The following is a 144,179-nucleotide window of genomic DNA, read 5'->3' as shown; positions in this document are numbered from 1 at the left end:
GAGGGCATGCGATATGTGTAATTTTTTCTCGCCAAAAAGGGGTCGTTGGTAGCCCCTTATTGGACGAAAAAAATTTATGGTAACCCATTCTTGGCGAGAGTAACTTTTCGCCCGATAGTGCGCATGGAAAGCGAGAAAATAGTCATCCACTAACATTGTCTAATGGATGGGTAGACGTGATTAGTCAAGTACTTTCTAAAATATGGAAAATATAAATATAGCATAACATTGATTGTCCAAGGTTCATGTCTTAGAACCTAATTACGTGCTATTTTAGGGGACCAGTGTTGACTGCCCCTCATTCCTCACTCTCTTTGAACCAAGTGTGGTGACTAGTATGCTCTTGTATTTATTTTTAACATGAGAACACATGTGAAATAGTTAGTTTTTGCAAGCCATCCAAAAAAAAGACATCCTATTGCATGCTTGTAAATGAGTCAATGCGCGAACATCTCCTTGGTCTCATCAAGAAAACAACAAGCATGTGTGGCATGCATGCAAATAAAGAGGGGAGAAAAAGAAAAGTCAATGAATTAGTAAAGAAAAGAAGAGTTTAATTCTAACTATGACTCTTCAGTTAAGAGAGAAGAGTTCAAATCTAACTAAAACTTTACATGAGAATGACACATAAGCTTCTCCCAAAAAGGTATTTCCCTCTTTATGCCACCACTTGACAAGTGGATATTCTCCTATGATTACAATAAAATCTCCCTCTCCTTGTGAGACCTTGTGACACCTCAATTATGCGAATGATATCAGCAGCATCTCCTCCCCCTCTCTTATAAATAGAGGCCAAGAGGAAAAGGAGTGAGCATGGGAAGGAAAGTGAGAGCAGAGCAATACAAGAAAGAGAGGAGCAATAAAATACTCGCATACTCGAGAGAGAGTGATAAGGCAAAGTCTAAATTTATTTAACATAATTCCTACCCACCTTCTTTATCTCATTCTACCATCTTCTTTCACTCATTATACCATGTCTTTTCTCTCCATCTATCATGCCCCAGTGCAATAAGGCTAACATGTTGAATGAAGTATGGCCCTCCAATGTGATGGGTCCGTCATCATCATCAGGCGACACTTGGTGCAAGGGAAATGGCAATCAATGACACTATCAATCCTAGCGCATAAAGTCAAGTCTTTTACACTTAAAGATTCAAGGAAATAGTAAAGAATAATAGATTATCCACATTTATGATAGCTCTTTTTTCAAAAGGACGAAAAATATTGTTAACCCACACGTGCACATCATAAATTTAGGTATTATTACTTGCATAAGATATAAATCAAGCATGAGAAATAATGCATAATCAATTAGATGAATTCTTCACTTCATATCTTGAATTATTATTATTTTTTAAATATCATCTCATAGAAAACCAAATGGTTATACCCATCAAATGATTAAAAATCATGAGGTCTAAAGATCCTACAAATATTAAGTAAACCACACACAAGGTGGAACTAACGAAAAGTTAGGATGATTTGCACCTTATAAAATGGTGCACACATATAGAGAGCATCTCCCAACCAATTGTTGTGGCTCCTATGACTCTCCTGCACCCCGAGGATTGGCCCCAGGATGCACCATCTAAAATATAAAACAAAATCATAACATTGTCCTCTCTTTTTCCAAGCTATATGTTCCAGGAGATATTTTAGTTTCCTCACTGAATCAGTCCCCAAAGAAAATCGTACTATCCTACTACTTAGGGATCCTCATACTCTCATTATTGGTCAATAGTTTTAGTAACCAATTATAATGCATCCAAGAGACTTCCTCTTTCTTGATACTATATATATAAGAATGCAAATGCAAGGTATAATGCCATATAGTGCTAAAACAAATTAACCATAAATTAGTCAACATGTCGTGTGAAAAATATTATTTCAATTATTTCCTTTGTATCGTATTACTTCATTACTTAGAAATAACACCAGACTAATCTGTCATATTGTCCCTTTAAATTGGAATGAAGCAAGTCCTATATGTTATGATATGCATGAAAATCATAATTTAATTGTTACTTAACTTTCCACAATCCCTTTTCCCTACCCTTTAGGTTTTGCAATCGTGCACTAGTTCAAGAGGATATTTCATGTCATTTTTTCCATGTAGAAAAGTGGTAAACACACACTTTCACATAAAGATGGAGGTAGTCTAAGGCAAATCCTCATGCCCTATCTTCACCATACATCCATATATATGTACTTAATTTATAGTAATTTTTAACCTACAAAAATTAAAATTTTCATTAAAATACATATTTTTATGATTTTTATCATTTAATTTTATATTAATTACTTTCTTATTTTAAAATTTATAAAGCTTATTTGGATTGTGATTTAGTATTACGTTTAATATAACTCTATAAGAACACCATTTGAACTATAAAAATCCATGAAATTATCATTTCTTTACTAAATTTTACATTACAGTTTTACAGTTTTGATTTTTATTATGTGAATTGCTTAAAAAATATTGATTATTCTATAATTTCAAATATATTCAAATATTTTTAAATATTTTTAATCATTTTCCATAATAAGAATGAAAGATTCATCATAAAATTCAATAAAAGACGGCTTACTCTATAAATTCCATATACATCCCATTGTATTTCGAAAATGAGAAATTGCTAATGCTCTTTTATTGCTATTAACACCTCCTTTGTACTTCCTTGTTACATTCCTCGCATCTCATTCATGAACCAGTATCCATTCCCCCTTATCCTCTTAGCCCATATGAACAACAATTATGATTGAGAGAGAAAGAGGAGAGAGAAAGACTGGAATCTGAACTTTTTATAGAGTATATCGAATCTCTTGCTATTTCTTGCAATATGAAGTGAAGAATTCACGAATCTCACCAGGAGGAGGAAGCATGATTTGAACGGGCACAAAATGGCTTTTGTAAAAGAAAAAAATGGGGTGTCAAAAAATTGGCATCCCCCTGCCCTAATTCATTGAGTTTCATGATGTTTAGGCTCTCTTAAGCTTAGTTAACACATAACTTGCAAAAAAACTAGTTTGACCCCATCGCGCTCACATTGTTTCGAAGTGGTTTTGGGAAAACAAAGAAGCAAATGACCTCGCATTCACGATCTCATTCGGCGGGCAACTTTCTGGCATCAAAATATATTGCCTTAGCCTCTGTCACTTATTTTTCGGCTTCTGGATTAGGTAGCTACTTCATCACACCAAACCTTGCGGCTCTTAAATTAGGGGTCAAACAGACTTCGATCGTGATGAATGGGCATGCAGTGGATTTCAACGTTGTAATGCATCTAAGAAATCTCCAACTCCTTGATTCAAGTTCTACTCATTTTCTACCAAAATCACCACTTTTACGACTCGTGGGTCACTTTTCTACTTTAAATTTGGCTCTAAAATTCAACTCTCATTAGCGACCATGAGACAAGGCGATTCAACCCATCGAACTATGAAGTGATCTGCACAACCATAAACCATAAAGAGCATCAAGCTGCTATAAATAAAGTACACCACAAAGCACAAACATAGCCCTTACCCTACCCCGTAATAAAATCAAGGCATGAAGTCCACGAGGGATAGGCCCAACATAGTCTAACAAATATCCAAAGCTAGTCACTCACCAACAACTCCAACGCACACCGGCTAAAAAATTTTATCAAAGAAGTCATCCTAAGTGATGACCTAACCCACCTACCTAACCTAGGACAATTGGACTCAAAACTCCTACTAAGTGAGGACTCCTATAGCCTGGTCTATAAAGAGTCACATATTTTTTCATTTTACTACATTCTTTTTCTTCAGTGTTTATCGTAACCCAAGGAGAATAGAGTATCATCTTTGTACCAAAGAACGTACCAAGCTCTCGCAAGGTGACACTAAATCCTTTTTGTTCCTACTCACTTTTATTTTCACTTCAACCATCCTTACTCCCCTTTCGACAAAATGCTACCCCATGAAGACAAGGCATCAAGCCCTAGGTCTGACTCATTCCTAGGAACCTACCAAGCCATCACAAGGTAATGAACATCAACTCTTTGAAATTTTCCTTTCTTTGGATTTTTTTATTTTAGGGGTTAGAACCCCTTTTTACACACCTCTATATTATATATATTTTAGATATATTCATTATTTTTTCTCTTTTTTTTGGCAAGCTTCCCTAGCTGCCTCACAACTAACAAGGATTCCTAAAAACTATTGCCTAGCACATTAGCAGGACATGGTCACTAGGACTATCCTCAAAAGCAACTCTTAAAGTGCCGAACAAAGTCTTTATAGGAGGGACAATTGCTCAAACTCCCCAAACACACCTAACCTGACCTTGGGACTTCATGCCTTGAATGCTGGTCCCCAATAAAAGGAAAATATCCCACATACATATACACATACATCATAAAGAGAAAAAACTCATAAATGAAGGATATCATCTAGACTTAGCCACAATAAGCTTCTGCATAGCAAGAGGCTAAATCCAAATGCTCCGTCGAATCTACTAAGTGTAGACTAAAACAAAACCCATTAATCGCACTTGCTAAACAAAAAAATAGCCCTCTTGGCCTAATGAGATAAACCATTTCATTGCAAAATAAGCAGTGCTCAACCATGGAGCACACCATTCAATAACCTAGTACTACCGAAAGCAAACCCTTAGTCCCCACATAAACCTTTTTGAAGCACAAAACTAGACCAAGGGGTTGGCCATTCAGACCCTACACTAAATACATCAAATTATTCGCTAACCCCTTGCATAAACGGCAAAGGCTATCCGACAAATATGCCATTGAATGATTTAATACGTCCATGATACAATAGTAAGATGGTCAATCGCCACCTAGCTCATAATCCATACTGACCATCAATGACCAAAATAGGACATGTCAGCAAAGTAGTCCTCACAATAGCCTAACAGGCAATTATAAAAGCCCCTCAGGACCACAGTTAAGAAAGATATCTTCAACAAAGGCATAATTAGCCAAGATTCTACAAAGCAATTCCACTATTAAGGAATGAGCTCGCAAGTCACTACCTCAAAGATCTCAATGGTATCTAAGATTACACAATGGTACATCCTTAGAATGGGCTCCCTCACACTATAGGTCCCATTCAATTGGTTGATCACTAACTGCAAGTCGCCTTTCACCAAAATAACTAGCGAATACTACCATGTCTAGCTAGATTTAACCCCATAAGCAAGGCCTTGTATTCTGCCATGTTATTCCTAAAACCAGTGTCTAAATACACTCCCATTTTTAAAACCACTTGTTGATAACATGGGTCTTTTATGACAACCCCTGCACTGGTATGCTTACCAAGTCCTAGAGAAGGTCTATCAAAATATAATGTGTAAACCAAGGCTTCATTGATGTAACCTACCATGGCGATGAACCTACTCATACTTGTGATAGTCAAAATCTAACCTATAGAGAGGGTGTAAGATAGGTACAATTCCTTCTTCCTCACTAAACTCGATAGAGATGCTAGTAAGAACCTAACGACAATGATGGTAATAAACTTAAATATCCCACATGAAAGAGTCATCTTGCCACTTAGTAATGTGATAACCCTTACTCCACTAGATCACTTTGCCTTAGTGGTAACGTTGCTCTAAATATTGATGCTCAAGATAAGGAATGACTTTTCCCATCCCAATAGTCTTGGTACCCTCTGCAAGTTTAAGCTGGAACTTGAATGACCTACAAAGGCATAAGTCCAATGTCAGCCCCCCTACACATAATAGAGATTCATTTTATTGAATTATACTTTAGCTTTGAGCTCTATTCCCCCTTGCAATTCCATTAAAAGGGCTATAGAGCCATTGTTTCCTATACTGACAATCTTATAAGGACCATCCCTTTTGGGTTCCAACTTGTCTGGGAAAAGCTCATGACGAGAATCATAACATAAGTGAAAGAGTCATCTTGCCACTTAGTAATGTGATAACCCTTACTCCACTAGATCACTTTGCCTTAGTGGTAACGTTGCTCTAAATATTGATGCTCAAGATAAGGAATGACTTTTCCCATCCCAATAGTCTTGGTACCCTCTGCAAGTTTAAGCTGGAACTTGAATGACCTACAAAGGCATAAGTCCAATGTCAGCCCCCCTACACATAATAGAGATTCATTTTATTGAATTATACTTTAGCTTTGAGCTCTATTCCCCCTTGCAATTCCATTAAAAGGGCTATAGAGCCATTGTTTCCTATACTGACAATCTTATAAGGACCATCCCTTTTGGGTTCCAACTTGTCTGGGAAAAGCTCATGACGAGCATCATAACATAAGATGAATTGACCCTTGGAAAATTTATACTTCTAGGCCTGAAGGTCATGAAGCTCTTTCATTCCCTTCTTCCCTACTTCCTGATATAACAAGGCTTGCAACCAAATCTCATCAAGATGTGCAAGGGAAGTGAGCCTTTCTTGCAATGCTTCCTCTTCACCCAAAGAATGGTTTAGAGCAAACTTTACTATAGGTAACTCAATCTACAAAGGTAAAACACACTCTTCCCTATATACTAATTTAAAATAGGTATGGTTTGTAGCTCTTTTAAATATTGTATTATAAGCCCAAACAACCGTGTACAACTTCTTATCCCAATCATGCTTATTAGTACTCTCTACTTGCCCATTAGCTTGGGGGCTATAAGGCACAGCCTTATCATGTTTAATCTTTAGAGCTTTTATCAAAGTCTCAATCACTTTATTCAAAAAATGTGTCCCACGATCAAACACAAGCTCCTTAGGTGGACCAAAATGGCAAACAATTTGTTCCAAAATAGAACTAACCATTTCCTTGGTATTATCCTTCATCATAGCACGGGCTTTAGAGCACTCCGTGAAATAGTCTGTCGTGCCACAATGATATAACACTTTCATGTAGATGACGAAGGATGTATAGGTCCAACAAAATCAATGCACCACTTCTCAAATGGTAGTATAGCCATGATAGGAGTCAATGGGTGCTTCCTATTCTCCCTATTGTCATGTCTTTGACATGTATCACATCTCTTGACATATGCAAATGCATCCTAGAAAATGAATGGCTACCAATATCCAACTCTCAAAGCTTTCTGTGTAGTCAACTGTCTAGCAAAGTGCCCTCCCCAAGCAGAGTTATGACACTCTTCCAAGATATATGGAACCTCATCAAGTGTGACACATCTATGATAAATATCATCGATGCCTTACTGATATAATGTTCCTACAATCAAGGCAATTTTCAAGGCTTGCTACTTGATTTTTCTCTTTTTAGTCTTCGACAAAGTGGCTCCAACCTCTCCTATGGATAGATAGTGTATTATGGAAGCATACCAAGATGGAATGGAGATCATATCGATTTTGAATAGACCCTCAAGGTCACTACCTTCAGCCAAGACTTCCTTTGGCTCCTTGAAATCCACAAGACATTCAACAATACCTTGCAACTTTAGTGGCTTACTCCTAATTTCATAGTTAAACTCCTGCAAAGTGATCAACCACTTCGCTAGGCGGTCAAGCAATTGTAACTTATTCATCAATAGCCTCAACCCCTCTACCTTTGTATAAAATACAACATTTTCATATAGGATGTAGTGTCTAAACTTCTTCGTTGCAAAGACCATCCTAACTACATTTGAAAATTTTTTTTCCTAAAAACTTTTGGTGAACACCACTCCATGTGTTATACAAGAAATATCAGGCTAGCCTTACATAATTTTTGAAGCTCCTCAAATAGTCCGTCCCTTAGCTCAAAAGGCATACACCTCACTTTTTGTTGAACAGGACAGGTATCCTCCTAGGAGAATAGTATGCATAGCCAAACTAGGAGGAATATCCCTCAGCTCATCATAGCTCTAGGCAAAAATATCACAAAATTCTTGGATCAAAGACAAATAGTCCTTCCTCTCTTCCAAACTAAGCATAGATCCTAATTTAAACGATCAGGCTCATTCAACATATTGAGATCTAGCTCAATCACATCCACATCTCTGATTCTATCTTGAGCTTATATCAACTCATTCAGAGTCACTTGGTAGGATATCTTCTGTAGTGGACCCCTCTCTTAATTCATCACTTGTATCAAGGAGAGGATTGGGGAGAGAGAAAGTGGAGAGAGAAGATTGCATAAGAGAGAGGAGAAGAGAAGCAGAAGAGAGAGAAAGAGAGTGATGAGGAGAGAGAAATACTAGAAATGGAGAGAGAAGACAGCCATGAAAGCTAGAGAGAGGGAGAAGATGAAGGAGACTTGTATTATTATAATCTGATGGTAATAAATGTCAAGTTCCTTACATCTTATATATGCGCCAATGTAGTGGGTATTTTATCTCTATTATTTTATTACAATATTCCCCCCGTATTCCCCATCTCTTACATTCCACCCCCACCCAAAGGTTTTTGCCCTCAAAAACAAAATGGGCACTTATTACAAAATAGGGCAAGGCAGGGCAGTCCAAAGTACTACTCTATTGCATGACTACAAGGGGTTAGGGGTTATGTATGTATGTTGGGTCATGGATACAATATGATGTATGGGCATGCTTGGGGAATAAGAAAAATTTGATTTTGACCCATATTCAGTGAGGATTTGAGTTATGCAGACAGTGGACAGCATGGTGTTTACTACAGGACCCTAGTATAGTGAACTTGCAATAACTTTTGATAGGTAACTCTGATCGAGGTGTTTTTCACATAAAAACGAAGCTTGCTTTGAGTACTTTTAGCTCATGTATGGCATTAAATGTTGTCCATAATTCAGAATCAAATCTGGTTGAAAATAGAGAGTTGTCTGCAATCTTCCCTACACTAAAATATAGCCATAGATGATCAATCTTCAACCGAAAGAGCCTACCAAAAAAGAAGAAATTTCCCGCAAGATGGATGTTGGTCCAAATGAGATCCCAAGCAATCCATTAACCTCCTGGATCAAAAGGTATTCCGTCATAATGATTATCCAAGAGAAGAGAATGGCTATCAACAGCATACTTCAATCCACCCAGATCAAATGGATACAAGGAAATATCCCCATAATCAAGTCCATAATCATATCCATAATCTCTCAGATCATAGGGAAGCACACTGCCATCTTCATCTTCATGTATGCCCAAATCATGTATTGCATCATCATCAGATGTATACCAGTCATTGTGACCATAATCAAGGTACGCATTATCAAATGCATTCAATGGCTGCTATAAACCTTGATTAAGTGTAAACTAATGCTCAAGAAGGTCATCATGAGGTTTCTCCAAGAGTCTAAAACCTTCAGCATAACCATCTACATTTGTGAGTGCCTCATGTGATTCTTCAGCTAATATGTCATGAGCTTGTACATCTTGCTCTTCATTGTTCCCTTCTTGTAGATCTTGCTCTTCGTTGTTCCCTTCTTGTACATCTTCTTAGTCTTCTTGCTCTTTTTCCTTCAATTGAATCTCCAACCACTTGGAGAAATTAGCATTAAGTGTGCCCATGTTGGCTCTCATGTGACTCATTTCCTTCATCATCTTAGCATGATTTTCCTTCATTGTCTTAGCAAGATTTTATGTATTGTGTACATCTTCTTGTTGATCACGTTGCTCATTATCCCCATCTTGCTGTTAAGCTTGCTCGTTGCTTTCTTCTTCATCATCAACACCTTGAAAAGAACTCATCATTACATTTGGGTGATCATGACGTTTGAACTGATTGGGATATAGGATACCATGGTAGTTATGAGCTTGTTGCTCATCAAAGAGAAAAGTACTGATAAGCATGACCATTATTGTCATATCCATAAGAATTGGGCTACTAAATTAAGGAAGGTTCACATGTATAATCATGACTATATTGCTGAAAAGTGAAAGGGATGCAAGAGACGTAGAGAGAAGAGCACACACAATGTAGGTGCTGTCAAGAATGTTATGACAGCTTTATTTCACTTCGCAATCTTTTTTGCTCTCTAATCCACTTGAAGCATTTACGCTTCGCATGCCCTGTCTTTCCACAATGAAAGCAAACAAAACTTGTAAAACCTATAGAAGAGGACAACTGCTCTGTAATAGCATGAGTAGGGTTTTCCAATACATCCAAGGAGCTCAAAGAATCAGGGGAACTCTCATCAGAGAGAACAGGCTCACCAAGAGGATTGTCTGCATGACTAGAAGAATTGGAAGTCGTCATAGCATACTGCAAAGGGGACTCATCCAAACCAGAAGGGGAGAACACAAAGGCATCAACCACGGATGCAAAAGCTCCCACACGAACAAGCCTAGCAGACAAAAGCATGACATATCCAACCACTATAGCTCACAGCCATAAAAGCATAAGCATGTCTCAGAGCCATAAATGCATAAGCATCCCCAAAACATAGGAGTATACATAACTTTGCAATGTCTCATACCATGTACTGACATACATGTCCAGCCAAGAACGGCATGTGGCAAATAAACCTGCAAGAATCAAGCTCCAATAAAAGCCCAAATATCTATATAAAACGATCCAGGTAAGAGGCTCTATAAAATACATAGTAGCAAACCATGTGCATACATGGGTGGCCATAAAGATCAACTACTCCTTGACATACACGGGCAATAATAGCCCAAATAACATAGATGCCATATAACAAAGAAGCAGGACGGCCATAACTGTAAATTCCAAGCACTATCCAAGTCCACTGATCAGTAAATATCCTACATATCAAATGCAAACGAACAATCACAGCTCAATAGGCAACTGCCAAAATAAGGGAGCAGTTCACTGCTCAATACCTATAAGTGCATCCAAGTAATAGCCAAGATCCATAATCAGAGCATCAAATCCCATATACCATCCAAGGTCGTAACGGAAAAAGTCAAGTCATAATGGAAAAAGCCAAGTCAATATCTAACTGCTCAAGGGAATCCTCAAATGAATGTCGAGACGAGCTCAAACAACTGCCATCCACAGCCAAAGCATAAAGCATTCACCAAGACATCATAACCCGTACTGGGTAGCTTAGGCATAAACCATGTCATAGATGAAATCCCAGCTGTAAAGAAGTGACAGTCAAACCCAATCGAGCTCTAATCTCAGCTCAAAATCATTCCGGAGCATAAACAAGACATGTGGCATAGTCCAAATACAACTTTTATTTGCGCTTGTTCAAAAATGGCTCAAAATTTACTCTTTTTGTCATATCTCAGGCATTCGAAACCCGATTCAAGTAAGATAAGAGTCTAAGTTGGGGTTTTGGTATGTCCGGACGTGATGGTAATATCAAATTTGCCAAATTCTAAATGATAGAATATTCTGCAACAGATTTCAGGTCTGAGACAACATGTATTTGTATGCCTATGGCTTATGTGATGCTTCTACTGATGTCTATTGATACCGGATCACTTGTGGATGTTTCTCATCTGAGACTATTCAAAACAGTCAATGGCTGATCTAAATCAGCTCCAAATGCGTCTCACATAAGAGGCATAACATCCACAAGTGATCCGGTATCAATAGACATCAGTAGAAGCATCACATAAGCCATAGGCATACAAATACATGTTGTCTCAGACCTGAAATCTGTTGCAGAATATTCTATCATTAGAATTTGGCAAATTTGATATTACCATCACGTCCGGAGCATGCCAAAACCCCAACTTAGACTCTTATCTTACTTGAATCGGGTTTCGAATGCCTGAGATATGACAAAAAGAGTAAATTTTGAGCCATTTTTGCAAACAAGCGCAAATAAAATGTAAGCATGCTGTTGTACTTGAGGGGCCAAATCAAGGTAGGTAGGGGATAAGCAAGAGCCCAATGAAGGTCTACAATAGTCCTACACAAGCCTAGGACAAGTCCAAGCAAGAGGTGAAGAGAATAAGCTTCAATGATGGAAGCTATGGATGCCTCTTCATGAAACCCTATTGTTCATATCAAAGAATGGCTAAGAACTGAGTGAGAAGCAAGATCTCGTACCTCGTGTAGATGCCAGGGAAGGCCGGGAAGCGCTCGCGAAGGACCTCCTCTGATACCAATTGAAAGGAATGAAAGAGACGTGGGAGAGAAGAGCACACACAATGTAGGTGCTGTCAATAATGTTATGACAGCCTTATTGCACTTTCATATATATATGAATAAAGAATATGGGCGGTCACTGTACACGGACAGGCCCAAGGGCCTTTCACCCCGACAAAAAGGTGGATGCTCATAAGCATAAGCATGTTGCCCATAATAGCCATTCTGCTTCTAAGGTTCAATGGAATGATACTCTACATTATGACATGGTACATCATATCTGTAAGCATTAACATGATGTCCAGATTTACTTGCATACTGCTCATGTTCATTTGCATGTTGTTGCTGTCCATACTCATAAGATGCATGTAAATCATAATGTGTGTCATCAACATATACGTGTTGGCCATAAGCATAAGAATTTGGTGCATAATGCCCATGAGAATACTCATCATGACCATAATACTTGCTCTATTTTCTCTATCAGCCTTCATAAGAGCAATATACAAATCAATTAAAGCTCCAAGTTTGTCAATATTAGCTTATGTGTGAAGCCAACCTTGTTTAGTAGAGCTAGAGCTATTGATTGTAATCAAGATGCTACTACTATCTCTGCTTATGTTTTGTTGGCTGATCTAACAAGTCTTTGCTCAATGATTTGTACAACAAAAGCTGGCTGCATCTACACTTTTCTTGATTGTTGACATTGCACCAAATGCAACTACAACTCAATATCCTTGTAGCATGGAGGAGAATCTAAAGGTGTCAACACTGTTATACAAATTCAGCATCCAGTGCTCTACCACAGTCATAGATATAACATCATTACTTTCACAAATTCATCAAGGCCCAAATGTTATCACATAAGATAGCTTTCAATCAGTGATTCCCTAAAATATTTTGAATAATTATGCTCTCTCTTTTGATCAACTGTGCTATAGTTTATCATACTTTAGTAGCTCAATCTAAACGCATGTGCCATGCCTCCTACCTCTTTCAGTTATGCCCAAAGCTCTGAAGTACATCATTATGGTCTACTCAGTTATCTCTAGGCTGTATAGTAAATTGAAGTTTTCCTATTGTGAATACTCAGGCTTAATCATATGGGCATTCCTGTGATCTATGCCTTGGCCTTATAAAGTGTCTTGAAATTTGAACCACCACCAGATACAAAAACTGCAAGCTTCTTCCTAATGAATCCACTTCTGTCCAAGCATCATTGGAAGCATTGCTATCTCCCTTGATGATCTCCTTAATGCTTTGCAAATCTGGGAAGCCACGCTTCCACAATGCTATTTTTCGGCGGTCACGAGTTGATAATAATGGTGCACTGAAAGGGAAGTAGAACCCAGGAGGAAAAAGCTTGGTTGTGAGAGCTATGGCGGATGGATAATAATGGTGCACTGAAAGGGAAGTAGAACCCAGGACGAAAAAGCTTGGTTGTGAGATCTATGGCAGATGGAGAGCAAGACTCAAAAGTGGGAACTCCAACAACCACAATGTGTGGTCGGGCCTTCCTTTATTCAAACTGTCACTAAAAGAATAAATAATAAGTGACTGTGACGGGCGGCCGCCACCTGCAGTGTGCAGTGGTGGCAGATACTATCAGTGTAGTAATACATGGGTGGCTAGGTGGAGGCACCTTTACCCCCAAGAACCTCCCACTTAAATGAGAATCTGCCCCAGTGAGAGAGAAAAAAGAAAAGACAGTACAACATGTACACATGTACAACAGGATGAGGAAAAAGACGTCATCTCATCCAATGCCCATCAACCTTCTGAGGAAGGCAAAGTGCTCTGTAGTGAGGCTCTTCATGAGCAAGTCTGCAAGATTATGCTCAGTCAGAATCTTAACAAGGTCAACAGACCTGCCCTCAATGACCTCACGAATGAAGTGATACCTCACCTCAATATGTTTCATCTTTGCATGGAAGACCGGATTCTTGGCCAATTGAATGGCACTCATAGAATTCGAATGCAGTGTAGACATAGCATCTGTCATACCAAGGTCTGCAATCAAACGGCCTAACCAGATAGCCTCCTTACAAGCACTGTGGCTGGAATATACTTGGCCTCTGTAGTAGAAAGGGCCGTACACTTCTACGCCCTGGACATCCAAGAGATAGCCCCTCTAGCATAGGTGAGCACATAGCCAGAAGTGGACTTCCTACTATCTGCATTGATACCAGTTGAAAGGGAAGTAGAACCCAAGAGGAAGAAGCTTGGCGGTGAGAGCTATGGCAGATGGAGAGCAAGAGCAAGAGAGAGGAAGACTCAAAAGTGGAAACTCCAACAACCACAATGTGTGGTCGGGCCTTCCTATATTCAAACTATCACTAAAAGAATAAAGAATAAGTTGTCAGCCTGTTATTGTTGGATTGGAGAAGATGGAAGGAAGAATGGGCCGATATCCTCCATGGAAGCTTGAGAGGAGCTTGAAAAGTAATAATAACTGTTTTAAGAGAAATACCTTCAAAAAATGGCCTAAAATGACCAAGGAGTTTCTAACTTCAGCCTTTCTACCACCAAACTTGGTCCAAGACTCCATTAATGCTCCAAACCTGTAGTCCTTGTGGTCCAAAAATCCTTGATAACTCCATTGCTACTCCATGTCATGTCTATACCTGTGTACATGTGGCTCTTAAATCTGTGTGATTGAAAAAGGATAATTAAATGGCCAACTGGATCAAGAACCTATGGCTTTGATACCAATTGTCGAGGAGAGGACTAGGGAGTGAGAAAGAGGAGAGAGAATATTGAAGAAGAGAGAGGAGCAGAGAAGCAGAAGAGAGAGAAAGAGAGTGATTAGGAGAGAGAAATACTAGAAGTGGAGAGAGAAATGCAAAAAGAGAGAGAAGACAGCCATGAAAGCTGGAGAGAGGGAGAAGATGAAGGAGACTTGTATTATTATAATCTGATGGTAATAAATGTCGTCCCTTACATCTTATATACCTGCCAATGTAGCAGGTATTTTTTCTCCATTATTTTATTCCCGTATTCCCCATCTCTTACAACTTGATGAACTAACGCAACCTTTCAGTTGCCTTAAATTGGCATCAGCCATTCGAAGAATTATGGAGACATCCTTTTGGATTTTCAATCCTAACCTTTTCATCAATTTTGAACTCATAATTTTGATGGAGGCTCATGTATCCACAATGGCATGATCCACTAATATGCCGTCAACATATGCTGTCACCATTGGACAATGCTTTTTAGCTTGTTCAAACCAATCATCTTCTGCACATGCTATTCCTAAGGGTTCGATGATATACACAGTGCTAAGGATCTTCTTAAACTCTTTACACACTCCTAGAGATAACTTGATCAGTTTGCAAGAGATTCACATCAAGCTTTGCCTTGCAAAGATATTTGCCTAAGTCAAATTCAAGATAAATAGCCATGGTTCTCTTCTCCCTCCAGACCATTCTTTCTCTTGGTCTGCTAAAAAACAGATTTAGGTGCCTCTTTTTTGGCTTTTATTGTCTTCTTTGGCAACTCCTTATTGGAGTCAACTTTGTCATCAATAGCTTTTAAAGGACTGACTTCCACATTGGGGTTAAGGACTTACATCTCCTTATCATCATATTTAAGGTTTGCCTCAACAGGTTTTACATTATCCCTATCCCCTTCTTTAACCTTCTATCCTCTTGTAATGGCTTGTAAATTGGAAGCCTCAAAGGTGTTGACACACACAATTTTGATAAGGCGAGCTGACACCACTACTACTAGGTAACTCTTCTACGATAGCTTTTCCTCTCTGTAATATTTGCTTTGGTCTCTCATCATGTTGAAGGTTTTTCCCTTGTGTTGGATGATTAATTAGGCATGGTTGCCTATTCCTCTTGGTTGAAGGAGCTCATCTTACTCCAGCAAGTACTAGCTAGATGGTCGAGAACTTTCCACATATGTTGCATTTGACATTAGGGCAATTTCTTAGAAAGTGCTGACCAACACACCACTTAAAGCTAAATCCTGATGGACCATCCTCTTCAAGCCATTGACTTTCTAAAAAGTTTTGCTATTTCTTTAGGAAATTAACATCCATGGCTATTTGTTTATACTATTATGTTATCATATTGGTATAATGCTTCATCATGTCCTTGACTTCGCTAAGAACATTTGATGCACTAGACTCATAGCTGTGACCATCCGCCCTCTGTGCCCTCCATTCAACCAGCCTTATCACCTGATTAGGGATCGGCCATTGATTAGTTGGCATGACATTAGGGTTTATCATTTGGTTGCCATTATTTAGTGGGGTAATTTGGCTAGCCATCAACAAAGTAACATTAGGAGGAGCCAACAGCATGGGCACATTTTGCATTATGCTTCCTCTTCCATTTGAATTGGTCATAAGTGTACTAGTCACACCTTGAATTCCACTTATGAATGCCAAATTATTTCTAGAACCTAGACTCGAGTTTATGTTTGCCCTAGATGCATAGGCCACTTATAGGCATGACTCTGCCTCGCCTGCTCATGTAATAGTAGTGTCTATATCAACAAGAGCAACATTACTCAATTGCACTTGGATATTGAAGTCTAATCCATGTAAAAGTACTATAGTTAGATATCATGTGGAATAGGAATAGAGATTTGCAATTTGCAAAATACCTATTTCAGTTTCTTGGTCTATGCTCGAGCATTCTCATGGGGCTCTTGATGCGTCACATACAAAACATGCAACCAATACTAACCATCTCTCTTAGGGGCAAACTCTCTTCTTCGAAAGGCTGTAAAGAATAAGTTGATCATGGTTGCGGTCCCACTTCCAAGCCATGATACCACATTGCAACTCTTCCTTTCAAAGTCATCTTGAAAAACATCATGAGATGTCCTTCATCCTAAATTCGACAATTGAACATTAAGTTCTGAAACTCACTAATGTGAAGCTCTACATCTTCCTCTGCCAACCCATTAAAAATAGGTAGAGGGAAACCTAGGGCTAGCAAATTTGGCATTCATATAGGTATTGCAATGGGTTGCACCATAACAAAATTCAGCGTTCTTGCAGGTATTACAATGGGTTGCACCATAACGATGATATGATTCACTACAAGAGTCTATATTGGTGGGACTACACCCCCATTTGAAGTTGGCTAACCTATTAAAAATAGATAGAGGAAAACCTAGGGTTGGCAAATTCAGCATCTTTGCAAGTATTTCAGTGGGTTGCACCATAATGATGATCTAATTCACCACAGGGGTCTTTATCAGTGGGATTACACCCCCATTTGAAGTTGGCTGACTTGTCAGGATAAGAGGTATGCTAGAGCTTTCTCCTTCCCCTAACGGGCTAGCTAGGATAATAGGGCCAATAAGACCTCTCTTTCTCAAGGATATTAGACTACTACACTTAGAAGAATATCTCGTAAGGATCTCAGCTCATCGCATGGCCCTTTTGTCTCTTCCTTGACCTTGGATCTCAGGTTGACAGTGTCTATCAAGAAATAATGGATGTATTTCAATGCTCTTTGGCATACACTGAACAATTATTCCATATTAACCAAGATTCAAAAACTGCCACTTATCATAGCTTTGACGTTTAATGCACCAAAAATGGGCCCAACCCAGGCTCTAGGGCTCTAACCAAGTTCCTATGCTCACCAAACCACCCTCATGACCTTGCGCGACCAGGAGCATCTGGAGGCTACACATTGCTCTAAATAATTAATCACATGTTTGTATCGATTTGTAATCCAACGATTTTTCCCATCCCAACTCCAATAGAGGGAGTATGCCACACATATAGGTGACTAACACCTCATTGCACACACATATAACGCATCCCCCCATTGATCATCACTATGGCTCCTATGGCTCTCCTACACCCTAAGGATTGGCCCCAGGAAGGATGCGCTATCTCAAAAATAAAACACAATTGTAACATTGCCCCTTCTTTTTCCAAGCTACACGTTCTAGGAGATATTTTTGTTTCCTCACTCAATCAGTCCCTAAAGAAAAGCATACTATTATCTGATAGTTCAGGGATCCTCACACTCTCATTGTTGGTCAATAGTTTTAGCAACCAATTGCAATGCATCCATATGACTTTCTCTTTCTTGATACGATGCATAAGAATGCAAATGCAATGTATAATGTCGTATATTTCTCAAATAAATCAACCACAAATCAACCAACGTGTCGCGTGAAAAACATCCTTTCAATGATTTCCTTTCTTGGATTTTGATTCAAGATTACATTCAATATAACTCCATAACACTATTTGAACCATAAAAATCCATGAAATTATCATTTTTCTACTAAATCTCACGTTGTTGGTTTTACGATTTTGATTCCCATTATGTGAATTGCTAGAAATATTGATTATTCTATCATTTTAGGTATATTCAATTATATTCAAATATTTTAAATCATTTTTAATAATAAAAGTGAAAGATTCATCATAAAATTCAATAAAAGACCGTTGACTCTATAAACCGCATACACATCCCATTGTATTTCAAAAATGAGAAGCCACTGAGGCTCTTTTACAGCCATTGACACCTCCTTTGCACTTCCTTATTCCATTCCTCACATCTCGTCAAAACGGCACTCATTCCCCCTCATCCTCTTAGTCCATATGAACAGCAATCATGGCGAGAGAGAAAGAGGAGAGAAAAATATTGAAATCTAAACTTTTTATAGAGTGCATCAAATATGTTGCTATTTCTCGTGATATGAAGTGAAGAATTCACAAGTCTTAGCCCTAGAAGGAGGAAGCATAATTTGAATGGGCACAAATTTGCACTTTTAAAGGAAAAAATGGAGCGCCGAAAAAATGGCTCCCCCCCTATAATTCATTTTGTTTCATGATGCTTAGGCTCTCTTAAGCTTAGTTAACACATAACTTACAAAAAAACTAGTTTGACCCCATCATGTTCACAGTGTTCAAAAGTGGTTTTGGGCCAAACGGAGGGGCAAAAAACCTTGGATTTGCGATCCAACTGGATGAGCTACTTTCTGGCATCGAAATCTATTACTTGGCCTCCATCACTTGTTTTCCAACTTTCGAATCATGTAGCTGCTTTCATAATACCAAACCTTGTGACTATTAAATGAGGGGTCAAACAAACTCCGATCGACTAATGGCTTGCTTGGATTCCCATCATAAAAATGCACCTAGGAAATCTCCAGCTCCTCGATCTATGATCTGCTCATTTTTTGCCAAAATTGCCACTTTTACGGCTCTTGTACCACTTTTGTGCTTTAAATTCGGCTCTAAAGTTCATCTCTCAAAAGGTTCCCTCCTATGGCAACATGTAAGCAGAGAGCTCTTGTTGGAGAAGAAAAATTACATAGTTGGTTCTAAGATAGAGAAGAAATCCATACAAGTATGATGCGGAGGGCATCAAGAGCCTGGAAATTATGGCCTCGTTATCGCTCTAAGAGGAGATTTTTTGTATATAACTCTATGAGTAGAAACCAAATTAACAATGCAAATGATTTGAAAGGATTGTCTTTAATGCTTTCATACTGTGCTTAATGAAGATATGAAACAAATGGCAGGGTGAAGGCCCAACAATGACTAAAGCCTTAAACACAGCTAGAGATGATGAGAAAATACAAAAGGAACTAAAACTGTGTTAAAAATACTATTTTTATCATTTTTGTGTATGTGATTAAAGGTGTTCAAGTAACATTGTTTAAATGAATAATTAAGTTGATTTTATATGTTTAATAATGTGGTAGATCTTAATTAGATAATTAAACATCTCGGGTGGCTTGAAAAGCATGTGGATGGTTGTCACATTGACTTTTATTATGGACGAGTGGACCAGATTAGTTGAGTGCTTTCAAAAAGATTGAAAATAGTAATAAAGCCGAACATTGATTGTCCAGGGTTTGTCTTAGAACCTAACTATGTACCATTTTAGGGGATGAGATTATGCATTATGGATAGAGGGATTGAGCTTGACTCCCCCAATCTTAGTTAACATATTACAATGTGATTTTCATGGCTAGGTGCTAAAAAGCTAGGAGAGATTCTTAGGTCATAAGTCCCTTTGGTCGATCCTAGTGAATCACGATCAGATGTCATGCTATGAGATAGACTCGAAAGCTAACTGACCAACAAAGTCTATCAATCCTAAGGGGTCTAGATAGTGCTTCTCAAGATAGATAGCTGAGTTACTACCAAATGTCCTCTCCGCTAGCTCTGCTAGGGGTAGGTATGTCGCATTTAGATCAAACAAGCTGACCTAACCACCTTCCCAAGCTATAAAAGGGAGACCCCTTCAAAGCCATAATCATTTATTTTTCACCAAGTCAAAGTTCTTTCAACTAGCCTATTCACCTATGATCTATCTAGATTGCCATCTCAGCTTCATGGTGGAAGCACATGCGTGGACAGAACCATTGTTGTATTAGTTTGTTTGGAGTTACTAAAATTTTAATTCTTCTCTCATTTGTTGTGTACTCTCTATTTCTTAGATTTTATATGTTATGCCATGTGATTTTTACATGGTATCAGAGCCTAGGGGGTTTCGAGATTGAAGAGTATGCAAGAGGCAAGGGCTTTAACAATGAAGAGGAGTAATGTTGTTATCATCAAGAAGTGGTGATATTGCACTAGCAATTCAAGCATTGAGGATTCATTCACCAACCTTCAGCAAAGGAAAGTTAGACAATATCATTTGTCTAGATCACTATTTAAGCTTTGATGTGTAGTCTCTATATGGCTTGCTCAAATTTTATGTCATTTTTGCATATGTTTCATTGTCTTTTGCTTGATCTATTATCATAAGCATTTCTTGTTTTTCTTCATTGTGATGGCACTTACTAGCAAGGTGCTTTGAACTTTTGCATATATAGAAATGAAGCGTATTTTTCTTCTTATAAGAATGTTGATTTTGTAAGAAGAATGGTTATTGTAATATTTTCCCTATGTCTTTGACCTCTTGTAATGGCAATCAAATTCAGGGCAACCAAGATCTTTTTTGAATTTTAACTCGTGTTTGCACACCGATTTTGGAAATCCATGGTGTAGATTATTTGCCTTTTTGCTTCAAGTTTAACCTCAAATCTTGATTTTGGCATTTACCTACCCTACCTAAAGATTGGTATAACGTTGTGTTTTGTGTCCCTCAAGGACACTACGAGTGGCATGTGTTCCCATTTTACATCCAAATTGTACCCACTAAGTTCTAGAAATGGCAAATTTGATCTTTTGAAAATATGAATTTTTGTATTAGTCTATGTCGATGATCTTTCACCATATTTAGTATTCTTAGTGCTTTCCTATAATGCATGATATGAGAGAGAGAGAGAGAGAGAGAGAGAGAGAGAGAGAGAGAGAGAGAGAGAGAGAGAGAGAGAGAGAGAGAGAGAGAGAGAGAGAGAGAGAGAGAGAGATGTGCAATTGCTTTTGTAGTTAATCACTCACGTCGTGTACATTCATATGTAATCATGTGAAACATTTTGAAGCATACTTTGTAGTATCCAATTTCAACGAAAAATGGGAACGTTAGCAATACTCATTTGAGCTTTAGGATAATTGAGGTGAGGTTTTAATCAAGAGGGTTGCATTTTCCACTCAAAGTAGGAAGGCTGATAATAGTCTTTTGAGCTCTGGGATACTCCAGTTGCCATTTGGCTAACCTATACTATATATTCGAAGAAGGTTTACAAAACATGCCTATCTGAAGCACTAAAAGCTTTCCCCCTATGGACCATCTCACCTTTGTTTTTATTCTACACGTTACAGTGGCATATGTAAAGAGAGAAAGGGAGAGTTTGCGATTGAATGTCAACATTTTCTTGAGAGTGGGAGAAAGACTGCCTAAATAAGAATGCCTTCTTTATTGTCACCCTTCGACTTCTTTTTTCTTTTTCTATTTGCATATATACACCATAAACGTTGTAGTCTCTTCTCTCTCTCTCTCTCTCTCTCTCATTGAATTTGATGCTTCACCAATCCTACTATTTTCACAAATCTAGGAAAGCCATTGATATCTCTTAGGTTGAGCTCAAAGGTATGCAACCTAAAACCCCCTCCTCTATGTGTGTGTGTATTTGGAGGTCATAAGAGTATGTATACATTCAAGAGGTTTGTCTCTCTTTATCCAGTTGCTTGTGGTAGGGGCAAGAGCACCATCATGATTAACAAAGAATTGGATGCAAATCGAGGACGTACTAGTGCACATATAGCATGTAGGCACCTATAATGATGCATGTCTACTTCTAGTTGCACTATTGCAACATGTTGATGAGCATATAGATTCTCTTCTTTTTTACATACTTATGAGGTTTATTTTTGTGAGTTGGTTCTAGGAGTTGTGAAGCATGTATCTTCAAAGACTTGGGTTTATTTTTTGACTTCAAATGGTCATAGAAAAGTATCACTCTCGAAGCATGAGGTTAAGTTTTTCTATCATAGAAAACTATGTTTGAAACCAACCTTCCTTCTCAAATAGGGCAGTAAATAACGTGATTAAGCACTAATTATAGGAATCATAAAATTCACGTAAATTGAAAATGCACACTTTATCATACAATCTCTGACATTGGATAGCCTATTGGCCCCAAAATTGGCGCCCCTTGTGGTATTTCTTTAAGTTTTATTGCAAATGGATGAAGTACAAAAGAGATCCTCTGACCTCCTTTTCTAATCCAAGTGCATCTTGCTATTGAAATTGATTGGCAAGCCTCCAAACCAATTTGCCTCTTGGTTTTGGGGATTGTCCTTCATCCTGCTCCTTGGAGACAAATTTAGCCCCAAATCTGATATTTTGGATGGCTGGCCTCTTGAATCTCCTTGAAATTCCTCAATTTCAACTACTAGAATTCAAGCCTAGGTTCTCAATTGTGAGCACGCATCCTAAGATAACTATCGAAATCTTAATTTTTGCTGTAAATTAGGGTTTACAACAGAGATTGACTAAAATCTCTTCCTCTAGCGGCTCAAACTACTGAACATACCGAGATAACTTGAGAGATGATTGGGGGGATGAGAGAGAATATTGTAGAGAGAGAAATTTCAAAGTTTCATTGCGAGAAATATTGAAAACCTATTGTTGCCATACTCAAACAGCCATGGAAGTTGTCACGTATAGCTTAGGATCACTAGAAAGACTAATGCCCCCTCTTGTATATTGTCATCTGCACTAGGACCTTGGGCACCTACTCTAGGAGGGCTCCAAATTGCTCTCACATGATGTAGGACTGATCCTTTGTGGTTGCAAATCACATCAACAACCTCTTCTTACTCTCTAACAGTCTCCTTATCTCTCACAATGGTTGGAATAGACTCACCAGCCTCTAAAAACGTTTTTTCCTATTGCATGGTTAAGTTTTGCCAAGTGGCAGCCTTGTAATCCCATATTTTAGTATTATTCAGTTTATTAAAATGTGCTAAACAAACTTATACATTTGATTAATAACTTAATCAAATGTTATCAACAAGATTAAAGCATCTTAAAATTTCACTTCCCCATGATAGACCTCCCCTTGAAATCCTACAATCGTCCTCGATAGCATTGCATTATGCCAAACAAAAAGCATATTAACTATTGGAATTTCCATAAGGCATCATAATCACAACATTGGCCATTGTTGTCCAACCATGCCACATGCCCCAAACCTTGCTAAAATTTTCCAGCCAGCATATATATAACATAAAACTAAAAATTAGGCCAGAACTGCCGTTAGAAACCCATCGGATGTATCCATAACTCATGTTTCTCAAAATTTTCAACTTCAGAACCATAGTAAAGTATATTTTCAACATGAACCAACATTATATCTAGTTGACTAGTCCCTCATGTGTACCTTACATACTAGGAGCACCAAATGCATTAGGAAACATTCTTGTTTGTATACTTTGGACCATTGCAATGTGACTATGCATGGGAATTTGCATACTACTAGCCATAGCAATATATATTTTCCCACACATTACATGCATTACTAGCTATATTTTTCCTCATGCAAGTATTACTAACTGAATTTTCCTCATGATCAACACTACATGGAGCATTTTTGTATGAGTAGTATCAATACTGTGAGTCCCAAACACAATGTGCTACATATATGCATTGTCAAACTTGCCACTTTGTGCCCTAGCATCATGCCAATGTTGCTATATATGGGGTTATGCATATTACCAACCATACTTGAAAACACTAGGCCTTGTACACACTGAGCATTAGTTGCTGCATACTATAAAGGAGTTATGACCCACCATAGTATCGAAACTAGTGCCATCACCAAAGTATCATGGCTGCCCCATCATTGCATACATGCCTTGTTATCCAAAAAGCATTGGATTGGCACTTCCAAGTTGGCATTGTATATGCATCAATTACCCCACTGGCATCATTTGCTTATGCTCCCTACCCACATTCAGAACATCATGTTGCTTTGTTGGCTCTTCCTTTAGTGCATCTTGCTATCTCGAAGCTCTTGAAGACGATTTCCTCTTCTTGCCTTTTTGGTGCCCTCCTTTAAGGGTTCAAAAAGCTCATAATCCAAGGATCATTTGCCAATTACATAAACATTTTAACTGCTATTGTTATAATATCCAAGATACACGCTCAATTTTCTTATATACTTAAACTATATATAGTGAACATTATGTTGGCGCATAGAGAGAGCAGATGAGAGAAAAGAAAGATGTAGAGAGAGAGAGAGAGAGAGAGAGAGAGAGAGAGAGAGAGAGAGAGAGAGAGATATATATATATATATATATATATATATATATATATATATATATATATATATATATATATATATATATATATATAGAAATTGACAACATACTAGGGATTGGAAGATGGGCCAGTCTCCCCCTCCCCCCCCCCCCCCCCCCTTGTGGAGTTATATTATTAACAAGGAGCAAGCTTCTCCATTACACATAAACCAGTTCTTACTTGTAGATCTTGGAAACAAGATCATGGTTCCTTGCACGGTATACAACTGGCTAACACTTGTACAACTTGGAAGTTGGTACCTTTTGATCCTTCTTGAGTCTCCTTCTCTCCTACACAATATGTGTAGGGCTCTCCTCTTGGCACTTGATTTCAACAGAGCTTCCGTAACACTTGCACCTTCTCTTCTCCTCTTGGAACTTGATTTTAGCGAAGCTTCCGCAACACTTGATTTCAACAGGGCTTCCGCGGCACTTACACCTTCTCTTCTCCTCTTGGATGCATACAAAGTGATACCTCATTCACCTCTCCCACACCCAAGGAGAGCCTCTTCTTTTATAGGCTCTCAAGAGCTTCTCTTATTGGAGAGAGACTTGAGTTGATCTTCATGCAAGATGTGGCTGTTCAAGGACCTACTCTGCAACACCAATTTCGAGATATCTCCCTGTGTGTTGCTCGGATGAAAAAATGTCCAATATAAAAGTTGTAGATCTCATTGTTTCCAATAACTTTCGCGGGTCATTTTTAGAGATCGTCTTTCTATCGGGAGATATTTTAAAAATGAATTCACCATGTCTTTAAAAAAAAAGATTCTTAAACTGTACTCTTAACTTGTGGTCTATGCAACCACCTTAAGGAGAGTTTGTTAAATTGCCTTGGGATTGAATTCCACACAAAAGCTTGTGTCATTTTTTAGAACTTAGAAAGAGAAAATCACTTCTCTCCTCACTTTCAGAGGATCACGTCTCTCGTCTTGCTTAGTGAGAGAATTATATCTCTCGTCTTTCTTAATGAAAGAAAAGACCTTAAACCTTGACTTGTAAAGGAGAGGATGATCCCAAATGAATGCAATGCTCATTACACACAAGTAAACATTCCCAGGCATCCCTGGATGCACGCATAAATATATATACGAAATGCTAATGCACTTTCTCTTCTTAGAACTCAATCCATCTTCACTTATGCGTAACTCCTTGGTTCTTGTGTACACCCTTACACTTGGCAAACACTTCTTTCCCCCTTGAACATAACTTGTAGTGTATGTACCAGATATCCCCATCACAGTGCTCTGATCACCTTATTAAGTGATGCACTAGGAATACTGGTCTCTAAATGGTCTCATGGCCATGCTAGATCATCATCAATACTTATTGATATAATTAAAAAAAAAAAGAGAATGTGTAATAAGCAACCAATTTAGTGACAGCTATCCTCAATTGATCTTTACACTAGTCATCAAATTCCTCTTCCTCTTACTAATCGTTAGCTTCTAAAGGCCTAGAAGAATCTACATTTTGGTCAAAACCAACATTATCAACTTGTTGTCCATGCTGCATGCCTTGTCGAAGATTAGGCATTGCATTTTCCCTAATACTTTGTGAATTTTTAGATTGAGAGGCATCATCCGTGCTTGATCCTATCTCACTATCTAGAGACATTCTTGTTGTAATGCTTTGTGAAATACAATTTTAGTACTAGAGCAAAGCTTCTAACTTCAATTAGGTACATAAGGCCCATCAATTTGAGAGGGTATTGATGGTATCTTGATGATGGAACCATGAAACTAACCTTCATTCTTAGATAGAGTAGTAAATAACTTGATTTAACACTAAGTATACATTCACATAAATTAAAAATGCACACCTTACCATTTTAATCTTGGACCTTGGATATCCTATTGGCCCCAAAATTGGTGCCGTTTGTAGTATTTCTTTATTTTATATTGCAAATGGAAGGAGTACAATTGAGATCGTCTAATCTCCTCCACTAATCCAATTGTCTATTGCTACCAAAACTAAATAGCATGCCTCCAAACCAAATTGCCTCTTGGTTTACTTAGGAATTAGACTTCACTCTGTTCCTTAAAAGACAAATGCAATCCCCTTGAAATTTCTCAATTTTAGTTGATAGAATTCAAGTCCTAGGCCCTCAATTTTGAGCACACATCCAAAGGCAATTGTCAAAACCCTAAATTTTATTGTAAATTAGGGTTTACAGTAGAGATTTACTAAAATCTCTTCATTTGATGGCTCAAATTGTTGAAAAATATTGAGATAACTTGTGCGATGACTAGGGGATGAGAGAGAATATTGTAAAGAGAGAAATTTCTCAGTTTCATTGTGAGAAATGCTAAATAACTACTGCTGTCCTACTCAAATAGCTGTGAAAGTTACCATATACAGCTTAGGACCACCAGAAAGACTGATGTCCCCTCATGTATATTGTCGTCTACACTAAAAGAACCTTGGGCTGATACTATTACCCACTCTTGGAGGGCTCCAAACTACTCTTATATGCTATTAGGACTGATCCTTGGTGGTTGTGAATCACATCAACAACCTCTCCTTGCTCTCTAGTAGCCTCCTTCTCTCTCACAATGGCTAGAATAGACTCTACCAGTTCCTAAAAGCGTCTTTTCCACTTGGATGGGCAAGTTTTGCCAAGTGGCAACATTCTAATATCATTTTTCAGTATTATTTAGATTTTTAAATTAATTTTTAGAATACTAATTTAAAAAACTAATTGAAAAATTATTATGGTACTCAAAAAATTAATTTCACCGATCAATAATTAAATTGGCCAGGTCATTTTGTCTTCCAAGTATCCTTAAGCAATTATTAGCCCTTAAATTGACATTAATTAATTAATTCATGCCTAGTCTCTAATACCTTCATTGACATTAGTAGCTAATAAATTGGTATAGGCCTAAATTTGACACTTGGTACCACTTAGTGCATGTCAAACATAACTTATTACAACTTTTGCCTTTGACACCCATTGCATCCTCGAGGTCCTTTACATGTTACCATGAAATCACATATGCTAAACAACCTTGCATATTTGATTAATAACTTAATCAAATGTTATCGACAAGATTACGGCATCTTAAAATTTCACATCCTTATGACATTGTCTTTCACTCCTTATATGTCAGTGAGTGCTACATCTACATGTACTGCATTTTCATGCATTCAACATTGTATTAGCCCAAGTTTCCAAAGCTTTCAAAGTTTGAATTATGTTCCTTGTATCAACCTTCCTTGAACCTCCTTGCCACATGTAATGTACCTTTGAACATTGGTGCGAGGCACTTGGAGAATCTAGGTGCAGAGCACCTATTATAATGTTGCAAGCAAAGTGTCACATAAATGTAAGGTTTTTAAGAATAAGAACATCCAAAAAGAACACATTAATGTAATGCAAAGTACCATGATTCTTTGAAATATGGTTGCTCTCTATCTATTTGTATATATGTCTCTCTTGATTGCACCATCCCTCTCTCTATCTTTCTAAGCTAATACAATGTTATAAGCAAATTACCACATAAATGTGAGGTTAAATAGCAAAAACACATTAATGCAATGGAAAGCCAATTGTGTGAAACATGGCTGTTTTGTGAAACAAAGACAGGAGAGGTTTGGTACACTACGCTTTGCATTTTATAGCATAAGAAGGGTTGTAAACTCAAGATACCAGGACGGGGGCTATAGACAGAGCTTAGAAAGCTTCGTTTATAATATAACACAGGAGAACCTTTCCGACTGTCAGCACTAGTCCGTCGCGGGATCGGGACTGTTATCAGAGACAGACAGGCAAGATTGGAGCCTGCTTCTGTTGAGATGGTGGATGTCGCGACTCGCTTGGAGCTCGACAAGTTGGAGAAGAAGGTGGATGAAGGGGTAGGAGACATCGCGCAGTACCTGGCCTTGCTTCGCAAATACAAGCTCCGCCGCTCAGACAAAGCCGTCAAGCATGGCGTCGCCCTCCTCCAAAATGCCGCATCCCGCAGAAAGCTAGGGTCTGAAGGTCAGGCCTATTTTCCTTTTGATTCTTTACATTCTTTCACCTCCCTGTTTTCTCATTTTGTATTGAATATGCGTGCTCTACAAATCGGTTCATTCTGCTTTTTCCTTTTGTTTTGAGTACGCATGCTCTACGAATCGGTTCATTCTTAATTTCGATTCGCCTCTTTGCCAAATTCGCCACCAGATCTGCTCTTTGATCGTAAAGACAGAGATCAGGCTCACCTGCAGATTGTACCTGGCCGTTATTTATTTCCATGGAGCATATCTTGTCTACTGGGTCACATTTTCACACAAGCAATACTTGTTGACCCATGTGACATGAGATGGCCCTTCCGACCTTGTATGCCTACTGAGGACCTAAAGCATTGGAATACAAATGCAGCACAATAGCCCAATTCATGTAGAAGATCTTCCTGTGGAGAAAGAAAGAAAGAAGTTATATCGACACCCCTTGGAGAAAGAAAGAAAGAAAGTTATATCGACACCCCTTGGAGAAAGAAAGAAAGAAAGTTATATTAACATCTCATGGAGGCCAAAACTGACCTAAGAGACAAATCAACTGTATCATTCTTCATTTGTACATTCCACTTTGGGTGCCAAAGGCATAAACAACTAGAAAACGAAAAAAGAAATAGTAAAAGTAAACTCTAAGATCAGCCTATCCTTAGAAGATAGAAGTACAATATATCCAAAGATCCATGCAGGCATTTTAGATGGTCACTTTTGGATGTTTGGAACTCCACAATGATTGCTCTACCTTGTTTGTAGACCACCCATTTTCCTTGTCTTCGAGCTTTATGTACTTTGGCCAATTTTTGTTTCCTATTCTTGAGAGAGAGAGAGAGAGAGAGAGAGAGAGATTAATTAGGTGGTGCCCGTGGTCCTCATGCATTGCTCATGTCTTTAAGGATACCACCACTAACAATTGTCAAGTTGTTGCTCTGTCATTGACTTCTTCCCTCCCCTTGCTCTCCCCCTCTCAATGCCTAATATAGAAAGTGTGTTATCCAACAAACACAAGTATCTTGAATACCATTTGGATAAGAGCTAGAGTCATGGACCAACCAACTTGTGTTGTCACCATGTTATGAACAAGCAATTGCCTAATCTTTGTATGAGCATATGTAAGAATTGTATGGATTGCGGCTTGCTAAAGGAAGTTGTCAACGTCCAATATTGTAAATTGAATGATCATTATTGGCAAATGGTGAAACATCCCCCCAATATCCAAATGGGCTCACCCTCAAGCTTGGGAGCTAGCAGCACTTTGGGCCACAATCACTTCCCAAGGGTTGGTGTCCCATACCACCAACCCATATCATCTCAGTGTACAGATGGGCAGTTGCTATCTCATGCAAGGTTCTAGCAGTTTCCCTAGGCTTTAGCAAAGTTGGGGGCCCAGGCCTAGACGAGCAAGATTGGTCAAATCTGGGATTGCTTATGTCCTCAAGGTTTCCATGTTTCTCCTAAGGCTTCGTTGTTATTGTTTCCATTGTCTTAAAGCTTGTACAACAGCTAATAATTCTTTATCATATGTAGAATATTTAAGTTCGGATGGTTTCACACTTGAATGTGCAGAGAGGGTGACGAGATATTACAGTTGGTTGCGACTCCTCTGGCATTTCTATCTTCGACCGCGGCTTTCGCGTTAGTACTCTTAGTAAGCTTTCTCTTTGGAGCCATCTTGCATACACGATCCTTTACCTTGGGTCCTTGATGTGGTTGCTTTGTTCAAGGGCGGCTCGCAAGTGGTCACCAAACCGATGAGGGAGATGAAAGTTGGATAGTGTTCGTGACTTTGAAAATCACCTTGGCTTGCTAGGTATAGAGAGGTGATTTGGCAGCAAAAACGTAGGTGCTTGACGCCAAATGAAGATGATGGTCGCCAAGTGGAGGAAGAGAATCTGTAGCAAAAAATGGAGGTATAATGCAACACCAGATGGTGGAGATGCTTGCTAAGTGGAGGAAGAGAATTTGTAGCCTAAAACATAGTTTGAAAGGTGTGAAAGATAGGGCATCTGGTGCAGGGAGAGATCTAGACCACAAACCACAATATCCTCTAGGTGGGGTGTGTGTCATGAGGACATGTATTTTTGAAACCCAACTTAACATGTGGATTAATTTTTAATCACAAGATTAAGTAAATATTGCAAATGTGAGGTGTAATTGGGGTTAGAGTAAATTTACGAGCTCAGGACTCGAGAAAATCATGGGATGTCAAAGGCAAAAGTTGCTATAAGTTATGTTGCACAGGTACTTGGTGGTATTTGGTGTCAATTGTTGGCCTAGGTTATTCATTTGGCCATAAGTATCAGTTGGTGACACTGGAGATTGTTAGCAGAGTATTTGTCAGCTCATGTGTGAGTCTGAGCTTGATCTGGGCTGGGCATTTTTTATTAGGTATTTTAGGTTTTTTTCTGGTGTGGCATTTTATGCCAATGGAGCATTTTATGCACCAGTCGGCCAGCTTTAATGCTGTCCGACCAGCATTATTGCTCCCCACTTTTTCAGCCTATTTATACTCAGTGGCTCCTCCTCAGTCAGTCACTTCATCTTCACCATCTGTAGACTCTGTGGAGAGAGGAGCCAGTGCCAGTGCCCATGCAGCCAGTGACTCACTGTTGTATGCGACTGTCTCGTGTTCAGATATATGGATTCCATTTCCCGTGCATACATCTGAGTTCTCATATGTATCGTGTTCTTTCTTTTCTCTTTTTGTCTTGTGTTTCAGCAGTTTATTTCAGCACATGTTTACTTCTGACATGGTATCAGTTTTCAGGATTTGTGTTTCTGCTGTGTTTTCTTGCTGATTTCAGGACTGTTTTGTACCCCTGCTGATCAGACGACTGCTGTCGCAGCTAGGCGACCTGTTTTGGGGCTGTTTTCAGCCTGCGTTTTTTGCAGTTTTGCCATCGCCTGCTGCCTCCGCACCCTCTGTTGCCTACGCACCCTCTGCTGCCTGCGTTTTTCATCTGCAGCTGCTGGCGACAGTTTTCTACCTGTTTTTCTCCAGTTTACAGCCTGCGTTTTGCTGATTCAGCATCTCTCGTGGCTGGGTGACTGTTACTTCAGGCCGTTTTCTCTGTTTTTGGCAGTTTTTGACTGATTTTTTGACTTTCTGCAGCAGATTTTTTCTTCTATTGATCAGATTTTAGGTTCTATTGCATGTGAACTCTCATTTTCTGTAGTCTGTGCTTGTGTTTTGGCTGTGTTTCCTCTCTAAATTCCATCTCTTCTCTACTTCTCTTCTTATCCTCTCCATATGGCTCCTCCGTGCACTTCCACTGATGATAAGTTACATGGACCTGATTATCTCACATGGAGTGCTGTCATGAAAGCTTGGTTTGTGCAGAAGCGGCTATGGTACATCGTCTGTGGAGCTATTGCTCGACCTCTCCGTCCTTTTCCTCTTCCTGAAGACTTTGATGAGGACAATCATGAGGAAGCAGTGCTCACATGGGACTCGGACGATGCCCGTGCTTACTCGGCGTTGCTTCGGTGTATTTCTAAAGCGGTCTTACCGGCGGTTACCTCCTGTAGGACATCTCCTGAAGTATGGCAGAAGTTGCAGCAGATGTACGAGGCACCTTCCACCATACGGGCCGTCACACTTTATGGCCAGCTCCAGCAGATGAAGTTTGAGCCGAAAGATACTATTCAGTTTTTTCTTCTTCGTGTTACGCAGGTACAGGACCAGCTTCGGCACATGCAATCTGCTCTTCCCGAGGTGCATCTCGTCGGAACGGTCCTCTACAAGCTCCCCCCGGAGTTTGATGGAGTGGCCAATGCTTTGCGGGCGCAGACATCATCGACTCCTGTCAGTTTTACACATATGACCTTGATGGTTCTTGAGCATGAGACATCCTTGAGATTACAGGGGCGGCTTTCGGCACATTATGGAGGTGAGGTTTATGTAGCTTCAGAGAGGGGTGACGGGAAGAAGAAGTCGAAGGCCCAGTGTTACCACTGTGGCAAGAAGGGACATTTGCGGAAGGACTGCAAGAAGTTAGCGGCTTCCAGGAAGGAGCAGAAGACGAAGCGGGATGCTGACTCTACCGATGAGTCCTCTCCTTCATCAGACTCCGACTCCGATCCTCCGACCAAGGTGAAGTCCAAGGTGTGGAAGGGATCCTCTTCTTTGGATCGCGGGAAGGGCTTGGTGGCCCCTTCCTCGGCTGCTTTCTAGTGGTGGTGATGAGGTCATCCCTCACGACTCTCTTGTGCCAGAGAGGGAGTGTGAGCGGGTGTTCAGATGGGGCAGCCGCGCCTCATCTATACTTTTATACATGTGCATAGGTTCTCGAGATGGACGTCCCTGACGCATCAACTTCAGTTTGGCGGAATCAAATACTGGAGCTGGGATTGACATCCAGGTTCATGCTGAGTTGGTTATCTGACAGAGAGCGGGAGGCTTTCGTCTGGAGCTCACATGAAGAGACACTTTGGCGGTCTGGCCAAAGGCGGGGACTCCATGGTCACATATGTTCAGAGGCATTTTTGACAGGATGGTCTTGTATGCTCCTGCGAGACATTGATGATGGACACAGAGACATGCTATGATCTTCTCTATTTTCAGGTGCTTGGTACGATCGACATCAGGTTCTCTTCGAGGCACCTTGGTGGTGGCTTGATTACCCACTGCTTGGGTATCCATGGTTCTACTTGGTGATTCTATGTTGTATAGTTTCTGATCCCTTTTCATTGTACTATTGTATTGTATCAGATCACTCATGATCTGAGAGAGGGTGTTAGCAGAGTATTTGTCAGCTCATGTGTGAGTTTGAGCTTGATCTGGGTTGGGTATTTTTTATTAGGTATTTTAGGTTTTTTTCTGGTGTGGCATTTTATGCCAGTGGAGCATTTTATGCACCAGTCGGCCAGCTTTAATGCTGTCCGACCAGCATTATTGCTCCCCACTTTTTCAGCCTATTTATACTCAGTGGCTCCTCCTCAGTCAGTCACTTCATCTTCACCATCTGTAGACTCTGTGGAGAGAGGAGCCAGTGCTAGTGCCCACGCAGCCAGTGACTCACTGTTGTATGCGACTGTCTCGTGTTCAGATATATGGATTCCATTTCCCGTGCATACATCTGAGTTCTCATCTGTATCGTGTTCTTTCTTTTCTCTTTTTGTCTTGTGTTTCAGCAGTTTATTTCAGCACATGTTTATGCTTCCACCGCTGCTCCACTTCTGACAGAGATGTGGCGTTTAATGATATCTAATGCCGATCTAATTGTCAAAGATGACACAGAGAGACTCGGCAGTGGAAAATGCCTAGCCAATTCAATTATTGGCCAGTTAGATTATTTTTTTGGACACCGAAATAATTGTTAGATTAATTTTTAGTAATTAATGGCTGAAAATTAATATTTAATGATGGATAATGTTGGAAAAACCATTTGGAAAGGCTGCCACTTGGCAAACTTGCCCATACAAGCTGGTAAAAGGTTGAAAAAGAGGAAAAACGAGATCATTCTTGCTGTAGCAAATGTGGGAGAGTTGGTAACAGCCATGGCCAGCTTATTTTCAGCCGTTGCAGCCAGCCACAAGTGAGTTTTGAGGAGGCGATTGCAGTTTCAGACCCTCCACAGCTGGACGGTTGCATTCAGGTATAAGATGACAGCTGATTTGGATGTCTTAGCTGTAGATGACAGCATTTAATGCTGTTGTGGCAGGGCAGCAGCTGCATTTGACTGATTTTCAGTCATTCTTCACGACAAAACTCTGAATTTTTTTTCTCTATTGCTTTCTCTCACATCTCCTAGCATTTTTCAGCCTTGCTACGAAGATCTCAGCATTTGGACCCTTGGAGGTTGAGAAATTGCAAAATTCTCTGCTGTAAACCCTAACTTACAGCAGAAATTAGGGTTTAGCAGCAGCCTTGAGAAGTGTGCCAGAAATTGGAAGCTCCAAGACTTGGATTTTTCAAGGCTGAAGGTGAATTTCAGCTAAATTCAGGTGGAGTACTAGCCAGCCATTGAATTTGGGGCATTTCTAGCGTCTATAAAGTGGGTGAAGGCCAATAAGTGCTCGAATCAAAGGGCAAAACAAATCGAAGACTTGCTGGTCACTTTGGACAGCAAGGGGAGTTTGGATTGCGAAGGGGATCAGGAGAATCTCATTGTAAATCAACTTCTTCTTCAATAAAGCTAAATCAATACTGAAAGGGGCGCCAATTTTGGGGTCAATTGGGTGTGCATTGTCCAAGATCAGTAGGTAAATTTGTATTTTCAGATTTGCATTTATTGTTTGCTGCTGTAATTAAGTTGTTTAGGGATTTACCACCCATCCATGGAAGGAAGGCTGGTTTTAGTGTGAGTAATAGTGGAGAGGAAGAGAGTGATAGAATGTCAGAAGGAATGAATGTGGGATGGATAAATGGTGGACTCAATGCCATATATATAGGCATAGACTGTCTAAAGTGTCACCCACTAAAGTCTCTAAGGTGGCGCCTCAACTCTCTCAGAAGTGCCCAGAAAGCCTTTTTGGGGCTGTAAATGAAAACCAAAAATAGAAATAAAGGAGGGAAATGGTTCTCAATTCAGGAAAAACTATTCACTTGGGATATAGCCAAAAGTTAACACTCTTCACAATCAAGTCCAGTGGCAGACTTATATAATCCATTTTTATGTGAGTTTGATTTTGCCTATATTGCTCCTATTATGTAGGAATCAATTGTAAGTCGCCAAGGACACCCAAATTGGTATCCGTATGGATTTAAAGAAAGCCCTAGGTTCAAAGATGTTCCATTAGGTAATCCTTTATTCTCTATTTCATTTGAGTATGAGTTCGGTGCTTTCCATTCACCTTCACATTTTCCGCCCTTCCCTCCCACCTTCACTTCACATTTAGATTCCTCTTCCTTTAATCTATACCCTTATCTTTCAATCTACAATAGATTATCCCATCTTAGCACACATTGTCTTTGATGCACATCAAGAAGTATACCACTCTACACCTTGGTACATTGTTAGCGGGCATGGCACTCTTTAATATTGTGCCTTACACACACTTGCAAGTGTATTACTCTTTGTCCTTTGGTCTTGTTGTGCGGGGAATCCTTCTCCTGCACACTGTACCGCCCTCCTCTGTTACTCAAATGCATGAACCCCCATCTTGTGCTGATGAATTACGTTCTTCTTTGAAGGAAATAAGGAGTGGAAAGGAATCACCTTCATAGTTAGACACAATTCTGCCTTTCTCGATTGACCCTAGACACGGATCACGTTCCGATGCTGATGGTTAGTCTTCTTCTTTGAAGGAAAAAGGAAGCGGTATAGTCACAACACTCTCACAAAGACTGACTTGGCAATTGTTGCCTTTAAAAAATAGTTTTTGTACATTTTGCCATAAAATTGAGCCATGTAGATGACAATTGTTGCTCAAAGGCCAAGGTTCTTAGGCCCATGCCCAAAATCACCTCATCCCTAGTTGAGGCCTCAGTCTTCTACCCACACCGAAGGTGAATCCAATCCCCATTCCTTAATCTACCTTAGCCCCTTCCGGCAGTGGTAGTGCCACTCCAAGGAGGTTGAGAGGGAATCTTCCCTAGAGAGGTAGTGTAGGTTTTCCACCCTTGGTGTCCGTGTTCATCAGTGGCTGCCCATTGGTGCAGTGGATCTTGGATCTCCCCCTTATTTGGTGCCTCATAGCATCTTTGACTGGTTTTGTGATTACTAAAACATCCCCCTGGGATCCAATGTGCCCACGCGACATGATGCAAACCAAACTCACAATAAAGGAATTGGACATTAGACTCATCGCCTAGCCATAGAGCCTGATGATCTGGAGTGATTGCTAGAATGCGAGCTTGGAATGAGCAGTGGTAGAGCAGAGAGTTGAGAGCATCGAGTAAGAGTGTACCAGTGTGTTGCATGGTACACAGAATAAAAATGTATTTATATGTTAGGGTACAAGTAAAGGGTGTGTTCACATCCGTAAGTTTATACTCACGGGATAAATGGAAGTTTACACATGAAGGGGCTTTACACCCAACAACCTCCCACTTAAAGGCCCAAAGTGGTGCTTGTAAGCTATCCAACTCCCACTAGTCAAATGCAATGATCATGCTGAGCCTTTGCAAGACTTTTAGTGGGAACATCTGTAGGGTTATCTTGGGTTTTGACCTTAGATAGTGTGACAAGGTCACCATCCAAGACCTGTCGAATGAAATGATACTGAACATCTATGTGTTTGATACGGGCATGAAACATGGCATTTTTAGAGAGACATACTTCACTCTGGCTATCACAACCAAGCATTGGAGTACAGGAAGAAAGACGAAAATCTTTGACCAAATGGCCAAGCCAAATAGCTTCCCTAGAAACTTGTGTGGCTGAAATATATTCAGCCTCTGTAGTACTCAGTGCTACAATTTTTTGCAACCTTGAACACCAAGAAATAGCTCCACCAGCCAAAGTAAAGATATACCCACTGGTAGACTTTCTAGTGTCAAGATCTCCTGCCCGAATCACAAAACTCTAGTGTACCCTTTCCATAGCATATACATTTGTCTTGTGTACCTTTTAAGTATCTAAAGATACATTTCACTGCTTCCCAATGTGGTTTGCCAGGGTTAGACATGAATCTACTAACAACTCCCACTGCATGGGCAATGTTTGGACGAGTTGCAACCATGGCATACATCAAAGAACCACAAGTTGATGCATAAGGTATGCCTTTCATTGCAGTAGCAGCTGTATCATCTTTTGGGCAACTTTGTTTGGTAAGCTTTGTATATGGTGGTAAAGGCTCACCAAGAGACTTAGCATTAGCCGTATTAAATTTGTCAAGTACTTTGCTGATGTACTTGTCTTGTGAGAGAAACAACAAGTGCTGTTCTTTTTCTTTTAATGTGCATGCCCAAAATGTGTTCAGCTACTCCCAACTCTTTCATTGAGAAGGCTGAACTCAGCTGCCTTTTAAGAGTATGTAAAGTACTCTTATGCTTTCATGCAATCAGCATGTCATCCACATATAAAACTAGCACAACAAGGCTTCCATCATTAGCCTTCTTAGTGTATAAGCAGTGATCTACATGGCTGCATTTGAATCCATGGTTGGGCATAAAGGCATCAAATTTTTTACACCATTGTCTAGGGGCCTGTTACAGCCCATATAAGCTGCGTTAGAAACTAAATGCACTTCCTTGGAATAGCAAAACCTTCGGACTGTTTCATGTACAGCTCTTCATCCAACTCACCATAAAGAAAAGCAGTCTTCACATCCATCAGATCCAACTCTAAATCCAAGGATGTAGTGAGAGCAAACAAAACACGGAGTGTAGTCATCTTCATCACTGGCGAGAAAACTTTTTGGAAGTCTATGTCTTCCTTCTGTGTATAGCCCTTAGCAACCAGACGTGCCTTGTATTCGGGCTTCCCATCAATACATCACCTTATGAACCCATTTGTTAGGAATAGCCTTCTTATCCTTGGGCAAAGGTACAAGCTCCCATGTGTTGTTTGCATATAGAGATTTTATCTCTTCTTGCATAGCAAGCTCCCACTTTCTCTTGTTTTCACATGACTGTGCTTCTTTAAATGTCAAAGGCTCACCTTCATCAGTCAATAAAATGCAATCCAAAGACGGCAGTGTGGGAGGGGGGGACGCAGTCCTAGGGACAGGACTGGGTGGGGACGTTCCGGAACGGACGGACGTCCCATCTCTGAGTGGGGACGCCAGTGAGCCAAGCGGGGACGCGTTCCCGGAACGCATGCGTGTTAGGGACGCCAACTGGGGACGGCCCAAGGAGCTGTTGGGCCATTTCTGAAAAAGAAAAATTGACTGTTTGGCTACCAATTGCCATTTCCGCCATGCTCTTGCCAATGTTTCCTATATAATGCTCCACTGTCCGACCCACTACTTAGTCTCGACTCTCGACTCTCTAGAGCACTTTGGACTCTTGAGTCTTATGATTTACCCTCATACTTAGCATTTGCCATTATGTCGTGGCATTTTGACATTTTGTATTTATTTTTGGCTTTAGTATTTACACTCTCCTCCCATCTTCTATGTACATTTGTCATTGTAGTTTGAGCCTTGGCTCTTGACTCTTGAGTGACGAGTTGTCACGAGTCTTTTGGATTTCCTAATATGATGCTTTATTTTCTTCTATTTGGTGCAAATGTGTCCTTCAAATGTTCCTCTCTTAGAATAGATTAAGTGTGATTTTAAAATACTAAAAAAAACTACTTTTTAATTGCCGTTTTTCCCCCCATCCCCGAGACGGTCCTTTATCCAACCCCGTTCCCGTTCCCCGTCCCCGTCCCCGACCCTGTTTCCGTTCCTCGTACCATGTTACTATGGCTGAATGGCTGGCTGTTCATGCTGAAACTTAACCTTCTTCTTGTCAAGGTCACCATCTGAAGTATTTTTCAGCAACTTTGCCTCATTAAATACTATGTCTCGATTGTGTACTATCTTCCTATCCTGAGGAAGCCAAACTCTATATCTCATCTCTCTCTCATCTCCATATCCCATGAAGATGCCCTTGATGGATTTCATGTCTAGTTTAGTCTGTAGTGACGGGTTAGGCACGAAGATCGAGACAGTAGAAGTTCCTTAGGTGCGAAGAGACTGAGAGAGTGAGAGAGAGGAAAGCAGTGAGTGTGCACGATTTTAGGTACAATGACGCGAGTGTGTATCTTTAGGTTTTTATATAGATATATATATGTGTAAGTACAAGTGTTAAGGGTGTGTTCACACCTGAGCATATATAAAGGCACGAAGGCCTTTATTTCCAACAACTTCTCACCTAAAGGCAATGTGCCTTAAGAGGAGAAAAGAATCAGCTAAGTCTAGGTATGTACAAAGTTGAAATACATATATCTATCCAACGCCCATCATCTATCAGCAATGAGCAAACCGTTCTGCTAGAAGACCCTTCGTGAGAAGGTTTGCAGGATTATCATTTGTATGCACTTTGACAAGCTCAATGCTCTTGCTGTCAAGTACATCTCTAATGAAGTGGTACTTTACTTGTATGTGCTTTGTCTTTGCATGAAAGACAGGATTTCGTGCTAGCATGATAGCACTCTGACTATCACAATGGAGAACAGGTAACTTTGTGATGCCAAGCTCTCCCACCAGATGTGAAAGCCATAAAGCCTCCTTGCATGCCTCAGTGGCAGCCATATACTTTGCCTCTGTAGTAGACAATGCAACACACTTTTGTAGCGTGGAGATCCAAGAGACTGCTCCTCCTGTGAAAGTAAACGCATACCCAAAAGTGGACTTTTTGCAATCCGCATGACCAGCATAGTTTGCATCCGTAAAGCCAACAATAGATGCCTTCTGCTTTCCAAAGCAGTTGCACAACTCCTGTGTGCCTTTCAGGTATCTCATAATACCTTTCAGTGCATCCCAATGCTTCTTGCCAGGGTTTGCCATGTATCTGCTAACTACTTCCATTGCAAAGGCAATGTCAAGACGTGTAGCAACCTTAGCATACATCAAACTGCCAACAGTTGAAGCATATGGTATCTTGGCCATTTCAGCCTTCTCATCATTAGATGTAGGGTTGTCCTTTGCACTGAGTTTCACATATGGAGGCAATGAAACCCCAGTTGTTTTCCCCCCCTCCATATTGAAACGCTGCAAAACTTTGGAGATATACTCTTGCTGAGATAGATAGAGCAATCCTTTTGACCTATCTTTGAGTATTCGCATACCAAGAATGTGATTCGCATCACCAAGATCCTTCATGTCAAAGCTGCCATGAAGACTTTGCTTCAGTGAATCCAATGCATGAGTATCCTTGCCAGCAATCAGCATGTCATCAACATACAGAACCAAGATAATCAAGCTGCCATCTGGTGCCTTCTTAGTGTACAAGCAGTGATCCACTTGACTTCTATGGAAACCTTGAGATTGCATAAATGTATCAAACTTATGATACCATTCTCTTGGTGCTTGTTTCAGCCCACACAAACTCCTTTTGAGTTTACATACCATATTTTCTTTCCCTTTTTCAATAAACCCTTCAGGCTGCTACATATATATGTCTTTATGCAGATCACCATGTAAGAATGCAGTTTTTACATCCATCTGTATGAGCTCCATATCTTCAGTTGCAACCAACCCCAAAATGAATCTCAAAGTAGTCATTTTGACTATAGGAGAGAAAATCTCATCAAAGTCAATTCCATGCTTCTGCTTGTACCCCTTTGCAACCAATCTTGCTTTGTACTTTGGTGAGGAACTAGAAGTGACCTTCATCTTGTAAACCATTTGTATGGAAGCGTTTTCTGCCCTTTAGGCAACTGCACCAAGTCCCAAGTGCCATTTTTCTCAAGAGATTCCATCTTTTCCATCTTTGACAACATGGCTTTATTCAATTTCTTGCTGTCCTATCTGTCTATTGCTTCCTTGAAGCAAGACGGTTCACCATAGTCGATCAACATGACATAATCAGCCACATTGTTTGCACCTATCAGGTTGTCTAGTAGCCTTAGACGATCTCGTAACCCAATGATCATTGTTTGATGGCTGTTTCTGCAAATGTCCATTTTCAGCATGCTGTCCTGGCATTTCAGCCTGCAAATCAGTATTAACAGCTTGCTATCTTGGCTGTTCTTGCACATGTAGTGGCTCATTATCATGGGCAATAGCTGGCTGATCATTTCTAACATTATTTCTTGCATTTACAGGTTCATTTATGGTAGGTATTTGCTGCTGTACACCGGGCACATTTTGCTGTCCAAAAGGTATTTCTTCCCGGAATACAACCCTACGGACCTCCTCAGTCTTTTCAGCTTGTTTATGCATGCGATCTTTCCGGAAGATAATATCATTGCTGCGTACTACTTTCCTTTTCTCGGGATCCCACAGTCTATACTCTATTTTATCCTCGTCACCATATCCTAGGAAAATGCATTTACAGGACTTTGGCTCAAGTTTGCTGCGTTTTTCTTTATGAATGTGCACAAAAGTCTCGCAACCAAACACTTTCAGGTGAGCATATGAAGGTGGCTTGCCCGACCACGCTTCTTAGGGAACTCTCCCTCCCCAAAGACTTGTTTGGTGACCGATTAATTAAGTGTACAACTGTCATAACAGCCTTTGCCCAAAAACCATGGGGTAATGCAACATGAGACAGCATCGTACGGACCTTATCCTGTATGGTCCGATTCATATGCTCTGCAACTCCATTTTGGAGTGGATTATGAGAGGCAGTGAGCTCCCTCTTGATCCCTTTGCTGTCACAAAATGCCTGAAAGGCCTTGGACACATATTCCCCACCATTCTCAGAGCGAAGACACTTAAGTGTCTTATCTATTTGATTTTCAGCCAATGCCAATAATTTTTTAAATTTGTGAAGCACTTCATCCTTGCTACGAACAGGATAAACCCATACCTTTCGTGTAGCATCATCGACAAAGGTGACAAAATATTTATTTCTCCCTAAAGATAATCTTGGCATTTGATATACATCTGAATGTACCAACTCTAGAGGAGAGGATTTCAATGAAAGAGACTTTTAATGAGACGTCTGTGCATGTTTGCCATAAATACAATGATCACAATGCTCAAAATAAGTATAACGAAGACAAGGCAAGTAACCCAAACGAGAAAGCACTTTCATTCCTGTTTGACTCATGTGTTCCAACCGGCTATGCTACAAAGAAACGCTTGGTTGTTCGGTCATGGCAACAACATGATCACTTACACTAGATACATGGAGAGGATACAAAGTATCACTTTTACAACCTCTGGCAATCACTCTAGATCCCTTACAGATCTTCCATTTTCCATCACCAAAGGTGGTATGAAAATCATCATCATCTAGCTATCTTGTGCTAATCAAGCTCTTCTTGAGCTGAGGTACATGCCGTACATGCTGAAGTGTGAAGACAGAGCCATGCTGAAACTGCAACTGCACACTGCCAATACTTGCAATGTCACATGCATAGTTGTTCCCAAGATGGACAACACCATGTCGACCCCTTGTATAGGCAGAGAACCACTCACGATGAGGGGTGACATGAAAGAAAATACCCAAATTGAGAATCCAGGTATGCATGTCATTATCTGTATCTGCAAGTAAAGCATGTCCACCAAAGTGTGAAGAGACAAAGAGTACGTCACTCCCACTATCACTGTCATGAGTGACTACATTTACCTCTTCAATTTTAACATTGCTCTTCTTAGGTTGACTGTCTTTCTTCTCTTCCTTGCTATCATTTGTCTTCTTGCCCTTTCCTTTCTCTTTCTTCCATTTGTAGCAGTCACGTTTTAAGTGACCCTTCTTGCCACAATGATGACATTCAACATCTTTGCCACGTGATTTACTACATCCCTTGCTATCAGATTTGCCTTTCCGCTCTGATCTGCCCCTAGTATGTAAAGCACTAGAAGACTTCCTAGATGCATTGTTTTGCCGATTTATTTCTTCCATGAGTAGAGCACTCTCTATATCAACATACAAAAGAATCGCATTGGAACCATAGCAGTCTTGAATGTATCCCAACTCTCTGGAAGAGTGCAAAGCAGGAACGTAGCCTTAAATTCTTCATCAATCAAGAACTTCAAGGCAACCAGTGGGCTGAAAATAGAGTTAAACTCACTTAGGTGAGTAGATATTGCTGTACCCTCTTTCATATGCAAATCCATAAGCTTTTTCAGCCAATACACTTTGCTTGCAGCACTTTTCTGTGCATACAGTTCTTCTAGTCGAGTCCATATAGCATATGCAGAATCCAAACCTTCAATGTTAAACAACAAGGCATAAAAAATCGATAGCTCGATGGTTGAGCGTGCAAGCTCATTTAACTCATCCCAATCATCCTGTTCCATATCTGCGGGCTTTGCCCCTTGTGTCTTAAACGGCTTTGTGTGCTTCTTTTGCAACAAGATATTGTAGCATTGTTTTTGCCAAACTACAAAGTTATGTGCTCCTTCAAGCTTCTTATGTGCATGAGATTACTGCTGTCACTACTGCCAGCTATGATTTTCAGCCCAAATGTGACAAAAAAATCAGCAAATGCAGGCCCAAAACTGTCACACAAGTGACGAAGTTACAAACAAGTACCAACCAACAATAAATGACCACGTAGAAGTAGAGACTTAAGATCTGTAATTAAATATTCAGAAGCACCAAACCATGTGCTACAACATTCCACAACTGATTACAGCTGTTCCAAAGAGCATATACATCACATTACATGAGAAATCCCAAATTTTAGTTGCAATTTCTGTTGTACATATACCCACGGGCATAAAATTTGACACGCACGATCAAAAGCCCCAAAATTTTTGTGCTCAAAGCATCAACCACACATTTGCATTTTCTCTGTCATGCATAGAACAGGCCAATTTTGACAAAATATAGCAATTTCAGCAAAACCCCCAAAATTTTCCAAGTGTTGGATGTCCAAATTGCATGGAATTGAACTTGTATTTACATAAAATGACCAAATGGTGCACAAATTTTGCTCAAACTACAAAAGCCCCAAATTGCATGGGGTCCAATGTGCATCAATGCGGAGAAATTGGGTAAATTTCAGCCCAATTTGTGCATGTACATGAAAAGCCCCAATTGTCGGAGGCAAGATATCACAAATTCCTGCAATTTCTGAGACAAATTTGCTTGTTCGGCATCACAATCTCCAAATCTGGGAAAAGCCTCAAATTTTCGAGTCCAATGTTGAGGAATTTCACTCAGATGAGCAAAATTTCAATAATTTTGGCAAAATCCCCAATTCAAATGCTCACAATGTCTGCAATTTCTAATGCATATACCTCAATTTTGCATGAACAGTACTCAATTTGGAGAAGCCTCAAATTTCTGAACTAAAATTGCACCAATCTGACCTTTTGTACTTGCGTGTGTGAAACCCCGTTAAGAAAGAGGGGCATGATTTGACGTGGGTCTGTTGACCCGTCAGGTTTGGATGTGATGGCCCGCTGAAGTTCCCGTTTGTCCCACGCCGTGGTCTTGCCGTTTCGTCAGCTGCCGTCGGTTGGTCGCGATTGTTGTCCCATCGACCTGTAGCTACTGCCGTTGCCTGCTGATTGACTCACGCCATCGACTGTCTATTGTTTGCTGACGTGCCCAGTTTGCAACTTGACGTCTACTCCTCAACTTGCCCTCTGCGCACATGTTCTTTTGTCTCAGCCCGACATACAGATTGCCAAGAACTTCGACTGTTTGTTGATCTCGTCAAATCTTGGGAAGTGCGCAGAAGCTGATGGCCCTGATACCAGTTTGTAGTGACGGGTTAGGCACGAAGATCGAGATAGTAGGAGTTCCTTAGGCGCGAAGAGACAGAGAGAGTGAGAGAGAGCAAAGCAGAGAGCGCACGATTTTAGGTACAATGACGAGTGTGTATCTTTAGGTTTTTAGATAGATATATATATGTGTGTGTGTAAGTACAAGTGAAAGGGTGTGTTCACACCTGAGCACATTTAAAGGCATGAGGGCCTTTATTCCCAACATAGTCCTCTAATTTACAGGAATATGCACAAAAGCATCACAACCAAAGACATGCAAATGGTCATATGAAGCAGGTTTGCCAGACCAAACCTCTTCAAGAATGCCATTTTTCAACGCACGATTGGGAGAGCGATTGCACACATAAATTGCAATTTTAAGAGCCTCTCCCCAAAACTGTTGCGGGGCTGTGGACAGCATGTATCTGACTCTCTCACAAAGTGTGCGATTATATCGTTCAACCATGCCATTTTATGCAAGGTTGTAAGGGGCTGTCAACTCCCTCTTAATGCCATGCATCTCACAAAATCTTTTGAACTCATTAGAGATATACTCTCCCCCATTATCTGTTCTTATAGCTTTTAATTTAAGCCCTTTCTGTGTGGTAACAAAGGCATGAAACCTTTTAAAAGCATCAAACACTTGCTTTTTGATCTTTAATACATACACCCATGACTTTCTATTGAAATCATCAATAAAAGTTACAAAGTACTGTGCAGCCCCATGTGAATTAACAGGCATAGTATACACATCTGAATGTACTAAGTCAAGAGCATTGGACTTCTTAACAACACTAGAGTAATACGGAGAGGAGACTTCACATGTTTTCCATATATGGAATCATTACAAAAGTCGAGACTAGACCCTTTTAGATCAAATCTCCCTGAAGAGGAGAGAACTTGAAGGCCTTTTTGGCTCATATGACCAAGTCTTTTGTGCCAAAGTTCCATCTGTGAATGAACTTCAGCCATGGCCAAAAACTTGCCAGGTAATGCTTTACAATGCAGATAATACAAAGTTCTATTTTTGCTGCCTTTAATAATCAACATAGAGCCCTTGTGGACCTTCCAAGATCCACCACCAAAGGTAGTAAAATACCCTCTTGCATCAAGCTACCCAACTGATAGTAGACTTTTCTTTATGCTAACATCATGCAAAATCAGTTTTTGACCATTTTCAAGGGCCAAGTGAATGGTACCTACACCCTCTATTTCACATGCATAATTGTTGCCCAAGTAAACCTTGCCTAGGCAACCTGAAGTGTATTCAGAAAATGACTCCAAAGAGGGAGTGACATGAAAAGAGGCACTGCTGTCCACTATCCATGATTGAGACAACCCATCATGAACTAAAAGTAAGGCATCAATCACCTCCTTTTTTGTGATGTGCATATCACCTGTTGCTACCATAATATTTGCATCATTACATGAGGCTGCAACAAGTATCTCTCTAGTGTTAGAGAGCTCTTCAATAACCGCACTAGATGCAACATTTACTTTTGCAACTTCTTTTGAGGGAGAGATGTCATCATTTTTCTTGTCATCTTTCTTTTTCTTTCCTTGCTATTTCTTTCTTTCTTGCTCTTTCTTGTAGTAGGGATAATCAAGCTTTTTATAGCCTTTATGTCCACATTGATAGCAAGTGACATCTTGTTGTTTGCCCTTGCTTTTACTCTTCCTTTTGCCTTTATTTCTTATATTACCCCTCTTTTTTGACTTGCCTTTAAGATGATAAGCTGAACCATTGCTTTCTCCATTGGACTTTCTTCTAATCTCCTCACTGAGAATAGAGCCCCTAACACCATCGAAGGTTAAAGTAGGATTGTTGCTCAATGAAACAACCAAAGACTCCTAACTATCAGGCAAAGTCATCAACAAGAAAATGGCCTTCAATTTATCATTGAAGGGCTACAAACCAGAGTTTTGTAACTAGCTCAAAATCCCTGTGAAAGCACTCAAATGCTCCGATGCGGACTTAGACTCGTCCAATTCCATGTTTACAAGCTTGCACATAAGGTGAACTTGATTTACTGGAGTTGTATTCATAAGTATCCATCAACTTTTTCCATATGGCATAGGCTGTATCAAGATGCTTAATGTTCATAAGTACATCATCATATACGGCCATTTTAATTTATGCAATGGCCTTCTTGTTGAGTTTAGCCCAATCCTCATTTGTCATAGCTGCAAGTTTGACTTCCAAAAGAGCATGATTACAATCCTTGAGAAACAAAATGCCTTGCATCATGTCCTTCCACAAGTCAACACCAGTACCATCAAATCTCTTGATTTCAAGAAGGGATTTAGTGTCACTGTTGCTTAAAGCATTTGCAGCCATTTTTTAGCAATGTACCCAAAAAAAATACTGCAATTTATAACAGCAAAAAATGAGCTGAATGCTCAGTTAATATCAGCCCAAATTTTCAGGCAATGAGAGTAAGGTTTAGTCCAAGCACATGTACAACACTAGAACTGATGACTTTCAGCAGTATGACTAAAATTTCAGCATACTCAAAGCATACATCACTGCCAAGTGACTCCCACTTCAGCAGTATCACCATAGAACATTTGCAATAATCCCAGATCCACAAATGATCACTAAGACCGTTGCAAAATGACTGTTCAGCAATACATAAACTCAATGGAAGCTGCCCAACATATGTACTGTTGCGTGTGTGACCAAGTACTTTTGATACACAAAAGAAACCAAGATTGTTTGCAATTTCTTCAATATTTCACGAGTGGGGAATTAATCTCATTGCTTACAGTACCAAGATTGCGTCAACAATGTTTCTTGTCACAAGGACGTGAAAATTTGATGCTTTGCTTATGTTTAATTGACATTTGATTAAAGGATTAATCAAATGTGCAATTAAAAGATGCACTTGTGTTGCACATGTGAGGTGTAAGCTACTTTCTCACAGTTGAAGACCGAAGGACCCTGTGAAAAGGATGGGTGTCAAAGGCAAAAGTTGTAACAAGTTACACTTGTTAGATTCTAGGTGAATTTTGGTATCAGTTTGCCCCTAGGACCATTAATTGGCCATTAAGTGTCAGTGGTGACACTAGGGACTAGGCATTAATTAATGGATTAATGCTTGTCCAAGGGTCAATTAATGCATGGAACCACTTTGGGTTGCAAATGGCCTAGCCAATTAATGTTTGGATGGGCAAGGTCAATTTTCTGGGCATGGATTAAGGGCTGAATTAATTTTCAGAATTAATTAATTCTGAAAATTAATTAAATGGCTGGAAATTGCTGAAAATGGATTAAGAAAGCTGCCACTTGGCAAACCTTTCCCATGCAAGTGGGGGAAAGGCTAAATAGGGCTGAAGGGAGAGGGAAATCTCGTTTTTTCATTTTGGAGCTGTTGGAAAGGGGTGTTGGACTGTTGCTGCCAGCTTTTGGGGCCAATTCCCAGCCATTGGAGACCATTTTAGTGATGGAGATTGCATATTCTTGACCTTGGGAAGCTGACAATTGCTGCTGATGCACTTTCTCTTGAAGATCACAATCTCTGATGCTCCTATTGTTGTTGGTGCATCCGTTTGGGCTGGTACAGCAGGGCAGCAGCTGATTTTGATCAGTTCTTCGCTACAAATCTCAAAATTTTCTCTCTCTACAGCATTCTCTCATCTCCTTCAGCCTATGCTCAGCCATTCTCAGCAATTCTCAGCCATTCGGAGGAGATCTTAGCCATTTTTGGTGGGTTGATCTGTAATTTCTGCAGTAAACCCTAATTCACAGCAGAAATTAGGGTTTAGCAGCCACATTGGGATCCGTGCCAGAGATTGAAGGCTCAAGGGACTGAAATCAGCAGCTGATAATTGAAGATTATCAAGGGATTTCAGGAGCCAGCCCATCCCGAATTGATTTGGGGCAGCATTTGGCCAGCCAAGGGTCAAATTGGAGAAGAAGTCCTGGGTGAAACAAGGGGCAAATGACCTAAAAGGCTTGCTGGACATTTATGACAGCAAGAGCAATTGGTTAGCAGGAGGAGATTGAAGAATCTCAAGTTGTACTCCTTCCAATTGAATGAAAGATGAAGAAATACCGCAAGGGGCGCCAATAGCTGATTTTGATCAGTTCTTCACTACAAATCTCAAAATTTTCTCTCTCTACAGCATTCTCTCATCTCCTTCAGCCTATGCTCAGCCATTCTCAGCCATTCGAAGGAGATCTTAGCCATTTTTGGTGGGTTGATCTGTAATTTCTGCAGTAAACCCTAATTCACAGCAGAAATTAGGGTTTAGCAGCCACATTGGGATCCGTGCCAGAGATTGAAGGCTCAAGGGATTGAAATCAGCAGCTGATAATTGAAGATTATCAAGGGATTTCAGGAGCCAGCCCATCCCGATTTGATTTGGGGCAGCATTTGGCCAGCCAAGGGTCAAATTGGAGAAGAAGTCCTGGGTGAAACAAGGGGCAAATGACCTAAAAGGATTGCTGGACATTTATGACAGCAAGAGCAATTGGTTAGCAAGAGGAGATTGAAGAATCTCAAGTTGTACTCCTTCCAATTGAATGAAAGCTAAAGAAATACCGCAAGGGGCGCCAATTTTGGGGCCAATAGGGTGTCTACTGTCCAAGAATATTATGGTAAAGTGTGTATTTCATTTTATGTGCATTTATTTATTGCTGTAATTAACTCTTAAATCAGGTTATCACCACCCATTCCAAGAAGGAAGGCTGGTTTCATGGTTCCATTGCTGGGATACATCAAATCTCTTGATTTGGTGGGCCCGAGGCACTTGATTGCAAGCTAAAGCTTTGTGCTAGTGCTAATTTTTGTGCTTAGTTGAGAAATTACAGCAACATGTCTTCATACAGTGAAATGGAATCAAGCAGTGATGATGCCTCTCAGTATGGACATTCTCATGGGAATGAAGGAAATGCAATGTCTAATCTTGGACAAGGCTCTCATGATGGACAACAAGCTGAAAATGTTGCTGTTGGGCAAGATACAGGGCCTTCAAGCCGTCATGAGGTAGATGACCAGCAAAGTGAAGAGGAATTTGATGACCGGTTCAAGAATCGGATGAGGATAGCAGCAAATCTCTTTGCTGAATTGGCAAAGGATCCTCAGTTCACCCGATTTTTGAATGCTTTGAAGAAGGACAGCAAGGGCAAGAAGAAGAAGTCAACTTCTACACCTTCGGGACAGCAAGGTGCACCGAAGGTAGTGCCAAATCCTTCACTTGAAGCTCCTAAAGAGGTCAATGAAGCTAAACAGTTGGTACCTATGGGGCAAGGAATGCAAATGTAAGGCCATTATGGAAGTGCCAATCCAATGGATTTTGGGCAGCCGAGCATGCATGCTATGATGGGGCAGCCAGGATACTTTGGTGGTAGTATGATTTTTCATGCAATGGTTGGCCAAGGGCCGCATACAGGAATGCATGGCACAAATCCCTATGGTATGTAGCAGCCAATGCATGGTGTGTAAGGCCCATTGTATTCGGGTATGGTTGGAAATGTGCAAAACCCTATGTATGGTAGCATTGGCTTGATGCCTGGGGCACAAAGTGGAATGTTTGGCAATGCATCTGCACCCCCGAATTCTTATGGGGCTCAAGGAATGACTGTTGGCCATCCAAATGCTTCATTTGGGCTTGGTCATGATGTAAATACAGCAAATCCACTCTTTTTGCAGCAACCAGTGTATGATAACTTGACTCCCAAAGGGGAAGCAAAAGACTATGATGAGGGTGGAAAAGCAGTGAAGTTTGAGTCCTTCAGTGGTGCACAAGATAGGCTGAAAGCTTTGACCTTCATTCAACAGTTTGATGCAGTCTATTCAGGGAGAAACTTCACCGAATCCTCTAAGATTCGAAAGGCAGCCACTTTCTTGAAGGGGAATGCATTGCAGTGGTGGTCCACATTCTTGATGCAAGGTAGAGCACCGTCAACATGGGTACAATTCAAGCAAATGTTTGCATCGAATTGGTTGACTAGTACCTTTGAGGTGGACATCATGATAGCTTGGAACAAGCTTGATGCAAAGGAATGCAAGAATTTAGAGCAATACAATAAGAAGTTTTGGGATGCATTGCTGCCCGTCACTTCTTATCGTGCCGTACCCCTTCATGAGCAAGTGGAAAAATATGTATGTGGGCTGCCCAAAGGAATCAGGGATTTTTGCATAAAATCCACCGTCTAGCATGTCTCAGCTTATAGAGACTGCTACTACAGCCGATGCTTTGCTGCGCGGAAAGGATTCGGGCTTCCAAGAGAGCGGGGAGAAGCCAAATAAAAAGTTGTTTAAGACTGAGAAAAGGGGCATATCTGAAAACCAGCTTGAAAAGAGGCCAAAACAGCAAATAAAGGGCTCGAAAACATTGGCACAACGTAGGGAATTGATGGCTGCAAATAAATGCTTTATTTGTGAATAGGAGGGTGATATTGCAAAGAACTGTCCCAACAGGCAGCAAGTTGCAAAATCAAAAAATCAGGGAGATCCTAAGGGTAAAAGGCCCAAAACATCAGTGGGATTGGTGCCCGATGTTGTTAGTGATCAGCCCAATGATGATGCTATTGAGTTATGTAGAGCATGGGGCAAAATTAGGGATCAGCATACATTGATCTTCTTTGATAATGGTGCATGAGCCAACTTCATCTCTATTGACATGGCAGCGCGTCTAGGCATCAAAGAGGATGAGATGGGAGCCATGGGGGAAGTTGGAATGGCATGTAAGGGTCATGCAGAACCTGTCACACCACTCATTGGAAAGCTTCGGTTACACATACAGGGATATGTGGACAATGAAGAGTTTTACATTGCTCCACTTGAGGGTTGTGATGTGTTGCTTGGTATGCCATGGTGCCATCGTATGCATGCAGTGATTGATTCATATGCAAAAGAGATCACTATTTAACATAAGGGAAAGACACTCACACTTGATGTAAAGTTGAAAGGGGAATCTGTCCCTGTTGTATTTGCAGCTGCTATTTCTAAAGTAATGAAAAATCATCTTTTAACGTATTTAGTTTTTGCTAAGGATAAGGATGATAGTGAGAATGTTGGAAATATGTCTAAATTAGAGAATGATCGCATGTCATTTTTGAAAATGTATGCTGATTGCTTCTCTCAGTCACTTCCAGGGCAGCTACCACCTGAAAGACCAGAAGATCATGACATAGACCTTATCCCTAGAAGTAGCCCTCCTAATAAGCCACCCTATAGAGTCAGTGCAGCCCAACAGGAGGAGATTATGAGTCAGGTAAATGAGCTGTTAGAAAAAGGGACGATTCAGCCCTGCTCATCTCCTTTCTGTTCTCCAGTGCTTTTGGTGCAGAAAAAGGATGGTTGATGGCGTATGTGCATTGACTATCGTGCTTTGAACAAGATCATGATAAAGAACCGCTTTCCGATCCCTCGGATCAGTGATGTTATGGATAGATTGCAGGGGGCAGCAATATTCAGCCGTATAGGTTTCATAAAGTGGGTATCATCAGATACGCATTAGATTGAAGGATATGCCTAAGATAGCTTTTAGGACATCTTTTGGGTTATATGAATTTCTTGTCATGCCTTTTGGACTTACGAATGCTCCTGCCACTTTTAATCGGATGATGGATCGCATCTTTCGGCCACATAGAGCATTTGTGGGTACTTTCTTTGATGACATGATTGTCTATTCAAAGAATGAGACGGAGCATAGAAAGCACTTGGACATTGTTTTCAATGAGCTACGTGGACATAGGCTGGTTATCAATGACAAGAAGAGTGAATTCTTTTTGCATGAAATCCATTTCTTAGGACATATTGTATCGGCTGATGGTATTCGTATGGACCTTGCTAAGGTTGAAGCAATACGTTCATGGCCAGCTTTGAAAAATGTTCATGAGATCCGTAGCTTCTTGGGTTTATGTTCTTACTATAGGAAGTATGTACGCGAGTTTGCTGAAATTGCATCTCCATTGCATGCTTTGCAAAAGAAAGATGTGCCATTTAGATGCACAGCAGTGGAAATTTCAGCATTTGAAAAGTTGAAGGAAAAGATGACTTCAGATCCTGTGCTTGTGTTGCCTGATCTAAGGAAGTCACTTGTGGTTCAGTGTGATGCATGAGGTAACAACATTGGGACTGTCCTTATGCAAGATGGCCGAGTTGTGGCTTATGAGAGTCGAATTCTCCACGGTGCAGAGAGGAATTTATAGGTTTATGAGAAAGAGCTCTTGGTTGTAATTCATGCATTGTCTACATGGAAACATTATTTGTGGGGGGTTGATTTTACAGTGTAGACAAACCATTAGACTTTGAGGTACTTTCTAACGCAAACAACGTTGTCAGAGAAGCATATGAGATGGGCAAATTTTCTCTCTATGTTTCATTTTGAGATTGCATACATTGATGGCAAAAAGAATGTTGTGGTTGATGCACTGTCACGCAAGCCACAATTTCAGCCGGCACTATGGTTTATCACACTGAGTTGGATGCCATGAAAGAGCAATATGCTATTGATTCGGACTTTGCTAATGTTTATGATCAGCTTTGCAATGGCCAAAGGCATGAGCATTTTATGCTAAGAGATGGATTTTTGTTGATGCATGGACGACTGTGTGTCACAAAGCAGTTGAGGCCTAGAGTGATCATTGAAAGTCATGCCCCTTCGTATGCAGGACACAGAGGTATTGATGCCACAGTCAAGGCAGTGGAGCATTTCTTTTATTGGCCAGCTTTGAGGCATGATGTAGAGCAGTATGTTAGGGCATGCATCATATGTCAGAAGGTAAAGCATGATAGGCAAAAGATGCCGGGCTTGTTGCAGCCCTTGCCTATTCCAGATAGGCCTTGGCAGAGCATTGCTATGGACTTTATCTTTGAGCTTCCTAGGACGCCTACAGGGAATGATGGGATATGGACTATTATTTGGAGGTTTAGCAAACAAGCCCATTTCATTTTGGTGAGGAAGAAGATAAAGACTGATCATATGGCTTGATTATTTATACAACACATTTTCAAGTATCATGGTATGCCTGAGTCGATCATCAGTGATCGAGACCCTCGGATGACCAGTCTATTCTGGAAGGGGTTGTTTGCGAATATGGGTACCACGTTGAAATTCTCATCATCCTTCCATCCGCAGACAGATGGTCAGTCTGAGGAAGCAAATTCCACAGTGTTGGATCTTTTGAGGTGCTATGTTTCAGACCACAAGACATAGTGGGAGCAGTATTTGCCATTGGTTGAGTTTGCATACAATAATACGGTGCATAGTTCCACTGGCAAGGCTCCATTTGAGGTGGTTGAGGGTGGCAAGAAGGTTCCACCTATTTTGCACACTAAGGATAAGATCTTTGAGGCTGATCGCTTTGTGGAAAGCTTGGATGCAGCCTATGCAAAGATAAAGTATGCACTTCATAGATCACAGGACAAGCAAAAGCGGACAGCTGATCGCCATAGACGTGCTTTCCAGTTTGTAGAGGGCGATTATGTATTTCTGCGTTTCGAAAAGGCAAGGCTGAAAAAGATGAAGGGAAGAGAGAGGTTGTATCTGAAGTTAAGCATGAGATACTATGGGTCCTTTCAAGTGTTGGAAAAGGTCAGCAATGTTGCATATCGGCTGAAATTACCTCCACATTGGCGGATACACAATGCCTTTCATGTCAGTTTGTTGAGACCTTTTCGTGGTGATGTGCGAGAAGATGTATCTGTTGAAATTCAGCCAGAGGTTGAGGAACTAGATGAGATTTTGGTACCCGAGCAGATTTTGGTAAATAAGGAAAGGAAGGTCAGAGGTAAAGTTTCTAGAAGATATTTGGTGAGGTTTCAAAATTATTCACCAATGGATGCAAAATGGATGGAAGAGGATGACTTGGCAGACTATTCTCAGTTGTTGCAACTTTATCTCGATGCCTTTCAGTTAGAGCCGACTTTGGATCGGGCTTACTCAGGTTTAGCAGAGCGGGCGTCGAGAGCATTGCCTAATGCTCAAGGGGGAGGTAGCACTTCCACTCCACCGGTCTTGGACAGCCCTCGTATGTAGTGGATCTCGGATGTATTCAGCATGCATCCAAGGTACTGTGCTGACAGTATGTCTGCCATGAGGTCACTACTCGGTGTACTAATCACTGTGAGATACATGTATATGAGTATGGTTGTCTCCGCGGCTTTGAGACTATACTTATGCATGAGTTTTTGGACCAGTTTGGCATGAGTTTTTGGACGAGTTTGGCATGAGTTTTTGCCTCAGTTTTGAGATCAATTTCTGATTAGTGTCAGCTCAGTTTTTGATCAGTTTGAGAACCGTTTATGATCACTTTGGCATCAGTTTTGCATCAATTTCTGATCAGTTTTTTTTTTGCCATCAGCTTGTGATCAGTTTGGAGTCACATTTGCAGCCATTTGTGATCAGTTCTCATATCAGTCCATGATCAGTTTATGATCAGGTCATGCTCAGTTTTTAATAGTTTACAGCTGATTCCATGGACAGCCGCATGTAAACGAATGTCATTGACAATTCAGCCATAGTTTCGGCTCAGTTTATGCTTTACTATGGTTGTGTAGTCAGCACTCTTGAGAAACAAGAGTTTGGGATGCATCTGATGAGTTTCTGGCAACAGTTCTAGACTATTGTTGAGCTTTATGCTATGTTTATGCTGGCTGGAAATTTTCAGCAAATGGTGGGCATATGAGATAGTTAGTCAGTAGTGGCCAATGTTGTGTTGACTATGATGCCTTGTGAAAATTCTAGTGCAGTATTGTTTGCTTTGACACATTACAGTGCAATCGAGGACTATTGCAAGGATTTCAAGGGGGTGGTTTGTCACGAGGACGTGAAAATTTGATGCTTTGCTTATGTTTAATTGACATTTGATTAAAGTATTAATCAAATGTGCAATTAAAAGATGCACATGTGTTGCACATGTGAGGCGCAAGCTACTTTCTCACAGTTGAAGACCGAAGGACCCTGTGAACAGGATGGGCGTCAAAGGCAAAAGTTGTAACAAGTTACATTTGTTAGATTCTAGGTGAATTTTGGTGTCAGTTTGCCCGTAGGACCATTAATTGGCCATTAAGTGTCAGTGGTGACACTAGGGACTAGGCATTAATTAATGGATTAATGCTTGTCCAAGGGTCAATTAATGCATGGAATCACTTTGGGTTGCAAATGGCCTAGCCAATTAATGTTTGGATGGGCAAGGTCAATTTTCTGGGCATGGATTAAGGGCTGAATTAATTTTCAGAATTAATTAATTCTGAAAATTAATTAAATGGCTGGAAATTGCTGAAAATGGATTAAGAAAGCTGCCACTTGGCAAACCTTTCCCATGCAAGTGGGGGAAAGGCTAAATAGGGCTGAAGGGAGAGGGAAATCTCGTTTTTTCATTTTGGAGCTGTTGGAAAGGGGTGTTGGACTGTTGCTGCCAGCTTTTGGGGCCAATTCCCAGCCATTGGAGACCATTTTAGTGATGGAGATTGCATATTCTTGACCTTGGGAAGCTGACAATTGCTGCTGATGCACTTTCTCTTGAAGATCACAATCTCTGATGCTCCTATTGTTGTTGGTGCATCCGTTTGGGCTGGTACAGCAGGGCAGCAGCTGATTTTGATCAGTTCTTCGCTACAAATCTCAAAATTTTCTCTCTCTACAGCATTCTCTCATCTCCTTCAGCCTATGCTCAGCCATTCTCAGCAATTCTCAGCCATTCGGAGGAGATCTTAGCCATTTTTGGTGGGTTGATCTGTAATTTCTGCAGTAAACCCTAATTCACAGCAGAAAATAGGGTTTAGCAGCCACATTGGGATCCGTGCCAGAGAGTGAAGGCTCAAGGGATTGAAATCAGCAGCTGATAATTGAAGATTATCAAGGGATTTTAGGAGCCAGCCCATCCCAAATTGATTTGGAGCAGCATTTGGCCAGCTAAGGATCAAATTGGAGAAGAAGTCCCGGGTGAAACAAGGGGCAAAGGACCTAAAAGGCTTGCTAGACATTTATGACAGCAAGAGCAATTGGTTAGCAAGAGGAGATTGAAGAATCTCAAGTTGTACTCCTTCCAATTGAATGAAAGCTAAAGAAATACCGCAAGGGGCGCCGATTTTGGGGCCAACAGGGTGTCTACTGTCCAAGAATGTTATGGTAAAGTGTGTATTTCATTTTATGTGCATTTATTTATTGCTGTAATTAACTCTTAAATCAGGTTATGACCACCCATTCCAAGAAGGAAGGCTGGTTTCATTTCCAATGTACATTTCAGACATAATTTTTGCCAAAATTCTCAAATTTCAGCAAAACCCCCGAAATATTTACTGACAAATCTGAACCGATTCATTGAAGCATGTGTTCAGCACTAGATTCGGGAAAAGCCCAAATTTCGAGGAGCAGATTTGCACAGATTTTATGTTTTGTGCTTACATGTGCAAACACTCCGAAGAAAAGGAAATAAGAAAGACTGAAAATCTCTGATTTATTAAAAAGGTGCCGTTGACTTGCCCGTTCGGCCTTTGGCAGTCCGTCTAGCCCGGTGTCCTGTGCCAGTCAGGGAACCTTCAGTCATCGTGTGCAAATTGTGGGACTTCTAGTTCGTACCGTGGCCTGCAACCTCGTTGGCGCCTGCCTTGGGTGCTGATTCTGGTCACGAGTAGGTCGCGTATGCTGTTTGACGCGACAACATGTCGCTTGTCTATAGTCTGCTCGCCTAGTTCTCAAATCGTCGTGCTTGTCCTGTCACGTGGTCACACTCTTGCGTGTTGACTGCAAGAGTCACCTTAGTCTCCATTGCTTGCGTGTCACCTAGGTCCAATGACCGTCGCCGCCCCGTCAAGCTTCCAATTGGCGACTATTGCATGTGGCTTGCGTGAACCATTGTGGCTCTGATACTAGTTTGTTGATCTAGAGTGATTGCTAGAATGCGAGCTTGGAATGAGCAGAGGTAGAGTAGAGAGCTGAGAGCTGAGAGCATCGAATAAGAGTGTACTAGTGTGTTGCACGGTACACAAAGAATAAAAATGTATTTACTTGTTATTAGGGTACAAGTAAAGGATGTGTTCACACCCATAAGTTTATACATGCGGGATAAATGGGAGTTTACACCCGAAAGGGCTTTACAGCCAACAGAGCCAAATGAGCTCACTCTTGAGCTTGGGAACTAGTAGCACTCGAGTTGTACTCCTTCCAATTGAATGCAAGCTATAGAAATACCGCAAGGGGCGCCAATTTTGGGGCCAACAGGGTGTCTACTGTCCAAGAATGTTATGGTAAAGTGTGTATTTCATTTTATGTGCATTTATTTATTGCTGTAATTAACTCTTAAATCAGGTTATCACCACCCATTCCAAGAAGGAAGGCTGGTTTCATTTCCAATGTACATTTCAGACATAATTTTTGCCAAAATTCTCAAATTTCAGCAAAACCCCCGAAATTTTTACCGACAAATCTGAACCGATTCATTAAAGCATGTGTTCAGCACTAGATTTGGGAAAAGTCCAAATTTCGAGGAGCAGATTTGCACAGATTTTGTGTTTTGTGCTTACATGTGCAAACACTCGGAAGAAAAGGAAATAAGAAAGATTGAAAATCTCTGATTTATTAAAAAGGGGCCGTTGACTTGCCCGTTCGGCCTTTGGCAGTCCGTCTAGCCCGGTGTCGTGTGCCAGTCAGGGAACCTTCAGTCGTCGTGTGCAAATTGTGGGACTTCTAGTTCGTACCGTGGCCTGCAACCTCGTTGGCGCCTGCCTTGGGTGCTGATTCTGGTCACGAGTAGGTCGCAAATGCTGTTTGACGCGACAACGTGTCGCTTGTCAATAGTCTGCTCGCCTAGTTCTCAACTCGTCGTGCTTGTCCTGTCACGTGGTCACACTCTTGCGTGTTGACTGCAAGAGTCACCTTAGTCTCCATTGCTTGCGTGTCACCTAGGTCCAACGACCCTCGCCGCCTCGTCAAGCTTCCAATTGGCGACTATTGCATGTGGCTTGCGTGAACCATTGTGGCTCTGATACTAGTTTGTTGATCTAGAGTGATTGCTAGAATGCGAGCTTGGAATGAGCAGAGGTAGAGTAGAGAGCTGAGAGCTGAGAGCATCGAATAAGAGTGTACTAGTGTGTTGCACGGTACACAAAGAATAATAATGTATTTACTTGTTAGGGTACAAGTAAAGGATGTGTTCACATCCATAAGTTTATACATGTGGGATAAATGGGAGTTTACACCCGAAAGGGCTTTACAGCCAACAGAGCCAAATGAGCTCACTCTTGAGCTTGGGAACTAGTAGCACTCGAGTTGTACTCCTTCCAATTGAATGAAAGCTAAAGAAATACCGCAAGGGGCGCCAATTTTGGGGCCAACAGGGTGTCTACTGTCCAAGAATGTTATGGTAAAGTTTGTATTTCATTTTATGTGCATTTATTTATTGCTGTAATTAACTCTTAAATCAGGTTATCACCACCCATTCCAAGAAGGAAGGCTGGTTTCATTTCCAATGTACATTTCAGACATAATTTTTGCCAAAATTCTCAAATTTCAGCAAAACCCCCGAAATTTTTACTGACAAATCTGAACCGATCCATTGAAGCATGTGTTCAGCACTAGATATGGGAAAAGCCCAAATTTCGAGGAGCAGATTTGCACAGATTTTGTGTTTTGTGCTTACACGTGCAAACACTCGGAAGAAAAGGAAATAAGAAAGACTGAAAATCTCTGATTTATTAAAAAGGTGCCGTTGACTTGCCCGTTCGGCCTTTGGCAGTCCGTCTAGCCCGGTGTCGTGTGCCAGTCAGGGAACCTTCAGTCATCGTGTGCAAATTGTGGGACTTCTAGTTCGTACCGTGGCCTGCAACCTCGTTGGCGCCTGGCTTGGGTGCTGATTCTGGTCACGAGTAGGTTGCGTATGCTGTTTGACGCGACAACGTGTCGCTTGTCAATAGTCTGCTCGCCTAGTTCTCAACTCGTCGTGCTTGTCCCGTCACGTGGTCACACTCTTGCGTGTTGACTGCAAGAGTCACCTTAGTCTCCATTGCTTGCGTGCCACCTAGGTCCAACGACCGTCGCCGCCCCGTCAAGCTTCCAATTGGCAACTATTGCATGTGGCTTGCGTGAACCATTGTGGCTCTGATACTAGTTTGTTGATCTAGAGTGATTGCTAGAATGCGAGCTTGGAATGAGCAGAGGTAGAGTAGAGAGCTGAGAGCTGAGAGCATCGAATAAGAGTGTACTAGTGTGTTGCACGGTACACAAAGAATAAAAATGTATTTACTTGTTAGGGTACAAGTAAAGGATGTGTTCACACCCATAAGTTTATACATGCGGGATAAATGGGAGTTTACACCCGAAAGGGCTTTACAGCCAACAGAGCCAAATGAGCTCACTCTTGAGCTTGGGAACTAGTAGCACTCGAGTTGTACTCCTTCCAATTGAATGCAAGCTATAGAAATACCGCAAGGGGCGCCAATTTTGGGGCCAACAGGGTGTCTACTGTCCAAGAATGTTATGGTAAAGTGTGTATTTCATTTTATGTGCATTTATTTATTGCTGTAATTAACTCTTAAATCAGGTTATCACCACCCATTCCAAGAAGGAAGGCTGGTTTCATTTCCAATGTACATTTCAGACATAATTTTTGCCAAAATTCTCAAATTTCAGCAAAACCCCCGAAATTTTTACTGACAAATCTGAACCGATTCATTGAAGCTTGTGTTCAGCACTAGATGTGGGAAAAGCCCAAATTTCGAGGAGCAGATTTGCACAGATTTTGTGTTTTGTGCTTACAAGTGCAAACACTTGGAAGAAAAGGAAATAAGAAAGACTGAAAATCTCTGATTTATTAAAAAGGGGCCGTTGACCTGCCCGTTCGGCCTTTGGCAGTTCGTCTAGCCTAGTGTCCTGTACCAGTCAGGGAACCTTCAGTCATCGTGTGCAAATTGTGGGACTTCTAGTTCGTACCGTGGCCTGCAACCTCGTTGGCGCCTGCCTTGGGTGCTGATTCTGGTCACGAGTAGGTCGCGTATGTTGTTTGACGCGACAACGTGTCGCTTGTCAATAGTCTGCTCGCCTAGTTCTCAAATCGTCGTGCTTGTCTTGTCACGTGGTCACACTCTTGCGTGTTGACTGCAAGAGTCACCTTAGTCTCCATTGCTTGCGTGTCACCTAGGTCCAACGACCGTCGCCGCCCCGTCAAGCTTCCAATTGGCGACTATTGCATGTGGCTTGCGTGAACCATTGTGGCTCTGATACTAGTTTGTTGATCTAGAGTGATTGCTAGAATGCGAGCTTGGAATGAGCAGAGGTAGAGCAGAGAGCTGAGAGCTGAGAGCATCGAATAAGAGTGTACTAGTGTGTTGCACGGTACACAAAGAATAAAAATGTATTTACTTGTTAGGGTACAAGTAAAGGATGTGTTCACACCCATAAGTTTATACATGCGGGATAAATGGGAGTTTACACCCGAAAGGGCTTTACAGCCAACAGAGCCAAATGAGCTCACTCTTGAGCTTGGGAACTAGTAGAAAATTCAATCCGAGAAAGATAACACTCCGAATCAAATTTCTTACAGGAGACATATGTATACAACATATACTCCATTGTTTGATTTGTTCTTTCGGTTTGTCCATCAATTTCAGCTTCCAACATATGTTAGGATGTCTAGTGCTTGGTGCATTGTGACACTCGTATAAGTTTTCTTGCAAATATCTTGATCATTGAGTGCACATCCTTTGCTTGGTTTAAAAAGCAATTTATTATGAATGGAATACTTTTCTACTATCTTTCTTTTCGTAGTCGTCCAAGAATGGTGATTACATAATAATGTGCAATAGGGCTGCTCTGAGCATAAAGTGCCCTTAGTGCATTTGTACTAAGTCACTTCACGACCACTATGACCAATGGTACTAGTGCCCATGCGAATGTCAAGGGATGTAACAATTACCTTTCCCTACGCTAGTTTCTTAGGAGTCCTAGGTCATCCTTAGGAATCTTAGGCTAGTTTCCTTTAGGCTCGGCTACACTCTTTTAAGTCTTTCACTGTATACTTCCTTCTTTTATTCACTTCCACTTCATGTCACTCTCACAACTTCTAAAACATCTCAATATGAAATATCTTATATGTTTGTATTTTAGTTAGAACTAATATCGTAGGTTCTACCTAGGCTAAATATTTGTTTTTTGGTTCTTTTCTTGATGAGTATTGCCTTCATCAGCATGGAGATAGAGAGTATCTTCTCTTGAGATTGGGTCTTGGGCATCCTTTTTCTCGACATTGGTTTTTCTTTCCATTTAGTTGAGGTCATTTAACTATCATTATCTATACTTCTAGTTTATTTTTCATGATAGGTAGATTTCTATTTTGGTGGTTGTACCTTCATACTCTTGGTTTACATTTGAGTATCTCTCAAGGTCGAGTTTTAGGTATGCCTATGATACATGGTTAGACTTGGAGATTGGATCTCTCTCTCTCTCTCGATCAAGTATGGGCCCATCTTGATTGCCTTGGTGGCTGACTTTTCCTCACTCTTCCAGTTGGGGAGGCTTAGGTCTTTCTTCTTCATCCATTGGATTTATTTGCATGGGAGATTGCTCTCTTGGCGCTTCTCAACTAGCATGGAGCCTTATCCTAAGGTTGAGATTTGGCCTTGTCTATGCCACTTGATGAGCATTGGAGCTCTCTCCTGAGATCAAGTATAGGTATATTCCATGTATCCAAAAGGATGATTCTCCTTTGGCCATTCCGGCTAAGGGGTGTCATGTCTACCTTCATCATTAGATTCATCGTGGTTCTTGGCACCACACACAGATCGACATTAGGTTTCTTTTTCTCCTTTGGCATTGACATCCATGGTTGAGAGGGGGTTTCTACCCTTCCTTGGTATTCTATAGGTTTTGGCATTTGGCTTTGACATGGGCCTTCCTTTCTTGTTGTATCTCCCCTTTGCATTGCATGATCATCATCATCCTTGTACAAGGGTGCTTGGGCAAGTGAACAATTTCTCCATAAGGGACACTGTCCAAGTGACACCTGCTACATGCACATTCTCATCATGTAAAATTATTCTATGTCAAGGTTGTCATGTTTGCGTCCAATTAGGGCTGTCCAATACTAGTACGTACTGATCGAACTAATAAATTTTGGACCTATGTTCGATGAAAAAAATTGTACATATAATTTTAATGCCTATACTTAATATTGGGACTCAAAATAATATACTTCAAACATTTAGAGACTTTATACTAGGAGTTTACATCTTAAGAGCTTGAGGATAGAGAGGATGGCCGGTGGAGAGCTTGAAAGTGGAAGTAGGGTGGAGATATGGTGAAGGAAGCTTGAGGAGTGGGGCTAGAGAGCTTGAGGAGAGAGAGTTTGAGAATAGAGAGCTTGAAATTTGAATTTGAAATTGGAGAAGGAAAGAGGGGGAGAGAATATTTTGCTAGAAGGGGAGGTGTGTGAGAGAGAGAGAGAGAGAGAGAGAGAGAGAGAGAGAGAGAGAGAGATTGGGGGTATGTGCAAGTGTGTTGTGGAGAGGAAGCCTAAATAACACCTATAATTTACCCCAAAAGTGACCCTAAATGGTTATAAACAAGCACTTTGAAACAATTAGATAGTTTCCATCGGATGCTATTAGATGTATCATATTGGACAGGACAGATCACACGAGTTGACTTGTTCGCCGGACATAGACAACTAGGCTCTATATATCTCATTGCATAGAGCACGCCTGGGCATGAGCTGTCTCTACTTGTGGTTCTTTGCCAGGATATTACCCATAGTTGAGGGAAACTTTGAAACAGGAACATAGATTTTCAAAGGGACCGAAACGGAAACGTTGGAACGAGAATGGGGATGGGAACGGGAACGGGAATTTTCAAAGGGACTGAAAAAGGAACGGGAATGCCACATCATCAAGGGAAGACGAACATTACATGATATCCTAGTTAATAAGGTTTAAAGACTTTTACTTTGAAAACATAAATTTATCGATATGCAAAAACTCACAGTTGGAGGGAGATCAAAGTCTCTGTTGGTCATAATTGATTGTCATGAGTGTTGGTCTTGATTGACAAAGTGTAGTTGGAACCAAACTGTGGCCACAATCCTTGTTTTAGTTGTTCACTTTTAATGTTCACATGTGAAAGAATCAAATTTCACTTTTATGAAAGGTCATGATTGAAAGGAAGGGTCTCTTTTTGCTTGTGAAAGTTGTGATTGAAATGGTTGATTCAAATTCACTTGATCTATACTCAAAATGGCACATTTGTGGCTTAAAATAAATTATGTTTTCTTAAAAGGGCACAAACTTTCAATTTTTGACCATAAATATTGCATCCTATTCCATGGATACTTTTTATGTCCCGAAACGTTTTTTGAAACGTTTCAAGTTTCGCCCAAAATGCTACGTGGTGCCATTTCGGGATTACGAAATGTTTCGGTCCAAGAAACACGATTCAAAAATTTTTAATACCATTTTGATGTTTTGCCCCTTCCTAAGTGCCGTTTTGGGCCATTTCACATAAGCATGATATCACCCCTTTCCCTCATCAATGACATTTACGAGTGGTTGGGATAGCTTGTTTAATTTGTGATGTGTTGGATTTAACCATCCCTCTCATTTTTCCCACGGGGCATAATTACTTGACAAGACGTAAACCAAATGTTCTCTCTCCTTCCCCCCCACAAAAGGAAAGGGTTTATTGTGGTTCCATCTACCTTTGCAAATATTGATAGGCCATTGGGCAGCCGACAAGTATCTTTGTCCGATGCCTTGGCCTCTTTGGGGTGATCACTTGGGCTTCCTTGGTAAGATAACCATCGCCTTTGTAGTCTTGGTTGGCCATTGGGCAGCCGATGTGCACCCTTTGTTCGATGCCCTGGCTGCTTTGGGGTGGGACACCTTGGGATAAAAATGGGCTTGAGCTTTTGTTCCAGTCTCTTGTTGGTTCCAGTTTTGGGCTTGAGAGGGATGTTGAGCTAAAAACTCATGACAAACTAATTAGCTCTTTAAAACAAGCGCAAAATGTGTAAATTACCAAAAGTTTCATTAAATGGTGTGTGGCCCGAGATAAGCAAAATCTTAATTTGGAGGATCCTTCTACATCTATAGATAGACAAGCTGCCCACCATTCAATCCATCCTTGTGTTGCAAGTTTAGGCCATTAACCCTCTTTCACTAGCTGTCTAGCCCTCAATGACTACTACTATGTGGTCTACAACTGTCGCCCAACATCCCATTGTTGCCGGTGATCAGCTGCCATCATCTTCAGGCAGTTACATTGCTGGGTTTACTAGTTTGAGCCCCTGAGACTGCTCCGATATGGTTTCCAGCCCACTGCCCTTCCATTTCCAGCATTGGCCTGATTTGTGTTTGCATCTATAGTAGGTCGTTTTTGTGTTTTCAGCACTTTTCTTCATCAGCCTCCGCTCCAACTCGTGGCTACTCCTCGTAGGATCCGTCTCTGGTGGTGGACGATGCACAGTGGTACCTTCCTCAGCCCACTCCCATGAGAGTCACCAGCTGTTGGACAGCTCTGCCCTTGAGCATTTTGTCATTCATTTACAACATTGATTTAGTCACTTCAGAGTTTTCTCTCTTCCCTGTTTGTGTTTGTGTTTTTGCGTTTTGTGTTTTGTGTTTAGGATTTACATTTATTGTGTTACTATCTAAATTATTGTGTTTCAGCTATGTTTGTACATTTTGTGTTTTCTTTGTGTAGACACTAGGATATCTTCACAAGTGGTAGAGGAGGGCTTTAATTATCTTTAGAATGCTTCTACTATTAGGTTCTCTAGCACCCTTTGTGTGTTGCATAGATGTTGGACTGTGCTCACTCAACAAAACATGCCTTGACCTCAATTTTAAATGCGATCTTAATGCGTTTAGTGCCCCTGAAACATTTCAGCTGCGCTTGAAACATGCCTGGTTTATTGCATCTGTTTACTTGAGTATGTACTATTCATTTTGGTTGACACAATATATGAAACAAGCAATTTGGTCCCTGAATCATTTTGCCGATGTCTCAGGGCCAAATGTTTTGGGGCTGAAAAGTTTTGCTGTCAAGCTAGAACTAAACATTCACACAAGCACACACTTGGTCTTCTTATCTGTGTGCAAAGCATCCTGGTGGGTCATAACAATCGTGCTCTTTCTTCAACCCTAACTTCTACAGTGTTCTGATAATGTGTCTTTGTGGAAGTGTTCCTTCATATACAGTTCAATCAATTACATTGTGAATGTGACCAAGGATTTTGAAATTTGGTTCTCAATTCAGAATCACTAGTCATGCTAGTTTAGGAAATGTCTTCTCTATAAATAAGTTTTTGGTGCATATTCAAAAGCTGAAACTGCTGACCTGGCTGCAGATTTAAGTTATTGGAATTTAGGTGACAAAAACTCATGTGTACAACCACTATAGTGATTTTTGCATAATTTTTGTAAGGCCCAGAAACATCTGTGTTGTAGACTACCGTTTACTGGAACTTGGGATGACTTGTGCCTTTTCTACTTTTCGTTTGCTTTACTGACGTCTTCCATTCGTGCATTTGTATGCAGTATGGACAGTTTATGAGCAGGTTGCTGTTGCTAGTATGGACTGTCACTGTCTTGATGTAGCAAAGGTATTTTTTCAGGTGGAAAATCATGTTTGTTTTTCTTCTGTGTGGACTCTGGAGCAGATCATGCCATTCATTTTGATCTAAAATTTTCAAGGCTGCTTTTAGGTCAAGATTTCAATTAATATATGATGGTAATCTACTTTATTTTGGGGAAATATTGTCAGATGTGCATTGAGACACTGCTATCAAAATTTCCTGACAGTATTCGAGTAGGTGAGTTGGCTGCAAGTTGAATTTGGTTTAAGATATTGATTCATGGTTGATCACAAGGGGAAAAAGGGAAAAAAAAGCAATCACGTTGGATAAAAGCTCATTTAATTATGAGCTGAAAAGTTTACATGAGCTATTCTGAGTGATGATTATTTTTCAGGAAGATTAGAGGGAATGTGGTTTGAAGCAAAAGGACAGTGGCAACAAGCTGATAAAATCTACAATGGGCTTTTAGAAATGCAGCCACTAGATCCTGTAAGTTATTCAAACATGTGGTTAAAAATATACTGAGTCCCTGTCTGGAAAAGACACCACATGATTACACGTCTTGTGCTGTATTTTGTTTCAGCTTTTACATAAGAGAAAAATTGCTATTGCTAAAGGTCAGGGCAATTTTGTTGGTGCTGTTGAAGGTCTCAAACAGTACCTAGATATGTAAGTGATGATTGCCTGAATATACATTTTTTCCTGCAGTAAGTGTGTTTAGGTATTCCAACGACTTTTTTGCTGAAACATGCTTACAGATTTATGGCAGATCACGATGCTTGGAGGGAACTTGCAGAGATTTATGTGCGCTTGCAAAAGTAAATTTTTAAAGTCTTATCTGTGGGTAACTTAAGTGGAGAATTACTTTTTACTCCATGTGTTAAGTCATCAGGATTTCATTACAGCATCATTTTCTTCTGCTTGCTTTACTTACATAATTGTCATCCACTATGGATCCTATTTCTTCTGCTTCATACTGAAGTGTCTACATTTGCAGCATGGAGGTAGCTAAGAAACATACTCAACTCATTGTGATAATGACATGATCAGAATCTAGTCCAAAAAAGACATTATGGTTTGAAGTGAGGCACTTTGTGTTAAGGAGCATGGTTTTGATTTGTCAGACTTGAGGGGTTGTTAGTCTACACTGCCAAGAGCTTTCACCTGATTTAAAGTTCAGAGAGGTTCTGATTTGAAAATTCTTTTGGAGCATCTTCTTTTTATTGTAAGATAGTTGGAGGACTTAATTTCATAGTAGTATAAGTTGTATTAGTCAGTCAACCTAGCTTGACTTGTTACATAAATTGAAAGATTTCTTCTGATGTCAATGTCCAAGTAATTACTCAGGCATAAGGGTTTTCAGTAGGAAGGTTAGGGCTTATTTCTTGCTCTCTACTACTGAGTGCACTGCTGGTCCGGGGCAGGAATCAGCTACTTCAACTGATCGGGTTTTAATATCTGAAATGACTGGATGTTGAGCACTGTGATAAACTGTGTGAGCTTTACTTCTGGGCTGATAACTGCATAAGCTTTCTTCATTGCAGTTTGTACAGACTTAATTTTAGGCAAAAAAGTAAGAACTAGAGTCTTGAAGAACACAAACAAGGCTCTTGCATGTGCTTGTTGAGCATTCTAGCGGATGTGGTCTGCCAGGTGACAGCTTAACAGGGATGTGTTAGTTTCTCAAAAGGGCTGTTTTGATTATCATCTATGGGAATACAAGCCTATGACTGCAGATCCAGTCAAAGGCTCATCTTGGAGGTATTATTGTGTGAAGAATCTGTCAGGATTTTTAGTGGCTTTGAGGTTTTTCCAAGCAGATGGATTAGGAAAAAAAACTTTTTGAAAAGCTTCTCCAATTTTCGGGTTCAAAGGGCCTATGTGCTGGTGCCCCTTAAACGTTTCCTATTCATGTTTGTACAGTCCAGGTTGAAAGGGAAAATTTCTCTGGTTGTGGGCATATAGCACACTTTCTAATGAGATCACATGCTATCTCATCCACTTTTCAAAGCCTTCACACCTAAACTTGGTGAGGAAAGTCTAGTTTCGCCTTTCATACCATTGAAATGATGTGCCTTTGAAAGTGGTAGGGAATATTGTCAGCCAATGCTTTGGGGTCCTTGCATTGTTGGCCACACATGTTACCATAAACTTTGCTACATGAAGATCAGGTCTTCATTGTACTCTCCCTAGTAAAATCAGCAATGGGACTACATTGATAGGACAACCATCTAGATTTCCAAGACGTGACTGCCAAACAGACCAAGTAAAAGACTTGGGACTGGTGGACTTTTGTCTTGTCATTTTACTTTTCATTTTGAGGTTGATTGGATAGTGAGCCACTCTCATCTTGCGCTTCTCTACTATCTTGGACTGCTCGTGTTGCTTCTACTCTATCCAGAATTCACAACCTGGTATCAGAGTGTGATAGTGTTGGGCTTGTGGTGTGTGCAGAACTTGACCTTGGGACTGCTTGTATTGCTTCTACACTATCCAGAATTCACACCTGCTATCAGAGTGCGATAGTGTTGGGCTTGTGGTGTGCATGGAAGGAGAGCTTCAGATCAAGGTATGATTGAAGGGAATTGGACACCTGTAGGGTGAGGGGTGAGAAGAGGCTGCAGATCTGGAGCAAGAGTGGGCTGCAATCATTGTTCTTATTGATGTACTGCTTGATTCATTTCTAAGTTTACGTCCACATGTGTTTGTGGGTAGCCATAGCCCAACCTCAGAGAAGGCCTTGAGCAGGCATCAAGGGCTGGAGTGTGGAAAACAGATGTTTCTTCAGCCATTGAAGGGCTGAGATCTACTATATTTGAGACAAAGTGCTCTGGCCAATTTGGAGCATACAGAGAGCCACAACTTGATGCTTTCTAAGCGCTGTGAGAGATTTCAGAGGAATATTGGTTCTTGGATGTGTTTGAAGCTTAAGGGAGTGCCATAGAAGTGTATTCTGAGTATTTGAAGGTCTCTCTTGAGTTTGCACTGAAGAAAGCAGGATAAAACCAAGTCCCTCAAAATTTTTTGCTTCAAGACAGTATGCCATCCCTGCACCATTTCTATCATAACTTTTGATAGAAACATTGAAAAGAAAAACCGATTGCACTGTTGGAAAACTAATTTCAACATCATCAACTTTGAATAACAAGTCATGGTCTGAATTGGTACCCAAAAAAAGAAAAATACAGATCACAGAGCGCTATTTTGGTTTGGAGCCACAGTTTTGGATACAAATTGACCTCTTCTGGATATTGGTGATGCACTGATGGTCTAAAGAGATGGTTCTTGATACATAAAGTGATATTGAGCAGCTTAATTAAGCTGGCTATGCATATGCATCGATTTGAGGCTTTGGTGGATTACCCGAGGCATGGATGAGCAATTTTTCGTCATACTTGAGTAGGCAGTTTTGTATAGTGTTTTGATGGCGTGTTATTGATTTCTTTGGTGATTTTTATGCACGTTATTTGACTGTGTTTTGATGCGATTTTAACATGGCAAGAGAAGGTTCTAATTATTCAATGCAATCCTGTGGAATGAATAAAAATTGGATGGCACAAACTACTCATTGTGGTTGTTTGTGGTTGAAGAACAGAAAAGATGAGATAGACATGATGGACAAGCTGTGGCAGGGTTTACCTTGTGTTGCAAAAAAAGGTAACCATGTACATACGGTCATGTAAGACCTCCAGGGATGCTTGGACTTTTTGCCACACATGTTTCAGGTAAAGAATTAAGCCAATATGGTATTTTTGAGAAACAAGCTGTTTGAAGCAACACTTAGACAAGAGTTATACTATCACTGATTATGTGACTAGGACATACGAGCTGATGGACTAGTCGGCATCTCTTGGAGAGAAGGAAGACACAAGCTGTTTGAAGAAACAATTAGACACGAGTTATACTATCACTGATTATGTGACTAGGATACACAAGCTGGTGGACTAGTTGGCATCTCTTGGAGAGGAGATAGACACAAGGACTTTGATCTCAAATATGCCTAACAACATTAAAATATCTCATGCTACTTTTGTAGTTGTGCTCAGTTTGGTTACTACTTCAAGGGGTGATAATGCCAGCGATATGACAATGGTGCATCTGTTGATCATGTGGTTGGCCAACTCTTAGAAATGTGGCAGCATGAAAAGCTTTGATGTTTCCCATGGTGGGGGTGAACAAGCTTATGCTAGTAGATATAAGCACAAATGCAAGAAGCCTATGCTTCAGTGCAATGCAAAGTAGATGGATACACACAGTGTAAGAAATATGATTTCAGAGTTACACATTAGAAGAGCAGGAATTGCAACCACTTGGGTAGACTTGGACATTGGGCCAGTGAGTGCCACAAGAAACTCGTAGATGAACGGAAGTGCTTCTATTTCAAGAAACATGGGCACACGGGAAGGGATGGGAAGAATAAAGTTGAAGGAAAATTGCATGGAAATGCAGCTGAGAAGAGGAGGGAGGAGAAGATCATTGTGTCTATGTAGGATGAGGAGATGTGCTCCATCTTTGCTGTTGAAGCTATGGATGTTGTTGTATGGTAAGACTCGAAATATGATAATAGCCTCTTACATGCCATTCCGTAAGGAAAGGAACATCTGGTGTTACATCTTCTTAATGGTAGATAGGCCATATTGCAGCATCTCCATGCACCCAATGTAAATAAGTTGGTGTTAGTTTATGGCACACTTGCTGGTGTACTTTGAGGACCTGGATTGTCATATGTTCGATAGGCAAAAGAGAATCCTTGTAATGGCTTGCAGTATCAATGGAAAGTATTGGTTGGACTAGATGCCATTGGAGATGCTGTGGCAGTCATGGATGATGACAATATGCCTTTTTGGCATGGATGTTTTTGCATTTTGAGGGGCTGCTTTGCATGCAAGGCATGAGATTATCAGAGGGTTGCTTACTTTTTCCATTATGTTACCTTAATCTATGTGACATTTCCTCCCCCTTAAGAAATGTCTTGACTATTCGGCCTCAAAAGCCATTTTGGGAATGCCTAACTCTAATTTGGGAAACTATGTTTGAATAGTGCTTGCACTCCCATATTGAACTTTCTTCAAAACAATCCTTCCACATTACCAGACACTCTTGGCAAATAGTATTCCTTGTTCACCTGCCATGAATATAAAATATTTACAGGCTTACGTGGAAGTGATTGATCTTCAAAAAGTTCCACAATCTTCTGTTTTGAAATGAGATTATGCATGTCTCAATTTCCTTTTAAGCGTGTCTTCATGGTTTCAAACTTTTGAGGCACTTTTAAATAAACTCATTCTTTCTTCAAAAATGAAACATCTTCTATATGGATCAGCACAGGTAGTGACTATATACGGTGCTCTAGGCTGAAACCTGCACCTAAGCGTAAATGAATGATATCCAGCGTAAGAGTGCTTAACATTCTTATATGCACCTCAAGCTAAGTTTGGTATCCATTCTCCTAAACATGAACTCTCCAAAAGTGACCATCAACTTTTCTATCTTGATCAGAAACAATATTTGCAAGTATATCATATATCAGTATAAGTTCTCTACAAACAATGTAGCTAGTTCTAGAATTTCAACATCAAATGAGGTTGGACTAAGCCTTGGTTAACCTATACATATTTACACACACAGAGTCATGTCCCCTTTGTAATCTGGGTAATCCAGCAATGGAATCCGTGGTGATACCCTCCAACTCTTTCGACGAAATGTTTGAAGAGTGGAAAAGTCCTCCTGTGGTAGCCTTTGGGCTTAATTGATCAAGCATTACTATGCTTGACTACAAAAGTCTAGGACATCCTTATATATCCCAGACAAATAAAACTGCCTTTTAACAGGATTATGTGTTGTTGATTCTTGTATGTTGTTAATTGATCGGTGTTCCTATCATGACACTTGTAGAGTATTTGAGGACACATTTCTTTGTGTTTAGGGATACATACTGTACTCTTGTAGAGTAAATAACCATCATCCGTGGTAAAGCTCTTTTGCTTGAATCCATTATGAACATCCATTAATATATCCTTCTTCAGTGGAAGCTTGTAAATGTTCTTTTGATGGCTTCACATATATTGAAATATGTAGGATCATCCTCACACTTACATTCAATGATTCAAGTAGATCACTATTAAATTCTATAAAAATTCAATTGCTGATTAGGATTGTGTTTATTGAAGTACTTGAAAACAAGCCACTCTTTTTGTGGTTGGTAGCACACATGAGCTTGTCTGTTCTTTTGCACTGGTTTGGCTATGAAATTTTCCAAATTGAAATTGCTTGTGCTTGATGTGGAGAGCTAAAAGAGACTTAAGAGGCACTGCTTGTGAGACTACCCTAGGGCTCAAGAAGTATGAAGGAAAGCACGAGGATAGTGTTTCATGGTACAATAAAGACTATGATAGTAATGTGACAGAGGCCCTACTTGCTGCTATGAGGATGTTCAAGGGAGTCAATCCTATCTCATTTTGGTTAGCTCTTGAGTAGGATAGCCACGGAAGATAGAGCAGCAAAGGCTCGCTCCAACATATGGATAGAGATTGTCCTCACTCTCTATAGGAGATGGGAGAGGACAAGGTGACTTAGAGACTATGAGGATGAGAGATGCTTTTCTTAGGATTTGGGATTCTAGCACTTTTTCTCATTTTGAGTTGCATATGGTGTGGCATTATAGACCTTGCGATTGGTTATTCACTCAGGCCTTGTATAGAGCTAATCTTGTTTTCTACTCTGGGTAATTAATTACAAGTAATTTATGAATAGAATTCTCTTCTTTGAAAAAAAAGCACTTGAAAACTATCTTTAGTGCTAGACAATGCTTCTTTTCAATCTTGGAGATCAAAGATTATCATCAAAGAAGGTGCCAACATATCCTCAATGATCTCTAAAGATGCACTTACATCCGATGAAAGTGACTGCTACATTGGTCTATCCAAAAGGAACCATTAAAGTTTCATAAAGACGAAAGAGTTGTGGAAAGCTGTTTGATGCACATCTTGTGGTATCACCTTGATCTAGGGGCCACTCTTTAGATCACTATAGCTAATGGGCCCAAAGTATCATCAATTTTGGAAATGCAAGCATTAATATTTTCAAACAATAATTATGTTGGGGACTTGATAATTGATACATGCGTTGAACATACCATCCTTACTTTCAATTCTTTGCAAGAAGAGGTTGCTGTAAAATACTAGTGTCAAGCAAGGGATCCCTGTAAATAATTAAGTGCAAGTGGCTTTTTTAATGTAGCAGACCTGCTTGTAGTGCTGCTGCTTAGAATGTTTAAAATCATACTTGAAGAACATACATGCTAAAGAATCTAGATATTGCATGGAAAAAACACACATCAAAGAGAGTTACAAAATTTTAACCTTTTTGATGCTGAAATCGGGGCTACAAAGAAAGAGCATGTAGCATGCTTGGGATTATGTGGGAGAGAAAATCAAACGTGTGTCTAGAATTTGCTTTTGATTTCGTATTCCAAAAGAGCATGCATTCAAGATTCAATATCCTAACAACGCATTTAGAGTCTAAGAAATAGATCTAACGCTGAGGACAAATCAAATGAATGTTAGCAGGAATGATATCTATCTCATGGCCTCTGCGTCTTTCTAGGAGTTAATAATGGAAAAGCAATATTGTATATTTCAAAGAGTTTACGCTGTCCGTCATTTTAAGCAGTCATGTTATCTTTTGAATTCTTCATCACATTGTGTACAGCATTGATTTTAACTGATGCTTGGGGTTTTTGTCAAAGGTGTTGGTTTGTCATTCATTAAGAGTCAGGACACTGCTTGGCAATGTGGCATGCTGCCCACATTTGAAACAGTTTCATTTATCACTGATTTTGTTCCTCTGGGAAATCACTTTATTTGGAGGTACAGAGGAATTAGGGAGGATTCATAGGTGCACAGTTTCTCATCTTGTTTTACTTTCTTGACTACTGTTTTGTTTAGGGTTGGATACTCCTCTCAATCAACTGGCCTGTTGCCATCACGTTTCTGAGATTAGCTACCATTACAACCTGTTTCCCATGTCTGAGCATGGTCTATAAGTTTCTTGAGGTTAGGACAGTACTAGCGATGATATGCTGTTGCAATATCTGAAATGTCCTCAGATTTTAGCTATTGATCTTCTTGAAGTGTTGAACATTCAAAAATAGGTCCCAGAATGTTGTTGTACAGTCCTTGCTCGTGTTTTCATTGCCGAAGGTGAATGTGTTCCTTCTTCATATTTCTTTTGAAATGGACAAGTTCAGGCCCACATTGGAGCAGCATGATCATATTCTGATCCCGTCTACCCAAATATGGGCTTAGTTGGTTAATTTAATGCGAAATGTTTATATATTCATGCAATATGCAAGGATGAGATATCTTAACATTACTTGCAACACATTTCTCATGACTTTCTGGGGAATCTCATTTTTATTGTAAACTAAGCAAAACAGAAGTCTGCTTGTAGCTGAAACTGCAGACAGCTCTTTTACTTTCTTGACTGTGGAGCTACTTTTCACATACATATGATTCTGCTTACTGAAATTTGATGTCCGTGGAGATGATTTTCAGTCACATTTGAAAAAAATTTGAACCCACTGCAATTTTCAAGCAGCTGTTCTAAACTCTTACTAGTGTTTTCTGCGAATATGCAGGTACCCTCAGGCTGCCTTCTGCTATGAGGAACTTATTATGATGCAGACATCGAATCCATTATGGCATCTCCAGTATGCTGAGGCAAGTAAATGCTTCTCGTTGCTCTGTGGATAAGATTTTCCATTTTCTGAAAATCCTTTCTACCTGTGATTTGGTTGAAGTAATGTCCTATAATTTTCTACTATAGGTGCAATATACGATTGGGGGTGTTGAGAACCTAAGAACAGCAAGGAAATACTATGCTTCAGCAATCAAGCTTAGTGGTGGAAAAAATTTGCGTGCTCTTTATGGGGTCTGCCTGGTATGCCTCTTTTTCCTTTAATATATATTTATGGAAATCTCAATGGTATGAGATGCTTGCTAATGAAAATTCTGGACTGGATAGTGTGCTGCTGCTGCAAGTCAAGGAAAGCAACGCAGTAAAGAAGACAAGGAAAGCTCAGATCTGCCAGCATTAGCTTCAGCAGTCATAATAAAGGAATATAAAGCGAAATGTCCAAAGAAAGTTGCTTTGGTGACATCAGTACTGGAGAAGAGGAAACTTTGAAGAACTGTTGATTGTGCAGTGACTATGTTACAGCTCTTGCTTTTCAGGCCATTGCTGTTTCTACATATTTACTGTTAATCTCTGAGAAGTTTCTATACAGGATAACCAATGTTCTGGCCATGACTGTGTGTCTGGTCTTGAAATTTGTCCATTATTCACTGATCAACCCATTATTTTGACATGCAAACATCTGAGATTACATATGTTGAGGCTGTACTGGCGGCACAACCTGTCAATCAACTTTGCACATTGGCTTATGCTTTTTTATATTAGCTGCCATAGAAGCGACCGTTCAGATTGTAAACCTTATTAAAGGCTGTCAAAAGCACTCACATACAGAGTTAAATGTGTTATATGTGGAAGGTTTTACTCATTAGCATGCTTTAGAGTTGCGGTAGATTTATTTGTATGTTGAGGATTTTACCTATTCATTAACACAAGTCAAGGCAAAGCCTCAGGACATGTATGCATAAAATTTGGGGTCATTAGCTCCAAATTGGAGATTGATCAGTGAATAATGCAGTGGAAAATATCTTAAGGTTAAGTTGTATTTTGCTTCATTTGTGTGTTTTTAAAATGTGAGGAGATCCATTTGCAATCACTGAGCTTAGAATGGGCTGTACGTAATCTAAGAAACATGGTAATGTGAAGAGATTGGTTGCAATTACTGAGTTTAAGAGTTGAACATGACCCAAGAAACTTAGCAGTGCACTTATTTTTCTCTCTTATCAAAGGTTTTGCACAGATGCATTATGGCCACAAATTGTACAAAACGGTCAAATTTGTGGGAGTTTGAGAAAATGTGGAGTGTAAATGCTGTGGAATCTAATTTCATTTCATGAAAAACATAAATAATCATAGATTACAATCCCGCGGCTATTTTGAAGCTTGATGAAAACTTCAAAGTGGGTCATGATGATATCCAAGATAAGTTGGTTAAGAACTTCTAATTGAAATTTAATTTCGATATTCAGAAATGATAAAACTGGTGGACATTATACTCAATTAGAGGCGTTAAAGAAGTTTGTCCAATATTGCAAAAGCTTTACTATATTCTAAACTGTTATAGAAGTACAAAGACAGTGCCACAAGAAGTGGCTCTTTATTTGGAAGTACTTTACCTACTTTTTCCCCATCTTACGCTTGCTCTTCATTATCTTGGACAGTATAATGTATCAACCTTATTTTTTAAAAAAGGAGTTTGTGCATCAATACCTTGTGTATTGGCATGTATGCAATGAGTTTGGATAAAGTTAACATCTTAGTGTTGTAAAGAAATATAAGAAGATAGTAATATTCCTTGGTACTCGCATTCAATATACATGCAATGAGTTCGTATGAAGTTAAATCATCTGAGTGTTGTAAAGAAGTATAAGAAGATTGCAACATTCCTTGGTACCCACAAGGGTTGTAACCTGTGGTACTTTCATATTGCAGTTTCTAAGAGTGAATGCCATCAATAAATTATCAAGCAAATGTGCCAAACATGCTTTGATAGTGAATCTATAAATGTGAAGTGTAGGTATGAAGATAAAAAGGAATGCAGAAAATGCTAGCATATCATATTGTGGATGTGTTTGATTTTCCCAAATAATATGTCAAGTTCACGAAGACTTTGTACTAACGGACGATATTCTTTTTCTACATGCAATGTAAAGGAGGCATGCCATACAGCCATAGCATCTATGGCCATAGTGTAGGCCTTGAATATTTGAAGATCCATATGTGATTGAAGAATATACCTTTTGCATGCACTATATTTAAACCGATACAAATTAGCATCTAGATATTTATGTTTTCTACAATACATGGTTTTAGATGGCATTGCTTTCATAGGAACAGAGTGGCAACTTTAGAAAAACCTTGTCATCCAAGATATAAATGAAGTATAATAGAATCCCTTAAAACTCTTTGAATGAAGACTTCAGAAAAACCTTGTCATCCAAGATACAAATGAAGTATAATAGAACCCCTTACACTCTTTGAATGAACTAGTTATATTTGTTAAGTTTTGACAAATTCCTATTGCTTGCGACTTGGTAGATGGCATACATGTATGACTTGCCTATATAGCCATGGAGATTAGTCTCATCATATATTTGAAAACTCTAACTCTTTAGAAATGAGACAAGAAAGACTGATATTTTGATAGGAGATTTTCAATTTACAAGAACCAAAACAAAAATCTTTAGCTTAAAAATGCCATGGCTTTTGGCTTAAAGATCACTAAAATGGACGACCCTTTATTAGTTGTACCTTCACCTGTTTGCAATCAACCTTGGACATTGGTTCATGAAAACCAATTTCAAGAACCAACACAAAGAGCCTCATTTTGGTAGTTCTAGATGGCTTTGAAAAAAGATTACTTATTTGGACTCTCTTTATTAGTTGAACCTAATTTGCAATTTGCTTGACAACCTTCACTTGTTTGCAATCAACCTTGGACATTGGCTCATGAAACCTATTTCAACAACCAACACAAGCCTCATTTTGGTAGTTCTAGATGGCTTTGAAAAAAGATTACTTAATTGGACTCTCTTTATTAGTTGAACCTAAGTTGCAATTTGCTTGACACAACCTTCGTTCTTTGGCACTACATCATTGTTTTTTGATGAGCAATGTGTGTGACATGTGGACCAGAATTTCAAGTGTGAAGTTCCAAATATGTCAACATGTAAGCCTTTTTCTTGTCATGCAATCAAAACCATAAATTTGGTATAGCCATGCTTTTTTAAATTAAGGAGATTACACAATACTTGTGTAGCATCTAAAGATGCATTGATGATGTATGATTGAAGGGACACTTTTTGGAGGGAAGGACATACAACTTGCAAACGCACAATCAAAACATGGAAGTTAAACTTCAAATTTGGATTTGAATCAACCTTCATCAATATATGTCGCATGCAACGCAAGGAAGAAGTTTTCAAGGATAGTGAATGTTAATATTTCCAACTAAAGTATTTGGAAAGCTACTTTGAACTTAATCCAAATTTGATAATAGCTTAACCTTAGGTCAATTTTTGAAAACAGTCTGTCTCCTTGAAGTCTATTAAGCAACTCATCAATCTATGGGATGGGGTATTTATTTTTAATGGTTTGTATCCCCAAGAGAAACATCAAGAAAATGAGAAATCTACTACAAGAAAACCTATATTGTCACACTACAAGATGTAGGAATAGTTAATCCTAAGCAAAATGTGAAATTTAACTTGTTAGATTAACAAAACTTGGATTTTCTCTTGTTAAGCAAGATTCATTTAATTGTATCAGACACAAAAGAAACTTCTTTGGGATAGGTTGAAAATTTTATAGACATAAAACACATCTTCCACCATTGCCAATGAAGATATGCTTTTGCACAATAGTACTTGCAAGTATGCCTCGATGTACTAATGCAGAAGGATGGATGTGGAAGCATGTTTCTTGAATCTTGCCACAAGGTGTAATCATCTACCACCACAATCACAAGGTTGCAAATTGTTTACATATGAAACACATCTTCCAGTATTGCCAAGGTAAATATGCTTGTGCCTAATAATACCTAGGCATGTATGCCTTGATCTATTGATGCTGAAAGGTACTCCATGAACTATTGCAAAAGGTTGGAGGGGGAAGCATGTTTCTTAAGACCTTGTCACAAGGTATAATTATCTACCACAACAATCACAATCAGTAAAAATCCAAAATGGACAAATCACAGTTGTAAGATAAATAGTTGATCCGTATCTTATCCTCATAAAAGAGGAGCTATTGTCCTTAGGGTCCCCTCATGACCAAAAATGGCATTGCACCTTGGGGTGGCCACCTCAAGTATGGGCACCATATACTTGGTCTTTTTGGGGTGCAAAAACCAAACAAGAGCCTATGCTGTTGAACCATCTAGTGAATCTCAATACTCATGTAAAACTCAGGTTAGAGAGGATTGAAATTGATCACATAATTTTAAGCTGAAGTTTTGTAGATGCAAAAGGATTTTATATTAGTTGAATGTCAAGACTTGCATCGAGACTTGTAGTTAAGCAAACACCCAAACCCTTGACTATAAACACATGGTGCCATTACAATGTCCATCTTGGTGACCACCCAAGTAGAGCAATATTCAATTTTGTACATTGTACAAGTGCATCACAACTCGTAGTCAAGCGACACCCAAACCCTTTGACTACCAACTCAACATCAACAGATTACAATGTCCATCTTGGTGATCAGAGAAGCAAAGCCATATTCAATTTTTTACAAGGTGAAAACTCAGGTTCGAGAGGATTGAAATTGATCACATAATTTTAAGTTGGAGTTTTGTAGATGCAAAAGGATTTTATATTAGTTGAATGTCAAGACTTGCATCGAGACTTGTAGTTGAGCAACAACCAAACCTTTGACTATAAACACATGGTCCCATTACAATGTCCATCTTGGTGACCACCCAAATAGAGCAATATTCAATTTTGTACATTGTACAAGTGCATCACAACTTGTAGTCAAGTGGCACCCAGACCCTTTGACTACCAACTCAACAGATTACAATGTCCATCTTGGTGATCAAACATGCAGAGCCATATTCAATTTTGTACAAGGTGCCTTCACCACTGCCCGTGAGAATGGAACATTTGTCCTTGGGTTCAACACACCATCTCATTACCACTTGAGCTAGCAGGTCTTAGCAAGTGGAGTGGACCTTTTTATATTGGTCTTTTAAAATCACATGCCATAAACAATTATGTAAATCAAAAGAGCAGCACAGTTATTGAACAGCTTACTGTGCCACTAAAATGGATGACCTCCTAGGACCTTTTCAGCCCTACAGTTGATAGCTGACCACCGAGGACCCTTTCAGCCCTACAGTTGGTACCGACCATATAACACCTGCACTCAGGTGAAGTTGGCACTCAGGTGGAGGCCTTCAACATCACAACTCCAACCTCATATTCAGATGTGTAAAGGATAACCATCAAGTCCCTCTACCACTTCATCTCCATGCATATAACTTAGGGTAGTGCAGGAGCAATTTTACTATGACATAGAGAAATGGAAATTCAAGTCCTTGCGGACCTACTGACTTTGGAAAATATGGAATTCTGATTGCCTTCCAAGTTTGTCTTGGTATCATTTTGCTGACTACTGCATTTCTTGGAATAACAGGTTCTCATGCTTTTGAAGGCCATTTTATAGACTAGTAATAGTGTCATGAAAAGTGCACTGCAGACACTTTGTTCCTCTATGCACTGGCTGCCTCAAACTCACAACAATGTTGGACAATCAACTAAACATCACAACACACACACACACACACACACACCCCACATGCACCCACGTGTGCACACACAGGAAGGCTTGTTAAAGATAAGGTGCATAGAAATATGCTCAGAATAGTCTTTCATAACACACCCACCTGTCCCTAAACTAGTAACTAGAAAAAGCTGCTTGCAAAATGTCAAATACCTGCAACTAACATGTAAACTTGAACAGCCAGGCCAGCAACAAGATTATCAGCATTTGTAGACACCTGAGAGAAAGAACTTCACTATAGGATCCATTAATGAATGCTGCAGAATTGATCATTTATGAATCAGAAACCTAAATTTTTTGCAAGAAGGGCTTAATATGGTCTGCAGATGTCCAGGAAAATACTAGTTGCAGGTCCAGCAAAGCTTGATTGCCTTAGACAACCCTCTTATATACAATCCGAATTTGATGTGAGTTATATAATTTAATCCTATGTTGACATTAACATTCCTCTTGTATACAACCAAAGTCTATAGAATGCTAATATGTTAACTCCCTTTTGTAATCCAGGGTATGTAACAAGAAGATATAATACAACTCAACAGTAGTATCAACTAGCTCTACAAACTAAATTACCGGATCTTGTATAATGAGGAACCTATACATTAAAGTTGCCGGTGGTGACTTGGGCTTCCAAACTCTATAAATCGAAAGGCCTTCACCTGAAATCCTTGTCACTGGTACACAGTTGGCTGGGAGATGGAATGTTGGGTCACTGGGTAAACCACAGAAACCCCACCTAAGGGAGGCCCTGATCCCCCTGATCCTGGAACAGGACCTCTGGTCATATATGGACCAGGAATACCAAGCGGTGGAAGAGGGAGAGGAGTGCCAATAGTTGGCCTTCCTTGGCCTACAACAGGCTGCCCAACTGCTGAACCATATACAGCGCCTGCTGCTGTTACAGGTGTCGTAGGGTGGGTAAGAGGTGATGCCCCTGCCTCTTGACCTGTGATTGGTCCTAGAGCTGGATGTTTTGAATCTCCATTATTGTCAACACTGGTAATGTCATGGATGCTTGACCTCTTCCTGTCCTTGTTGAATGAATTCAAGCGAATAAAATACTTCTGTGCATGGCTAGCAACTTGTGTTGGTGTCCTTGTAATAACATAGTTCCTTGAAATACTGCGCCAATCCCCTTTGCCGAACTTGTCCAAACCCAATAAGAATAGCCTGCCAGCAGAAAACTGAACTGATTTAGTTGATGCACAATAAATTTGTTCTTAGGCGCAGCAGTTTACAAAAAACCATTGTTAAGACATTACCTTACACCACTTTTCAGCTTGTGAACGAATTTTTCTTATCATGACATGTATATAGCAGGCTTCAGAAAGAATACACTTGATTGACAGATCTAGGATGACTTATTACAAGGTATTCTCGTGTAAAGGTCTGACATATGTATTCTCTAAGCCTCCCTCCTAATCATGCATGAGGCATGAACCTAGATTTTGGCTACATTGCTCCATCTCAGTTTGGCAACTGCTTATCAAGCATTATTCTTTATTCCTGTTTTGCAGGTCAAATATATACGTCACTGTTTAATTTGACATCATCTAAGCTCTTCTTTTTCTGAATAGCTATAATGCACAAAAAACATGTGAAAAGCTCAAAACTGAAAGATGGGAGTCGAGGGCCACAGAGCAGAGAGCAGGGCCCAGAATCATCATTTAAAGGCATTGGAAAATTAAGACAATGCATCTTTAAGTGGGATCAATCATCATCCATTGCCACTACTGAAGAGTCTCTCCAGCCATCTCCTCCACCAGCCAATTCTTGACATATCTGCCCACATCACCGTTTACAAAATAATTCTACATGATTTTTTTCTTTATCGAGTGAGGCTGTCCCACACTTTATTTTCAACCAGTGAAGCAGATTCAGTCATTCTAGCCTAATGGTCCATAACGAATCTCATGAGCAGCTGTTCACAGACTTCTGTCGCTAACTTGGAAGCTTATTTTGGGGATCTGGGATCTTGATGTTCCTTTGGAGAAGGATATTGTTTGCTGGTTGGAGCAGGACATTGTTTCCTGTTTGGAGGACTATCTTCATTAGATCCCCCCTATTTGTTCTCCTTGGTTCACATTGTTCAGAATTTTGATAAAGCGCTGCCAGGCATCTCAAGCGGGAGACTTGACAGGACAGGCCCTTTCCGCCTTTGTGTTTTTGTCTCATAATGTTGAAATTTTTTCTTTCAATGTGATTGTTTTTTAAGTGTACTGAAAACAGTCGAATACCTATCATGCAAACCTTGGCAAGTCCAAGCATTTGTTTCATTTACACGATGCTAGTATGCTGAGGGGACCAGTGTCAAGGTAGGTGGATTCTGTGATTCTTTGGATGATCATGTAGACATAGCAGGACGTCTACTGTAATTACACTTACACCACGAGTCTTTGTATAGGTGTGACCAAAAAGGGACAAGAGAAGGAGGGATAATACTAGTGGCATCACATTAAGGCCATGTGGCCTAGTAGTACCACTGTTTTAGTGGTATAGTGTCAAAATTATTTGATATACATCCACTCTTGCTGGCGACGGAGAGGGGAGAGGAGTCATCTTAACGTGTTGGCCTTGCTTGCTTGATTTCCTCTAAAGTAGTCTGTTGCAGCCCTCTGTGGTAAACCATGAGCTATTTTTGTTGGTCCTACTAATCTCTCTCTGGGACATGGCATCTCTGCTAGGAGATGATCTATGGTTTGTAAACTTGATATCCTCCAAAACAAGTGATGGTACCTCCCTCATATCTCTAATACTGCATTCTCTACAAACTCTGTCCTCCCATGATATAACCTCTAATTGACCAGCCTCACTTCTCAACTGATGGACGATACTCAGTGTTCACATCTGCCCAATAGCAATCCTCATAACGTGGGACGTGCTTTTGTGTTACCTGGTGTTGAACGTGTTCCTGTGGGGTGGGGTATAGAGAGCATTGCCCGTTGTAGAACTAGGGTAGGTGGAAAGCCCCTCTTTGTTGTTCCAGTTTTAAGTGTCTCTAGGAGGGGAGGTCCTTCTGATCATATAGCTGATGGTCTGAACTCTAAGAGGTAAGAGGAGTCCATTCCAACTGTATTGACAGAAAAATGCCTGTTCATACTGATTGGAGGTAACAGGGGTGTACTCAAACTGTACTGGAAAGAGAGAAGTCCATTCATTCTCAACCAGTAACTATGAAAGAACAAGTGACCTGTATGTACCACAATCTTAAGTCTACTTTGCTGGCTAGCAGGCTAATTGGCTCAAAAGCTAGTGCAAAAGTCTGTCTATGTCTAGGATATTCAATCCATACTTCTAAGCGTGTAGCACCAAACTCAGTTGCAAAGATGTGGGGATGGATAGAAGCCTTGCTGTGTTATCCTGGAAAGCATCAATATCTGATTCTTCTCTAAGGCATGTCCATCCTCTTTACTAAGATTCAGATCCCTGACAAGATATAGCATACGATTTTTCTGGTGAGGCAAAAGAATCAATGGGCAAAATCCTCTTTGTGGCTCCTGAAAATTGACAGATGCCAGTACAGTCTCGTATAGACAACACACACAAGAAACAGATTAAGCATGTCTCATGTGAACGCACAATGCAATCAGCATCTTAATTGTCTCAAGGATCCATCCCAATACTATATTCTCTTCCATGACCTTGATCTAGATTCTGAGTCCATACTTCCCAAATTCAAACACTGAATGCAAAACCTGTCCTGAGTTTAACCACTGAATATAGATTCCTAGGCCCTACCGCCTTACTTGCAGCTAAGATCTTAAGTCAGCAGCCTTGACTTGATTAACCTGTAGGCTAAAGCAATCCCTCTTGGAAATGTGGAAACCATCCATTCACTCAAGGATGTGAAGCTATCCAATCTAAAAAGAACATGAATCCATCCCATCCACTCAGGTTACAGAAACCATCACATCCATGCAGGATTGTGGAAACCAATCAACACAGCCCATCCAACGAGCTATCAAGACTTGGCACGATCCATGATCCAAAACACAATCCATGGATTGATATTTCAGCGTTCTGAATATGGCTGGTGACAAGTGGGTACAACATTGTTGTACCACAGCTATTGGGCATTTAATGAATACTGACAACACAGTTGGGTCATGTTGTGCCAACTGACTAAGTCTTCTATGAGCAGCAATGGCTCAAAATCACTCTACTAGCCAGGTCTGCAATATATTGCTAATATACTGTCTATAGCAATGTTATACACACATGTCAATGCAATTGCATGCATGTTGTTTTATATCTGAGTGTAAAAAGACTTGTGCATGTCGTGAGGGTTTAAATTAAGTATTACCTATGTTCTTCCTCTGTCCAAGGAATCCCTTTTCGCCGCTCCTGATCAGATGGTTTAGATCCTCCTACCTTTCCATGTCCACTAGATACAGCAGAGCCACCAACAGCTTGCTTTGATCCTCCAGGCTTTGGATAAGGACCCTCACTTAAGCCTACACTTGGTTCCACTTCGTATGATCCAGTGAAGAAAGTAGGATATTGAGGGAGCGCAACCTTGCCAGCCTCTATACTGTTCACGTCCTCAACTAACAGCTCATAATGTCTCTTAACTGCAATTGCATCTTTCCCAGGAACCTTGCCTGCAACTCTTTCCCAGCAGTCTGGTGAATCTTGGCTGTACAAGGCCAACGCATTTTCAAAAGCCTTCTCCTGCTGGCGTGTCCACCTGTTAGTGGTGTCCAAAAGCGTATGAGCTCCAGAGCTTGCTGCAGAACAGGCTCCTGGTGTACTTGGAGAGCAAAAACTCATCTCCCTTTCACGTTCACTACAAAAAAGCACGTTACTCGGCGACACGCAAAAGTTTTGAGTGTCACAGCTTCAGTAAAGCATCATACTGACTTCAAGATTTCCAAAAATCGAAGACACTCTGCATGCAGCATCGTTTACCTAAAGATAAAACGAAAAGCGCATGTAAGATGGGAGAATTAAGTACTGACTTATTGGAACCCTTCAGTAACACAGACACAGCCAACAACAACAAATAGCACAGACACAGCCAACAACAACAAATAGCACAGACACAGCCAACAACAGCAATCAGTGTAACCCTTCAATAGCACAAGCACAGCCAACAACAACAAATCGCACAGACATGGCCAACAACAACAAATTGCACAAACACAGCCAACAACAACAATCAGTATAACCCTTCAACAGCACATGCAACATTGGAAAATTTAAATACTGACTTGGTGTAAACTTTCAATAGCACAGATACAGCCAACAAGTAGACTCAGTGTATTTCGAAAACCTAATGGAAATCCGTGGCGTTCAATATACATACTGATAGAGAAAATATAATTAGGATTCGTAAATAACAAGAATGCACACAAAACATACATGTTAAATAAGCCACTATTATGGGGCGAATAGAAAAATAATAATGAGAATCCACAAGATAAATAAACAACATCTTACTTTCATAGCAATCAAATAGCAGATTGTTGGATAGTATTTTCATAACAATCGGTTACATAATTGCTGGCAGTTCAACAAACTAGCCTATCGACATGTGAGTGGCTAACAAATTCATTTCATGCCCAAACAAACAATGGTTCAAAGCGAGAACCGACAGCACCAAAAAGATCACAAAGGAGAGGAAACTGGTGCACAGTAGTGGAAATTTTTTGTTGCTGATAGGTTATGAAGCTCTCATCTAGATTGACGAATTCAATACAGTATAAAGAGCAAGATTTTGATGGTGGATCACTTGACTCTGCGCATCGATCAACACAAGATTAACCTTGAACAGAAGTAAGAAACAGGCTTACCCTGATGGACACGAGAACCTTAAACTCTTAACAGAACTACGGGACAGAAGAGGCACATGCTTACCCGGGATGCAGTCAGGATTTTAAGTGTTGGCTCGGATGCCTGGTGTGTCTGTGTGAGCAGAGTAGATTAGGAATAGGAAGGTCTCCTTCCTTGGACGAGACAGTATCCCAGAAGAATCGATACTAAATGATGACCAACATATCCCAGTCTTCTGTCCTTCTCTTAAAAAAAGAAAAAAACAAAGAAAAAGGCAAAGAAAAAAGGGGAAAAGCCACAGCAGCAGCCTCATCCAAATTACCCAAAAACCTCAGCCTGAGAGACTACTCAGCATCTATCCGTACTCGGTTGACCATCTCTTTATTGACATCATTGACACCTTTCCAAACAGTACATGCAAAATGCAAATGCAAATGCAAATGCAAATGTAAATGAATCCCCATTCCCCGCCACTTTCCGCTAGTAGAGAGGCGGTCACGCACGCCCGGAGGTTCGCTTCCGATGAGACGGACACACACGTCTACTTGATACTTTGTTTTCCATGATCATATCTCTAAGGTTGGTTACACACCAAGTGACAAACACCCACTTTGCATAATTGTTTCAAAATGTTTATTTAGGAGTTGGGGCGTTGGCTCTCCTTTACACACTACAAGGGAAATGACTTATTGTGTACCTTCTAAATTGATAAACACTACAAGGAAGTTGGGCGTTCACTCTTCTTTACACACTACAAGGGAAATGACCTCTTTTGAACCATGATCTCCAAGTCGCTTCACCTTGCTTATGCTGCATGTGCACTTTTTGCATCTCACTATGATGAAGAAATGACAAGTGCTATACCTAGCCCTAGTTGTGAAGAGCATCCTGCTTTGTGTTACAATGTAGGCCAACATAATTGTGCTGCTTAGACACAATGCAAATAATGTGGTAACTATACATTAGGTTATACCAATGGCAAAAGTGTCCTAACTCTTGGGTGTGGAAAGCACGGTGGTCATCTATGTGCAAGCACATTGTTTATTGTTTGAATTCAATCTTTTAGATGTAAATTCAACACATTGATAAGAACCTAATCACCAAGTCATACAACATTTGATGTAATTCCTCCTCAAAGGTAAAAGGCAATGTGGCTAGTCATGATCCAACATCTTGCATTTACTACAATAAATAAATGGGTAATCCACCTTGTAAGTCCTGTACCAAGAAGGATATGGATTGGTTCTTTAGTAATAAAAAGGGACATATAAAGAAGGATTGCTTCAAGTGGAAGAACAAGCAAAATGGCAATAGCAAAACGAGGATGATGGCAAAAAGGAAGATATATCTAAGGCAAAGTTAGAAGAGGTTAATGCTGACTTGTATGCTTTCTCCTTTGGTGATGCATTCTTGATTGCCATGGATATTGGCATGTACATAATTGGATTTTGGACTTAGGAGCATCATTCTATGCCACTCTTCATTGAGAATGCGTTCAACACTTATAATGTTGGGAGATGAGGATGTGCCAGTCTTGGTAATAGCTATGCATGTGGCATTGTTGGTATAGGGAATGTGCATTTCTTACTCCTTCAAGGATCTTATTTTGTGTTGCACCACGCGCACAGAACGCTAGGTGAAGCTACCTCGAAGCAACGAGCGAAGTTGCCGTGCTTTGCTCAACAATCCATTTCTCATCTTTCTCTCTTCTCTTTTTCTTCTCTGTTTCTAATTTTTTAATTTACTCTCTCTCTCTCTCTCTCTCTCTCTCCCTCCAAAGCCCCTATGTCTAATTCTCTCTCTCTCTCTCTCTCTCTCTCTCTCTCTCTCTCTCTTTCTTTGCCTTCTATTTTAGTTTATTTTTTCTCCTCTCCTGGTTCTCTCTCTCTCTCTCTCTCCTTTTATTCTCCCCCTCTCTCCTCTCTTTTCCTTCTCTCCCTCTCTTTTTTTCTTTTTTTTTCTTCTTCTCTCTCTCTCTCTTCATTCTCTTTTTAAAATTTTTCTTCTTCTTCTCTCCTGGTTCTCTCTTTCTCTCTCTCTCTCTCCTTTTATTCTCCCCCTCTCCTCTCTTTTCCTTCTCTCTCCCTCTTCTCTTTTTTCCTTTTTTTCTTCTTCTCCTCTCTCTCTTCATTCTTTTAATTTTTTTTCTTCTCTCTCTCTCTCTCTCTCTCTCTCTCTCTCTTTTCTTCTTCTTCTTCTTCTTTCACTTTCTTCCCCCCCTCCCCCCTCAGTCTCTTTTAAAGTATACAAATTTTATATTTCCTTATATATAAATCTCTCTTTATGTTTATATTCTCTCTTTTCTTCTCCTCCCCCCTCTCTCTCTCTCTCTCTCTCTCTCTCTCTCTCTCTCTCTCTCTGTGCCCTCTTTTCTTCTCCTCCCCTTTCTTCTAATTTTCATTTTTTTCTTCTCTTTCTCTCTCTCTTTTAAATTTTATCTTTTCTCTCTCTCTCTCTCTCTCTTCCCCCTCTCTCCTTCTCTCTCCCTTCCTCTCTCTCTCTCTCCAAAAATATTTAAATAAAAAAAAGATTTTTTTTCTCTTTTTCCCCATCTCTCTTTCTCTTTTCCTTTTCCTTTTTATTCTTCTTCTCTCTCTTTATCTCTCTCTCTCCTCCCCCTCTCCTCTCTTTTCCTTCTATCTCCTCTTTTTTTATTTTTTTCTTCTTCTCTTTTATTTTTTTCTTTTTATTTATTTTAGATATTATCTTTCCTCTCTCATTTTCTTCTCCCCCCATCTCTCCTCTCTTTTCCTTTTTTCTTTTCCTTTCTCTCTCTCTCTCTCTCTCTTTCTTAAATTTTTTATTTCCTCTCTCTATAATTCTCTTTCTCTTTGTTCCCACTCTCTCTCCCTCCCTCTCCTCTTCTTTCTTTTTTGCTCTTTGTATACTTCTCTCTCTCTCTCTCTCTCTCTCTCTCTCTCCTTATTTTAATTAAAAAGAAAGTTTAAATTAAAAAGTTTAATCTAACTATGCTCCTTATTTTAATGAGAGAGAGAGAGAGAGAGAGAGAGAGAGAGAGAGAGAGAGAGAGAGAGAGAGAGAGAGAGAGAGAGAGAGAGAGAGAGAGAGAAAACCTAGGTCCTACACAAACATGAGAGAGAGGGGGGGAGGGGGAGAAGAAAAATGTTTAATTTAAAAAAGACTATTCTCTTTCCTCTTCCCCCCTCCTCTCTCCATATTATTATTATTATTATTATCTCTCTCTCTCTCTTTTAAATTAAACTTTTATTTTAATTAAACATTTTTAAAAGTTTTTTTAAAATTAAAGTTTTTCGAACATAGTTTTTCACACACTTTGAGAGAGAGAGAGAGAGAGAGAGAGAGAGAGAGAGAGAGAGAGAGAGAGAGAGAGAGAGAACAAAGGCCCTACACATGAGAGAGAGAGGGGGGAGGAATTTAATTAAAAAGGGGAGGGGGAAAAGAAAGAGAGAGATTATCAGTGAGAGAGAGGGGAGAGAGTTTTAATTTTAAAAAGGGAGGTGGGGAGAGGGGGGGGGGGTTTTAACGAAAAAAGGGAGGGGGAAGAGAAAATGAGAGATTACACGTGAGAAAGAGGGGAGGGGAGGGAAGGGGGTTTTTATTGAGAAAGGGAGGTTTGGAAAAAAGGGTAGGTTTGAGAAGCCCTCTAGAAGTTCGGGGCTTCCCAAACCTATAGCGAAAATAATATAGTAGTAAGATGTAGTCAAATATAACATTTGACTCTCTACTAGTTAATTTGGCTAATTTTCATCTATTATCCTAGTAAAAAGGTGAAAAGAAACCTTTAAGCTTATTATTACAAGGCAATTCTAGCCAAAAGGTTTGTTCTTTTTTATTATTAAAATGCGCTTTTTCATTCAGATAAGTAAAGAAATGTTTACATTAACCTTTTAGGTGTTTCAAGTCATTGGCTATAAGATAATGTCTAAAGCACTTGCCCTCAGAGTCAAAAACCTAATGGGTAAGATTGTACACCTGAGGCAGCATGGGTTTGTGAATGGAAGGAAAAGGTTTGTTCTTAATATCAACATTTTTTGGCTCTCTTTTTCTCATTTTCAATGCCTTGATGTGACTTTTGAAAAATGGGGTGGTTTTAAGTCACCACAAAATTAGAAAACTAATTTTTAAAAAGCTTGATCTAAAATATAATTTTGAATATTTTGTAGTTTGCATCCTTTTTGTGTGCATCTGTCTTGTAGATCTCATTGTTTTGGCATCTTAGTCCAAAATCTTATTTTCATTACCTTTGCTTTTTTCTAATCTCATTTCTCATCAATGGTCCATAATTTTTCCATGGCTTCTTCTAGGTGACCATCTAATTCTATACATGTATATATAAACTACAATATAAGAGAGTATGATATGTGGTATCTAACAATCTACAAGTCCATGATTGGATAACTGTCTTTTCCTTTTGTAAAGATCCTCACAATATCATAAATGAAAAAGAGAAAATGTGAGTTTGTACTAGAACGAACAAAATCTAGGTTTTAACTTACAAGATAACAAATGATATGTAAATATTCAACATGTGTATCATTCAAAGGATCTTCACTTAAGTGCCTTTTATGTAGCAATACTTCTCATCTCATTAATGTAAGGTAACAAAATTTACATTTTAAAGAAGTTTAACATTAAATGTACATTTTTATTTTAGTTTTTATTATTCCATTGAGCTTATAGACTTACTTTGAGAACTTTGTGCACATGTGTTTTTATCAAGTGTGGAATGGTAGCTGTTGGAGTCATTCACAAGTACATTCAAAATAATGCATGTTGAACTTAGCAAATTATTTACCCTAAGCATCCTTTACTCTTGTTCATTAAAAACAATTTATATTTTTAGTTTGCAAATTGCATTGTTTCGGCCAAACACACAAATATTTGGAAGGTTGGAAGAGCTTCCTTTTCCTGATCTCAATTCATTAACAAGTTGGGATACTTCTGATGATGAAACCAAATAGGGCTTCAAGTTACGGGTCATTGAAGGTATTCAAAGTTCTATGAAGATTGAAAGAGCATCAAGGAGATTTAGTTTATCTTGGTTTATCCTAATTCATATTTTTGGACCAATCTTTCAAGAAATAGGTTTGAAAATTAAAAAAAATGAAGTGGTTGGATAGTAAAATATCATCCATTACATCAGTTAAAGTATTTGGACGAAACTAGAAACTAATGGAGAAAGAGCATAAGGATGATTTGTTTCTCTGTAAATGTATGTAGGATCTTAGTATGCTATTAGACAACATTTCAAGACAAACACTACATCTAGCTTTCCAATACCTTTGGAGTATGTGAAAATCAATGATCACTTTACTATAAATATCCACTTGGATATAATGAGGATCTAAATAATTTGGTAGTAAATAAGAAAAATACATTGGTAGATGTAAGAGATGGCATTCAAAGTCTATCTACAACCCATGGATATGAGATTCTATTGGATTTAGGATCGAAGGAATGCAATTACACAACTTAGGAAGAAGAAGCTTAAGAGAGCACAACTTAAAGTATATTGAGAGATAAAAAAAAGAGAGTTACAGTACTAAGTATGCTGTAAAAATGAAAGGTGCCCTAAGGATCCTAATGTGTTCACGCACATCACTACCAAAATATAGTTACAAATCCCCCTTAAGAGTGACATGATGAAGGAGAGCTAGTACTCATGTATAGGGAAGTGCCATGCCTAGTTGACTAGATCAATCCATAAAGGGAAGTAAGCCTAAAGCTTTGTGGAAAGCTTCAAAATTATCACAAGGCAAAGTCTTTGTGAAAAGATATGCAAGGTTGTCTTGTGTTGGCATATAGGCCAAACTAATCTCTCTTGTAGAGAGTCTCTCCTTGACATAATGATAGTGCATCTCAATCTACTTAGTACATACATGGAACTCTAGCTTATGTGTAATTACCAATGCGCTTTGATTGTTAGTGAAGATGATGGTGGTAGATGAGTGTCCAACACCCAAATCAACAAGAGGTGTTTGAGCCAAATAGAATTAATCATGGCTACGAAAGATTCCTTATACTTAGCTTCACAACTAGAAGTGGCCATAGTGGGTTACTTCTTGCTCAACTACAATATTTACGAGCTACCAAAGCATGAAGTAAAAACTACTAGTGGATATATGAGTATTGTAACAACTAGCATAGTTAGAATTTGAAAAAGAGTGTAAATTTGGTGGTAGTGATCCTCCCCCTTGGGATAAAACAACCTAAGGTGCCAAATACCACTCAAGTAGTGAAAGATTCACTTTACTACATGCTGCCAATGCTTATTGCTTGGGCTATGCATAAGCTCACTCATTTGTGAGATTACAAACAAAATGTTATGTCTCGTAATGCATACATAAATCAAGCATCCAATAGCTTGTTGATAGAGGAAGACATCAAAACTATCTCTAGCATCATGAAGGCTCAATTTCAAGCCTAATTCCATAGTAGTAGTAATAAGCTTACACTCTTCAAGATCAAATCTCTTAATAATGTCACAACATACTTTGTTTGACACAAAGCACTACCTCCATTAGCCATTTAAATTGAATGCCCAAAGAATGTTGCAATAGGCCCAAATCGGATATGTTAGATGTTGAATTCAACTCAACAATTCAACAATATGTTCTCATTAGGACCAGTAAAGAGCAACATGTCAACATAAACCACAATGCTCAAAGGCACATCACCCTCATGTCTAACATATAATATACTCTCAATTGGACTATTTTTAAAACTATATGTAGTCAAGTATGTATGTATCTTCTCATACCAAGCCAGAGGTGCTTGCTTCAAACCATATATAAAGCCTTTTTCAGTTTGCACACTTTGTTTTCTTACATCTTCTGCACAAAATCACAAGGTTAAAAAACATATACTTTCTTATGTAAATTATTATTCAAAAATGTAGTTTTGATGTCTAACTGATATACATTCCAACCATTATGAGTTGTTAATGTATAGATGCTATGCATAATTATTGTATGACAAGTGGGAGAAAATGTCTAATCATAATTAATGGCCTCGTGTTGAGCATAACCCTTTACTACAAGTTTAAGCTTTGTAGCGATTAATACTACCATTTGACTTGTGCTCCAACTTGTAAACCCACTTGTTACTAATGGCCTTCTTGTTATGGACTTATAATAATCATAATATTTTTCCAAAATTCACAATGAAAATAAGATGATTTTTATTTTATTATGGATTTTATCTATTTGTTGCATGATTTGTGGCTTGTTGCACGAGTGCACATGTGTGATATTAGTGGTATTATGTTGGTAAATAAAGGAAAGAATATGAATGTGCTTTGTGATGTGTCAAAAGACTATTATATAAATAATCTTTAGGTGAATCTTAATTGATAATGTGTGGTTTGGTTGGAGAATCACCGTAAATATCATTTCATGGCAAATGGAATGAAATAAAGCAATGTCAACTAAATACAGTAAGCATAATGTATAATAATATGTATTCACATGATATTGTATATATTATCAATGAATTATAAGTTTAAGCTTCTTTGGTGGTAATTTTGAATGAATAATTAAAATTTACTATTAAATTATTTGATTTAATATTTTTAATATAAATAATATTAGAATAATATATTTACACATATTTTTACTAAAATAATATTTTTAATAGAATGCTTTGATATTTTCTTTATATGGTTCATTTTTAGAAGGCTTTTCTAGCTTTCTTTATAAATGCAACATGAACATGCATAAAATAGGGGAACATAGTAAAAACTTAGTTTTGTTGTTTCTTGCTCATTTAGAGTCATAATTCACAGCTTTCAGAGTTGTTTTGGAGGGTTTTGGCATGTTTTGGACGCGATGATGATGTCAAGACATCATGATTCAGTACATAGATTTTTCTACATCAACTATATCAAGCTATAGGAAATATGTTAATATATAAAACTTTGTAATTTGATTGATAATTACATTTTCTTTGTAATTAGATATATGATATGAATGCAAATAACTATATTATCAATATTTCATAATAGAAAGTAAAAAACCATGGTTTTTGTCATGGGAAAGGTTGGGCCCTATTGTGTGTTTTTCTTTTGTTCTTTGTGAACTTGTTACTTTATTCAAATTCTTTTATATTTAATTCGGTTGTTTATTTCTAAGATTTAAGATACTAGATTTGTCACGTGGTCCATTTTGCAATATTTCTTGCCAGGAGGCAAATCACATAACAACCAAGTACCATTTTTGGTAATAGCATCGTACTCAAAATGCACAATAACTATGTAATTTTTAAAATTTTGTGCCTCTTCAAAAGTCATAGGCTCATCCTTATTACACAAACTAGAAACAACAAATGCATAACAATTTGATGTATAAGAGGCACTATGAGAGCTAAAACGAGTAGCTCTATCATCTAACATTTGCACAAAAAATTTTGGCGTTGTCCTAGGCTGTTCAATCTCTACTCTCTCATTAAGAAGTGCATCATACACATTTGTATCAGGAATAGGTTGATTTGTGTATCATGAAAAACTTACATAGTTGGAAAATTGCCTCATTTGGCACTACATGTGATTGCACACCTCTGAAAAGAGGCAACGATGTGTTATAGATATCATGTGAGCATACATATGTCTCTTTCATATATGAAAGTAAAGATCAAAGAACATGTTCGACTAACCAAGATATGCTTACTTTGTGGATGGTCTAACTTATAACCATTGCTTTTGTTATTGTACCCACAAAGAATACATTTTACAGCATTTTCATTCAACTTCTTGTGTTGTTATATCAGAACTAAAGTATAAGCCAAGCAACCAAAAACTTGAAAGTAAGCCACAAATGGGATTTTATCATGCCAAGACTCGTGCAGAGTAATAGACTACAAAGCCTTAGTGGAATACCTATTAAATATAGAGGCTACACATAAACCAACTTCAAGCTAAAAACTATGCGGCAAAGTCAGACCTTGAATCATGCATCATGCCATCTCCATGAGTGATCTGTTTTTCCTCTCAATTGCCACACCATTTTTCTATGGTATATATGGCAATATACATTGGTATTTTATCCCACATTCAACTAGATATGCATTAGATTCCTTAGACATATCCTCCCCCCCCTTGATTAGAATGGAGGATACCCTCTTTACATCTTAGTAAATTGTCAACCATGTTGACAAACTTCTCAAAGCACAAAAACACTTCAAACTTAGATTTTAAACCATATGTCCATGCATGCTAGAGTAGTCATCAATGGAAGTCATAAAGTATAGGTAGTTGCCAAAAGATGTTGTTTGCATTGGACCATAGACATCATTGTGTACAAGTTGCAGTTTGCAAATAGCTCTCATTGAACCATCTTTTGAAAAAGAAACACACTGCATTTTACCCAACATGCAACCTTCATAAATGTGTTTTCTAGGTGTCTAAGAGTAGGTAATGATGCCACCATACCAAATTTTTATAAACATAGCACACTAGCACAACTCAAATGACCAAAACCCACATGCTAAAGTTTTGCATATTAAAGTGCATGAAATCGAAACATCACATTCCATATCTTGTACACATTTTCCATAATTATTGACCTTATACAACCCACAACATAGTGAACCAGATGTAATAATTGTATCACCACAAAAGAGATCATAAACTACATATTTGTCATCAACACACCTTAGAATCAAGCCAATCTTGGCAACTATAGAAACTGATAACAAATTCTTTTTGATCTCTTGTACATAGAAAGCATCCATAAGTGTGAAAATATTGCCATTAACAACAGTTAGAATACTTCTTCCAACTCCTTTGATAGGGTAAGAGAAATTGTTGGCACATGTCATTGTATTGCCCCCCCTTAGGGCTAGGCTCAAGAGAAGTGAATAGACAATGTAGAGAAGAAATATACTTTGTGGTACCACTATTAAAGTATCATACATGTGATTCCACAACAAACATGCAAGACTCATGTAAAGAAAGTGTCATAACTATGTTGTGCATAAATTGTTCATTTTGTATCCTACACAACATTTGTAGATTTTGACTTAGAAGGAGAGGCATTTGCAATAGCCATACTAGCCCCTTTCTTCTTAGCTTCTATTGTAGCCAATTTAGGACAATCCTTTATGATATCATCTTTTGATTTACAATACTTGCAAAACATCTGACTCTCCTTTTCCTTCTCATCCTTATCAGCCTTCTTTGTGTGAGCAACAAAACAACAACTGCAGATTTCTGCTTACTAGTAAAAAAGGAAGCATTTCCTTTACCTTTTAGACTAGCCACAAAAGCTTGATCTGCAACACACATAATGGATCTATTTTGTCTAGATTATTCTTCTTACAACAACAAAACGAAAGGGAGTTTATCAAATGGCAAAGCATTTGGATTTTCTTTCACTATCAAATGAAGGCTATATACAAAACTCTAATAAGAATCAAGAAGACTATTGAGAACAATCTACACAAGTGAATTGTTAGGCAAAATCTCATCTATAGCAATCAACCACTCCTTAAGATCTTTGATCTTTGTTAACAAATTGTCCATGGAGTCACCTTCATCCCCATGTTCACTTTCTAACTACTAATGCAGGTAAGTAATATGAGCCTCATTTCTTCCTTGGTGCAAACGTGCAAAAGTATTCCAAGCATTCACACCTATTGTAGATGATTGAATATGTGGGATCATGGCACATTTAATAGACAATGTGATCAAAGCATAAGCCTATGCATATTTTCCATCCCAACAAATTATCTCAAAACTAAGTGGTGGTGGCACTCTAGCATCAGTCAGAGCAAAACCTAAACCTATATGATCCTCAATATCACATGTTTGTGTTGCTTCTCACTCTTGGATCTTCTAGACCACCCTTAGGATGTCTTTCAATTCCATGTACAATACTCCAAATTCCCTTTGCAACCAATACATGAGCTCTATGGAATCAAATCATGAGCCTTTGCATCTTTGCCATCCCAACGAATTTGATTAAGAGTAGGTGATGGTGGCGCTCTAGCATTAGTTGGAGCAAAACCTCAGGTAAGTTACTCATGAATATATATGTGCATCACGTGGGTTCAAAATAAGGTATTTTTAAAATACCATCTTTATATATTTTTTACATACAGAAGGGTGTAATATAAGGAGGTTATTTATAGATTGAATAGAAAAGGGTTATGTTTTATTTAGAAGAAATTCACATATAAGGATATTTATAAATAGGCCTTGAACGCACATGATGTAGAGGATATATATATAGTAACTTCCCGAAGAGCAAAACCTAAACCTACATCATCCTCAACATCACATGCTTTTGTTGCACTTGGAGCTTTTGAAATACCCTTAGGATGTCTTTCAATTCCATTTACAATGCTTGAAAGTCCAATTGCAACCAATATAGGAGTCTACAGTGGTATTGAGGTATCTATCGTGTATGGCAAAAAGCCACCAAGACTTAGGTAAGAAGAGTTTGTTGCACAGAGAAAAGAAAACCTATAGAAATAGAAGGTACAAAGTAACAAAAATCTAATAGGTAGAGAAAGCCTAATTGTAGATTACATTTATCACATAAGAGCCTATGTTCAATCCTTCTATATTATATACGTTAGCATAAAGACCATAAACAAAGGCTATGGCTCAATAAAAAACTAATTTAATTAAGCCCATATACATTAGAGTTTTCCATACATGAGATTAAGCTTCAAACAATATGTCTTAGGCTCAAAAATAGGCCACAACATGCATTACAAGAGTCCAATACCTACGTAGCCCCGATAGACCAATAATACCATGTTTTGGAGCTTTAAAATACACTTTTTTGAGCCCAAAGATTCAATTTCTCAACCTACTACAACAATAGATTAATAGACCTCAAAATAACCCTAAAAAATCCCTATACTTGGGGCATCCACAAAGACTAATATTCAAACACAAATTCAAGATAGATAAGAGAGAACTCTTCGCAAACAACAATAGATAGCATGTATTCTTTGTTTGGAATAGTCCATAGTAGTCACAAAGATCCTAGATCGGTCCTCTTCCACACATCAAAAGCTTTACCCTATTCTTCTTCAGTCTTTCCTCTTGTATTCTCCATGATTTCATTTAGCAACAAGTGGTTTCCCTTTTCCCTACAAGTTTCACAGCAATAGATAACTTCTTTGTGCTTGTTTTTAGTAGTGCAAAATTTGGGTGTTGTCTTGTTGCTTGTTCATACAACAAACCACACTTAAATATTTTCCAAGGTCCATTTATGTGTCCACTTTGTTGTCCAAGAAAGGCAATTCATACTTTACATACAAACAAAGGTGTAAATCAACTACAACTTCATGATAGATCTTCCCCAATAATGTAAATTCAATATGAACACATGTAGATCAATCCCATAGGCTCACTAGTAAAATAATGTCACTATCAATCTTTCTTAGAGTGCTCAACCATTGGACATGTAACCACATGACATCCACCCCATCTAAACATGTACATCCTTTGACATGTGCCACATATCATAGACTTCATCATGATCAAGATCATTAGTTTAATGTTCATTATCTTACTCTTCCTCTATGTTGTCTTGAGTAGTCCTAGTGCCATGCCCTTCTTCTCCATAAGTCATAGAAACTCTTCTCTTGAATATTTTGATCCTTTTTTTAGCTATAGGTATCTTCAACTCTGTTCCATTAAGCTTGCAAGGAGAACATATAGCTCAAATGCATGTTTCATGATGTAAGGATGAAACCATCTCTTGGAAACTATGTTGGTTATCCAAATTGCTATCATTGACAAGTACCCAATCTCCTTCTTCTATAGCTCTAGATCAAAGTGTAAAGAAGCTAATTCCCACAGCAAGTTTTTAAACTGAAAATACAAGAACTAGACATAAAATGCCAAGGAACCATAGCCAAGGTGGCTAGGCGTGAAATGATATTACCAATGTTGGTTGAGAATCAAATGATGAGTGGCTGCAACAAGGTATGCACCCCAAGCTATGGTGGCCAAGAGTATTCACCCTCTTAGATGGTGGGAGGTTGAGACCTCAAACAAGTAATGTTTGTAAAATGGCAAAAAGATGATTCACATGTTACACCTCCACCTTTTATACTTACCTTAGACTAAGGCATTTATGCTTTATTACAAGCCATCCCAGCCTAAAAGAGCTTTGTCCTCAAAATTGGAATTGGAACAATTTACAAGGAAAGATTAAAAGGATAGCTTTGTAAATGTTGAATCCATGCTGTAATGGAACTTCAAGCTGAAGAAGATCTCATATGTCCATGAAGTACAAGTATGAATTTTGAATATACTGCTGGAAACTGTCCAAAACAAGCTACTGCACGAGATCAACCATAACTTGAAGAAGAAATGTCCAATCACCATGTATAAGCTATAGCAATGTAAAGGACAATCCCTAGTATCTAGCATGTCATAAAAATCCAATTTTGATGACCATAGAGCAATTATTTTTATGACAGAAATTTAATACAGCAAGATGTCTTGTTCAGATATTACTCTGTTTCTTGCAAAAGCCATGGAAAAGAATCAAGGTACGATGATGGTTTCCAAGTAGATTCCTCCATGGGCAAACCTCGCCATTTAATAAGGTATTCCAGTAGTGAATGGTTCCTTAAGACCTTTTCTCTTTTGCCAATAACCTTTTCAGGCTCATAAATGATAAGACCATCTTCATCCATGGGAGGTAACTCTTCTAAAACCTTTATGGTTAGACCCACATATTTCTTAAGTTGGGAAACATGGAAAGTAGAATGTATCCTTGTTAAATAAGGTAAATCAAGCTTGTTTGCAAGCTTACCAACTCGTTTGAGGATTTGATAAGGCCCATAGTAACGATAGGCCAACTTATTATGACTGCCTTTGAGAGAAGCATACCTAGATTTAGGCACTTTGAGAAATACCCAATCTCCTTCTTCAAACTCCAAAGGTCTCCTCTTTTCATTAGCATAAGCTTTCATAACATTTTGTGCCTTCCTAATATTTTCCTTGCATTGATGCAAAAGAGCTTCCATTTTCTCAACTTCAGCCTTGGCTTGTGGATTCACGTCTTCATGAAAAAGGGCTGAAGGTATTTGCATTTTGTATCCATAAAGCGCTTCAAATGGTGACATGCCAATGCTCATATGATGAGTGTTATTATAACAGAATTCAGCAAGATGTAACCAATGATCCCACAAAGCTTGAGTGTCATGGCAAAAATGACGAAGATAGACTTTCAACCATTTATTGACATGCTTTGTTTGGCCATCGGTTTGGGGATAATATGCCGTGCTAGGAGTCAAAATTGTTCCCATAGAAGTGATAAACTCCTCCAAAAACTTCCCATGAACTTAGTATCATGATCGGATACTATCTTCAATGGCATACCATGAAGCTTAAAAATACATTCCATGAACTGTTCAGCCACTTGCTTTGTTGTAAATTGAGCCTTGGTAGGGATAAAATGAGCTGATTTAGTCAACTGGTCCACCACCACATAAATGCTATTCCACTCATGCTTTGTTGTAGGTAATCCCACAATAAAATCCATTGTAATATTAGTCCACTTTCCTTGAGGAATATGAAGTGGCTGAAGTAAACCACTAGGTAGAAGAGAGGAATCTTTATTTTGTTGACACGGAAGACATTGCATAACATAATCCTTAACATCCCTCCAAATGCCCTTCCAATAAAAACTCTTATGGATATTGTCAAATGTTTTGAACAACCCATGGTGTCCCGCTAAAGGTGAAGAGTGAATCTCATGCAAGATACGGTCTTTGAAAGAAGATTGTGGTGTCAAGAATACTCTACCACGATACCATAAAAAACCATTGTGCCATTTGAAACTTGGATACTCTTCTCCTTTGCCTTGCTGAAATTCTTTCATCATCTTTGATGCTTGTTCATCAAGCAAATACTCCTCTTGAATGTCATGGATCCAATCCTTATGCATAGTTAAAATGGTAGAAATGGAACATGCCCACATTCTTGATAAGGCATCCACCACCACATTGTCTTTTCCAGCCATATAAGATATTTCAAAGTCATATCCTTGAAGAGTGGCTAACCATCTTTGTTGCTTGGGAGATAAATTTGGTTGTGAAAGAAAGTATTTCGGCACATGATGATCGCTTTTGACCTTGAAATGGCTGCCATAGATATAATGATGCCACTTTTTGATAGCATGCAACATTGCTAACATCTCTTGCTCATAAACATGTAGTTGACGCTCCTTGTCATCAAGCTTTCAGCTCTCATAAGCTATGACTCCATGGTCTTGACATAAAACAATCCCAATTACTCTTCCATTAGCATCCACACATATGATAAACTCCTTAGAGAAATCCAGGCATACAAGGATGGGTGCTAAAATTAGAAGAGATTTCAGCTCATTGAAACTTTGATCGGCGATGGAGTCCCAAAAGAAAGCCTCTTTTTTTAGTCTGTCCATCAATGGAGCCGCCACATGAGCATAATTCTTGATGAATCTTCTATAGAAGGATGATAACCCAAGGAATCCTCTCAAAGAGGTTGCATTCGTAGGAGTAGACCATTCTTTAACACATTTTACCTTATTGGAGTCCAGTCTAATCCCTTGTTCTCCCACAACATGACCTAAGTATTCAACTTCATCTTCCATGAAAGAACACTTCGTCATCTTGGCAAAGAGTATGTGTCTTCGTAATGTGTCAAAGACCTTTCTCATATGCTTCAAATGCTCATCCTTGGATTTGCTATAGATTAGGATATCATTAAAGAAAACAAGGACTGTTTTGAACAAGAAGGGCTGCAATATTTTATTCATGAGGGCTTGAAAAGTAGCGGGTGTATTGGAAAGCCCAAATGGTATAACCAAGAAGTGGTATAACCCTCTTTCAGTCGTAAAGGCTGTTTTGAACTCATCTCCTTCCTTTATTGGAATTTGATGATAACCCAATCAAAGATCTATTTTGGTGAAGACCTTGGCATCTTTAAGTTCATTCAAAAGATCATCAATTCGGGGAATAGGATACCTATTCTTGACCGTTGACTTGTTTAAATCCCGATAATCAATACACATGCGAAATGATCCATCCTTCTTTTTGACTAAGAGAATGGGAGAGGCAAACGGTGATTGACTTTGTTGAATTAAACCCATTTGTAGCAATTCTTTGACTTGTCGCTCCACCTCTTCTCTTTCAAACTTGGACAAGCGATAGGGAGGTTTGTTGATGGGCTTTGTGTTAGACAACAAATCAATAGGATGGTCAACCTCTTGCTTTGGAGGTAAAGATGATGGTTGCTAAAATAAATCCTTGTATTCCTCCAATAGCTCTTCTAATCTTGGATACCTTTTCTTTGAAGAAGAAGATGGTTGATTTGTTGATTGCCTTTCATCTACTTTTGCAAGCAAAAGAGTGAAGATGCATGACTTGGCATTGATTTCTTTTCGCAATTTCTTCATGAAAATGAGTTCTATTTGTTTGTGGTCTATGCCTGTGTTGTCCTTGCCAATTAAATCCCATTTGCATTTGCTCCAAGTCCAAGGTGAATTTTCCAAGTGTTTTCATCCAATTACATCCAATGACAATGTCGATAGGCCCCATATCGAAAGTGATCAAGTCTACTTTTATTGTGCAAGAGGGCGATAACTCAATTGAAGTACATGGACACACTTCTTTACTAGACTCATATGCACCATTGGCAACTTGTATCCACAATGAAGAATCCATATCAATGGGTAGCAACTTCAGCCCATTTAAAGATTTGGTGTTGATGGAGCTATGAGTGCTGCCCATATCCACTAGAATATGTGCAACCTTGCCATTAACAAAACCTTTGAGTCGAAGTGTATTTTCCCCTTTGCAACCGGTCCATGCATCATGTGAGATGGTACACAAGGAAGCATGAGAATCATGATTACCACTAGATCAAAAGGAAATCCATCCATGGGATCATAGAATTCTTCGTTGGGTGGCATTCTCTTCGTCATGAATTTCTTCAACCATTGGGTATGCATCAACATGCAGTAAATTTTCCTCTTGATCTTCTTCTTCTTGAACTTCCACTTCTTGAGTGATCACCATGTTGATTTTTGAGTTCTTAGCTTTACACTTCAGCTTATGATCTTGTGACCACTTCTCTTCACATTTGAAGCATAATCCTTTTGCATGCATTTCCCTAAGCTTGTCGTGAGGAAGGAAGTTGTTGTTAGAATTGTTTTGGGGTAGTTTAGGAGCATTTTCAGCTCTTGAAAAAGTACATTTTGGCTCAGCCACATTTATGAAAGTTTGCCCCTATTTTTGTACAAAATTTCCACCCTGTTTAGAGGCATAAACAGTGGGAAATATTGGCACTTTGCTGTTATAATTGTTTGGACTGTTATAACCTATGTTTTCTTGCCTAAAAGAGTCTCTTGATTGGCTGAAAACTTGCCCATACTTTGTAGGTTGATTGGAAATATTATTGCCCATACTTCTTTGCTGAAAATTTACTACATCTCTTTTGTACTTCAAGGAGTATCTTTCAGGAAATTGTATGGCCTCATGTAATGTTTTTGGTTGTTGAGCTCCTACCTTAGATGATAGGGCAGGGTCAAGACCAAAAATGTATTTGTTTAGCTTAGCAAAATCTGAAATACCTTCAACATACATGGAAAGATTCAAGTAGGTATTGGAATAGTCTCTAATAGACATTCCTCTTTGAGCGTATGCATACCATCTTCTTTGAAGCCTTTCTTTTTCCAAAGGAGACACAAAGACATCAATCATTGCTTGCTTGAACTCCTCCCAAGAGTCAAAGTTTTGCCTAATCTTTTGCATGTAACGCCACCAAGTATGGGCTTAACCTTCAAGATAAAGAGCCGTGAAATAAATTTTGCCTCTTCACTTCTAGGGTAAAGGGTGAAGTACAATTCAAGCTTATTGATCCACTCCTCCCATTCCGAAGGTAAAACATTATCTCCTTTGAAATGAGTGATATTGATCTTCTCCTTATATTCTTTTTCATTATAAGATGGCTTCCCATGAGATTATTGTCTCCATGAATCTTTATTTCATGAATTTTTTCTAAAAGTAGGTGGTCCAAAACCATGAGATGAAGGTTGTCCATTTGAAACATGCTCTTGGTTTGGGATGTCATGAGTTGATCTTTGCTCATCATGCCTTCCACCTTCATGAACTTGATTGTTGATTGCATTTTCTTTTTGTGCATTTGAGGGCTGATGATAAAAATTCTTGTAGAAGGGATCACATCCATGATAATCATTATTCCATTGAGTGTTGTCTTGTTCCCCTTCATGTCTATGATAATCCTTTGGACTGCTAAACTGAGGCCTTGGGGAACGAATGCCATGAATTTGTGAAGGATGATGGTTGCCCCTCACTCTAGATGGTTCTCCCCTTTCAAAAGTGTGCATTACTGGCTGAGACTTCTCTTTTCTTGGATGGGAAAGATTGCTAACAAAGGGAATTGCATGGGAGTCTTCAATAGTTTGAGGTTCTCTTTGTATTTCCTTTATGGTTGAGATGAGCTCTTGGAATAAGGATTTATTACTTTGCTGCAAATCAGAGATTCCTTGGTTTACTTGTGTCATCCCTTGCAACAAACCTTGATTTATATGGGTCAAACCTTCATTAAAAGTCTTCAAATCCTTAGAAAGGCCTTCATTGACATGTCCCAACTCTTTTGACAGTAGGAGATAATCATTCCATGCATGCTCTTCATGTATGTCATGCAGTCCTTGATGTGTGCTATATGCAATCCCAATGCTTAATTCTTCATCTATTTGATCAACATTATGGGCTTCAATTCTGTAATTTTGATCCTCTTGGAAGTCTCTGACACCATCATTCAATGTCTCAGTAATAGGATCTTTCTTCTTATTCCTGGCCATTAGGAAACAGTGATGTAGTAGTAGATAATTTATCACTTAATCCCCTGTTTCTTTCAGACTATAGAACCAATCCCAATGATTAATAGCTCTATGGAAAGCTTATTATATGGGGATATACCAAATTTCAAAAGATATGGACTTGGGTTGGATACTTTGGATGAAACAATGTCAAACAGTGTCCCCTTATATGATGTATGGGTGCTGTCTCAACATACCTACTGTCAGAAAATCAGCAATAAATCGAGCTCTTGATGTCGGATCACCAAATTTTTTTATTCAAATCGAAGCTTAGGATCCCCTCTTCAAATGGAGCTATCAAGTTCCTAATTTGGATTAGAACAACATTTTTTGTAATTGAATCTTCAGGTCTGAACATGAAATTCCTGCACCCTGTCCACCACCTGTAAGTACCCTATTTGACCCTATAGGAATACCCTGAGTGAAGGAAACCCTTGTAAACCATTGTAGCAACTAGGAGAGGGTTATGGGCACATGTAGGGCTCCATAATAACTTGTAGATTGGTATATACTTGCTGTTTTATCTGTAAAATTTTTGTCCAACACTTGTAGGTACCCTGAAAATAGGAGATGCCTTGCACCTCTTCCAATGGTTCTTCAATCACTTATGGAACCCTGAATATTGCTGATCAATGCTGTACTAATGCCAAAATCTGATAATGGGGAATTTACTTGCACCTAAATTTGAGATTTGCATGGGCTTTGAGACAAGAGGGGTGTGCAAAGTTCCACCTCAAGCTGGGTAGTGCATCCCTTCAGGGTCTTAATCGGGAAGGGAGGGTCACCTCTCTTTTGTCTTTCCAACTCGCCTGGGATCTGCTTTTCCTCACAGGAACCAACATGGAAAGTACATTCTAATGGCTAATCAAACAAGGATGCTATGCATTGACTGAAAAAGCCTTTGAAATCCTTAATGAAATGCAAGTGGGTATTGGGAAATGATTGAATTGAAAGGGCTATGGATAGGACATTACCCTTTTGCAGTGACTCACTGCTTTTACAATGTTCCCACTTACCATTTTCATCATTATTTCAGTCCTATAGCATCATTCCTCAATCATCCAACAAAAAATCCAAGTCAAGTAGGCAGTGAGTAGCATTTATGCAATCAATTGAGCTTCAACATTTGAATGGGCAGAAAAGAACTCATCAAGCAATGAATTCTACATGCCTTCAATAGGAATTAAGAGGTTCCATTACACTCAATCTCTCTTATGAACAGTAGGACTGGTTCAACAATTGGATAAAAAGAGAGATTAAGCTAAAAGCAATAGAATTACCTCTTTAATGCTGATGGAAAGTAGTAGATGAATCCAACCAATCAACCTTCAGCATAAGCCACCATCAATAGACCAAGATTTTAGATTATAAGACCAACTTCAAGAAGGCTTTGCCCAATATGATTGCTCGCATGTAATCTTTAGCTCTCCCGATCAATAAGATTGCTCAAATGCAATCAAAAGAAGTCAATGATTTGATAGAAGTCCACAATAGCTTGTTGGAGAAGATCCTTTGAGCTTTGATGCATGTAAATTCTCATTAGAATCATGGATTCCATGAATTTTCAGACATTGCCATGTTCAAGAGGTTGAAAATGCTTTCAAACTTGAAGAATTTCTTCAATGTAAGCCAAATCTTTGAAGAATACCTTCAATTGAGCCTTCTTGGGGTTGTAGACAACAAAAGCCCCATGAAATTGAAGGAAATAATAAAAAAATTGGATTCTTAAAGCTTGCTGCCTTGTTTTGACTCCATAGCCACCATACTTTGAAGCTTCACATCCAAGAATGCTTCAATGTCGGTCCCTTGAGTGTTGAAGAAGCTCTAGGATACTTGTTAGAGCAAAAGCCCTTTGATCTTTGAAGAAATTTCAAAAAAATCACTGATATCCTGAATCTGCCATAGCTAGGGTTTGAGAGATCAAGAATGTTTAAGAGGATAGGATATAGTTCAGTATGCTTGTTTAGAAGACTCAGAGAATCATTGTTATAGCTTGCACAAGCCATAACCAATGCCACATGCTACAGAATTCGTGGAGAAGAGGAGTTGGAAAATCAGTGCAAAATGTGCAGATTCAGCTTGCTATCCTACTAATGATAGTTGCCTTGATCAAGGCATATGGCTACTCTATGGGAAGCTTAAAGCATGGAGAATAAGGTCTTGGAGGTTACTTGAACCAATGAAGGGCCTGGAAGAAGAACAAAGTCAAGATCTACCATGAAATCTTGAGAAAGCTTGAGAGAAAGAAGAGAGATAAGCTAGTCCCAAAAAGTAATCAAGGTTAAACCCTTGTAATGCTAGTTTGGACTCCAGTTAGAGTAAAAAACCATCAAAATGGACCTCCATTTGACCACGTCTTGGTATTTCGGCCAAGAACCTCCATCTTCCTCAAGATCTTCTTCAAGAAGCCTTCAAAATTAGTCTTGACTTGTTGCAGAGAACTCTGACTAGTCACGGTTTGAACTGTACCAAACCCTGTGACTAAACCTTGGTGCTCCAATTAACTAGTTCTTGTCACTGTGACTAAATTCTCTATGAAAATGACTCTTCCCATGGAACAAAGTCCATGCTTTGATACCAATGTAAAGAATCTAATTTCAACATTAAGCTTTTAAACTGAAAATACAAGAAATAGACATAAAATGCCAAGGAACCATAGCCAAGGTGGCTAGGCATGAAATGATATTACCAATGTTGGTTGAGAATCAAATGATGAGTGGCTGTAGCAAGGTATGCACCCCAAGCTATGGTGGCCAAGAGTATTCACCCTCTTAGATGGTGGGAGGTTGAGACCTCAAACAAGTAATGTTTGTAAAATGGCAAAAAGATGATTCACATGTTACACCTCCACCTTTTATACTTACCTTGGACTAAGGCATTTATGCTTTGTTACACAAAGTCTATGCCTCTTATCACACCTGTCTTTGTTTCATAGTTTGGCTTCCTTCAGTATCTTTACTATAAGCTCTATATCCTTTGGACTCTTCTCAATTGATGAATTCTTATAGCTAGCAACTCTTCTCTACTTAGCCCTTCTTTCCATGGTAACATATTCCATGTAGTAATTATTTCCTCTATTGGCATTCTTGGCTTCTATCCATATATCAACTTTGTGGCCATATATCCTATCATAGCACTATGAGTAGTGCAATCAGCCCATAAAGCATATGGAAGGAATTTTGGTCACTCTCGTATCTTTCCTTTGCATGCTTTTGCTAATGCCTTGACAAGCAGTGTGGGGCGCCCCTTTCACTTTTTTCATTTCCTTCAAAATTATATGCTGATGTAAGTGTAAGATTGATTCCCAATCTAGAGAAGAAATTTTTAGCCTCATCAACGTCCAACTTTTCTCTATTAGTAGTGATCTTGCCCACACCTCCATAATGAGATATCATTTCTTCCAACGAGAACTTGCATATTGCACTAGTAGCTTTTGTCCTCAAACATTACCTTCAACTTGACTTGTGAGGTCCTCTTGTGCAAGCACAATTTATCTCATTTACCATAATCCATAGGCATAGTTAGTAAATCTATGACCCATTTCTAATGCATAGAGAGATGATAAATAGGGTGCAAACCATCACGGTGTCACACTAGAAGAATATATTTGATGTGCACTACAAGTTTCAACAAATTTTAAGACATCCCCGTACATGGATTTCTACTAGTATCTCTCTTTGATCATTTTACATGTGACCCAATACCTCTATGACCAACACATAGAATCCCATGAAATTACCTCATAATTTTCATAATTAAATATCCCTATCACACAGATCATTTTACATGTGGCCCAATACCTTTATGACCAATCCATAGAATCTCATGAAATTACCTCATAATTTTCACAATTGAATATCCCTATCACACACTTCTTGCAGTGGGTAACCTCTTTTATGCTTTGGGTGCTTCCAAAGGAAGCCATTCTTTAGAAAATAGGCATATGCATTTCTTCTTATTCTTTTGAGCTCTTCATCTGACCATCCTTCCCTTCTTATCAAGATACTCAAATATTTCCTAATGTGCAACCATTCTCCTTCATATAACTCCTTTAAAAAAGTTTCTACTAAAGAGATAGAATATTCAGAATCAAGTGCAACTGCTACAATTTCAGCCTTTTTATCATTAGCCAACAAATTCTCTTCATCTTTATATCTTGCTCTAGACAACACATCAACCACTAGTTTATCCTTTCTTAAAATATATCAAAATTGACAATTCATGGATTTAATGTTGGCAATCCACCATAACATAACAATATCTGAAGTGGAACAACTCATTATCATTCCAAGAAGAGATAAAAAATCTATTTCTGTGGGAGCTTCTCACTCAACTGTCAAGATCCACAGACTGTTAATTGTTTCAAGTGTTTCAAGCCAAGTGCAATGGCTACCTCTCACATAGCCATATGCACTCGCACACCTACGAGTGTAGTGAGCTTACCTCCATGCTCAATTGAGTTGCCTCCTTCCTCAAGCACTCTGGTAGCTCCACGATCCAAGTTGCAAGCTCAATCCTTAAGCTCCAAGCTCCATACTCTATTGCCGCATGCGAGACAAGGGAAGAGAAGAGAAAAGAAGAAGAAGAGAGGAGAAGATGAAGAGCTTCTCCACCATGGTCCCTCACCCTCACACACTCACTCCCTCACTTCCTCACACTCCCTCTCTCAAACACATGCTCAAGTAAGTAAGAAGAATAAGAAGAAGAAGAAGAAGAGGAGAGCTAGTTTTTCCCACACACAAGAATGAGCTTCTTCATTCACTTTTTTCCTTTTTATACATAACCCTAATCCCCTTTGGGCACCCATCCCTTTTTTACATGCTTGACCATTTTAGCCTAGGTTCTCTTTTATTATTCCCTTCCTATTTGCATTGTGTCTTCACCCATGCCCGTCTATATTTACAAATTGCATAGGAGGGAGCCTGACACTCTTTTACAAGGATTTAGAGTGCACTTTTATATTTAAAAGGTGCATTTCCTCTTTTGCGCTTGCCTCGAACTTTTAAGGTTGCCCATGTGCTTTTGGCCTTTTTTCCTCCTATTTCTTCAGTCACACAGGCTACCCTTTTTCACTTTGCCTTGCATCTTTTTAATTTTCTTTTTGCTTTTCTTGCATTGGGGTTAACATTAACCCCCCTCCTAGCTGAGTGCCAATCCCATGGCACTTGCTAGCACTTGTTGATGAGGCTCGGGTGGTTGAAGGGTTGTCATGTGGGTCAATGATGAGGCTTTGTGGAGATTGTGGGCGAGGAGAAGAAGCATCACAAAATTGGATCTTGAAAAAGAAAAAGGAAGTACACTACTTGGGGGTGTATCTACCTCACCGTAAAATGCATGGTGTCCATGACATTGAGATTAGAACTGCACGGGAGTCTATGGTGTTGTCCCACACTTAAGGACCTAGTTTGTGTACATGGAAGGTACTGTGGGTGTGACTTAGGGAAACAAGTCTAACCATAGGTGAGTGCAGACTCCCTAGTTGATGTGCCCTAAGTGTGAAGTGGGGGGATAGGGAGGGCTAGGGGGTTAGGCAAGGGGAGCAGGTTGACTAAGGCCACCAAACATATCTAACTTGAGAACCCCTAGTTGCAGTGTTTGTGGCACTCTGATATTACATGGGAAAGCTCGTTGTTCCTTTCTTTTTGCTTCATTTGGGTCTTTGCTTTGTTTTCCTTTTTTCATTTTCATTTTCATTTTCTTTCCCTATTCTTTTGAGATACATTGGGAGGGAGCACGCTGGACATCATCCTAATGCTCTTCTCAATAGTTACATTTCAAGTGGGCCTCAGAGATTTTCCAAGGAATGCATGGCTTGGTATGTAGCCGTTTGCTCTTCTAACTATACTTGTGGCCATAGAGGGGGATTGGTTCCTGTACTCGTTCTTTCTCTTGTTGATCTGATTCAAAATTAGGCCCTTGTTTCTAGACCAACAATAGTGGCTCTTGTTGAGGTGGCTACTTTTGCTGTTCTAGCTCCCCAAGCCCTAGCAAGGAGAGTTCCTGTGTGGTTAAGCTAGTTAGGATTCAGTGAGCATGTTGCTCCTCTACTCCCAAGCATGTGCTAGGCTTTGGATGCCATGGCATCATGGAGTCCATGTTGTAGCATCCTCCTTGTTAGCTCTAATTTTCTTTTTAGTTGTTCCAATGTCTCTTCTCCTCTCGGTTGCGTGACATTCAATGTTATGCTCAAGAATGCACGTTGTTGCTTCAACATTCCTATCTTGACAATCGCGGCTTTGCTTTTCGCTAGGAGGCATTCACTCTCAAAATGGGCCAGCTTGTAGGCTAAATATTTGATTCTATTTTTGCTAGAGCAATCTCCTCCTCCTCCTGTTGCCTTAGTCATTCTTCCTTCTCTTCTTGCCTTTTCATGTGCTCTTCTTCTAGTCTCTTTGATTCCTCCTCCACCCTTTGCAACTCTCTTTTTTTTCTTGGAGGTGGATTGAGTTCTTCTTTTGGGGATTTTGAGAGTGATATTTTTCCTCTCCCCTTGGTTCGACAATTTTGAGCCTTGCTGCTCACACTGACTGTCATCTCGCTCAAGGCTTCTTACTGTTGAGATGGTTGGTTATTCTCCTTTTCATTAGTAACTCTCTCTGTGTTGTCCTACTATTTCTTGTGGACATCGTCTTCCCCTTGTTCTCTTGCTGAAAGTGAGAGAGATGGTTGGGCTTGCTAGGGTGGAAGAGCGATGCTCCTCTCGAATCGATGATGGCTCTAGGTCTCCTCTATTACTTCTCTTTCCACCTCCCCCAGAGCTTCTTGAATGATGATAGTTAACACTCCTCTGTTACAGTCAAAGCCTTGGAGGTAGGTTATTTCCTCTCGAACTCCATTGTGGTAGTCGAAGACTCCCCTTCTACCATCCTTGGTGCTATGGCTAGTACCTTTGCCAATGCTTGTATTGTCTTCCGGACGTAGGCATTCCAATTGGCCTCTCTAAGGCATTGACTGTAAGACTCTCCAACAATGGTACATCTATTTTGTTCATGAGAGTATTATATCTTTGGCTTGAGAAAAGGGTGTGGACTATTTTAGCCTGTAGGCAAATGGTGGGGTCCAAAATATTAGCTAGGATGATTCCATGATTAGTGTAAACCTTCTTTTTGTCCATCCCTACATCATATACACATCTCTTTTGGGCTGCCTCTTGGGCTTGTTGACCAGCCCTAGAGCTCTTTCTACCATTTTGAGGCTCAACTCCACTTCTACTATGTGAATCTCTCCTCCCTATCTCATTGTCATGGTGCCAAAATTTCTATTTGCATCGAAAGTTCACAGGAATTGCACACACTTGCTATAGTCGATGGCTTGGTTGACCTTCTCCATATATTTACCAAGGTTACCTTGGTCGACCATCTGTTGTTTTACCGCTTGCTCTTTCATTATCACCACACTCTCTAAGTTTTGAATTCTTTTGAATTTAAGCTGATTAAAGGCCCTTGTTTTCGTTGTTAGACCGTATTTGTCTTGTTCTTCTTCCATGAATGGAAGATTGCTGCCTTTGTCGTGCCCGACCATCTCGGGTTCCTGTCATGAGGTGACAACTCACTATTAGTTTACTTGAAACCACTTTTTGTGAAAAGATGAGGGGGTTATGAATATATACTATGGAAAGATGAAGTGCTCAAGTACAGGATGAAAATTTTTACTTCAATCAATCCACATAGTTCCATCCAACATTTCATGAAAATTTTCATTAAGTACAAATTGACTTTTATCAATCCTTTTTGCTTTTTAAAAGTTTGGTTTAAGGTTCAAGTCGTGTCTTCTTTTCCACCTTACCCCCTCATGGGAGTGATGAAAATCCTTCCTAAGATTGGAGGATGAAGGGTGAAGGGCATGAAGCGCATGCATGCTGTGCTTTACTTCATCATGAGCCAATCATAGAAGTTTTGGTTATACTCCATGGAGCCCCGAGAGGAACACCAAGAAAAAGGGAATTCTCTTGCAAGAAAATCTATCTTGTAACATCAACAAGCTTGTTTATTATGTTTTATATGATCACAATGAAGAAAAGAACACCAGGCACAACAAATCTTCATACAGCATCATGTAGATCTCCCACGGTTTTTAATAGAATCAACCATATTCTTCAAAATCTTCACAAAATCCATCAATAGAACAAAGAAAGCAAAGGAATACACCATCTTTGAATGGAAATACATCACATAGTATTCATCTTCAATATCTTCATAGTCTTCTCTCTCAATCTCTCATATACAATCACTCTGTTTCAGTAAAACTGGCTATCTCTGACTCTCTCTCTCTTTCTCCATCAATAATACATCATATCCTCACTACAATCTCTCAAAAATCACACTCAATAATCCTTCTTAGGTCATGGATACCCCTCCCAAGAGGTATGTCTGATATGAAGAGTCACCAGAGCCACTACAGTGTCTTTTCATAGCTCACTACTGTCACTTCACTCTAGTCTTCACTTGAGTCTTTGGCAGCTACTTCTTCCACTTCCTTCAGCTCTTTTGCACTTGTATTCACCTCTTTCCAAGGCTAGAAAACTTTTCCAAACTACACTCTCATCCATCAGAACACATACAGAAGCATACAGAACAGTCTACAGAACAGTACCAGAACAGAAACAGTACAGAACATAACAGAAACAGAACAGAAGCAGAAGCTCTACAGAAGACCTACAGAAGGTTACATAAGGTCATCAAAACCACATAACTCATTCTCAAATCATTCAAAACTCTCACAAACCATTCAATAAACTTTCACAAGATCTCAATCTTCATCAATCAATACTCCATCCCTCCTTACAGAAGACAATCAGAATAAAACAGACCAAAACAGAAGGTATACAGAACCCATCAAAACCTATCAGAACATCACATAACCACTAACAAACATCATGATCTTCCAAAACACAATCATTATCATCCAAAACACTCTCAAACCACTTCTAAATCAATCAATCATCTCATAAAATCAACCATTCAGCTCTTAAAAACAACAAAAATCAGCCAAAAAACAAGTCATTTCAACACTCAACATATCCCCACACTTAATAAGGAAGCGTCCTCGCGACCCAGGAAAAAGGGAATACAAGAGCATTGAAAAGCTCAACTTTGATCTTCAATATCTCCTAAAAAATAATCCATCCACCACGACCCCAACTTATGACCTGTTTCTGATATAAAAATACAAAGAAAGGAAAACTCTTTATACATTAACACCTCTTATCAAACTAAAAATCACAACAAATTTGTAAAGGATATAAAAGTTTTCTTCGTCTTCATCAGCATCAGCTTCAACTCTGCAACCACGACCCCAGCACCACAATTCTCCAAAACGTAGCTCGTACACAAAATCCAATAGGAACCCACCATAGTCGTATTACATAAATAAACTCACAACACAAACACTACACACAACACAACCATCTGAATGACTCCTTCAAAAAGAGAGTGTTTCATTAGAAAGCTTCCACCATACATTGGAAAGGTATCAATGAAGATGATCCCGCTTAAAATATTGATGTTGTCGGAAACGATCCATAGACAAGGATTCATCTACAAAGTTTTTGGGAGGATTTTGAAAAAATTGGAGACAGCACATCCTTTCCAACAAGACCAAGTATCTGCTAGGCAAACAGAGGGCATGAAAATACAATATATCCAGTTGCTGGGAATCAATGCTCACATTGACATTCATGCACAACTTTGGAATAGGCTTGGAATCATTATGAGAGTGCCTATGCATATACGCCAGGTACCAAGCAAAGTGAGCAGTTAATCTCACTGAGGGATCTGCAGACTGTGAATACTGCTGGGCAAAATGAACATAGTTCTGATAAGCTTGACTGGAAGCTGTCCATTCTCCTGGAATTACTGGCCAATTGATCTGCGGTCCTGTAAGGCAATCATCCGAACTCCATCCCCTTCTTCTGGAAATCTGATTATCAAACCCGTCACAGTCACTAACCAACTGAGGTGGTTGAGATATGGAAGTGTTAGGAGAGGGTAATGGAATAAGGAAGAGTGGATGAAGGGAAGGATAGGAAAAATCATAAAAGGAAGAAAAGGTTAAAGAAGGAGTGGCAGAAATTTGAAGGGAATCACTAAGGAACGGTGTTAACTGATAAATAGGAAATGTAGAGGGTACATTAATGGATGGTGAAGAACAGGGCGGAGAAGGGGAAAATACCCTATCCTCAATAAAGGAACAATATGTAAAAATGGGAATTTGAGGGAAAGATGAAGGTTGGAAAAGAAGGGGTAAAATAATGGTGGAATTAGACTGACAAAGGGAAAAATATATAGCATAGTGGTGAGCCATTTGTTGGTAATAGAGGAGGGTAGGAACAGAAGGTCCCAAAAGAGATCGTCTATGATAGGCATCAAAGAAGGTAGCATCAAATGGACTATATTTGGAAAGATAGGTTAAGAGATCCATCCTCAATTGATTAGTACTCTGGGCAAATGTAGGAGCTGTGTTTTGTCTTTGATTGAGGACCACCGAATCAATCATGGGATGCCACGAATTATCATGACAATCAGCCACTTTGGAGGAATAACTCTGGAACATGTCAGCTATGTGCAACTCCAAATGATTGACATACAAAACAGCCTATAAGACCACATCCCCCACATACCATGCCATATCTACCTCATCTGGAATTAACAAATCTCCTCGGAGGTACATGTATGACATCAACATGGTGTCTGGCGTGACAAAATCTTCAAAGACAATTCTGACTACCTCTGTCAACAACTCAGCAGACCAAGCCCCACTCCAGCCATCCTCTGGAAAAGGTAAATCCATCGTGGAAAGCTTCATGTAGAAGACCAACTTCTGTAAGTGGTAGTGGACAAAGAAAGAATGGTCTGGCAAGACATATTCCTGAAACTGTTCAAAGGTAGACCATAACAAGTCCATTCTGGACTGCAATCGTTCCACTTTATCTTGAAATAGAGGGCATAAAGTAGCCTGTCTCTGAAGAGCAGCCAAGTCCTGCTGTGAAAGAGAAGGAATCAATGGAACATGAGGGCTTGGAGGAACAGAGTGGGACTTTGCAAGTTGATCTTGCAACTGCTGGATTTGGGAGGCTTGGTTGGCCACTGTGTCATTAGCAGTCTGTAAAGCTGAAAACTTGTCATCTAAGATAGCTTGGAACTCCTTCGCTTCGCTGGACATCCTCTCCTTCTCCTCTGAAAGGCTAGTAACCTGGGATTGAGCCTCTAGTAACTGGGTCTTCAAAGAAGAAATCTCATCGCTTTGGGTGGCAACCAGTTGGGTTTGCTGTTCCATTTGCTTAAATAAATCTGCTAGGGTATCCTTAGCAGAAGCTAACTCAGATGTTGCCTTATGCAACTGGTCCTTAGACTGCATGAGCTCTTTATAAAAAGACGCGTACAGCTGTTGAACACAGGCTGTCACTGACAACTCAATGGAGCTTTGAATATCCTTGCAGAGGAAAGGAATGGCATCTCCTGAAACGAGAGTGTGCAGGGAGGGAACTGAGATCTCCAAGGAGCCTTCTCGATGTGTTCTGAACAGGTTATTGCAAGTGAGATACCCAGGGAGTGCACTGCCAGAAGTAGCAGGGATAGGTATGGAAGGAAGTACGGAAGGAGCTTTATCCGCTACCCTCTTCAAGCGTTTGCGCTGTAGGACCAGGGGAGGCGGAGAATCATCATCCTCTACGTCAATGGGTTCTGACTCTTCTGAAGGTGGAGGAGGAGGTACTGGATCTGATGGAGGAGGTGGAGGCACAGTCTTCTGTAAACCTGAATAGGTCAAGAAGGCAGACAAATATGATCCATATGTGACATTGGTAACATTACCCCTGGTGACTTTAACAAAATGCTGATCCATTTTAGTGAGGAGGTAAGTGCTCCAATCAATAGCAACTCCTTTCAACACCATCCTGGAAGCTGTAAAAAGCTCTTTGGACAAATAGTGGGATGGCGTTTTGGCAGGCATAAACCTGTCCTGAAGAAACTGACAGAGCGTCTTCCATACGGGATCAGTGATCATAGAAAATAAAACTCCTGAAGAGTTTATCACCTTCTTAACATCGAGGATTTCCCTTGTCTGCTTTTGCAACAGCTTTAGAATCTCTTCATTAGAGAAGAGCTGACGAGTGGTCACAAAAGGTTCTCCTTTGAAGGGTAGAGACAGAGCCTTCCCTAAGCCTCGAGGCGTCAAAGTCATAGAAATTCCTTGGACTATGCCTGTCTTCTTGCTGTAAGAGGCCAGGAACTCATCACATAACGACGGATTCTCCGGAAGCAGGGGAAAAGGAGTAGCCACAAAAGCAGCGAGGCCCGCCTTCGTGAGGGGCTCAAAAGTAAGTAGGGAAGAGTAATCCCTACTAACTAGTGGGACGTACTGGATAGGGGGAGGAGCATGAGAAGGCGCCATTCAGATGGTTACACACACACCACAAACACAGACAATCAAGGAGAATGCCTGCAAAGCAACAGACAAAAAACCAAGGATAAGAGAACAACCAAACAAAAAAACGTGACTCGACCAACTAACCCCAAGCAATCCACATCCTAGAAAAAATTCGACATGACCTTGAGACAAATGCGACCGAAAGCTTCATGCGATGCATCAGACAAACACCCTGAACCCCGTATCAGGCAATAAAAGAAAAAAACTGCATACCGTACCCTTAACCGTATCAAAGACAAGAAACCAAAACAATACCATATCCGACAGATATCAATACTACATCGGTGATAAACCAAGACTGGACCATGGAAAATAACTCTAATGACTGCGCATACCCATCCCACGAAACGGTTCATTAAAAAGGGGAATGAAGTGCAGTGAGGGGGAATTAATTTAATGAAGGGTTGATTTTAATAAATTATTAAGAATGGGTGAATTTTTATTAGGTGATAAACCTTAGCAAGAAAACGGCGGTTCCTTATTATAAATTAAATTACCAATTATTAGGTGAAAACGGTGCATTAATTCGATTCCCGGACTTCGATACCCGACTGGGTCGCTAAATGCAAGTGCATTGATTACAAATTAAGGTGATGTGGAGCGCTTTTTTGCCAGCGCGTGCTCATGTGACGGCTGGTTTATTTTATTTAAAAAAAATTAAAAGTGCCTCTGTAGCGCACGTAGCGTGTGCTAAGTGAACGGCGGGGTTATTTGAATTTAAAAAGTATGTGGGTGTTGAGCACGAATGCGCGTGGAAACTGTGAGTGAATAAAGAGTTCATTTTAACAATTAATTTGTGATTAAGGGGGAAATGAAAATAAATAAAGCACATAAAATAAATACCTGGAAGGGGTGTGTATGTAATGCAGAAATGCGCACGGAAGAGTCTCCCAAAAGAAGTGAATCCAGTAAAGGAAAAGTAAAGATCACTGATGAAACAACAAACACAACACCTTAGCGGATGTGTGGATTTGGTTTGTGTTGGTTGTTTATTTTTATTTTTATTTTTTATTTTGTTTGAAGTTGTGATTATTTATGGTTGAATAAATGGAAAATGAGCAAGGGAGGTGAGGGGAATTTTTTAGAATTTTTTAGTATTTTTTTAGAATTTTTGTACTATTTTTAAATGAATTTTCTACATTTATTGGCAATTGAGGGGATTAATTAGGAAATATTTAATTTTCAGAAATTATAGGGTAGGTAATTGCCAGCGAACAAACTCCCAAAAATTGGCAAAAAGCAAAGGGAATTTTTAGAAATTTTTCTGAATTATTTTGATGGGAAAATTAATGTAGAAATTAATGAAAGCACATAAAGCATGTTAATCAAATAAGTCAGTTAGAAATAAGTCAGTTAAGTCTGGTTAGTGTGGGTAAGTCATGGCAGTCACAGGAAGTCAAGTTAGGTTAGGTTAGTCAGGTTGGATAAGTCAGTTAAGTCCAGTTAGTAGAAACTAACCTAAAGAGGGTTAAGTAACCTAAGGTGGGTTAGGGTTAGGGTTAGTTAACTAGGGTTAGTAAACTAACCTAACTATGGTTAGTTAGAACTAACCTAGCTAGGGTTAGGGTAGGGTTAGCTAACTAGGGTTAGTTTAGGGTTAGTGGGGTCCTAGTTAATCCTAGTTAGTCCTAGTTAGTCCTAGTTAGGGTTAGGTTGAACTAACTAGGGTTAGTAAATTAGGGGTGGGATTAAGGTTAACTAACTAGGGTTAGTTTAACCTTAGTTAGGTTAGTGTCAAACCTGGTTAGGTTAGTGGTGGAGGAGGTGGTTGGAGGTGGGTGGTGGGGAAGGAGGAGAGGGCGGAGGAGAGGACGGTGGCGGGCGGTCGTGCGCAGACGGGCGGGGGCGGCCGTGGCGGTCTGCGACGGAGGCGGCGGAGGCCTGAGGCGGCGGCTGGTCCTGAGGCGGCGGCGCTGTCCACAAGCGGCCAGGGCAGGGGACGGGGGAGGCGCTGCAGGCGCTGCGAGGGCGCGAGCGGCAGACGATGGCGAGGAGGGGGCTCGTGGCAGCGCGGTGGGCAGAGGCGGGAGCACGAGGCCGGGCGGGCGGCGTCGGCCGCACGACTGGAGGGCGGGCAAGGCGGGCGACGAGGGCGGCGCCTGCGGGCTGCGGGAGGAGACGCAGGAGGGCGGGGAAGAGAGGGGAAGAGGAGGGGGAAGGAGAAGAGGGAGGGGAGAGGAGAGGGAGACGGAGCGCTGGAGAAGAAGGGAGGGAGGAGAAAGGAAAGGAGGATGGGGAGGGAGAGGAGAGGAGGGACGCAGGAAGAAGAGGGGGGAGGTGGTTGGGGGAAAGGGGTGGGCGGGCAGGGTGGGGTGGGCAGGGTGGTGTGGGCAGGGGCCCAAGGGGGGTGCGTACCCCCGTCTCGCGCTCATGCGCGGGGCGGGGTAAAAAAATTTGCCGTGACGGGATTGAAATGCCGCTGGGATGACGGGACGGGTCATGCGGACACGACCGGGGCGCGTGGAGATGCGTAAAATCGAAAAAGGGCGCGTTCACGCGCAAGACGGACGCGCGAATACACGTAAAAATAAAGAAAAATTAATAACACCAAATCCGGACGTCAAAACGAAATAGTGTAAAAACAAAAAGTGGGTAGGATGACAGGGAGAAAACAAGAAAAATATATGACGGAGATTCCGGGGGGGGGGGGGGGGGGGAAAGGGCGGTCACGTGCAAAAAACACAAAAAACGAACCAAAAAGCGCAATTAAAAATTAATATCGAAAAATCCGTGCAGCGGAATGAGGTGCAGAAAAAAGGAAAACTGTGCAAAAAGATGTGCCCGACAATCCTATCAATCAAAACATAATTCCGACGGAGATAAGATGCGTTCTCATGGGAAAAACAAAAAAAAAACCCGAAAATGGGATCGGAAATTAATATCGGACAAACCGTTCACCGGAATGACATGCAGTAAGAAGGAAAAATGTTCGCAAGAAGGAGTAACACAGGGTTATCACGTTAAAGCGCAATTCCGGTGGAAGTAGGAAGGGTTCACATGCGAAAAACACAAAAAATACTCCCGAAAACATATTTAAAAATTAATAATAAAAAATCCAAAAGTCGAAAGAGGGGGGAGGAAAAAGGAAAAAGGTAGGGGAAGACACAGGGGACACGGCTGGCATATCAAATTGGAATTCCGATGCAAACAGGGCAGGTTCACATGAAAAAATGTCAAAAATACGCACGAAAAAGGTCGTAAAAAACTGGAAAATTAATAACGGACAAACCGTGTATCAGAATGATGCGGAGGAAAAAGGAAAAATGTCAGGGGAAAAGTGATGGTCAGGGCTAGGATGTCAGAGCAGGGTTCCGAGGCAAGAAAAGCGCGTTCACATGGGAAACCGGCTAAATTGCGTAAAATACTGCAAAAATTAATAACTCAAAAACCGTGCACCGGAACAAAGGTAGGTAAAAAGGAAAAATGGTCAGTTCAGAGGGAGGAAGGGGGCTATAAGGTTAGATTTGGACTTTGGTGAACGTAGGGTGCATTCACATGGCAGGACCTCAAAATCAGGGAATGAAGGAAAACTGCAAGGGAAGAGCCCCAAGGGTGGGTGGAACATAACCGAGTGGGTGGGAAGGGACCCCAGCAGGGTAAAAGTAAGGCATGGCCTACATGGATGAACAGGGTAAGGCATATGCAAAAGGGTATGCAATGTAGACGCGCAGGGACATGTCCCTACACTTAAGACCTTAACGGATAGGGTTAACCGAGCAACAGGGACCTAGGACCACGCCACAGACCATCCACTAACGTCCCCACACTTAAAACATGACCGTCACTGAGAAACCAAAGTGGGAGGGTTAGAAAAACTTAGCCCATTTCGTCAACAATCAAGGTTGAGTGTCGACGGCACGTCTAGTGTGGTTGTCGGCGCTGGAGGGACCAAGGCATCTTCTCGCCACACGTTCCTCATGGCAGGGACTACGCGGCAGCACCTAGGGAGGTAGCTGGTGGAAGGAATCACAGGAAATTCGTCGATGATGATGAGGGATACTACACTCAACTCACAATCACTCAATTGGAATGAAAGAATAGTCACTCGCCCCATGACTAATATCACTCGAGGAATAAGGATTGAAACCCATATCTCGTACCCGATTGAAGAATCGACGAGGGGGAAATGGTGCAAAAAGAGTATGCCAAGGTGCACAATTGATGGTGCATTAGTGCGTCCAACCCGTCTGGCATAGGTGCAAGGAGGAAGGCAAGGGAGCCTTAGAGTGCAGTGTACAGAACAGGGTGATGTGTCTTGTGATGACAGCAAAGACCCATCCCGTGGGTGCATAGGGAAACGGGAACATACCTGACTCCAAGTGTCGTAACGTCCCTCAATCTCACCTCTCGGTAATTGATTGAAGAAACTCCAGTCACACTCATCCCACCCTCTGTCTCACGCTCTGTTGATAGATACAGGAGGGCAGCCTTTTCCTGAAACCCATTGATGTAATCCTCACAGTCACTTGTGCAAAGATTGTATGCCTTGTGCGCATTTGATGGTGCGACTGTGCATCCCGCCCTGTGCCGGCATACGGTGCGAGAAGGAAGGCAAGGGAGCCTTATGGTGCAGTGCACAGAAACAAATCGTGCGTTGTGCATTGAGAGGCCCATCCCGTGCGTGCAACACTTCATTCACACTTCTCTCCTCTCATTTGATTTGAAGGGAAAAGACTGGTCACTCGCCCCACCCTCTGTCTCACTCTCTGTTGATAGTTACAGAGGGCAACCATACTCACTTCCCCATCCGGTTAGGATGAAAGCTCACGTCACTCTATTGTTTGTCGATGAAGATCACGTCATCAGTTGTTGAAGAGGCGTACCCAGGGAGGTAGCCATCAAATCGAATATTGTATTGGATAGGAACATGTCATCTCCTAGAGGACAGGTAGTCACTTTACAGAGAGACCCAGGACACAGCGTACCAAGGGAGGTAGCTTCGGAATTGGATCCTAGGGATATCAATTAATGAATCCACTTTCTGGACTGCTGGGTGTTACCACCTTTTCCACAGCCAGCTTCTCGCCCAAGGGTGTTTACCACCTTTTCCTAGAACGAGGCCTGCTATGACAGGGAATTGCTTCCTTTTCTCTCATAACAGATTTGTTTTGTTTTTGTTTTTTTTTTCTTTTTCTTGTTTTCCCCTATTCCCGAGGGTGTTTCCACCTTTTCTCGAAGAATAGGTCGGCATGACAGGGACCTAAGTCCTTTTCTCCCATGGTCGATATGTTTTTTTTTTTCTTCTTTTTTTTTCTTCAAATTGAGCAAGGGAATGGTAGAAAGACCATCTGTCAGAACCAACCTCGCCACTGATGCTGGTGGAAAATAGAGGATAAGAGATCAAGGCTGGAAGGGGGGTTTGAGGGGACAGAGGGTTGCGTCCACTTCACCAGGAGTAACTGAAGAACGGCTATCAGAAGTAGCATCATAACAAGTACAGTGCCGCGCCATCGAGGAAAATGATCAAGTGACTGTAATTGTCAAGATCCCCAAGGAGGGAAGTACTTCTTCAGGCGATATCCATTGATCAGAAAGGGATCATCAGAGGCATCAACGGTCTGCACTTGGACAGAACCATTAGGGTTGACGGCAAGTACCTTATAGGGGCCCATCCACCGCTGCTGGAGCTTGCCAGGAAACTTGCCAAAGCGTGAATCATAGGCTAGGACCAAATCACCTTCTTTGAACTCCTTGTGCTTGATGAAGCTATCATGGTAAGCCTTGCGTCGAGCTTGCGTGGCTTCCATGCACTATAGAGCCATCCTACGAATTTCGTCCAAACATTCCAAGTGCAGGAGATGGCGTTGCAGTGAATCATCGTCCCCCAAACGCTCTTTGATAGCCACTCTCAAAGAGGGTAATTCCAATTCAACAGGAAAAACAGCTTCTGTACCATACACCAACTGGAAAGGTTTCTGTCCTGTTGCTGCTTTATGGGAGGTTCTATATGCCCAGAGGGCCTCTGTAAGTCGATCGTCCCAATCACGACGATGTGCGGCAATCGTTCTTGTCAGGATCGAGCAGAGGATGCGATTGGTGACTTTGACTTGGCCGTTGGCTCTGGGGTAATAAGGAGTGGACTTGCGATGGTGGATCTTATACAACTCTGTCAACTCTTCCATGACTCTGTTGAGAAAATGCGTGCCTCTATCACTTACCAGCTCTGAGGGACTGCCAAAACGGGTAATGATATTCTCGTACATGAACAAGACCACGCTGTTACCATCGTCCCGCTTTAGGGCTTTAGCTTCACACCACTTTGTAACATAATCCGTACATACGAGGATGTATCGGTTCTGTTTCCTTCTGGTAGGAGGATCGATCGGACCTACGAAGTCGATGCCCCACTTCTCAAACGGCTTCAACGGAAGGATAGGTTGCAGTGGCATGGCACTTGTCTTCGTGGGTTTCCCCATTCTTTGACAAGCATCACATCTTTTACAGTAATCATAGGCATCCTTGTGAATGGTAGGCCACCAATATCCTACTAGCAGAGCCTTCCTGGCTGTAGCTTCTCCTGCAAAGTGACCTCCGCATGGCTCGTCATGGCAAGCCTTCAGAACAATCCCAATCTCTTCTCCTGCAACACATCTTCGGAGCACTTCATCTTTGCCTTTCTTGTACAATGCACCACTTAGCAGGGTGTAGGGGGCTGATTCTAGCATAAGCTTCTTCCTTTCCCGACTAGAGATACCAGGAGGGTACTGCTGGGTTGCCAGCAGATTGGCAATGTCTGCATACCAGGGAGTTACCATTTCTACCAAAAATAGGGAAGCATCAGGGAGGTCTGGATCATCCTGCTCCTCATCTGCAATTTGTGGGATACGCGACAGATGATCAGCCAGAACATGGGAACGACCAGGCTTAGTAATCACCTCAAAGTCGAACTCCTGGAATAGAAGGAGCCATCTCATCATTCGTCCTTTCACATCCGCTTTGTTCATCAGGAAGGACAGGGCCTCATGATCCACATAAAATTTAAAGTGGGTAGATAGGAGGTAATGGCGAAACTTCTCTAGGGCAAACACCATTGCCAAGCACTCCAGCTCTGTCACTGTGTAGTTCCGTTCCCTATCAGTGACTTTTCGGCTTGCGTAATAGATCGGTTGATCCAACTTCGAGGAGCCCTTCTGGCAGAGGACAGCACCTAAACCTTCAATTGATGCATCCGTGTGTACATGGAACTCTTTCGTCCAATCAGGAGGTTGCAGAATGGGTGCCTCAATCAGACACTGCTTCAGAGTGTGGAAGGCTTTGTCACATTCTTCCGTCCAAGTAAACTCTGCATCTTTCCTCAGAAGCTTGTGCAAGGAGGTTGCCTTTGTCGCAAAATGGGCTATAAACCTTCTGTAGTAACCCACATGGCCTAGGAATCCCCTCAACTGTTTGAGGTTGGTGGGTGCTGCCAGAGCTGCGATCTTTTCAATCTTTGCAGGGTTTGTTGATATCCCTTGTGCAGAGACAATGTGGCCCAACAGAACTCCAGAAGAGACCCCAAAGATGCATTTGTCGGGGTTGAGGGAAATCCCATACTCCCGGCATCGGTCAAAGCATTGTTCCAGGTGTTCCCAGTGTTCACGGATCAAACTATAGACAGAAGTCATCCAAATATACCTCGATAAAGTCGTGTAGATGATTTTGAAATGCGGCCATCATGACTCGTTGGAAAGTAGCAGGGGCATTGCAGAGCCCAAATGGCATCACTCGGTAAGCGTAGGTCCCCCATTCTGTGGTGAAGGTTGTTTTGGACTGGTCTTCTTCTGCGATTTGGACTTGGTTGTATCCGCTGAATCCATCCAGAAGGGAATAAAGCTCATGCCCTGCCACTGTGTCCAACAGTTGGTCTGTGAAAGGGATAGGAAAGTGATCCTTCTTTGTTTTAGAATTGAGCTTTCGGAAATCCACACATATTCGCAATTTGCCATTCTTCTTGGGTACAACCACGATGGGTGAAACCCATTCACTATTTGCCACTGGATAGATGAACTCGGCTTCCAGAAGCTTCAGCAGCTCCGCTTTCACCAATGTGGAATAATTCGGGTTCATTCGCCTCTGTCGTTGCCGTACTGGCTTGGCATCAGGCTCCAAGTCAATATGATGTTGACATATTGTGGGATCAATCCCCTTTAGGTCTTTGTAAGACCACGCAAACATGTCCAAATTCTCTTTCAACAAGTTGTACAAGGTTGACAACTCCTCTTCTGGGAGACTGCTACCCACCTTCAAGTGGCGTTCAGTGCCTTCTGCATCCACAAAGGTTAACTGCCTTTCATCTTCTACTTCACGGATGAAGGTCCCGCGGACTGCTTCTGGGTACAAATCTGACTCCTTCAAAGGAGTGGTATCCTCTTCTGATGTCCCACTAGAACCAACTTCTTCTTTTGGTGGAGACTTAGGTTGCTCCTTAAGACATTGGAATGGGATTAGCGCTGTTTCGGGTTTGGTTTCAAGATTAATTACGTCTTGGCTTGAAGACTCATCTTCTAAAGATGACACATCCAGGAATGTCACATAACAGGGACCCTCTAATTTCTGTTGGGTTTGTCGGACTGGTGCTTGTTGGCACGGTGCATCATCATCATCTTTCTTTGGCAAGGATGGGTTAGGACGGCATGAGCCATTGCTAAAAGACGGCTTGTTCTTCTTAATCCATTTCTTATAAAGGTTTTGCATATGAGAAGATCCATTTACCAGACCAAATGGTACCATCACCATGCTGTCCCATAGCATGAGCTCATCGGCTTCTGATGCTTCTGGAACTTCTCCCTCAAATGTATCCTCTTCAGGTGGGATAGACTCTTCCGTTTCTCTTTCATAATCTTCTTCGTCCATATCATATCCATCCTCTTCTGTCTCTGCTTCTGCTTCTGTTACTACTTCTGCTTCTGCTTCTGTAGGAGCTCTGTAACAGAAGAACAGATTCTCTGTTTCCTCTCCTGTCTCTGTCTCTGTCTCTGCTATGGCCATATAACAGGGAGAGCAGTACATCCAAGCTTCTATCTCACTGTCAGAAGTGATTTCAGAAGTCATTCCTGGTTCAGGCAGGAAGTATTCACCCATTGATAATGGCTTTGCATCTTTTGAAAGTCGGCTTACAGTATCCACTGTTAAGGAATGTGCCACTGTTTTCTTGGGAAGGATCTGTTTGATAGCATCTTCGTCTGCTGATGTTCCATCCGTAGCCTCATTAGGGGAGTCAGAAGATAATTCCAAGGAGGTGGATCCATGTCCTTTTTGAGAACCATACAGTTTCAGCACCACTTTGTTGGGTCCTCTACCCAAAGTCAAGGTTCCTTTGAATCAATCCGTCCTTGCTCGGGCTTCAAAAAGCCATGGTCTGCCCAGTAGCAGAGGATAGGATGTACCATAAGAGTTTGGCTTCACCACCAGATAGGTTAGCCAATAATCTTTTCCAGCCATTGTAGTCTTCACATATGGGAGAATGCCCAAAGGCTTGATTCTACTCTGATCCGCCAGTCTAATGAGCCATTGGGTTGGTTGCACACCTTGTAAGCCTAGATCCTTCATTGTAACATCCGTCATAATGTTTACTGATGAACCTCCATCAATCAATGCATTTGAAATGAAGCAGCCTTCTATCCACACGCCAGTCTCTGGAGTACCTGGATCTAGGAAAGCGTTAGCCACATCCACTTCTTTGACAGGCTCTGGAGCTTTGTTGGACTTTGTTGCTGTTGAGGGAGCAATCCTTAAACCACGTCTTCTTGTCAGTATACTTTTGAATCTTTTCCGGCAACTGGGAGACAACATCAATAATTGTCGGAATGTAAGGTTTGGTTTAAAGGTATCTAGATCTCTGACCAGATCGTATTCCTTAATAGGATCCACTGGCTTCTCTAACCGGTTAGGGAATGGGGCAACACCCATTTTCATTTTCCCTCTTTCTTCCAACAGAGGAATTACAGGAACTTCTTCTGCCACTTGTGGCACTTCCTCCTCTTCTGTCTCCTGGACCTCTGGTCCTGTCTCTGTAACTGTCTCTGTAACTCTCTGTGGCACTGTAGGGCTCTGTACAGCACTGTTAGGCTATGTTCCGTTCTGTTCTTCTGGTGGAAGATTGAACTTCACTGTTCTGGCAGGAGGGTTATTTTCTTTCTGGATAGGTGGTTCCTTCTGCTTTGCACGCGTGATGGCAGCAACTTCCAATTCCACTAAATTGTGTTGGGGGTAAAGGCGCCTCCGCCGTGCCGCCCCGTGTATTACTACACTGACAGTACCCGCCACTGCACACTACAGGTGGCGGGCGCCCGTCACGTCACTTTATTCTTTATTCTTTTAGTGACAGTTTGAATAAAGGAAGGCCCGGTCACACATTGTGACTGTTGGAGTTCCCATTTCTTGTCTCTCTCTTTCTTGCTCTTGCTCTCCCGCCATAGCTCGCGTGCAAGCTTCGATCCTTCTCACCTTTCAACTGGTATCAGAGCTTGGCATTCTCTTGCTCAAGCTCGACTCGGTGCTTCCCGACCTTCGCATCGACTCGCTTCACGCATTGGGTCTCCATCCCGGCAGCCATAGCCGACCTCTTGAGCTCCCGACTCTCCCCGGCTTCCCGAGCTCCATCTTGGCCTTCTTGAGCTTCATCAGGGCCTTGCCCTTGAGGTATTGCTTCAGCATTTGCAGGCATTTGAGTGTATTCTCAGATTGAAATAGGGCAGGAACAAAGGGCAGCCACTCTTCTTGAGCTCCATAGCTCATATCTTCCCTCCCCTTTGCATTGGGCCTTCATGGCTTGGTATGTGCCTACCTTGGGCCATCATTGAGCCCCCCATTACCCCCTTTTCAGCCCATGTGGAGCAACAGCAAGTTCAGCACCAACAGGGCAGATTGCATCATTTTTTCCAGGCTGTGAGCACTCATCTACTTCAGCTCCACACTTGGCCATTGCTTCTTGCTCTCTACCTTGATCAAGAGGGCTATAGACTTCATGTTTGATGTCATTCAAGCTTTGGGTATTGGTCTTGATCTTTTGGGGCTGATTTCTTCAGATTTGGGACTGTCATAAACTGTCATAACAGGCTGAAAACAGGGTAGCACCATTGGCATTAGCATTTGTTGCTTATACTCCATTCCGGTTGTGCTATTTGATGCCCGTATGCGGTCTACATGATGCCTAGTGCCTTGGGAATGTATGCACATGATTATGCCATGATTTTGGCTTGAAATATTGGCTGATTTGGGACTGTTATTTATTGTTATACAGTGCTGGAAACAGGGCAGCCACACTTGGCATTGGCATTTAATGCTTATACTCTACTCCGGTTACCTTGTTTGATGCCCGTATGCGGTCTACTTCCTACCCGGATGTATTGGGGATGTATGCATTTGGTTTGACCATGATTTTGGCTTGAATTTGGGGCTGAAATCTACTGTTTAGAACAGTAAATACATGCTGGAATAACAGTGGGCTGAAGGTACTTTACATGCTTTGGCACTTACCTACCGATACCGGATGTATGCTTTGAGCTTTGGCATGATATCTCTGACATTTGGGGACGACTTGGAGCATATGTATGAGATTATGGGATGCTTTTGAGCTTCGCATTCACTGGCATTTGGGGACGACTTGGAGCATATGTATGAGATTATGGGATGCTTTTGAGCTCCGTCTTCACTGGCATTTGGACCGACTCGGCATGCTCGTGGACCGCCTATGCCTCATGTCTCTGCTTGACAGTTAGGCTTTTGCATTACATGCTTTGGTTCGTGACATATGCTATTTGGTTCATGTATGCCATACCGACATTTGGAGCTTGGATTTGGATGTATTTGAGCATTCCCGGCTTACTTGATCACTGATCTTGGTTGTTATTTGGATGTCATTGAGTTGACCGAGAGCTTATTTGGGCTTATGTATTGCTTCATGGTTAATACGACCGGTGCTTCATGTATGTCATGCTCTCTCGGATGCGCTTGATGCATTGACAGGGTCACTTATCACTGGTGCTTTCTCTTGGGTTGTTTGAGCTTCTGAGCTCGCTTTGTACGCCTTTTGTGCCAGTGGGAGCATTTTACATGCTTTCTTGACCTTTGACAGTTGCATGCTATTGGAGCACTTACATGTATTTGGAGCAGTTTATGTCTTGAGCAGCTACATACACATTGAGACTTTGGGATCATACTCCGATCTTTATGGATATGCATTGATGTACTCTTGGTTCACAGGATGCTTATGAGCTGAGTCTCATATTTGGATCTTTCTCTTTGAGCAGATACCTATTTGTGTCAGGTTTTGGCAGTTACAGGAACACTTTGCCTAGAGTGTCTGGGGGTGTGCCTTTCACTGGCAGATGTTATTTTGACATGCTTGGTGTTGAGCTCATGTTCTTTTCACTGTCATTGGCCTTGCTTATGTCCGTTTCATGCCGGCTTTGGACCTAGCATTGTTTGCTTGACATTGGATCCTATTTTGGGACAGTTTGCTCTCTAGACTGCATACCTGCAATTTATTACAGCAAGCAATTATTGGTGGACTGAGGTGTACTTTTCATGCTGAAATATCCTGATTTGGTGTACCGCACCTAGTACTAAGTGGGCAGGAACTTTTGGCACACTTTGCTCACCCTTTGGACCCCGTTTTGGTCATTTTTGGGCAGTTTCTGCAGTAAAACAGCAAGCAGTTTTGGACTGTTTGGGCATTTCCAGCCTGCATAATGGCGTCATCTTCGCATGATAGTGCCATCTTTAACATTACAAAGTTGGATGGTACCAACTACTCTTACTGGAAGAGTCAAATATGGCAGGTTTTGGTGCAGAAATCTCAGATTAAGCCACTTCGGTTGAGTGGGGAGCAGCCTGAAACTATGGACATTGACGACTGGCTTGAACTTGATGAGCTATGCAAGTCCACGATTGTATTGTCTCTCACTGAACAGGTACATTATAATGTATTTGCGGAAGCACAGAGTGCATGGGATCTATGGAATAAGATCAAGAATCTTTATGATAAGAAAAGTCCGGCGAGTCAGATGTACTGGTTGAAGCAGCTTATGGATCTGCGCATGAAGGATAATGCGACTATGTCTGCTCACTTGAGCCAGTTCCATGCTATACTGAAGAACCTGACTTCGCAGGATATCACCTTTGGAGAGGAAGTAACTCCTCTTTTCTTGCTTGGAACTCTGAATGAGTCATGGGATGTATTCCGCACTGCTCTTTGTGCCTCTAGTGCTACTCTAAAATTGGCAGATGTTGAGAGTGCTCTTCTTCAGGAAGAGGTGAATCGCAAAAACTTGGATGCCTCTCGTGGTAGTCATGCTTTGACAGTTAGAGGCAGGAATGACAGGTATGACCGTGGTAATGGCCGAGGCCGTGACTCGCAGAAGGGTCGGTCTAAATCTCGTGGTGGCAAGTCGCGTAGTAAGTCGCGTGGACGCAATGCAAATGTCACTTGTCATCATTGTGGGAAAAAGGGCCATATTAGACCACAGTGTCATGAGTTGCGCAATGAGAAGCGCAAGGATAAGGGGAAAGATAAAGTGCAGGAGAAGTCCTCTGATCACAGCATAGTACCTGCGAAGTCCAACGTCAAGATTGAGGAAATTAATGTCACGCAGACTGAAGAGTCCGATGGTGGTGATGAGTTTATACTTGCAGCTAGTTCTTCTGATGCTTCACACTTGACTGAGACACCTAGTATGTATGCACAGTGCTGGTTATTGGATTCAGGTGCGTCCTTCCATGTGACGCCTTACTGTGAGTGGTTTCACTCTTACCGTACTGTGTCTGGATCAGTCAGACTTGGAGATGACAGGTCTCTTGATATTGTGGGCTGTGGAGATATTCAGTTGCAGTTTTCCACTGGCAGTTCCTTTTTGCTCAGGGATGTACGTCATGTACCTATGCTTACGCGTAGTCTTATGTCTGCAGGACAGTTGGATGATGCAGGATTTCATGTCTGTTTTGGGGATTCTGCCTGGAAGATTACCAAAGGCAGACTTGTGCTTGCTAGAGGCGCCAAGGCTGGCAGCCTCTATCCTCTTGTTGTATCTGGGTCTTCTGTAGACCATGTTTTGGCAGTGGGCTCTATCCCACATGTATCACTTTGGCATGCCCGTTTGGGGCATATGTCTTTGAAAGGAATGAAAATGTTATCTGGTTTGCAGTATCTTCCGCCTTTGGATTATGCATGTTTTGACTCGTGTGATCATTGTCTTTATGGTAAGCAGAATAGGTCTACGCATAAGAAATCGGGTAGGCCACGCATGAGTGAGCCCTTGGCATTGGTGCATTCCGATGTTTGTGGGCCTATGCCTTGCATGTCTATGGGTGGCGCGAAGTACTTCGTTACCTTCATTGATGATTTTTCTAGGAAAGTGTGGGCTTATCCCATAAAGCAGAAGTCCGATGTCTTGGCAGTTTTTCAGAGATGGCTTGCTCTTGTTGAGAACCAGATTGGGTATAGGCTGAAATGCCTTAGGACAGATAATGGGGGAGAATATGTCTCGCATGCTTTTGAGCAGTTTTGTGATGACAGGGGTATTAAGCGTCAGTTGACCGCCCCTTACACCCCACCCCAGAATGGTTTGGCTGAGCGCATGAACAGGACTATTCAGGAGCGTGTGCGCTCTATGCTTAGCCATGCAGGCCTACCCCCGAGTTTTTGGGCTGAGGCAGTTAGTACGTCAGTGCATGTCATAAACCGATCGCCTTCCAGTGGATTGGATTTCCATGTTGCAGAGGAAGTTTGGGCTGGTAAGCCACCCTCTTATGCGCATCTCCGTGTCTTTGGATGTGAGGCATTCTGCCATGTGCCCAAGGACAAGAGGAGTAAATTGGATCCAAAGAGCATTAAATGCATATTCCTTGGCTATGGTGAGTCAGGAGAGATGGGCTATCGCCTATGGGATCCGCAGGCGCGGAAAATAGTACGCAGCCATGATGTCGTCTTCCATGAAGACAAGATACACAGGCAGCCTGAGAAGGTGGTTGAGATCTGCAGAGTGATCTTTCAGGAGGAGCCTAAAGCTCCAGCACAGCCAGTAGTACAGCGTGCAGCAGTTCCTCCACAGGGCCAGGATGTTGGACAGGTAGTTAGACAGGCAGCAGAGCCTGCGGTGAGACGGTCTGCTAGAGATAGACGTCCACCTGACAGATTTCAGCCCTCTATGCATTATGTTTTGGTTACAGATGCAGGAGAGCCTTTCACTTATGATGAGGCTATGCGCAGGGGTGACAGTCACTCCTGGGAGAGGGCTATGCAGTCTGAGATAGACTCCCTGCATAAGAATGAGACTTGGGATTTGGTTGCCTTGCCTAAGGGCAAGAAGGCTTTGCCATGCAAGTGGGTGTACAAGCTGAAAAGTACCCCTGGACACCCCAAGCCGGCATACAAGGCTAGATTGGTAGCAAAGGGTTTTAAGCAGGAACATGGTGTGGACTTTGATGAGGTCTTCTCTCCTGTGGTTAAGATGACCACCCTGCGCTTAGTCTTGGCTTTGGTTGCACAACTTGACTTAGATCTATATCAGATGGATGTCAAGACGGCTTTTCTACATGGGGACTTGCATGATGAGATCTATATGGATCAGCCTAAGGGCTTTGCAGAACCTGGCAGGGAGCACCTAGTGTGCAAGTTGAAGAAGAGCTTGTATGGCTTGAAGCAGGCACCTAGGGAATGGTATCATAAGTTTGATGCCTTTATGCAGTCACAGGGCTACAGCAGGAGTGCTATGGATCCGTGTCTTTACACGAAGAAAGCCCGTGATGGCAGTTTGCTTATCTTGGTACTCTATGTTGATGATATGCTGATAGTAGGGAAAGCTCATGATGAGCTAGATGCTCTTAAATCTCAACTAAAGAAGAGCTTTGAGATGAAGGATTTGGGACAGGCCTCACATATACTTGGGATGCGCATTAAGCGCGATAGGCATCAATGACTTTTGTATGTCTCACAGCGGGAGTACATTCATAAAGTCCTTGAGCGCTTCCGCATGCAGGACGTAAAGCCTATTGGCTGTCCATTACCTTCTTATGTGAAGGTATCACAGGCCGATTGTCCGCAGACAGATGAGCAGAGGGCCGAGATGGCCAAGATCCCTTATGCATCAGTCGCGGGCAGTTTGATGTATGCCATGATAGCCACTCGTCCAGATATTGCACATGCAGTTGGTGTTGTGGCACGCTATATGGCTACACCTGGCAGCAGACATTGGGATGCCGTGAAGGGTATCATGAGGTACCTGAAGGGCACAGCAGATATGTGTATTTGCTATGGCAGCCAGGATACAGGGGTCGTGGGGTACACTGACTCCGATTATGCAGGACATGCAGATAGTAGGAAGTCCACTTCTGGCTATGTATTCACCTATGCTGGAGGGGCTATCTCTTGGATGTCCAGGGTTCAGAAGTGTACGGCTTTGTCTACCACTGAGGCCGAGTATGTTGCAGCCACTGAGGCTTGCAAGGAGGCCATATGGTTAGGCCGTCTAGTTGCTGACCTTGGGATTGATGCTACACCTACACTGCATTCGGATTCTATGAGTGCCATTCAGTTGGCTAAGAATCTGGTCTTCCATGCGAAGACGAAACACATTGAGGTGAGGTATCACTTCATACGTGGTGTCATGGAGGACAGGTCTGTTGACCTTGTCAAGATCTCCACTAATGAGAATCCTGCAGATTTGCTCACGAAGAGCCTCACTACTGAGCGCTTTGCCTTCCTCAGGAGGTTGATGGGCGTTGGATGAGATGTCACCTTTCCTCACCTATGTACATTTGTACTGTCTTTTCTTTTTCTTTTCTCTCTCACTAGGGCAGATTCGCCTTTAAGTGGGAGGTTGTTGGGGGTAAAGGCGCCTCCGCCGTGCCGCCCCGTGTATTACTACACTGACAGTACCCGCCACTGCACACTGCAGGTGGCGGGCGCCCGTCACGTCACTTTATTCTTTATTCTTTTAGTGACAGTTTGAATAAAGGAAGGCCCGGTCACACATTGTGACTGTTGGAGTTCCCATTTCTTGTCTCTCTCTTTCTTGCTCTTGCTCTCTCGCCATAGCTCGCGTGCAAGCTTCGATCCTTCTCACCTTTCAAATTGGAGGTAGGCTCTTGGGCCTTGGCCGGACTATTAGGAGCACTGTTTTTCACTGGAGCTGGGCTTGGACAATCTTTTGCAGTGTGGCCTTCTCCTTTGCATCTACTGCATAAGGGCTTGTAATCCACTGACCTTCGAGGATTTGGACAATTTGGTGAGATGTGTCCCTTTTCTCCGCATCTGTAACATTCCACTTCTGATCTCTGACCACCGCCAGACTGTCTTCCTTTGTAACTTTGAGAGGGAAATCTTCTGGGTCCAAAATTAGGACCAAACTCTCTAGGCTTGGGTCCAATATCTTGTGTTGTCATTTTGGATTCCAGCAAGTTGAATCTTGCGTCTTCTTCCTTCATCATGCATCTCCTTCAGAGAGCAAATGTCCTCTGTATGGTTCTTCCGCAAACAGTAGGAACAGAAGGCTCCAGGGATGGTTGGTTTTCGTGTACATTCAGTGGCTAAATGGCCTGCTTGATGACACTTACCACACCAAGTGTTTGACCGCATCACATCTCTTCCCGCTCCTGCAACGTTGGATATGCTAGCGGTATTCACTTTCAACATCTGTAGTTGCTCTGTAATCACATCCATCAACTCCTTTTTGATGTTTGCAACTGAGTTAGATAAGTAGTCCTTCAAGCTTTCTCCTCCGGACGTACTGGCAGGAGGGTTTTGAGGAGTTTCTGTAATCACTGCATAAACTGGTTGGGCTGGTACAGAGGGGTCTCTGTTCTAGTTCTGATTCAGTGCTCCTATTTGAACTGTTGGCTGTTGGCTCCAGTTGGTAGGATTCCACTGTTGCTGTTGATTTGGCATTGAGGAAATTGGTTGGGACCATTGTTGTTGTGGCTGAATCATCATTTGTGGCATGGATTGTGGCCACTATGGATTTGGTGCACTGTACTGTGATACCGGGGGCATCTGTTGGTAGGGATAGGGAACAGTCCTTGGAACTGCATTTGGTGGATACATCATTCCTGGCATCAGAGGAGGTAGGACTCCTCTTCCTGTATTCATCGCTAATCGAGCTTCCACTTCATCGTACAGTCTTGCACCTTCTGTTGCAGCTTGTAGTGTGGCTGGTCTTTGCAGCTCCACAAACTTACGGACTTCTGGTTGTAATCCTCTGAGAAACACCCCCTTCTGAATGCCATCATCTAGATTATGATTAGTCCATCTCTTCAGGATGGATTCCATTCGTGAGACATAAGCTTCCACTCTTTCTCCAGAGGACTGACTTAGGTTCATAAATTCCTCTCTCATCCGCTCTTCAAAACCTTCACGCCTGAATTTAGTAAGGAAGGCCAACTTCAGGTCGTCCCATGTGCCAAAAGTTCCTGCTGCTTGTCTCTCATACCACTGAAACGCCGCGCCCTTGAAAGTGGCGGGGAATATTGCTAACCAATGCTCAGGGGTTCTGGCATTGTTAGCCACACACGCTACCATAAACTCTGCTACATGAAGATCGGGGTCTTCATTGTACTCTCCCTTAAAAATTGGCAATGGGACTACATTCGCTGGTTTGTCATCAATATTTCCAGGACGGATCTGGCTTGGAAGTGGACCTCCAGCAGGAGGAAGGGCTTGATGTGCCATTGGGCCCGCAAGGGCGTCAAAGGCGGCTTCTGCTGCTAGCTCGTTCTCAGCCTTGATTTTTACTTTCTCTCTTCTCACGTACCTCTGGACTCGTTCTAACGCTTGCCTCTTTATTACGTCATTCATCAGGGGTGTGGCTCCACTATATTGTTAGTGCTCCACAGAGGGTTAACAGAAGGCTTCAGTCTCTGGAGGACTCTCTTGCCAACATTTCTTCTACTTCTTTCTTTTCAACGTCCCTGAATTCTGCTTTCATGCCACTGCGCAGGGGAAGGTATTCGGTTCGGAAGGTGTCAAAATGCATACGTCTGAGCATTGTGGTGGTGCCATCATCATAGTAATGCCAGCTTCTGATGGTTTCAACTGTGTATGTTGTAAAGAACACTATGTCTACCAACTTCCAGTGGGTTGCTAATTGAACAAACAGAAGATTATCAGTACACTAAGCATCCCATGTATCTTGCTGTTGAGCGTCCACGAACAAATTCCAACTCTTTTCCTTCTTGTCCATGTGAACCTCTACAGAGCAAGACTCCTGAAGCTTCTTCACAATCTCCCACTTGATATTATCTGGAAACTTCTGAATGAATGCCAAATCTTCCATGGATGGTCATTCTCTCTGTTTCTGCTCTTCAGTTTATTCCCAAACAGTTTGCCACCAAGATGCAAGTTTCTGCTGCTTCAACAGGAAGAGGAAACTGTCCACCACATAGAGCATGCATCATGATGGTGATGTGTTTCCGCCAGTGTGGGATGAACTTCTTGTGGAAAGTGGATTTTATTATGAGAACTTCCAACTCTTCAGTGGAAGAATGAACTTTACAAACATCCATTGAATTCTTCTCTTCTTGGCAATGCCATTTCCTTCATTTTCAGCCTCTTCTGGTGCTTGTTGATGGCAAGCTTTCCCCGGTTGCGCACCAAAAACATGGAGCCCCGAGAGGAACACCAAGAAAAAGGGAATTCTCTTACAAGAAAATCTATCTTGTAACATCAACAAGCTTGTTTATTATGTTTTATATGATCACAATGAAGAAAAGAACACCGGGCACAACAAATCTTCATACATCATCATGTAGATCTCCCACGGTTTTTAATAGAATCAACCATATTCTTCAAAATCTTCACAAAATCCATCAATAGAACAAAGAAAGCAAAGGAATACACCATCTTTGAATGGAAATACATCACATAGTATTCATCTTCAATATCTTCATAGTCTTCTCTCTCAATCTCTCATATACAATCACTCTGTTTCAGTAGAACTGGCTATCTCTGACTCTCTCTCTCTTTCTCCATCAATAATACATCATATCCTCACTACAATCTCTCAAAAATCACACTCAATAATCCTTCTTAGGTCGTGGATACCCCTCCCAAGAGGTATGTCTGATATGAAGAGTCACCAGAGCCACTACAGTGTCTTTTCATAGCTCACTACTGTCACTTCACTCTAGTCTTCACTTGAGTCTTTGGCAGCTACTTCTTCCACTTCCTTCAGCTCTTTTGCACTTGTATTCACCTCTTTCCAAGGCTAGAAAACTTTTCCAAACTACACTCTCATCCATCAGAACACATACAGAAGCATACAGAACAGTCTACAGAACAGTACCAGAACAGAAACAGTACAGAACAGAACAGAAACAGAACAGAAGCAGAAGCTCTACAGAAGACCTACAGAAGGTTACATAAGGTCATCAAAACCACATAACTCATTCTCAAATCATTCAAAACTCTCACAAACCATTCAATAAACTTTCACAAGATCTCAATCTTCATCAATCAATACTCCATCTCTCCTTACAGAAGACAATCAGAATAAAACAGACCAAAACAGAAGGTATACAGAACCCATCAAAACCTATCAGAACATCACATAACCACTAAAAAACATCATGATCTTCCAAAACACAATCATTATCATCCAAAACACTCTCAAACCACTTCTAAATCAATCAATCATCTCATAAAATCAACCATTCAGCTCTCAAAAACAACAAAAATCAGCCAAAAAACAAGTCATTTCAACACTCAACACTCCAAGTGGACGTGACGGTCCATGTCATGATGTCTAATGCCTACATGTGTAATGTAGGTTAGGACATCAGTGAGAAAGTCATTGGAGTTCATCTTGCTATAGCAATATGCAGTTCTTCCTCAGTCAGGATTCAATCGAAATAGGGGGTGGGCCATGACATATTCCTCTAAAGGTCATTTGCACGTGATGGCCAAGACTCTAGGAACGAGGTAGGAGCCACATAGGTAGGGTTGTACTCAACAATTTTGACTATACATCTCTGCTCAGCAGCATTGGTCATGATTTGGCAGCCCTTTTATTCCCATTGGAGACGTAGAGCATACCATTTTTGCAGAAATGAAGAGTCAGAGTTGGTTAGCTTTGTCAGCTCTTCTAGCTCTTGGCTTGTTGTAGAGACTTTGCTCCTGTTATTTGATGCAATCAACAACTGTTTGCGAGCTTGCTCTCAAGAGATCTCGTTGGTGATCAATTCCTTGATTACCTTGAAAGCCCTCCATTCGATGGCGAGTGTTGTCTTGTGCTTGTCATTTGGATGGATTTGCACTTGGTTATAGCTTGAGAAGCCATCTAGAAAATTGTAGGCTTTCTTTCTTGCCACTCTCTCTAGCATGTGCTCAGTGTATGGTAATGGGTAGTTGTCTTTGTAGGTGCATTGACCTTCTTATAGTTCACACACACCCAAATCTTTCCATTCTTTTTCATGACTATTACTATGGGTGACACCCAGTCCGTGTGCTCTATCTCATAAATGCATCCTACCATTAGTAGCTTATCAATCTCTTCCTTCACTGCATGCACATGAGGTCATCCCCTGTATTCTGACTAGGTGGTCTGAGGCCAACATAAGAATGGATCTCCGCTTATAGGAGGTTCTAAGGCGGCCTACAGGAGGTTGGGTTTCGGTTGTGAGCCGGAGTCTTGCGGATCAGTTGATGTGTTGCTCTCTACTTGTGGAGCAGTTGGAATGGTAGAAGTGTTAGGTAAAGTTGGTTTGGATTCAGCGAGCGGCGCTGCGGTTTTGGTTGATAGACCTATTGGAGCTCTATAGATTTGGTGCTTGTTGAGTCAATTGGTTTCTCATTTCTAGCTGGCTTACCATTTTGTGGAGATGGGTTGGAGGGCTTGGATTGAGGGGCATGCATGCCACTTATAGTCTTGGGCAATCAAATCCAGTTGTTGCCTTCATAGTAGCCTTGCACGCAATAGGTCTTTGGGCACCCATTGTGGCTTTTACACCATTCGTTTGTTTCTGTATTTCCAGCTTTGTCTCCTAGGCCTAGGGTGTGATGTTCCATGGTTAGAGTTTGTAGGCAGCTATGATTGGCATTTGGGCACCCATTTGAGCTGTTTCTTAGTGGTCTTGGGTGTGGCTCCTTTAGGTGGCGAGCAATTTGTGTTGGAAAGGTGGGACAAGTTACAACCCCCCCCTTAGACCTTGCACTTGGTTCCTCTACCGGTGGCACTCCAAGCTGCAATGGAGCTGCGTTGCCCTTGTTGAAAGCCATCACTATTCGAACATTGCCAATGGCAAGGTGAATGCACTATGAGTCATAGTCGACATTGCAGTGTGCTTGTTTTTTGAATGCATGTGTCCTAGCAGTGATTCCTTAGCTATGGCCTCGGTGTTAGGCATCACTTATTAGAAGATAATAGGTAGGCTTTCATTCTCGATAGAGACCACTATTTTGCATTTCCTGGCAGTGGGTAGGACTATCCCCCAAATGCGTTGAGTTTGGCGTTAGTAGGTTGCAGTTGGGGCTAACCAATGAGGATCTAATGGTCGTGTGTAAGGATATTACAATCAACTCCCTCATCAATAAGCGCGTCAAGGACATGTGACTTCTAGGTAGTCACTGACATGCATAGATAGGTAGATTCTACCATTTCCTCATCCTCATCCTCAATCTTGATGGATAGTGGCAACTCTCATGTTTACAATAGGGGGTTCTAGCATTGGAGGCTCATGCAATGGATGCATTGGGGGGTAGTACTTCTTGAGGTGACTGCCGTTGAAGAAGCCTACTCCCTCTCCTTCTAGAGTCTTGAGCTCTACATTGCCAGTTCGACTAATATTGCAAACCACCTTGAAAGGCCATGATCCTCTAATCTTCACCTTATGCGTATGGCCCCTTATAGAGTATAATAGCACTACGTCGCCATGCTCAAAATCATGTTATTTGACATATTTCTCAAACCAGCTCTTGCATCTTGTCTTTTCATAGATTAGCACATGGGTAGCTAGGAGTCGGGTCTCAAAAAGGTATTCTTTCTCTACTAGGTGTTCCATCCATGCCTCCTTGCCATCCCATCTCTCTTGCATTACCACTCTCAAGCTTGGAACAGAAAACTCCACTGGCAGGATTGCTTCGGTCCCATAGGTAAGCTTGAATGGTGTTTGCCCTAGTATGGCCATCTTGTAGGCAGTCCTGTGTAGGCCCATATAGTGCTGCCATGAGTTTATTGTCCTAGTCACTATGTGAGGCAGAGACTACCTTAGTCCAAGACATTCACTAGGATCTTGTTTGTGGATTCTGCTTGATCGATAGTTTGAGGGCAGTATGGTGATGATATTCTATGAATGATCAAGAATGTGGATAGCAAATGGGAAATTACTTCATTAATGAAGTGCATACCTTGATCACTAACTAGCTCAATTGGGCAACCGAATTGCGAGATCACTTGCTCCCAAAGAAGCTTAGCCGTGGTCCTAGCGTTATTCTTCCTAGTGGCCTGAGATTTGGCCCATTTCGTGAGATAATTTGTTGCTAAAATGATGTAATTGGCCTATGAGCACTATGCTACAAGGCTGATTGGCCCAATAAAGTCGATCCCCCACTTTTCAAAGGGTTGTTGTACTATCATTAGGGTCAACTCCATCTTGTCCTTAAGGATGTATACTTTGGTCCTTTAGCATTCATTGCAATGCTTCATGAACTCAGCAACATTGTGGAATAGGGTGGGCCAGCATAGGTGAGATTGCAGCACCTTGCATGCTATAGTGTCTTCGCTGAAGTATCCTCTAGCAATTCCACCAATGTGCCTCAGCAAGCACCTCATGCATTTTGTGGTCACACACGTATCTTTGCAACAACCCATCTTGTCCTAGTCTATAGAGCTGTGGCCGGCAATTAACTGATAGGGCTGAATCTTAAGGATATGGTGCTTTAGCCTAGCCTTCTCTATAGGTCTCTGACACAAAATCCATGCTATAGGACTTGGACTATGTCATCCGCCCAATATGATGTTGGATTGGACCTAAAAAGGTCTCTCTCATTGGACATGCTATACAAGTGCACAGTATGGGCAAGTTGTCTATGATGCCCTATTCACCGACGGCTTCTCCTGTGGGTATGCAGGACATATGATCTGCCATGTAATGCTACTTACCCTTGCATACAACCACAGAGAAGTCAAATTCTAGAAGCAGAAGCAACCACCTAGGTATGCGTCTTGTAGTGCTAGGTTTGTTCACTAGGTAAAGCAAGGCTTGATGGCCAACGAAGAGGACAAACGGCATAGCCTTCCCTTTCTATTGTGGAGTAATTTATCTCCATATCTGTGAGTTTTGTGCTAGCAAAGCTCATATGATAATTGAGATTATATTCACTAGATTGACACAAAACATCTCCCAGGTGAACTTCGATGCATCAATGTGCATGTGGAATGTTATGTTCCAATCTGGGGCTTGTAGAATCGATGCGGTCACGAGAGCCTTTTTTAGTTCCTCATAGGCACATTGGCATTTCTTGGTCCACTCGAATACGATCAACAATTTGTAAAAGGGGCCTAGCAATCAATGCATAGTTCAAATGAATCACCGCATCAATACCTTGTGTGTCCCAGGTAAGCACAGAACTCCCTTATAATTCATGGGTGGTGGTAAATTGATAATGACTCTGACTTTGGAGAAGTTGGTGGCTATGCCATTCTTAGACACCATATGCCCTAGGATACATCCATGTTTCACCCAGAACTGGCACTTTGGGGGGTTCAAGAAGTGTTCCCTCTAATTGGAGTGAATGCATAGATCATCAGCAAACATCTCCAATTCTCACCTCAGCATCTCTTTGAAGATGATATACATGAGGCGCTGAAAGGTAGCTGGTGCATTCGTTAGCTCAAATGGTATGACTATATAGGCAAACACGTCCCATTCCATTGCAACACTGTTTCATGTCTATTGTGAGGGTGTATAACCTGAGAAGCCGTCTAGGAAACTGTAGGCCTCTCTTCCCACTACTCTCTTGAGCATGTGCTTAGTGTAGGGTAGTGGATAGTTATCTCTCTTTGTCACAACATTGACTTTTTTACAGTTTACACACACTCGAATTTTTTTGTTCTTCTTCAAGAAAATATATATGGGTGATATCCAGTTCGTGTGCTAGATTTTGTAGATGAATCTGACTTTTAACAGCTTATTTATCTCTTCCTTGACAATGTGTGCATGCTTTGGATTCATTGGGTATGGCCGCTATTTAACTGGTGTTGCATCTGGAGTCATCACGATGTTATGGGTCATGACCTTCAGATCAAATCCTTTGAGTTCATCTAAAGACCAAGCAAATACATCTATGAATCTCCGAAAAGAACGATGAGATCAGCCTCCTCTTGCTCAGTCAAGTCGTTAGGTATGAACATGGGTCGAGGCTTTTCCCCTTCCCCTACCAAGTTGGCTTCCTTGACCTTAGTAAGCCCTTCTATTGATTCATTTACTTGTCCTTGCCCCTTAGCTCCTAACAAGATCACTACCCTGTCGCCCTTTTTGAACTTCATGAAGCGCTTAGGTAGGTCTTGGGGCTTCCGTTGCCCTTTAGGTTCCAATCCCCTTGGCTGCTTCCTCTTGTCCTCGTTCAATTGCCTACACCTTAGGTGGACTGGGAGGTCCCCTTTGGTGCATTTGGTTCTAGTTGGTCAATGCATTTTTGGGTTGCTTTTAGAGCTCACTTTTGACTCGAAGTCAAACTTACAACCTTCACTAAAAGAAGGAGTTTCCCATGGTGGTTGCAGCTCTTTGAGGTCGATTCTATTTAGTGGTGCGATACTTGGTTGAACTAATCCAGCTTGCTCGTGGTCTATCACCCCTAGGTGGTCCAACCAAGTGCGGTCACATTCTATTCTAAAGACTCCTCTTTCAATCCTAAGGACCTTGGCTTTTTGTGGCTTGGATTCTACTCGTATCTGTTCAATCACTTGGCCATCCATGCCATACTCTATCGTCTCGGCCTCTTCCTCACTTTCCTCATTTGTAGAGTAGCAGTCTTCATATTCATCATCCGAATTGTTATCTTTTGATTGCTCATCGTCTCCTAGGTTTCTATTCTCAACCCTCTTCTCATTCGTGATGAGTGCAAAATTGTACATCAGGTTCAAGTTGTGCACTTGGGTCTACTGCTACTTCGACTTGTCCATGGAATCCTTGAGGGGTTTGAGATTGGGGGTTACCTGCCAGCCCTTTTGTCAAGTATTCAAGGGTCCCTTAGAGTTTGAGTTTGTTAGATGGAATGTGGAAAGGGATAGGTGTTGGTTGTTTGCTAGAGCTCTGTACTAATGGTAGGGTCTTACCCTTCGATAGTTGAGATGTTGACTAGTGGGCTCATTTAGCTTATCTCATCTTCGGTGATTTCCTTGTTATTTAAAACAATCCTCAATGTTATGAGCA

General features: G+C 40.7%; 2 protein-coding genes across 3 annotated transcripts; one reads left to right on the top strand and one right to left on the bottom strand.

Annotated features, from left to right (window-relative positions):
• Positions 1–28,230: 28,230 nt before the first annotated feature.
• On the top strand, positions 28,231–76,061 carry LOC148009493 (uncharacterized). The gene is made up of 9 exons (XM_087672420.1): positions 28,231–28,608; positions 66,296–66,360; positions 66,522–66,570; positions 66,728–66,822; positions 66,917–67,002; positions 67,092–67,151; positions 74,972–75,053; positions 75,160–75,273; positions 75,358–76,061. Exons 1-9 carry the CDS (start codon positions 28,422–28,424, stop codon positions 75,517–75,519), a joined length of 900 nt encoding a protein of 299 aa, XP_087528546.1. The 5' UTR covers positions 28,231–28,421; the 3' UTR covers positions 75,520–76,061.
• A 5,230-nt stretch (positions 76,062–81,291) lies between these two features.
• Positions 81,292–86,892, bottom strand: LOC148009492 (transcription factor SRM1-like). Of its 2 annotated transcripts, XM_087672421.1 has the most exons (4): positions 86,665–86,892; positions 85,669–85,716; positions 85,112–85,594; positions 81,292–81,978 (listed from the first exon to the last, which is right to left on the bottom strand). In XM_087672421.1, exons 2-4 carry the CDS (start codon positions 85,707–85,709, stop codon positions 81,480–81,482), a joined length of 1,023 nt encoding a protein of 340 aa, XP_087528547.1. In that variant the 5' UTR covers positions 85,710–85,716; positions 86,665–86,892; the 3' UTR covers positions 81,292–81,479. The 2 variants fall into 2 exon arrangements, with proteins under 2 accessions (XP_087528547.1, XP_087528548.1); XM_087672422.1 differs by lacking the exon at positions 85,669–85,716.
• Between the last annotated feature and the right edge of the window lie 57,287 nt (positions 86,893–144,179).

Source organism: Lygodium microphyllum, chromosome 30 (genome assembly GCF_053477565.2).
Source record: "Lygodium microphyllum isolate KBCC chromosome 30, Lygodium_microphyllum_v1.1.10, whole genome shotgun sequence".
Taxonomy (NCBI): domain Eukaryota; kingdom Viridiplantae; phylum Streptophyta; class Polypodiopsida; order Schizaeales; family Lygodiaceae; genus Lygodium; species Lygodium microphyllum.
Note: the sequence above shows the minus strand (reverse complement) of the source record. Positions and strands in the feature narration are given on the sequence as shown.

What these genes read in the sequence shown, in the direction of transcription:
- LOC148009493 (XM_087672420.1), top strand. Translation starts at nt 28,422, where the DNA reads ATGGTGGATGTCGCGACTCGCTTGGAGCTCGACAAGTTGGAGAAGAAG. An exon ending in TCCTGACAGTATTCGAGTAG is followed by an intron (nt 66,571 to 66,727) that starts GTGAGTTGGCTG and finishes ATTATTTTTCAG; the next exon opens with GAAGATTAGAGGGAATGTGG. An exon ending in CTCAAACAGTACCTAGATAT is followed by an intron (nt 67,003 to 67,091) that starts GTAAGTGATGAT and finishes ACATGCTTACAG; the next exon opens with ATTTATGGCAGATCACGATG.
- LOC148009492 (XM_087672421.1), bottom strand. Translation starts at nt 85,709, where the DNA reads ATGCTGCATGCAGAGTGTCTTCGATTTTTGGAAATCTTGAA. An exon ending in CGATTTTTGGAAATCTTGAA is followed by an intron (nt 85,595 to 85,668) that starts GTCAGTATGATG and finishes GCTTTTTTGTAG; the next exon opens with TGAACGTGAAAGGGAGATGA. An exon ending in TGGACAGAGGAAGAACATAG is followed by an intron (nt 81,979 to 85,111) that starts GTAATACTTAAT and finishes TTCTGCTGGCAG; the next exon opens with GCTATTCTTATTGGGTTTGG.